This window comes from Lampetra fluviatilis, chromosome 49, assembly GCF_964198595.1.
Source record: "Lampetra fluviatilis chromosome 49, kcLamFluv1.1, whole genome shotgun sequence".
Classification (NCBI taxonomy): Eukaryota; Metazoa; Chordata; class Hyperoartia; order Petromyzontiformes; family Petromyzontidae; genus Lampetra; species Lampetra fluviatilis.
The window spans coordinates 4,004,348-4,126,243 of record NC_136323.1 but is presented as its reverse complement, the minus strand read 5'-3'; the positions used below and the strand labels follow the sequence as shown (position 1 = coordinate 4,126,243).

The window sequence follows — 121,896 nt, the reverse complement described above, 5'->3', positions numbered from 1 at the left end:
TGTGGGCGTTCCTCACCAGGTACGAGCAGGGAAACAATTAAAACCGATAATAACAGCTCACGTTACAAATCCCATACCCCCCCTCACCATCTCCGTTGGTTGTAATTTTGGCGTGTTTTAACATCGGGCACAGCAACAGCTGCGACAACCACCTTGCCCAATCCACCCCACCCGTCATCTTCCCCTCCTCTCTCCTAGCCCCCCGCGCTACCCATTCCCCAGGACCCAGCAGTGGGAAAAAAACACCTCTTCCTGCACATTTACTCAAAGGTGAGCCAAACATTTTGTCCTCGGGCTAACCGATAAAAGCGCCGTCACGTCGGCGAGCGGAGGTGAAGAGAAAGTGAAAGTGGCAACGCCCTCGAATCAATCATCGCCAAAGGGTTGTGATAAGTTGAGGAGACCTCGAGGCAGCCTCTTCTAAAACCCGCTCTCGAACTCTGGCTGGCAACAAAGGCGGCGACGGTGGTGGCGGTGGTGTAAAAAATAAAAAACGGGAGCGGGCCTCGGGCAGCCACCTCGTTAACCGCTCGCAACGGTGCGGACGCCGCGTTTATGACGTCAGACAAATCAGCGGCAATCCCGGACCGACTCGCCGCCCACGATCGTCGCCTCCGGTTGTCGGCTGGCTCATTGACGTACGGCGTCACGTTACACGTCTCAAACCTGGGGGGGGGGAGGGCGAAGAGCACCCCCCCCCCCCCCTTTGCTCTCAGCGACCGATCGGCTACGCGATGAGCACCCGCCAAATCGAAAGTCGCTTCGCAGAACACCACCTTTCCCGGTTCCCTTTTTTCTTGTTGTCCGTTTGTTTCCCTAACCGACCAATCAAGGCACGCAAAGTCAGCTTCGTTTGTGTCGCACTAGTCAACCGCTAACGAGCCACACTGCCTTGCTGGCTATTGACGACATCTTGGAGGGGGAGAGACAGAGAAGGTGCGAGAGTTGCAACGCGTGCACGGTTGGTGGTGGTGGTCGTATCGTTAACAACGAAGGGGGCTGCATTGGACGATGGGACGTCTTAGGAAGTGGCGGTTGGGGGGCGGGGAAGGCATGCAATCAAATGCACCGACTCGCTAATCGAGTCGATCGTCCATCGCCATGCGTCCCAACGGTTCTAACACTTTGACAATTAAACTCTTTCTCTCTCTCTTTTTCCCCCCCCCGTCGAAGAACAAACGGCGCGTCCAGGCAAGCCGCGCCGCGAAGACATAACGGTGAACGACAGAATTGAACGAAATCCCCAAAAAAATAAAAAATGGGCTGTGAGAAAACGAACAACCCAACGGGGTTCGAGCGCGCCGGGAGACCAGTGGGAGAGCAGCCGCCCCCCCCCCCATCCTGGCCCCCCCACTCCCCCGGCGACAGCACCAGACTTTCATTTTTGTTTGAAAACTACGCGTAGATCATCCCGTCGATCATCGTCACCCGTTTGAAATCGTCCCAATGTCGCGAACGGCGCCGACACAAACCCAACCGCTCCAAGCCACCAGCCCCCGCGCCATCCACCCCCCACCCCCACGCCAAGGCCGGGAGCTTTCCCCCCCCACTCCTGTCGATCGGCACGAGAGGTGCCGGACCCTAGCCCGAGAGCGCGCACTCCCCCTACCGGCGTACGGCGCCTGCTGAAAAAGCAAGCGCCCGTCGTCTCATTTAGTTATCGGCGGCAAGCTGTCACTGCCGCCGCCGCTGGCGTGGCGGCGAGGCATGGCGCGGCGTCACACGGAAGCCAGCGAGCCGGCATCGGCGACGCCGTTCAGCTGCGGTTGAGGCTGCGCGGAGGAGGAGATGGCGAGCGCGGCGGTCTTCGTTGCCAGTGCCGAGGCAGCGGCGTCGTCACGACCGCCGTGGCAGGCCGCCGCCGATGACGACGAAGGCGCCGATGGTGCCGATGCCGCTCCCGCCGATGCCGTCGAAGCGGCCGCGGTCGTAGCTGCCATTGCCGCCGCGGTGACGACACAAACGCTGGGGGGAGGGCCGGTGACCCCCGCCATCATGTCGCTGTGTACAAAGACGAAAACAATCGTGCATGCGCGTGGATTACGGACAGCTTCCCGACCCGCGATTTAGCTGTTATTGTTTAACATCATTATTATAATTTGGCTTGTCTACCCAGGAAAGACTCTCGCTGAGGCTCTGCAGCAGCAACGCCCCGTGTAGTTTCAGTTGCTGTGTGGGATCTATTGTTGGTATGTTAGGCAAATACACCGTGTGTGTGTGTGTCTGTGTGTTTTGGCTCGGGGAGGAAGCCCTCGAAGCAGAACAGGGGGAGAATATTCACACTCCAGAGGCAAACTCACACGCACTCACTCTCAAACACACAAAGATCGCCCGTATAACCTTAAACAGACTGTTGGGGCAAGTGCTGTTAGCGAGCACCTATGAAGGCCGGCACGGCACACGAGGGGGGGGGGGTGGGTGGCCCGTCTCCCCGGTGCTGATGGTGACACACCGTACCAGGCACTCGACCTCGTGGAGGCCCTAGAACTGGTTCGGTTGTTCGTCACCGATGTTGGGTCGTGAAAAGGGAATCGAACTTGGGAGGGCCAGGTTCTTGGCGCCGTGAATGTTCCAAATTAATATTTAATCTTAAGACGTGAAATTAATAGGCACGATCAGAATGTGTGTACATACGTATGCACGTGGAACTTCTTTCACACCGTACGTAGCCTCGAACTGTGCTACTGTCGGAGGTGAGTGGTGAGTATAATAGGTGAGTGGTGAGTGTTGGGGGGGGGGGTGAATATTTTGGGGCGTGGGTATGGGAGAGACGTACGAGGCCGTGTACATTTGCGGCGCGGCGCGGGATTCGTCGCTGCTTGGACCTGGCGAGGCCTGGCAGCTCGCCTGGCCGGCATCCCCAGGGCAGTCCAACTCATCCTGGGTTAGCTCCAGCGCCAGGCAGTGCTCAAAGTCCTGGTCAAGGGAGGGAGGCGCGTACACACACAGACACACGTGTAAATGTACGGATACACAAAAAGCAGAGACAGATTCCCCCATGTCACTGTTAAAGGCTGGCATGGTGGACGAGGTGTGGGGGGGGGGGGTGACTAGCATCATACCCAGACACCTTTGTCAACCAACTGTTGATGTATACACACTTGTATGATGTACTCATTTTAAGGCCGAGTCAACCTACGGAAGGCCCAGGAACGGTTGAAATAATCGTCACTGGTTTCGATCATTCAGACGCTGTCTTCCCGACAGACCTGTTCTTCACCTGAGGACGGCTGCTTGCGTTGTGGCCGAAACGTTGTGAGAATTGTATTTTATTATGTTTTATTTTTATTATTTTATTATTTCCCTTCTACGTGACTTTACCGAAAGAACCAACAAGATGAATCATCACTGCGGTTGGTGGCTACGAGCGGGAATCGAACTCGGGCCGCCAGGTTCGGAGTGAAGCGCGCAAAACGCTAAACTACCGCTCCCCATATACGCGCACAAGCGCACACACACGCACAAGCGCGCAAGCGCACAAGCGCACAAGCGCGCACGCACGCACAAGCGCACAAGTGCGCACACACGCACAAGCGCGCGCACACACGCGCACACACGCACACACGCGCACACACGCACACACGCGCACACACGCACACACACGCGCACACACGCACACAAGCGCGCACACACGCACAAGCGCGCACACACGCACAAGCACGCACACACGCGCACAAGCACGCACACACACACACGCACACACACGCACACACGCGCACGCACTCACCAGATCGTCCGGCCCCTCCCCGTCAGCCACCTGCTCGTCGGCGCCAGCCCCACCGTCCGTCGCGGTAGCGGACACCGTCACCCCCCCATCCGCCTGCAGTGGGTCGGTCTGCGACCCGCAAACAGAGACACCCGCCGGGCAAAGCTCATCATCACGCGGGGGGTGGGGGGGGGTGTAAAGTGGCGACGTGGGGGTCGGGAGGAGGAGGGAATGCACCGACCGGACAAAAAGGAGCCGTGTGGCCAGTTGCGTCAAATTTCGGCAAGTGACATTACCGGTTAGTTCCCGTGAACTTACGTCGCAAACCAAGCAAAATGAATGCTTAACATCATTTACGCAACTGACCACTCACTTCTTCTTGGTTCTTTCGGTAAAGTCACGTAGAAGGGAAGTAATAAAATAATAAAAATAAAACATAATAAAATACAATTCTCACGACGTTTCGGCTACAACGCAAGCAGCCATCTTCAGGTGACGGCTGCTTGCGTTGTAGCCGAAACGTCGTGAGAATTATTTTATTATTTTTATTTTTATTATTTTATTACTTCCCTTCTACGTGACTTTACCGAAAGAACCAAGAAGATGAATCCCTGCAGTCACGAAAGCTTTAAATCGAAATTTGACTACTCACTTGTTTGGTGTAAGACACAAAGTCATGCACAAGGCATGGCTTGTGTAACATCTAAATGTGACTGCGTCTCAACATTCAGTACAGAAACAGTGGGCGTAGTTGTGTAATAGAAAGTCAGTCATAGGTCTCTATCCAAGTCTATGGGTCCCGATCTGGGTACATGGGGATCTCTGATAGTCTATGGGTTCACTATCTGGGTGTATGGGTGAAGCTGTGGGTCTCTGTGCGAGTCTATGGGTCTCTATAAGTCAACGCAACGTGGCTTCACGCAGCGTCTAAACGCAAATGCACTTTCAAGATTCTGTTCAGGAACAGCGGACGTATTTATATTACAGACAGAGGCAGTAAGAGAGGGAGAGAAGTACGTTCTTAAGCCTGGACTTGAGCAGCGGCAGGAAGCTAAAGATTTCCGTATAACCTGAATGCTGATTATCAGAGTTGTGTTTTTTGTTTGCATTATGACTGCAGGTATTGTGGTCTATGCAAACATGACTCCTTGTAAAAAAGGTGTCAGTTTTGTTGCCAGATAGAAGGGTAAAAAACCAATTATCATATTTTTTACTGGCAAATGAGGTTCCAATGGTGAACCTGAGTGCTGTTAGCGAGTAGCGCCTATGAAGGCCTGTACGGCACATGAGGTGGTGGGTTGCCAACACCACGCCCGACCGCCTTTGTCTCCACAGTGGCGATGTTTTTAAACACCACACCAGGGACTCATTTGAGGCCGAGTCGACCTAGGGGATGCCCAGGACCGGTTCACCAGTGTCGTCCGTAAGTGGGAATCGAACTCGGGTCGCCGTGCTCGCAGCGCACGCGAGCGCTGACCGCTGTGCCACCGCTCCCCCCACATTTTTGTTGCGGTGCGGTCCGTCGTGTGGGACGACTGGGACTCACCGTCGCCCGAGCGCCGACTCGCCCGCCGCTGGCGCCGTACGCCACCCCCCCGCCGCCGATGCCGCCGCCGGCTTCCTCCGGGCTGCGACGTGGCCCCGCCGACGGCTGCAGCGCGAGCGCCTGCGCCTCTCTCTGCAGCAGGGCCGTGTTGCTGGCCGCCTGCGCGGCACAACGAGGCGCATCACCGTCAGCTCCACACACGCCCGAGTTACAGACCCGAAGCATAAAGCTTCAAAATTGCAAGCCTCCAAGTTCGAGCCACGAAGTTCAACACCTGGGGTTCAAGGCTTCAAGTTCAAGCCTGAAAGTTCAAGACCAGAAGTTCTAGCCCAGAAGTTCAAGACCCGGATTTTAAGACTCCCAAGTTCAAGATCCGAAGTTCAAGATCCGAAGTTCAAAGCTTCAAGTTCAAGCCTCCAAGTTCCAGACCCAGAGTTCCAGACCCAGAGCTCCAGACCCAGAGTTCCAGACTCCAAGTTAGAGATGGGCGTGGTGTGCATCTCCGGTTTACAGGAAATTATACGGACGCTGGAAATTCCACATCTCGTGTGGTTATGGTTACGGCTACCAGTGGGGTCAAGTGAGCGAGTATAATTATGGAAAGGGTTAAGGCTAGCGGGCGGTTATTTGGTGTGGTGACTGTTATGGCTAGGGTAAGGATCAAGGCAAGGGTCCTGACCATCTGCTGTGGTTACGGTTATGGCTTGTGGCACACGCCTACCTGCATGCCGTGTATCTGGCTCTGCTGGCTGATCTGGTGGTTCACCGCCTGCAGCTCCATCTCCAGCCGCATGTGGTCTCGCTCCGAGCAAGGTGCCATCGCCCGCTCCCTGTCGCACGCAAGACACGCACCGACGCGGACACGAGCACAATCACGACATCGTCACGGCCGTTCAGTCGCATGGCGAGGGAAACTAAAACCTAAAACTTAAAAACTATGCTTAGCTTTCGATTTAAAGCTGTCGTGACTGCAGGGATTCATCTTCTTGGTTCTTTCGGTAAAGTCACGTAGAAGGGAAGTAATAAAATAATAAAAATAAAACATAATAAAATAATTCTCACGACGTTTCGGCCACAACGCAAGCAGCCGTCCTCAGGTGAAGAATGAAACACCACCAAGCTTGGAGCGTATATTTAAGCTGGTAAGGCACACTTGAGCAATATCGCTATTTTTCAGAAGAGACCTGGCCACAAATGATAGCTCAACGAATTTGCTTATTATCGCGTGGAAATTTAGAGCAGCCAAATACTTCAAAAACACGTTTTCGAAACGTGGAGGGAAAAATCTGGAGTGACCAAGAGAAAAATCCACACGATCATGGGGAGAACATGCAAACTCCAAATATACAGGAGTGAGGATCGGGATCGAACCCACGACCTCCTTGTATACCAGGCGAGGTAGTTAACATCTCTGCTATAATTTCCCACGCGCTAAGCCACTTTGTTGAGCTATCATTTGTTGCCAGCTTAGTGGGTGCTCACCTGGTAAAATAAAAAGTTTTTGTGGTTATTAATTTAACCGAGTCAGGAGCCTACCAACGGGCCGTGTGGGTGGGGTGGGGGGGCTCCCCGTGTGTGTATGGAAGGCCGGATCGTCGCGTGCCGTGGTCGTACCTGTCCGTGTACTGCGGGGTGGGGCTGGGCTGAGACGGGTACACGTTGGTGGGCGAGTTCCAGCCGCAGGAGCTCGAGTAGTTGACAAAGTAGTCTGCGAAGCACGGGGTGAGAATCGGGGCGTCTAAGGACGAGTGACAGGCGGACATGGACCGATCAGTATGGTGCGCGCTGCACATCAAGGACGGTGTCGCGCGGCCCCTCTTGAGCCGCCCGGCCACCGCAAGGTCAGTGCTTTATACACGACCAGGTGGGTGGGTGCGTGGATGGGTGGGTGGGTAGGTGGCTGGGTTGGTGGCTGGGTGGGTGCGTGGATGGGTGAATAGGTGGGTAGGTGGCTGGGTGGGTAGGTGGCTGGATGGGTGGCTGCGTGGATGGGTGGGTGGGTGACTGGGTGGGTAGGTGGCTGGGTGAGTCGGTGGTTGAGTAGTTGGCTGGGTGAGTGGTTGGCTGGGTGGGTGGGTCGGTCGGTGGTTTGCTGGGTAGGTGGTTGGCTGGGCGGGTGTTTGGTTGGTTGTGTGGCTGAGTGGGTGGGTAGCAGGATATTTGGCTGGGGTGGGTGGGTAGTTGCCTGGCTGGGTGTGTGTGGGTGGCAGGGCGTGCGTGGCCGTCGGCGCTCACCGGTGACGTTGACAGGCCGCGTGGCCGAGCCCTGGGAGGCTGTGGCCTGCACAGGGCCCGTGTTGCGGAAGGAGGTGCGCGCCGAGCGGGAGATGGCGCCCCACTTGGACACCGTGGGGCTCTCGCCAAATGGGATTATGGGGTCCTCGTCCTTGGGGCGGCGCTGGGGCGGAGAGCACGTGACGACAGGGTTAAGGGGCGAGCGGGCATGAGGACGGGCGACGGATGGCCGTACGAACGAACGAGCGAGCACGTTAATGTACATAACCGACGAATGATCGAATGCCCAATTGAATCGGCGAATGAATGCACGAGTGCACCGATGAATTAATGGAAATAATAACAATTCACATTTGTAAAAGTGCCGCACTGCATCCGTGGATCACAACGAGACACCACCATGTATGGAAAGCCAGGAAATAAACAGAACCTGCAGGGTAAACGGCCAGAACTTGTCAGGTGAGTTTGTCAAGAGAGGACTTAAACAATGGTTCTAACGACTCCGATCGTCTAACGAGTAAAGACAAAAAGCGATCCAAAAAACCTGGAAGCAGCGCTGGAAAAATCCCGATCACCTCAAGAACAGAACCTTGACCTCGGAGTACTTAGAGAAGAAGGCGATCCCCGAAGAACTCAGGGACCTCGTTGGGAGCTTAAAAACAGAATCAGTTCCAGTAGATATCGTGGGGCTAACCCAGTGAGTGCCTTGCAGGTCTGCAGGATCAGACAGCTCGCTCGAGACTTAACGGGTAGCCAGTGCAGAGACAAGAGAGCAGGCGGGTGATGTGGTCACGAAACAAAGGCACGATGGTGTAAATCGAAACTAAACTATTTATTTTATTTTACCAGGGTAAGGCACACTGAGCTATATAGCTCTTTTTAAATCCTTTATATTAAGTTCGCTTGCTTGCTTGCTTAGGACCGTGCAAATCTTTCGGTCGTTTTTTAACCCACTTCCCGTGATCCAATCGAGCTGACATTTTCCACACAGACTCGTTGTGCGTGACAATTAATGTTCGTGAACATTTTTTTCCAAAATTTTACACTTTTTAGGACAAAAATATTATATTTAATTACCAATTGCTTAATGGTGCAATGCAATCATCTGACCCATAGGTGGCAGCCATCTCAAGCTAGAGGACGAGAGGACTCTAGCCGCCACGCATATAAAGGATTTATAGTGATAAACTTTGTTTTTACGGGTTATACTTATTCAGAATTAACCTGATAGCTCAATGAAAGTGGCTTATCGCGTGGAAATTAATAACAGCGAAATACTCGAGATGCACGTCTCTAAATGTGGAGGGGAAAAACCGGGAGGACTCGGAGAAAAATCTACGTGACAACGGGAAGAGAGACACATGCAAACTCCAAATATACAGCAGGATCGAACCCACGACCTCCTGTATACCAGGCGAGGTAATGAGCATTGGCAGTCGAACGAATGCACATTGAAATGCAATGGTGAACAAATTAATTAAGAGGCCCATGAACAAATCAACTAACGTCAAAATATATTCATGAATCCATGCACGAAGGGACATTGGATGGAACGCGACTTCATCGCCAGTGAAGAAAAAATCATCAATCGACCACCAGGGAGCGCTGTTAAATTGTTCACCACGGTGGTGGGGAGAGGGGGTGTGGTGGTAAATATCAGCAGCAACCACTGCGAGTGACAATTGCATCACGGGCCTGAAGCCTCTGCAGGGCCCGGAGCTTGAACCACCGCAGCATCTCAGCGACGCCTCCTCTGCCCCGCATCTGCGACACGCCGGTTTTGAACGCCCGTGTGTGCCTGCCTATGGTTGCTATCGAACCGATCTTCCAATCGCTCCTGGACGACTTCATTGAAGTCACTGCATAGGACGACTCCATTAACGTCACCCAACAGGACGACTCCATTAACGTCACCCAACAGGACGACTCCATTAACGTCACCCAACAGGACGACTCCATTAACGTCACCCAATTGGACGACTCCATTCACGTCACCCAACAGGACGACTCCATTAACGTCACCCAACAGGACGACTCCATTAACGTCACCCAACAGGACGACTCCATTAACGTCACCCAATTGGACGACTCCATTAACGTCACCCAACAGGACGACTCCATTAACGTCACCCAATAGGACGACTCCATTACCGTCACCCAATAGGACGACTCCATTAACGTCACCCAATTGGACGACTCCATTAACGTCACCCAACAGGACGACTCCATTAACGTCACCCAACAGGACGACTCCATTAACGTCACCCAACAGGACGACTCCATTAACGTCACCCAATTGGACGACTCCATTAACGTCACCCAACAGGACGACTCCATTAACGTCACCCAACAGGACGACTCCATTAACGTCACCCAACAGGACGACTCCATTAACGTCACCCAATTGGACGACTCCATTAACGTCACCCAACAGGACGACTCCATTACCGTCACCCAATTGGACGACTCCATTAACGTCACCCAATTGGACGACTTCATTAACGTCACCCAACAGGACGACTCCATTACCGTCACCCAATTGGACGACTCCATTAACGTCACCCAACAGGACGACTCCATTAACGTCACCCAACAGGACGACTCCATTAACATCACCCAATTGGACGACTCCATTAACGTCACCCAACAGGACGACTCCATTAACGTCACCCAACAGGACGACTCCATTAACATCACCCAACAGGACGACTCCATTAACGTCACCCAATTGGACGACTCCATTAACATCACCCAACAGGACGACTCCATTACCGTCACCCAATAGGACGACTCCATCGGGAGTTGGGGGGTGGTGGGGGGGGACGGACGGACGGACGGACAGGAAGTAGTACCTGGTCGAGCCACATCTCGTCGGTGGAGCGGTGGTACGCCTCGCCCCAGCGCACGCACTCCGTCTGCGACGACGGGGTGTCGCTACGACTCAGCTTCACCTGCGGCAGAGAGACGCGGGGGTGTCACGGAGACGGACGCCGGATCGGCAGAATTCATCAAATCGCCGGGGGCAGCCCCACCTCGTCCCGCGCCGGGGTTTAATGTCTCGCTGAATCTTACTTGGGTCGCTGGTAGAATCGAGTAAGTGGCACGTGGCTAGTAGAAAGCCGCGGCGGTAGCGAGAGGTGTCCTGGATGTGGTATGCCGGGTGTTTCAATATTTTCTTGAACGCAGACACGGACGAACCCGACTACAATTAAGCTCCAATCTCACGGAGACCCATGGGCGTGGGTTCCTTTCTCACCGAATATTTTGTCGGTTGCTGGTAGACTGTCGATCTGTACACGGTGGTGTGGCCCGCCTTTGTCTCCCCAGTGCTGATGTTTCACTCTGCACCGGGTACTCGTAGAGCCAGACCAAGGTCGGTAGAGAATTCTTATCATTCAGTGTTGCTGCCCCAGACTCAGAGAGCCAGAGCGAGGCTCCTAAAGGAGTCATCATTCAGTGTTACTGGCCTGAGGCTCAGAGCCAGACCAAGGCCCCTATCGGAGTATTATTATTCAATGTTGCTGCCCAAAACTCAAAGAGCCAGCCCAAAGCCCCTATCGGAGAGTCTTATAATTCAGTGTTGCTGGCAAAAGCCTCGAGAGCCATACCAATGTCCCTATAGGGGTCTTATAATTCAGTGTTGCTACCCGAGGCTCACAGAGCCAGACCAAGGCCCCTATAGGAGTCTTATAATTCAGTGTTGCTGGCCTAAGCCTCAAGAGCTATACCAAGGCCCCTATAGGAGTCTTATAATTCAGTATTGCTACTCGAGGCTCACAGAGCCAGACCAAGGCCCCTATAAGAGTCTGATAATTCAGTGTTGCTACTCGAGGCTCACAGAGCCAGATGAAAGCACCTGAAGACGCAAACGCCGCTCTCCGCCCCCCAAGCAGCGCGCGCAGGAGCCGTACCGTCATGTCAGAGCCGCTGGTGGCCATGACGTCGCGCGGCTTTGCCTCCTTGTCAGCGATGTACGAGCTGATGGCCTCGCACGACCACGGGGAGTACTGCGACGGGAACTCGCTGTCCGCGTAGGCGAGGGGGGGCGCGCGCCCGCACGCCTCGCCGCCTCCGTCGTCCTCCTCCTCCGAGTACTGCGAGGGCAAAAGGGTCCCCCCCCCCAAAACCCGTGAAGCCTTAACCGACTGTTGGGGGCAAGCGCCGTCAGTGAGCAGCAGCGCCAACGAAGGCGATCACCGGCAGACGAGGGGGGTGGGTGGCCAGCACCACGCCCGGCTGCCTTTCTCCCCCAAGTGGTGATGTTTGACACATCGCACCCGGCGACACTCATTTGAATGCCTACCAACAATAACCGCCATTCGCCACTCAGTGGCGGTGACGTCACCACGACGCTTGTGCCTGGCTAGGTGCACGTTGAGGCCACGTGAAGTGTCGAACGCCCGCTGGCAGGAGGTCACGGGGCAGACCCAGGTGCCACGGGCCGGCTGACTGAGATGACTGGCTGATGCACCACCTGTGCCCCCCTACTGTGCCGACTTGCTGTGCTTTAGCCACCCGGCGCTCCGCTCGTTGTTAACACCTATCACGACCCAAACCCCTATCATTAACCCTACCCCAACACTACACTTACCATTACATCTATCACTACGCCTACCACAACCCCCATCACTCCCCGTACTCCTACTCCCGAACACAGCAACCACCAGGCTCCATCCTACTCGGTGGACGTACTCTCTCTCGACATGCAGCAGCTCTAGCAACAGCAGTAATGGCAACAGCACTTTAGCTCACAGCAAATGCATCGGCATTAGCTGTTGCAGCAGCAGCGAGGCGCACCAACGTGCACCCAGCCCGACACGCGCTCTCCCGGTTGGGGGGGGGGGGGCCCAACGCAATGCGGCCGCTCACCATTGGCGCGTACTCCTCTCCGCCGTAAGGGGCCATGGCGAGGGGGGGCGGCGTAGGGGAGTGGGCGAAGGGGGGCGGGGAGACGGGCGGGGCGCCCGGGCGAGCCACCTTCAGCTGCGCTAGCAGCTCGGCACGCCGGCGGTGCAGCTCCTCCAGGCTCGGCGGGGGCTGCGCGTACGGATCCTGCGGGACGACACCAGGAGAGCGTTGGAGCCGGGGCACGGTTAAACGCACGTCGCGGTCCAAATTGGCGACATTGTTAACTGCCTCGCGTGATATACAGGCGGTCGTTTGGTTGAATCCTAACCCTGACGCCTGCTGTATATTTAGAGTGTGCGTGTCTCTCTTTCTCTTTCATCATCATCATCACGGTGGCTAGGAGATGTTAACTACCTCGCCTGGTATACAGGAGGTTGTGGGTTCAATCCCGACCTTGAAGCCTGCTGTATATTTGGAGTTTGCATGTCTCTCTCTCATCATCATCACGGTGGCTAGGAGATGTTAACTACCTCGCCTGGTATACAGGAGGTTGTGGGTTCAATCCTAACCCTGACGCCTGCTATTTATTTGGAGTCTGCGTGTCTCTCTCTCTCATCATCATCACGGTGGCTAGGAGATGTTAACTACCTCGCCTGGTATACAGGAGGTTGTGGGTTCAATCCCGACCTTGAAGCCTGCTGTTTATTTGGAGTCTGTGCGTCTCTCTCTCTGTGGTCGCATGGATTTTTCTTCCGGGCCTCCGGTTTTTTTCACATCCACATTTAGAATCAATGTCACGCGTTTAGAGCATTTGGCTGCTATAAATTTCCAGGTGATGATAAGCCACTTCGTTATCATCTGTGATGTCTAGGTTGCTTCTGTGGGGGCCTTACCTGGTAATATAAAAATAAATTACCAATTTTAATTTTCAAAATATATGCCCCCCCCCCCCCAACACACCTACAATTTAAATTGTCGGTAAAAGCACACAGCAGCAACATCACTCAGTGGGAGAAAACAGAGCGTGTTTGAAGCCAGGCTACGCGATTGTGGAATTCCCTTCGTGCTGAAGCTAAATCTACACTATGAGATCTCTTTTACCAGTGGCAAAATATAATTTTACCCTTTTAACTGGTACAGTTTTGTACCAGTTAAAAGGGTAAAAACCTACCATGAAGCTAAATCTGTTACGCTTTTTTAAATCGTCTTAAAACTCCTGTTCTTTTCCCGACAGGCCTTCTCTCCGTAACTTAAGCTTCATGTAAAAAGCGTGTGAATTGCGCCGCTGCATATACAAAGCCGAGTTAATTTTTATTATGTTCCTGGAAGGCTAACGAGCGCTTGGGCAGGCTGGCGCTGCGTGAACAGGCCCCTGTGCGATCTTAGGGATGGTTACCACTGCGGTCCGATAGGCTTAGGCAGGCCACGCATTCAAACATAGAGCGCAAATTTATAAACACAGTTGTTGCCAGGATTAAAACATCCCCCCCGATTTAGTGTGGTTAAAGGTGCTGTACGGCTCACAAAAGCGGATACCACAGAACTACCCCCGAGATCGCTACACGTGACCTCCGGTCCACGCAGAAGGGAGCAGCACTTGCGTGCCTCACCCCACCAGCTGCAAGCTGTCCGTCTCACGACGGTTACACTTATATTTCATAATCCCGAGACCTGGAATCAGCCGAATCGTGGTAAATCACATCTGCGCACGAGCGTGCCGGCCAACAACCGTATCGTTACGAGATTCGACAATGTTTTCTTTCGCGACCGCACAGCTAAAATCGACTGTGGCTCTCACCCGTGGCACGCTGGCGGGCCGGTGCTGCTGCTGCTGCATCTGCGGCGGTCCGTGTGGTGCCGCTGGCATGTGCCCGCCCTGCGGCGGCTGGTAGTACCCGGCCTCCGGGTGGCCGTGCGACGGTGGCAGCGGCCCACCCCTCACCGCGTAGCCGCTCTCGTGCCCCGGGCCGATGCCGCCATCGCGCTGGCCCGGCGGGTACGGTGACGGCGCGTGGGGGGGCGGCGGCGCACGCCACGCCCGCCGAGAGTCGTACGCCGCTGCCGCCGCGGCGGCGTGGTGGTGGTGATGGTGGTGGTGGTGGGGCGGTGGCGGCGGCGGAGGCGGCGCTCCGTGGTGACCCATGTGGTACCCGCCCGGGAGCGGCGGCGGAGGTGGCGACGCATAAGCGTGGTGCGTGGGGGGCGGCGGTGGCGGCGGGTAGGGACCGTAGGGGTCCGCCGGTGACGGGGGAGGGTACGCGTGGGGCACGGCAGGGCCCCCCAAAGAGGAGTCCGGGGGGGCCCCCTGCCTGTGCACGTAGCGGGGAGCGTAGGGGGAGCTTGGGTGTTGGGTCTGACAGTACGGGGCTGCGGAGACACAAACGCGGAAGACACTCAAGATGACGAAGACAACGATACAATGAGCAATTATGGACCGTCTGAATAGGACATGACGGGAGAGATGCAGTCGGTCTTCGGACAATAGGAAGGTCTTGAGGCTGGACTTGGAAAAAGGGCAGAGGGTCGACAGCACGGATGGCTGGAGGAAGGCGACCAATGGCCACGCTGTACAATTTCGCATCGTACGGCGACAGTTGATATTTTTTTGTGCCGTACGTTTAAGAATTTAGATCGCTCCGCGAAATTCTAAATTCGCGTTGACATCCTGACTGTATCGGGGACACGTGACACGGTAATCGTACGTCGTGCATTCTATATCGTCTCAACTAAAACTACTACTACCATTTACTATTTTTATTTTACCAGGTAATGAGCTATGTAACTCTTTTCAGAAGAGACCTGGCCACAAATGATAGCTCAACGAAGTGGCTTATCACGTGTAAATGTATAGCAGCTGCATACTCTAAATGCATGTTGATTCTAAACGTGGAGGGAAAAACCGGAGGACCCGGAGAAAAATCCACGCGACCACAAGGAGACAGACATGCAAACTCCAGGTAGTCCCCGACTTACGATGGAGATGCGTTACGACGACCCCATCGTAAGTCGAAAATATCGTAAGTCGAAAATGGCCCAGCCTATCCAGGAGTCAAAGAATGGTGATAATTTAGCAAAACAGAGCAATTTACAGTACTGTACTGTATAAACTATATGCGTACAGTACATCCCAGCAGCGTCCCAACGCACGTACGTTTGCCTGCGGCGCAAAATGTAAAATATTTGACAATTTTGTCATATCCCTATCGCCATCGTAAAATCGAAATATCGCAAGTCGTACTATCGCAAGTCGGGGACTACCTGTACAAATATACAGCAGCAGGCGTCAGGGTTGCGATCGAACCCACGACCTCCTGTATACCACGCGAGGTAGTCGACATCTCCCAGCCACCGCGGCGCCAACTTAATTCGGGTTCAACGCCAAGGCCACCGCCGCAAGTGCGCCGCACGCATTGCAGACCCTCACCTCGGTAGTGCTGGTGGTCGTACGCTAGCGCTGGCGGCGGCGGCGGCTGTTGCTGCTGCTGCCCACCGCGTGGGTCCTGGAAGTAAATGTCGACGGGGGGCGCGTGGTGGGGGGGCGGTTGCGGCGGCGGCGGTTGCTGCGGCTGCTGCGGCGGTGGCGGGGGGTAGAGCACCCGGCTCATGGGGTGCGCGTGGGGGTGCCCATGGGCGTGCGGGTGGTGGTGGTGGTGGTGGTGGCCGTGCGGCACCGGGACACCTTTGCCAGTCAGGTCGGGAGCGCCGAGTCCGCCCGGTTGAAGGTGACCACCCAGAGCCGCGTAGGGACCCAGGTGGGATTTCGGAGGGGAGCCGATTTTGCTGTAAGAGACGGACACGGGGGCGAGCCGCACGCAACACACGCCTCTCGTTAGCACGGTTGGCTACGTACGGCGCGAAAGATATTCAACATTACGTACACACATAGCAGACGCCAACTCATCTTGCAGCTATCAAACGTGCGCAAGTGTTTTGTTACGGTTAAGAGGCGTGGCAAAGCATGGACAAGTGGGATGGCAGCCAGGTGGTAGTGAGCCGGCGCTATCAACAACTGCCCAAGCTCTGCCGTCCTCTCTCTATTAAGATGTTTTCAGCCATTTACGTGGGAGGAAACCGGAGAACACGGAGGGAACAGATTCACTCAATGTACCACCATCTCCTGGGCGAGCCGGGTTGTGCGGTGACCCACCAAACCTACCCCCCCCCCACCCCCATTTCCACAGCCCAGGATAACAAGGCCATGTGCGTAGCCACCCCCGCCTGGCATGCCACATGAGCTTCGTGATTGAAAGCATCTCCCAGAAGCAATCAAATTCGTCGTAACGCGTGTGGAGGGGGGTGGAGGTGGATCGTCGCGTACCGATCTGACACACGGTGGTGGGGGCCCATGTGACGGCCGTATTCCGATGAACCTATCAACCAATCACAGCGGTTTTCCAGTTTCAGTTCGGGACAGTGCAGACTTGTCCCAACTGGCGAAGCAATACGTGCCCTTATTTTGATTCAGCAGAGCCACTCCTTGTCGAACCGGGCTTGCAACAGTCGCGTTGAAACACTTTGGTTTTAATGTTATGACGCGTCTCTCCGGCAATGGCCGGGGCAAATGTTACGTCTGTCCGGCGACATACATATATACACATACGTACGACTAACAACTTTACAACGCTCCAGACCAAAACTACAAAACCCACAGCGCCAATCGCCAAGAAACTTAACCACACAAGGGGGTGGGGGCTTGATCGAGATGTGGAGTGAACATCGGCTGTTAATGCTGCGCGTAGTGCTGTCGCCTCGTGCTCTGTTACAGCCTTAACTGGGCGCCGCGGTAACAAGATGTTAACTACCTCGCCTGGTATACAGGAGGTCATGGGTTCGATCCCGACCCTAACGCCTGCTCTATATTTGGAGTTTGCGTGTCTCTCTCGCTCTCATCATCATCACGGTGGCTAGGAGATGTTAACTACCTCGCCTGGTATACAGGAGGTCGTGGGTTCGATCCCGACCCTGACGCCTGCTGTATATTTGGAGTTTGCGTGTCTCTCTCGCTCTCATCATCATCACGGTGGCTAGGAGATGTTAACTACCTCGCCTGGTATACAGGAGGTCGTGGGTTCGATCCCGACCCTGACGCCTGCTGTATATTTGGAGTTTGCGTGTCTCTCTCTCATCATCATCACGGTGGCTAGGAGATGTTAACTCCCTCGCCTGGTATACAGGAGGTCGTGGGTTCGATCCCGACCCTGACGCCTGCTGTATATTTGGAGTTTGCGTGTCTCTCTCTCTCTCATCATCATCACGGTGGCTAGGAGATGTTAACTACCTCGCCTGATATACAGGAGGTCGTGGATTCGATCCCGACCCTGACGCCTGCTGCATATTTAGAGTTTGCGGTGTCTCTCTCTCCCCGTGGTCGCATGGATTTTTCTCCGGACCCACCGGTTTTTCCTTCCACATTTATAAACGTGCGATTAAGATTATTTTGCTGCTATTTGTGGCCAGGTTGCTTCTGAAAAAGTATCTAATCGCTCAGTGGGCTTTACTTGGTAAGATGAAACATAGTTTAGTTTCACAAGTGCTCGCTAACAGCACTTGCCCCAACAGTCTGTTAAGGCTATACGGGGGATCTGTCTTTGTCTTGTGTTCGTGCGTGCGTGCACGACCCACCCCTCGTGTGCCGTGCAGGCCTTCAGAGGCGCTCGCTTAACAGAGCTTGCCCCAACAGTCTAGCAGACTATACAGAGGATCTTTATCTTGGTGAAATTTAACGTGCGTGTCCGTACGTATGCGAGTGTGCATTTGGGTGCGCACATGCTTTCGCGCGGAAACGCAAACACGTGTGCGAATGTGTGCGAATGTGTGTGTGTGCGAGTGTGTGTGTGCGAGTGTGTGTGTGCGAGTGTGTGTGTGCGAGTGTGTGCGTGCGTATGCCAGCGCCCTTACTTGTCCGGCGGCGACCCCGACAGCGACCCCGGCGCGCTGGCGCTCGCCTCTCCCACCTTGCCGCCTCCCAGCGCAATCCTCACCCCCAGGCCGGCCGCGTGGCTAATGCTGAGCCCGGCCGGCAGGCCCAGGCCCCCGCTGACCTCCGCGCCGAACCCACCCGGGTCCGTGCCGCGCGCCAGCAGCTGCGGCGAGCTGCCGCCTCCGCTCATGAGGCCGTTCTGCGTCGGCAGGAGCTTGGACGCAAGCGGCTCCAGTCCCGAGGAGCCCATGCCAACCTTGTTGAGTTGCGTGAGAGATTGGCTGGTGCCTCGACCGCCCGCCAGTTTCTTGTTTTTCAAGCGGTACCTGGTTGGGAGGGGGGGGGGGTTGGAGGAAGCGGTCGTGTGGTTTTGGTAGCGCGAAGATGTACGAGGGGTCGCCGTTGTTCAGATTCATTTGAGCAAATCGGGATGCCGTGCGTCAATGACGAGACGATGTCGCGCGTAATTACATTACGGGGGGTGCGGAAGTGAGACGCGTGTGGCGTGTGATGTCATCGCCTCGGCCGCAAAGGGCTGATCCATCCGGCGCTGGATTCTATCACAAAATTTTGGGCAAATTCTCTGATCGGTAAGGCCAATTTTCTCCAGAACAAGTCCCTAATAGCAACGCAACTTTATACAAAAATGTTATTTGTATCGGATTGTCTTTAGGGGCAGTTATCGTGAACCATGATAGAGACAAGACCGATGGACAGTGATAGCTCAACAAACACAACTGTGGTTGCAGAGTGAAATAAACCAGTGGGTGGCGACATCCGATATAGAAAAATATTATTTTTTACTTTACCAGGTAAGGCCCACTGAGCTATTTAGCTCTTTCAGAAACGACCTGACTATCAAATCTAGAAATATCAAATGATAGCTTAAACGAATTGGCTCATCATCAAGTGAAAATGTTTTTTTATAGTAGCAGCCAAATCCTCGAAACGTATGATGTTGATTCCACACGTGGAGGGAAAATCCAGAGGGCCCCGAGAAAAATCCACGCGACCACGGGGAGAGAGACACCACTAACTTCAAATATACAGCAGGCATCAAAGGGGGTCGGAATCGAACGCACGACCTCCTGCACACCAGGCGAGGGAGTTAACATCCCCGAGTCACCGCGGCACGAAGGGAGTACGACGCCCGCGATTCGTTCTCACCTCTCCAGCTCGTCCTGGGAGTGAGCGAACGTGCAGCTGGCGCCGCGGGGGCAGCCGCCCTGCTGCGTCAGGTCGCGGCACATGCTCGTCTTGTACTTGCTGTTCTGCAGCGGCTGCGCGGCGCGGAACACAACGCGCAAAGGGCAACGGTGACTTTAACAAGTAGTAGGCCAATATCATCCACAGCAGAGGTTTTGGGTTAGAGCGCGTAAATATAAATGCGCCGTTAAACCTGCAGCCACCCGACACAGCCAATTAGTGAGGTGTTGTCACGTAAACAGAACGTGCCAATTAGTCACTAGTTCAGCACTAGTGTATACTGTAGTAGTGTAGTATATAATGTAGTGTATAGTGTACTAGTACAGCACACCGGTGTGTTGGAGAGTAAACCCACAACATTTACAATTCGAGTACCGTGACGTTTCGCCAGTAATTACAACCGGCATCATCAGGCGACAGCCAGAGCTGTGGAGAAATCCTCCTGTTTCGGTCTTAAATAGATGATAAAGGTGACGACGATGGTGACGGTGCCAACGACGGTGGTAATTACAGTGGGTGATGATGATAGTCATAGTGGTGATTTAAATGATGAAGGGAATGATAATGAAGATGATGATAGTAACAGTGATGATGATCAAGGTAATGATAATGATGATAGTAACAGTGACGATGATCAAGTAAGGTCATGATGATGAAGATGATAGTAACAGTAATGATGGTGACGACGACGACAGCAATGATCACGATGGTAATGATGACGGAAATAACAAGGACAGAAACGATGATGTGCATGTCGATGATTGGAATGACGATACTCATGGTGACGTGCATAACGGCGGTGACGGTAATAGCAACGACAGCGGTGCCAAAACTGGTGACGACGTCGATGCCGATGATGACGAATATCGGGGGCGGTGGTCGTGGCGTTGGCGAGGGCACCTGCGTCTGCTCGAAGCCCTTCTTGCTGTAGTTCTGAATGAAGTCCACCAGTCCCTGCACGACCGTCTTCACCGCAACCATCGCCGCCGCCAGCTGCTCCCACGTGGGCGCCGCCGCGTCTGCGTGTGGGGCGGAAGCGTCCGTGTGAAGGCCGGTGAAAAGCGCCGACGTGTTCAGACTTAGCGATCCTGACGATGATTTGACCCCGTGGTGTTGATCGCGAGACCCCGGCCACCAGGACTGTCCCATAAGGAGCGGTGGGGGGGGGGGGTGCAGGCCCTCCCCCCCCTACCACCCCATGCCTTCAAACTAAACCGGACGTATCACTAAAACTATTTTTTTTACTATTTTTATTTTACCAGGTAAGGACGACCGAACTGTTTCTAGCCTGCTGTATATTTGGAGTTTGCATGTTCTCTCCTCCCAGTCGCGTGAATTTTTCTCCGGGTCCCCGGGTTTTTCCACACGATGAGCCACTTCTCGTTCAGCTATCATTTGTGACGGCCGGGCCGCTTCTGAAAAAGAGCTTAGTGGGGCCTGACCTGGTAAAGTAAAACATTAGTTCAGTTTTTTTAATCGTAAGACTTGCTTACCTGGGCTGGGGTCGATGTTGGCCAGCAGTTCCAGGTGGGGCCGGAGCTGGTTGAGGTTGGCGGGGTCGCCCGTTCTCTGCAGCGCGATCGTCAGCTCCTGCACGCTCTGCGCAAACGATGCCGGCGTCTGCAGCTGTTGGGAGCGGGGGGGGGGGGCAGAGGGCGTTAGTGGTAAGGCAGACACAAGAAATAAACACACGCACGCACGAGTGTGTAAAAACATCGTCTTGGAGAATACAAAGGTGGCTTGGGCGTGGTGCTGGCCACCCACCCCCTCGTGTACCGTGCCGGCCTTGTATGTATGTATATTGAATTTCTTTCGCACCGTACGTAGCCAGCCGTGCTAATCGGAGGTGCTCGCTAAAAGCACTTGCTTCAACAGTCTATTCAGACAATACAGGGGAGATCTTTGTTTTTACAGACACGCGTACATACATGCGCGTCTACGTATGCGTGCGTGTGCGAGTGTGTTTGCGCGCAAGTCTGTCTCTCGCCTTGTCGACGATGGACTGCATGTCTCCATACGTGCATATATATGTATGCGTGTGTGTGCGTGTGTGTGTGTGCGCAGGTCTGGCTCTCACCTTGTCGATGATGGACTGCATGTGCGACTTGTGGGCCAGGTCTCCGTAGAGCAGCGACGACCACTGGTCGGGCGCGATGCGAAGCCCGGCCTCCATGGCGATCTGCACAATCTGCGAGTCGTGTTCGCGACGCAGCGCCTCGTACGTGCGGAACTCCTCCTTGAGCTGCATCAGCGACGAGTCCTCGTCGCGTTTCGTCACCTGCGCCGGGGCCGGAGAGACGGGGGAGCCACACACGGGGGTTAGCGGTTAAGGTTGATTTTTTTCGCGTTTAAAGTTTGTTGTTCTTCCACGCAACCTCCGAGTAGCACGGTTGGCAATGTACGGTGCCAAAAAAGTTCAACATACATACTTGCATACAAGGTCAGAGGTTTAAGGGTTTAGGATTAGGAGTAAAGAGGTTTAGGACTCGGGGCTTAGGGTTTTGGGCTTAGCATTATGGGCTTAGAATAAGGGTCCTACGGTAATGACCTGAGGATCACGGGATTAAGGTTATGGGCTTAGAGTTGGGGGGCTTAGGATTAGGGGCTTATAGTTATGGCTTAGGATTATGGGCCTAGAGTTAGGGGCTTAGGGGGTTTAGGGTTATGACCTTCTGTTGCGTGCGTACATGTTGTATCGTTCGTCAGCTCACCATCTCTGGTGCAAGCTGCCCACGGGAGCCTCCCACGGCAGCTCGCTGTGTTTCTAGATTGAAAACTAATTTCTTTAAAACTGCTCGTCGTTGTGGTGCGCTTAGTTTGTAGTCCTTCCCTCGCCACACCTCTGATTATCACGGTCGGCTACGTAGTGCGAAAGAAGTTCAACGCACGTACACAGGCATGTTTATAACTACAGTTGGCGCGCGTGTGTGACGGCGCCCGTGATGGTGGCGCTCCCCGAAGGGCAGGCGTACCTTGAAGCAGGAAGCGCGGTAAAGCAGCTGCACCACGTGTCCGATGCTGGTTTTGGACGCCTGCGGAAATCGCGTCTCCAACCGCTGGACCACAAACAGCACGAGCACCTTGCGCGACAGTGCCGAGCCGTCCTCCAGCGCCAGCAGCACCAGCTTCAGCGCCTCCTCCTGCATGGCTGGGGGAGTCAGGAAGGGGAGGGAGGGAGGCCGGACAGGGGAGGCAACGAGGGATACGAGCGTTGTCACGATGACGACCGGATTGAGTGAGATGACGATTTCATCCGAGTCATCCGTCATTCAGCCACGAGAAATCAACTGATGCAGCGAGGCCTTACACAGGCTTCGCCAACTCTAATTACGTAAGTAGACACAAATACAAAGATCCCCCCCTATAGAATAAACAGACTGTTGGGGCAAGTGCTGTTAGCGAGTAGCACCTATTAAGGCCGGCACACGAGAGGGTGGCTGAGTCAACCTAGGGGAGGTCGTGTTGGTGGCCGTGAGCGGGAATCGAACACAGACACCCACACGCAACACAGACACAATACCCCCACAACACTCAACAAAGACACAACACAGACACACAACAACCGCCATTCGCCACTAAGTGGCGGTGACGTCACCACGACGCTTGTGCCAGGCCATGTGCACCTTGAGGCCACGTGAAGTGTCGGGGCAGACCCAGGTGCCACGGGTCGACTGACTGAGATGACCGAGATGACTGGCTGATGCACCACCTGTGCCCCCTACTGTACCAACTTGCTGTGCTTTAGCCACCCGGCGCTCCGCTCGTTATTGTGAGCGTCGCTCCTCCGCCCTCCGTTGTTGTTGGAGGGCGACTGCCTCCAACTGCCCAGTAGCGTCCTTCACGAGCCTCCTCCACAGAGGCCGATCTTGACACCGCTGATACCAGTCATCGGCAGACACAACACCCACACACACACACGCACGCACGCACGCAACCACTCACCGGGCCCGAGGAACTGGCATCCGCGGGCGCGCACGGCCGCCCACAGGTTGGAGGAGAGCTGCTGCGGGTTCTGGTGCTGTAGGATGAGCTCGGTGACGGTGCGCTCGCCCAGGGACCGCGCCGCCCGCATCGCCCGCAGCCGGCCCTCCTCCTCCACCAGCTGGCAGTTGACCAGCGTCACCAGCTTGCGCTGCATGGGCCGCGATAGCTGGGACTGCGACGCTGCCACCACGCCTGCGGGCGGGGTCGGATAGGGGCAGGGACACACAGGCAGAGAGACGCGTGGTGGGTTGTTATGCACCGCCTCGATCTTTTTCACGGATGTCCAGCAGGGGGCACGGTGTGGGGGTGGGATCAGCGAGGTTACATGAACAAACAATACAAAAAAACGATAGGCGTGCAAAACAGAGCCAAGTTAGCAAGTCACTAAAATATATATAACAAAAATTAAATAAGTATAAATTGCATAATTACGCATACCTGTCAACCCCTTATTAGTGCCTACCCTATTAGAGACCGATTCAGATCTTATTGGTCACCCAGTGCCCTTACAAATCTCAACATTCATCCTACAAAGTCCCATCACAAGGGAAAAACAAACAAATAGACAAATAAAATGTGTTGCCCGCATTGAAACGGCTGTACGCCGTATGGACCTGAAAACTCCATTTCCCTGTATAAGAATACGGGGTAAACCGTATGAGTTGACAGGTATGAGTATGTAAATTCCTGCGGAAATGTCAACACCAAATGCAAGCTTGGGGTAAGGCAGAAAAACAACAACAACAAACCCCAGACCACAACACACAGTCGTCCCTCGATTACATTGCGCGTTAATATTGAACTGTCGATACGGAAGGATCAAAGTGAGAAGTCGAGAGAAGAGGTCAATCTCATTTGCAAAATTATAAAAGGTTCATGTGACCACGCTTTGCCGTGCCGGTCACCATGTAGCGCCGCAGCCCAAAACAACCTGTGGTGGGTTTGGTGGCCGCTCGGCAAAGCATCCAGGCCGGGGTTCACCAAGCCGCTTCCTGTACTGCCACCTCACAAGTTTTACAAACCACCACAAAAGCACCATCAACATCACCATCGTGACCAACACCCGCACCACCACCACTAATACTACCGCAACCGCCATCACAACCAGCACCGCCGTCTTAATTGGCACTACCGCTATCACCAGCATCGCCACCACAATCGGCACCAGTGGTGGCGACGTCATCGCAGTGCTTGTACCAGGCTAGGTGGAGTTTGAGGCTATGGAATCTCTCAGCTGGTAGGAAGTCCCAGGACGGACACAGGTGTTATATGGGGTCGACCAACTGAGAAAACAAGCAGTCGCCGCCATCATCTCCACCGTCGCCACCGCCGCCACCACCCGACTCACCCTTGGCGCCGCTGAGAGGTTTGAGCAGCAGTGCCAGCTCCTCCACGCACTTCTTGGAGGCGTCGTAGTGGGCGCCATTCTCTGCCACGCTCGGCACTGCTACGCCGGGCGCCTGCGAGTCCGGCACCTGTGCGGGCAGGGGAGAGGTGCCGACGGGTTACGTGACGCCGCCGTGGCAATCACCGACGCCGGTGGCGGAGTTTGTACGATGCGCGCCGTTTGCCGGTGCAAACCGACGGGATCGGGCAAACGCAGCGCGATTAGCGTGCTGTAAATTAGCATTCCACAATGATGATGATGATGACGATGATGACGATGACTGAGATCAAGGCAGCGATGATGACGATGGTCATGACGACAATGATGATGAAAACAGAATACGCTTTACCCCTTCCAGGAAATTATACAGTGTTAAGATCTTCAAACACCAGAGACGATTTGCAAGGTGTCAGTCTGCATTAACCACGCATCATGCTTGTGGTAAATTATGCAAACAAACATCCTTTGATAATAATAATAATAATGTATGCAATGTCTTTGAAACTGATTGGCCTACACCAGAGACCGCCTCCTTTGTGGCCTTGTCCCACCACCATTGTTAGACTAGAGAACAACACCAAAAGGTGGATAACACATCTTAACACCTCCTATAATATTAATAATCCGAAGCTTGCCTTCATGTAGCTCTGTAACATTTTGTTGTCTTTCCCCCGCACACTCCTATTAGCGCGGCTGGTTACGTGCGGGGCGAAAGAAGTTCAACGTGCATACGTACACACATACACAAAAGCCTATTCGTTTTTTTTTATTATGATGCTAGAAAAAAAGATTCCCATCGAGACAATGACATTGACTAGGACTAAGATGACGATGATGACGTCAACGATTATGACATCATGACGACATGACAATGGCGACGATGATTGCAACATGATAATGACGACGATGATTACAACATGATGACAATGATGACATTATTATAATGACGACGATGATTATGGCATAATAAAAATGAAGATGATTACGACATGCTAATGACGACGACGACGATTACGACATGGTGATGACGACAACAACGACAATGTACGACACAAATAAGAAAACGATCCCAAGGGGGTGCGTGCGCGCACACACACGCGCACACACACACACACAAACTTGAGCACGCACAAACGTACGCGCATGCACGTACCTGCGCGCCCAGCAGCTGCAGCAGGGCAAAGTTGACGGGCAGCGCCTCAATGTCCGTGTGGATGGCCGTCTGGTCGAAGGGGCAGGCCTTGCGGTGCAGCTTGTTGAGGCACGTCTTGCAGGCCGTGTGGCCGCAGCCCAGGCTCACGGGACGCCGAAGGGTCTCGTCAAACTCATGGCAGCAGATGGGGCACGACAGGAACTCGGTCCACTGCGGCGCTTGCACGGGCATCGTTGTCGAAGCCGCCCGGCCTGCCTCGGAGGGTGTGGGGGGGTAGAGGAAGAAGAGGGGAGGGAGGGAGGGCGTAACGGCGACGGTTAGCGCAACCGGGTGTGGATCAAGCACTCGCTTCATTACCGGTGGTTAAAAGTCGTAGATTTCTTAAACACGATTCAACGTGGCCTCACGAGCACTCTCGTGTCGGCAGTGAGACTCGAATAATCCTAAGCGTGCCTTGGTGTAGCTTCACCGTTGAACGCGAGCGTCCGACATGGCCCCAACAATGCAGGTGGCATTAACCGCATTATTAAAGCTCACCGCAACGTCACCATTGCGTGCCGGCGTCATGGGGTCGAATTTGTGGCAAATTTGAACATTCACCTGCAAATAACTCACACTTTGGATTACACAGTTGCAACACGGCCACGGTGTAAAAGGCTCGAGACCATGGAATTACAATCCAGCGGTTGTTGGCTCCATCTCCGGGCAGGGCAGTTGCAACAATGGTCAGGCTTCTTAATTCCCACCCACCCCACCACCGTCCCCCCCAAAGTAGTATACAGGAACTCCTCTACTTAAACACGAGTTAGGTCGCCAGGTCTGTTCGTAAGCCGATTTGTTCGTAAGTCCCAACTTTATTCCAGCCGATTCCAAACACGGCGTGTACACTAAACATGGGGAATGGCTTTAAAAGTTGAACAATCCCTTGTAGATGTAGATGCCACTGGTTCCTCACGTTCTGCAGATGTGGAATTCCACCACCGCCATCTACCGCGCGGCGGGTTGAACTTACGACTCTCGATCCGAACAGGCAACTTGACAAACACGGGCAGGTTCGTTCGTATCTCTGAAAGCTCCTAAGTCGAACGTTCGTAAGTAGAAAAGAGTCTGTCATAACATGGCGTTGCACACCACAGTTAGCCGATCGGCAGGTGGCGTGTGGCGGTTGTAAAGCGTGGGTTGTACTGCCACCGATTTCCGGGGCAGTTTGGCGAGCGTGGAACGAGTTGGGGCAGACTTCCGTGCGAGAGGGGATCTCCCTCCCGAGGCTCTTCCAGCAGCAGTTGGGGGCGAGAGCAAAGCTGTCGAACGGCTGCGCCATGACCTCTCCAATTCGTCCAGCCGTACGCTCGCGAGAGAGAGGGGGGAGACTCGGCGATACAGCCGCAGTCGATTCCACGTACACTTTCGCGACATTTCACCCCGAGAGATAAAATAAAAACCAGAGAGGGGGTGCTCGGACGAACCGGAACCGTCGCTCACAGCTCACAAGAGCCACGGCGATGCCCTGGCCCCAACTTGGGACACCGCGAGTTGTTTTTTTGTCGATTCGGATTCCGCTCAAGTCATTTTGACAAGGAACACCCACGTACGTATACGGAGAACACCACCCACAGACCCACCCCGCCCGTCAGACAATATCCCCTGTTGCTTTGTTCCCTGCAGTCCGGTTTGGCTGGATACTTTACCCGTGACACCCTCCAGCCCGCCCCCTAAACGGGTGTTTGGTTAGTTTTTCTTTTACATTTCCCCAGGGGGAAATGACGACGACGCCGACGACGGGAGAAATCAAATGGGAGCGTTGCGCGCATCTTTGGTGTTTGAGCGAGGCTGTTGGCGAAGGGGCCGTGTGTCAGAGACTGAGCTACAACTATTTATTTTTATTTTCACCAGGTGAGGCCCCACTGAGCTACGTAGCTCTTTTTCAGAAGCGACCTGGCATGTGCAGACGATAGCCCAACGAGAATTGATTCATCATCGTCGTGTGGAAATACTTTGAACGAGTGATGTCGATTCTAAAAGTGAAGGGGGGAAAAACCGGAGGGCCCGGAGAGAAATCCACGCAACCACGGCGAGAGAGAACAAGCAAACTCCAAATATACAAGCAGGGGTCAGGGTCGATATCGAACCCACAACCTCCTGCACACCAGGCGAGGGAGTTAACATCTCTTAGCCACTACGGCGGCAGTTTCAGAATATATGGGATGGAGGGGGGTGGTGGGACGGTGTTTCTACGTCGCTTCACCCAATTAAAGAAATTTGCGAGAAACTTTTATAAAAGTTGGCAAAATGAGGACTGCGACGCTAGCACACGTGCCGCACATACGGCCTAAGCTCTCTTTTCCGAACGCCGTCACGGCATCTCTGTGACGTCCACCGCGGTGAAGGCGGACAGGCGCCAGAGGTCGCAACCGGGTACCCGATACCCGTACCCTACCCGATACCCGGCTACCCGTACCCGGCTGGGTACGGGTACCCGTTTGCGACCCTGGTGCGGCCGGGTACGGGTAGCCGCACGTGACTCACCCCAACCATTAAGTGAGAAGGCCGTGAGTCACTGGTGAGTAACCGTTTGTCACTCATTTTCCCAACGTCTTGTCTCTTCTCACAATTCAAGTTCCTAGAATCAACCCACCCGCGCCTGCAACATGGCTTCATCCCAGAGGTCGCAATCGGGTACCCGATACCCGTACCCTACCCGATACCCGGCTACCCGTACCCAGTCGGGTATCGGGTAGGGTACCCGTTTGCGACCCTGGTGCGGCCGGGTACGGGTACGGGTAAGGAATCAAAACCCGCTGGAGCTCGAACCACTAAACCTCGGCAACGAGCGGCGATCGCAAATCCCGCTGGCCCAGACGGCCATCTCCGACCTGCGTGGTGTGCCCTCTCCCACCCAGTTAGCGGGTCCAAGACTTCCTGCCTCTCGGTGTCATTCCACAAACGCATCTGTCCACGCCTCTCTGCTGCGCCGAACTTTTATTGGATTCACACACTTATCGACCCACATACCTGCCTGCCTGCCTGTTGCAAATCCACCAACTTCTTCACTCACCCCCACCCCACCCAAACCCCCCACCCACCACAACCCCGAATCGATCCCCCCCCCGCCACCCCCCAACCTGCCACGCTTACCTAACACAGCAGCCACCCACTTCAAAAGCGTCCAAAGTCCTTGCAAACCATTTGCATGACGAGCTATATTTGGAACGCAAATTGCCACCCCGGTAAATTATTCTCCGCAAACGCACCGCATGACTCATGAACCCCCCCCTCCCCAATTCAGAAAAATTAACCTGAAAAATCACTTGATGGGATTACACGGCAGCGGCAGCGAACATCGCCCACTGCCGCAAAAACTTGGCAAGACCCTCCTCGGTGCGGAGGGGGGGGGGGGGTCTTCATTGGGGCTTGCCTGGGTACGCGAGCTTCAGTACAATATAATAGTAGGGCGAGCGCTCGCTTAACGCGTAGCGGTGTTCACACCGCAACGCGTTTCCGCAATGTCGCGGTTCTTCCATTCGGGGACGCTTCTCCTGCACAACGCGGAAAGCGCCGCCCCCCCCCCCCCCCACCGTTAAAACGCGGAAGGCGCCACCCGTTTTAAAGTGGAACGCGTACTCAATAATAACACGGAATGGGCACGATTTGAATGCGGTTTCTGAGCGGTCAACACCGAACTACTTTCTTGAGCTACGCGGCTAAGTGGTACAGTGACACAGTGATGCGGCGGCGTGCCCTCATCTCGGTTCTCCGTCTCGCCACGGGACGACTGAAGGCCGAGTTCACAGTGTACGCGTGATTCGGAACGGTAATTCTTCGCTTAACGCGGCGCTTTTCAGAAACGCATCTACCACGTTCAACGAGGAATTACTGCACTACGATGATGATGATAATAATAATAATCGTGGCGAGCAGGCCGCCGCCACTGCCGCCTCCGCTTCGCCAAGGTCACTTACCGGCTCCCGGTCACCCGGAGTCACCCGCTGGTCCAGGAACAGAGTCGTCCGCCAGCTACCGCATCGCAGCTTTCAACCTACGCTGAAGAGCACACGGACCCGAAAGGAGAAAACAAAATCAATCATCAACAACAACAACAACCACCATTCACCACTAAGTGGCGGTGACATCACCACGACGCTTGTGCCAGGCCAGGTGCACTGCGAGGCTTTCACGTCAAGTGTTGAAGGGCTCGCTGACAGGAGGTCACGGGACAGACCCCAGGTGTCATGGGTTGACTGATGATTGGCAGATGCACCAACTGTTGCTCCCCACTGTGCCAACCTTTTGGGTTTTAGCCGCCTGGCGCTCCGCTCCTTGTTGCGAGCGTCGCTCCTCCGTTGATGTGGGAGGGCGAATGCCTCCAACTCATCAGCAGTGTCCGTCACACACACACAACCCTGGGGGACTACGCAATCCTCACCCTTCACGGCCCAGGCAAACCCATTTCTGGATGAAGGCCTTCGCCCACCGTGTCGGCCACAGGGCTCCACTTCGCCGTACGTTACCACGCTTGCTTGGCGCGGGTTAGTCGACGCGGACAACAATATATACATGCAGGGAGCATGGATATGCTGTACAATGATGGATTTTTGTTGCACTGCACGCAACAATATAGTCCTACCAGAGTCACCTGCAATGCGCCCGATCACAGATGCCAGAATATCTAAGCAGGCTGTGAGCCTGGATATGGTGCTTAGATTTGCGACCAACCCACCCCTGGATACGGAAGGATACCGACCTAAGCTCCAAAGTCAGTCCTGTGGACTGTTGCAGGAGTGATACTGCCAGCCGGAGGAGGTTCAGCAAAAAAAATCACGTCGTTGTACTGCACTTCTACGCTCACTCTCTATGCGCCCCGCTGTCACTCGTGCCGCCCTGCCGAGCGTTGTCAAGAATGGGAAAACGACCCCACGTGACGTGCACGGAGTCGGGAAAGGCTCGCTGTCATCCAGCTGTGGATTGACAAAAGCGCCGTACGTACGTACGCGTACCTCAGACGTCCTGCATAATTTGTGGTGTAAGAACGGCGAGCGTTTCATGTTTTTTTGTCCTACACTCTGGAGGAAGGAAAGAATCTCGCGGATTTCTCTCGCTCGGGGCATGAACAAAAAAAACATGCCCAGGTGACGCGTTTCAGCCATTTCAACGACTGCAAGGACGTGACCCAAAGTAACCCCCCCACCCCTTACTCCCGCCCCCAAGCGCGGTCCCAAACATCAACGGAGCAGCAGAGCCGTCGTCACGTACTGCCTCGGACTGACGTGCCCCCCCCACACCCGCCTCCCTGACAACCGGCAGCTTTTAAAGCTTTGGCCCGCCGGGCAGGGGCGAGGTTCAGTTTAACCGCAGTGACGCAAGCCGCGGTTCTCGTTTGTGCTTTATTATTGTAACGTGCACTCGGGAGAGAGAGGAGCCGTGCCGCGTGCGGCCCCAACTTCCTTGTTTACCAGCCAGGCGAGCGAGAGAGAGAGCTGGCGGGCGTTCGGGCGGAGGGACACACCCTCCCCGCGCACTTCACCGCCGCGCCAGCACCGACGGCCGCCTAACGCCCCCCACACCTCACGCCGCCCCCTACCACCCACCCCCCCTTCCTCACCCCAACCAAAGTTCCACACCCGACGCTAACCGCCTCTCGCCAGACACCCCCCCACCCCAACCGCCGAGCTGCACACACCAAAAACCGCACCCCGAACTCCACGCTCCTTATCCCACGACGCATACCTCCCCGCCACAAAGACAAAGATCCCCCCCCCGCCCCGCATAGCCATCAGAGACTGTTGGGGCAAGTGCTGTTTGTGAGCAGCACCTATGGTGGCCGGAACGGCACGCGAAGGGGGTGGGTGGCCAGCACCACGTCTGGCCGCCTTCATCTACGCAGCGGCGATGATTACACACCACAGCAAGTACTCATTTGAGGCGCCCTTGGGAAGGCCCAGGACCGGTTCATATAATCGTCACTGGCGTTGGTGACCGTGGGCGGGAATCGAACTGGTTACTGGGTTTGTAGCGCAGCGCGCTAACTACTACGCCACTGCTCCCCAGCTCCTACCACACACTCCAAACCACACACACACTCCAAATCTCAAAATCTACAACCAAGTTTAACACGTAGGCTTTCGCGATCAATATCATCCATAATACAGGTTTTTTTGGGTTAGATCACGTAAATATATGTGTTGTTAAATCCGGATGAAGCTATTTGTAATTACTTGTGAAGCGTCGTACTCAGATTGTAAATGTTGTGGCTTTGCTCTCCAACACACCGGTGTGCTGTACTAGTGATGAATTGGCCACGTTCTGCTTACGTGACAACCCTTGCTAGTTGGCTGTCGGGTGGTGGCAGGTTTAACGACACATTTATATATTTACGCGGTCTAACCCAAAAAAAACCTATGGATCTACAACCCTCCCCTTCAAACCCCAACAAACCCATAACGCTCCGCACCGGGACACACCCATCGCAACCTCAAAGTTTCACATCTCTCATTCCATACTCCACACAACCATCACTCTACACCCCGACATCCACACCCCGACAACACCCCCCCCCCACTCCGACAGCCCCTGTTGCCGTGACATCACGTGCTTCAAGACCCCGCCGTAACAGGTCCAAGTCGACCGTGTAAAACCTCCCTGCGCAGTCAAAGTTTTTGCTGCATTCCTGCTCAAGTGTCGCAAGACGTGCACCGCGTTCCACAGAGCAGCTGACGCGCGCGCGCGCGTGCACACGGTCGCCCACTCGCTGAGACGTTGAACCCGATCGGGCCCAAACTTCTGTATAAATAGAGGCTAGGAGGGCCGGACCACCCCCCCCCATACCCTTTCTTCTCGCAGGAGTGATGTGGTGCAGACAGGGAATGTAGGGCAAGGAAAGGTTTTTCATCAGGTCTTTCATACGGAATCACAACCTTTATTTATCCTGGAGAAATTCCATGAGCTGTGAAGCTCTTTATCGCAGATGCCCAGTCGGGTGCGCACGTCCTGCTATGTACCCGTGAATCAGAAGCGCGGACACCGTTGGACAAAAAGGAAAATGGAAACAAAAGCTGAGAGGTGCTCAAAGAAGCATGGAAACATGCGAGCGTGGGGTTTAAACTGAGAGACAAGTAGAGGAAGAACGCGTCGTTTAGAGAACATACACAAGCTGGAGAGATAACGTCGACTGTTAAGAAAGGTAAACATGGGCCCGACCAAGCAGGACACGTGGCAGGCGGTCAAGACTGGCGCCACGGAACGGCAGCCAAAGGAGGGATCACGCCGCTGTAGCAACGGAGAGAGAAAATCGCAGTCGTGTGTAGGTCGCTAGGCAGCGATTTCCATCGCTGGGAGAGACGGCGACGTCTTGGGGAGAAGCCTTCATCCGGAAGCGGGCTAGACCGTGGCCGAAAGATAACGACGATGACGACGATGATGACATACGAACATACAAAGGGACAACACGAGGGAAGCACCGGGCGTTCTTTCTCCAGAGCCGTAGAGACACGCGCAAGGCCCCCGGGAGAGAGGCGCGCACGACGTTTCGGCGGGCAATCACTCCAGGGAAATGTTGCTCGCGCTAAGTGACAGGCGATCGGTCAACCAGACCTGCATGGGGACGAGGAGACCGGGGGGCGGGGGTGTGGGGGGGGGCAAGGGGCGGCTTGACCCACGTGATCGGTGGAGACGAGTCGCACTCCGGCTAATCAAGGACGTGCCGAGCGGCGCTCGTCAAAGATTCATCGTCCCTCCCCCTTGCGTCCGGTTCCCCGCAACCGATATTATTGTTGTTGTCGTTGTTTTGCTTCCGAATCTCGTTTCCAGGAGGGTCCTGCCAAGTTAGTTCTATTTGGGTGGGTGGGGGGGGCGGCACAATTTATTCATTAACATCAACTCTGGCGCTTCGCCGCCACCAGTGGGGGCAACATTTCGGAGGGGCTGAACTTCACACCTTGGCCATATCGTTCGAGGGGGGGAGGGGAGCGGGAAATAAAATTGCGTTACGATTGAAGTTTTCAATAACAACGGTTGTAATCGCTTGCTCACACGCCACTAATTGGTGGAAGGGCCTCCCCCGCTTAGAGCAAGGCTCCGGAGAGACCCTCTTGAGCATCCCTCGGCCGACCGCCGTGCTGGCCAGACATCTTGAGTAAAGCGTGGGGCTGACCCACACTTTGTGATACGCACGCACGCAGAACTTCTTTCGCACCGTACGTGGGCCAACCGTGCTGATCGGAGTGTGCGGGGGAAGGACAAGAAGGACTACGCACGCGCCAAGAACGACACGCGATCTGAACAATTTGACTATCTGTGGTCTACCCATTTGTACTGCTGGGTAGGCAGGCGAATGGGGGGGGGGGGGGGGAGTAGATTGAAGTAATTCGCCCCAATGTTTCAAACGCCGTGCCGGGATTTCAAAGCTAACCGGGCGACCTCTGGATTGCAAGTGCGGCGGACTAACCACTTGCAACACGGCATCGTCATCTCAGGCGGGCGTGTGGGTTGGGGCTGGGTTATAAATGACCGCGTCGACCATGCGTCTGGAGGTTTGAAGGCGGCGGGAAGGGGTAGGCGGTGGTGGTGGGGGGGGGGGCTGGGAAGGAACGTGACTGGCACCGAGCACCATCGACCCGTCGCCATGATTAATAGCTCCACGCAAGGCCCCGGGGGGCCCGCAGGCACGGTCACAGCCGGGCGGAGGTTTGCATTTTTTGTTTTTTACGATGGGCGATGTTAAAAGTGGCGCAGCGCTGCCGTCTCACCAGCAACGCCGCACGGCCCCTACCGCCCCCGCAGGTGGCTCGCCGATGATGAGTAACAATGACGCGGGGAGAGAAAATGCGAAGGGGCGGTGGCGGCAGCGACGACCGTGGAGGGGAATGTCACGCGACGCCCCGGGAGCTGACGACTTCCAAATTTGTCAATCTGTGCCTAAAAAAAAGATTCTGATAACACGGGAGTTAATTTCGGTTGTTTATACGGCCGCTGCGAGTGGTGCGTGAAACGCAATACCTTGCGCGGGGAGCGAGCGAGCGCGCGGTGTCATGCACGCACGCGGTCTTACGCGCGCATGTCAATGGTTACATTTTTCAAGGCAGCCAGACCGAGCAGACAGGCAGACGGAAGATAGGCAGGCAAACGGACAGACATGCAGACAGTCAAACAAGCAAGCAGACAGACAGCAAATGGAGGGGACAGACAGATAGACAGAACAATCGACGGACAGAAAAACAAACAGAAAGGGAGACATACAGATAAACAGGGATGGAAAGACAAAGATACACAGACGGATGGGCATACAGACAAACATGCAGACAATGTAGTGTGAGCTTATCGACACGGCTGCTTATACAGAGGTGCCATCTCAGGCCATGTGCATGTGACGCTCGCGTGAGGCCGTGACGGAAGGTGCCGTCAATAATTCGAAATGACGCGCACACACACACATCCAGGCGCACTGTGCCAACACCGCCCCCCTCCCAACCACGCGCGCACACACCCACAAATAACTCCCGTGTAGCCATTACAGACGGTCGTTGCAAGCGCTGTAAGCGAGCACCCTGTTAAGGCCGGGCCAAAAAGCAGTGGAAATCACAGCGACGCGCACAAGCCATTGCATCACTGAGCCACAAATAAATACTGTACACAACACACACATGCAGAGATCTTGGGTGTAGCACACAGACTGTTGGGGCAAGTTTTGTTAGCGAGCGCCTATTAAGGAAGGTACGGTGCGTGAGGGGTGGTGTGCTCAGCAGCATTGTCTCCGCAACACCGATGCTTACTAAACTAAACTATTTTTTATTTCACCAGGAAAGGCCCATTGAGCTATAAAGCTCTTTTTCAGAAGCCGCAAATGATAGCCCAACGAAGTGGAGTATCACGTGGAAATTTATCGTAGCCAAATACTCTAAACGCATGATTCTAAACGTGGAGGGAAAAAACGGAGAATCCAGAGAAAAAACCACACGACCACAAGAAGAACACGCAAACTCCAAATATGCAGCAGGCGTCAGGGTCGGGATCGAACCCACGACCTCCTGCATACCAGGCGAGGTAGTTAACATTTCCTAGCCACCGTGATGATGATGATGAGACAGAGACACGCAAACTGCAAATATGCTGCAGGCGTCAGGGTCGGGATCGAACCCACGACCTCCTGCATACCAGGCAAGGTAGTTAACATCTCCTAGCCACCGTGATGATGATGATGAGACAGAGACACGCAAACTGCAAATATGCAGCAGGCGTCAGGGTCGGGATCGAACCCACGACCTCCTGCATACCAGGCAAGGTAGTTAACATCTCCTAGCCACCGTGATGATGATGATGAGAGACACGCAAACTCCAATTATACAGCAAGTGTCACAGTCGGGATAGAACGCACGACCTCCAACATTCCAGGCGAAGTAGTTAACATCTCGTCACCGTGGCACCCTACTTTCTGCACCAGGCGATCATTTAAGGCTTGAGTCACCCTAAGTGAAGCCTGGGACCGGTTAAGATATCACACACCACCGATATCAACCGTGGCCAGGAATAGAACTCAGGTCGTTGGGTTCATTAGGCGGCAGGGTGGCACAGTGGTAAGAGGTGTGCCCCACAGAGGGTGGGGCACAGTGGTAAGGCCTGTGCCCCACAGAGGGTGGGGCACAGTGGTAAGAGGTGTGCCCAACAGTAATAAGAGTCTGGATTTGAATCCTGACCGGGGAGCTTTTCTATGTGGAGTCGGTATGTTCTGCCTCTGCACTGCATGGGATTCATCCGGGATTCTCAGATTTTCTCCCACTGCTTAAAAAAAAAACCCGTTAATCATACAAGATCACTGGTATTGGCCAGAAAAAAATCCCAATGCTCAAAAATTTCCCGCAAAGAACCCAATTTGGATCAATAACAACAACCACCGATTGCCAAGATGTGGCAGTGACATCACCATGGCGCTTGTGCCAGGCTACGTGCACTTTAAGGCCACGTGGAGTAACAATTGAGATCACATACAGCAGCAGCGGCGGGCAGCATCAGCAGCAACAATGTCCCCCCCCTGTCACGCAAAAATTGGCAGGACTCTCCTGAAACAAAGCAAAATTCTTGAGACTCGCCGAGGCTTTCGTGGGTAAACGAGCAGAGCTGGTAATAACAAAAACACAACGTAAGCTTTTGAACTATGGCGGTGCATGAAGTTCCAACTAGCCGCAAACCTGCATGTGCTCTCAACGTCGCAGGAATCGCGCACTGGCTTGGCAGACATCATCGGGGTGCAAGCGTACGGAATCAACCGGTCAACCTTTCCCCACCAACGTGAGAGATTTCACGGCAAAAAAAACAAAGATAAAGATTCGCCCGAACAGACTGTTGGGGCAAGTGTTGTTAACGAGCACCTAAGAATGCCAGCACGGCACACGAGGGACTGGGCGACCAGCACCACGCCCCGCTGCACTCGTTTCCCCAGTACCCATGTTTTCACTTATTTGAGGCCGAGTCGACCTGGGGGAGGACCCAGGACCAGTGCAGATAATCATCACTGGTGTTGGCCGTGAGCGGGAATCGAACTCGGGTCGTCGGGTTCATAGAACAGCGTTCGAACAGCTACATTAGCACTCACGACACACACACGAACGCATCTAATCGTGTGCGAAAAGGTTCCAAACGCACGCTGCTGCCGCGGACGGCACGATAACAATGGCACGGTTGTAATCAAACTGGGGACAAAGACAGAGGGAAACAAAGCGTGGAAAAATCGCACTTCCCAACACGCGTTTTCCGCTTGTCCCGCGCAAGCGGTCGGTAGCGCTCGCTCGCGCCAGGCGAGCGGCAGGAGGCGGCTACGTCTGTAGGCCGCAATGAGACACGGTGCTCGGACCGCAGCTCTGCCGGGGAGGGCGCGGGCGACGGTTCGACCAGCGTGTGGCCGGTATCCTCTCGGGCGACTGCCTAAGAGCAGCGCAGACTTCACTCTGCATTGGATCAACACGACAGGAATTATCGTGACCCCCGCGTTATAAATAGACCGACAGATGAACGGACGCGTGGCGGGTTTTCTCTGGGCTTGGTCTCCGACAGCAACGCGACCTAACACCAACATTCAATTTATATCGGATCAACTCTCCTGGAGTTAGTGACCTATGGACGGGCAGAGCTAAACACGAAGAGCGAGCCCCTGATAGCAACACGAGATGACGCTGGCATCTTGTCGCCACTGCGGCCGTCGACACACGAGTTATCACGAATCCTGTGCTAGGAACACGACAGATGGACGGAGAGAGAGCTAAACCCACAACGTTTTCACACTCGGTTTGGAAAGCAAATGAAAACAAAGCAAGTTACGTTGCTCGTTAAGGCCGGACAAGCTGAAAAGTTTGCACTCCAAACACAGACGTGTTGTTTCTCAGCCTGCCACTAATTGCTTGGTATGTTTACCAAGTATTACGGGAACTCTAAAACAAAGCGACTGCAGAGGCAGCTAACTGAACGATAAAGAACTGTTTCCGTTAATTACCTGCACGGCGATTGACAGCGCCGCACCACATCGCATTATTACGGCAATTAAACAAATAAAACACAAGGATGCAAACGGGCAGTCAGAATCAATGTGATGCTGCCGTTGTGTTTGGTTGAAATGAATCCATCTGTGCGGAGCTTTGAGCGCGTGGTGGGTTTTCACCCCTGGTTGTTTCCCGCACGAAGCCAAAACATTTTTCACCGCTAACGGAATTCATCGCCTATGTTGCAGCACCCTCTCTTGGGACTCAGCGAGGCCTTTCTGGATAAATAACGAACATGTTATTATTTTTATTGATGCTGCCACAGTATGTATGTGTATATAGGTTGAATTTCTTTCGCACCGAACGTTGCCAACCGTGCTAATCGGAGGTGATGATGATTTAAAAGTGTGCAGGCCCCCAATGGCTTCCTAATATCGGAAGGAAGAGCATTGCAGACGGCCGTTGAAGCGCATCTGAAAGCGCCGCGCGATGCCGGTAACCGTCTTTGTTCGATGGTTAGCCAAAAGCAGCCGCTGCGAGGATGACCGGAGGTCGCGGCGACGGTTTATGCTCCACGCTGAAAATGGCTCGCACCCTCAACTTGCAATCCAGAGGTTCCCCCGTTCCAATTCCATCTTCCGGCGTGGCAGTCGAAACAATGGGGGCAAAGTTTCTCAAGGCCGCCCCCCCCCTCCAGTCCACCCAGGAATGTAAATGAGCTCGCTATGGTTAGTCAATCAGCAGCTCGCGTGTGGCACATGTGGCTCGGCGTGGAAGAGTAGGCCAAATGCAGGAGGTGGCTCTCTCGAACTCCCTCCAGTGGAGTCCCTTCTGCCGCCAACAGTGCTTGAACTACAGGCGGCCGAAACCTGGATTCGAACCCAGGTACTCAGAGGTGCAGGCTCAGCACTCTGACCTCCGTGCCACCAGGTGAGATGTTGACTACCTCGCCTGGTATACAGGAGGTCTTGGGTTCAATCCCGATCCCGACGCCTGCTGTATATTTGAAGTTTGCACGTCTCTCCCCGTGGTAGCGTGGATTTTTCTCCGGGTCCTCCGGTTTTTCTCTCCACATTTCGAGACCTGGCCACAAATGATGGCTCAACGAAGTGGCTTATCACGTGGAAATTTAGATCAGCCAAAGACTCTGAAACGCACGTTGATTCTAAACGTGGAGGAAAATCCTTGGACCCGCAGAAGAATCCACACGACCATGGGGAGAACACGCAAACTCCAAATATACATCGGGATCGAACCCACGACCTCCTTGTATACCAGGCGAGGTAGTAAAAATCTCTGCTAGAAATTTCCACACAATGACAATCCACTTCGTTGAGTTATCATTTTTGACCAGGTTGCTTGTGAAAAATAGTTGTAAATGTCAGTGGGCCTAACCTGGTGAAATAAACCAAAATATATTTATAGTTGAACAGTTTTAATAGTTTAATAAAGCTAAACCTTTCACCCTCCACATTTCTACCCAGGACCACGTTTTCTCACTTCCCAAATCTCAGTACTTCCTTGAGGCATCGCAATTTGTGTTTACCCACCGTCACTCTCTTACCGACACACCCCAAAAGCTTTCAGCCGGTACAAAACTAACTCCCAACTTCAAAGTACGCCTTGAGCCAAGCGACCCAAAGGTCACTCTTGCACTTGAGATGGCTCTGGACTGTTGAGAAAATAAATAATAATAATGAACTTGAATAAAATGGTGATCTAAAAGAATCCAGCTCCGGTCAAACAACTCGGTGACCTCACTAACAGCTATGGCTCACGCGACTTTAGAGTGTTTTTGTGAATATTGTCATCATTAGAGATAATTTAGATTATGTTGCTGCGATGAATGTGTAAACGATAAGCCACTTTGTTGAGGCCATCATTTGTGGCCAGGTCGCTTCTGAAAAATAAGATGTTTTAGTTTGATTTGCATGCGTTTCGACGATGTTTTTTTACCTTTCTTGCAATCTGCACTACCATCGTGTTTTTGTGCTGTTACGCTCTTACCCGCCCCTACTAGACATGTGAAAAAGAGCTTTATATCTCTCATCGGATTCCTCCAGTATAAATAAATATTTATTTTTCTTTGGGTCTTTCGGTAAAGTCACATAAAATAGAACAATAAAATAATAATAAATGAAAATAAAGTGAATAAAACAATTATAAAAAATATCACGACGTTTCGATCGCAACACAAGCAATCGTCATTTTTTTGTCACCTGATTATGATTGCTTGTGTTACGATCGAAACGTCGTGATATTTTTATAATTTTTTATTCACTTTATTTATATTTTTATTATTTTATTGTTCTATCTACGTGACTTTACCGAAAGACCCAAAGAATATGAATTCCTGCAGTCACGAAAGCTTTAAGTCAAGATTTATTTATTATTGTTATTTACAATTTGTTTACGCAGGAAAGCCTCGCCGATTCTCAGAAGGGTCCTGCCAAGTTTTTGTTTCCGCAGCAGAGGGTGATGTTTCTGCTGCTGCTGCCAGAGGGTGATGTTGCTGCTGCTGCCGCGTATGATGATCCCAACCGAGTCATTTACAGCGGGTTTCTTTGGACAGCATTCGTATGCTTTGATCAATATCAGTTACATTGTACGGGAGGGGGGGGGTGTTTTTACACATATCGCTATGGGAAGCAAACGGGAGAACCTCGAAGAAATCCATGCAGAACAGAGGGCGAACATACACACTCCACCGCAGATGAGATGGCAAGGAGTAGAAGTCGCAGAGTTTCAGAAGTCGCAACTGGTCAAGAGCAACTGCTAAGGAGCAAGGAGAGAATGGAAGAGAATAGGGAAAAGGCGTTGACCCAGCAGTGGGAAGTTACAGGCCGACTACAACAGATTCACGAAACTCATGGCATCACAAGAGAACTATGGACTCGCATAGAGACCCACGGACTCACGAGAGATACAAAGATTCACCGAGGGGTCGTAGCGATGACGACTGGCAGTTGCACCGCCTGTGCCGTGTTTTAGCTGCCCGGCGCTCTGCTCGTTGTCGTGAGCGTCGATCCGCCACGACTGCCTCCCAACTGCCCAGGAGCGTCCTTCACGAACCGAACCTCCTCGTCAAGTCCACTCAACTCAAAATTACCTCGTAAAACGCGACAGCCCGTTTCTTCCATCGCCCATGCCGTGTCCGTTTCGCCCCCCTCTATCCGGAGCCACACACCATCACCATCAACTGCACAAAGCAGAGAGAGAAATGGACGAATAGAGAGTCAGGCGCCGGTGAACCCTGGTGAACCCGAGCCAACGATGCGAATATTAAACCCACGGCCCCATGTCGGCACAGGCTATTGGAGCAATTAACCGGACACATGAACACAGTGCCAGAGTCCACTAAGCGAGCGCAAGTTCAATGTTCAACCCATGCGAACGTCTCAAGCGAGGCAAAGAAGCGTGCAGGGAGAGAGGCGCCTACTTGGAATTACACTGACCGACAGAAGAGGAAAACGTGGATTCAAGAACGTGCGTAAGCAGGTTGAAGACATCGTATAAGGTGGGCAGCGGAGTAGGTAGGTAGGTGGGCGGATGAGATGCTGGGTAGGTGGACAGGTAAGTGGGTGACTGGATAGTTCGGCAAGTCGGTAGACGTGGGTAATTGTACATATAGGATGTTGAACTTCTTCTGCACCATACGTAGCCAACCGTGATAATTGGAGGTGCTGGGGAAGGACAACAAATGAAACACAAAAAGCGCTTCTAAAGAAATTAGTTTTCAATCTCGATGATTTTATAAAAACGAAAGCTGAAACGTGTGAAAATAAGAATGGGGAGGTTTGCTTAATAATACCAACACCCGCCATTCGCCACCAAGTGACAGTGACGTCACCACGGCGCCTGTGCCAGGCCAGGTGCACTCTCAGGCCACGTGATGTGTCTAAGGCTCCGACGACCAGGAGGTCACGGGTCCGGACCCCAGGTGCCATGGGTCGACCGACTGAGACGACTGGCATCTGACCGACTGAGACGACTGGCATCTGACCGACTGAGACGACTGGCATCTGACCGACATCAATCCGCGACAGAGACGACGGAGCACGCGTAGGGCTAGAGGCGGCGGCGCTCCAACTGTATAATATAAAAAAGGGGGCGGCAGTCGCGACACGACGGAGGAGGCAGCTACGTGAGTGGACGCGTCCTAGAGGAGAAACGTCCGCCGTGGAGACGGAGCGATTTTGATCAGCTCGAGTGGAACCGGGCGGATTGCTACGTCGCAGGATTGTGAGAGACGGGGAGGGTGGGGACAGCCTCCGTAGGCCCCAATCCAGCAGTGGAATGTGCGTGGCCATTGATGCAGAGTATACGCCAAGGAGTGTACAACAGCTGAAGTTCATGAGCCAGGTTCGGAGCGAATGCGTCTCCTTACTGGGAAAACTCCACGTTCCCGTGACGGAGGCAAGTCAACCCGTCTCACAAAGGAAAGGTGAGTTGAACCCCTGACCAGGGCCAAACTGTTACTCTTCCAACCGTGAGTCGGGCAATCTAACTACAACGATTTGCCACTGTCGCCAATCCCCGAATTGCTTGCGAACCTGGGTCTCTATTCCATTTAATAATCTATTATTTACTTTTTGCACTCCGGAAGAACGTAGCGGCCTCTAGTGGCTGCAGGGGAAAAGGGAACTCGTTACATACGACATGTACAAATCTAAAAACATGGACTTTCTTGCGCGCGCACAAGGTTTGATACTTTATCGCGAGGGACGTACACGAGACTGCATCTTGCTGCATGGGCCCACAACATAACCCCTGCGAACCTATAACACCTGTTATGCACAGTGGTCACCCATCCGAAGCCCTACCCAGGATTCAAGCCTGCTCAGTTTCTCAGGTGATCTGGTCATAGGCCACACGCATGTAATTCACATGACATCAAAACTCAAATCGAGGAAACAGCGAGTGCAGCAAATTGTCCGTGAGTTCACGACGTCTGCTCGAGTCCATCCGTTGATAATTAATATTACTTCTAGATTTGAAGCTTTTGTGACTGCAAGGATTCATACTCTTAGTTCTTTCGGTAAAGTCACGTAGGTAAAAAATTAAATTAAAATTAATTAAAATTTTTATAAAAAATAAAATAATAAAATCACGACGTTTCGGAGGCAACACAAGTCTCCGTCATCAGGGGGGTGGGTACATTGTGATTAATATTACGATGACCAAACCCAGCCAACTCGGTTTTCGATTCCTGCCCATTGTCAACATCTGTGCGAACCGGTCCCTGGGATTCCCCTAGGAGCACCTGGTGCAGTGTGAAACTCTTCAATGGGGCGACAAAGGTGGGCGGGCACGGGATTGAACAAAACTCACCATTCAATCATCCGCGATGCCGGCCTTAATAGGTGCTCGCTAACAGGACCTGCCCCAACAGTCTGTACGGCTGTAGGGAGATCGTTGTCTTTGTACTGTGGTGGTGTGCGTGCGCTTACCTCGTGACTCTCTCTGTTGTGTTTGTATTGACGTGGGGAGCGATAGTGTAGCGGTTAGCGCGTTGCGCTATGAATCTGGCGACCTGGGTTAGATTCCCGCTCACGGCCAACACCAATGACGATTATCTGAACCGGTCCCGGGCCCTCCCCTAGGTCGACTCAGCCTCAAATGAGTACTTAGTGCGATGTGTAAAAATTGCCACTAGGGAGACAAAGGCGGCCGGGTGTGGTGTTGGCCACCCACCCCCTCGTGTGCCGTGCCGGCCTTCATAGGTGCTCGCTAACAGCACTTGCCCCTACAGTCTGTTAAGGCTATACGGGGGGTCTTTGTCTGTGTGTGAATAGCTGGCGGATCTGCCAGCCAACTCAAGTAAGTCGACCCTTGGCACCGAGGTCTGTCCTGTGACCTCCTGCCAACGAGAATTCGACACTTCACGTGGCCTCACAGTGCACCTGGCCTGGTACAGGCGCCGTGGTGACATCACCGTCACTTAGTGGCAAATGGAGGTGTTAATGTTGTCTGTGTATGTATTGTGGTTTTGAGGTGTGTGTGTCTACAGTGTGGTGGGGTGTGTCTACCTTGTGACTGTCTCTGTTGTGTCTGTATTGTGGTTGTGGTGTGTGTCTACAGTGTGGTGGTGTGTCTACCTTGTGACTGTCTCTGATGTCTGTGTTGTGGTTGAGGTGTGTGTCTACAGTGTGGTGGGGTGTGTACATTGTGATTGTCTCTGCTGTCTGTGTTGTGGTTGAGGTGTGTGTCTGTGTTGTGGTTGAGGTGTGTGTGTCTGCAGTGTGGTTGGGTGTTTACATTGTTATTGTCAAGGTCGTGTGTCTGTTCAGAGATGAGACACCCGACTAATGGTGCTGTCAGCATTCAACAGTCATGTACGGCTGTAGTGGGGGGCGAAATCTCGAGTCTTTGTCCTCAAATGACAGGAAACCCAACAACAAAATCACAGCAGCTCTCCGTGAATTCACCATAATGGCAATTCAATCCACGGCTTTACATTATCATCAATAGTTTCATCATCACCATCGAGCGTTCCGACATCCGTCGCTCAACATTGCCACCGACACACCAACTCGGGAGCGAACTCCCCCAAAGCACGTGGAGGATCATGGCAAAACCGGGGAGCGAGGAGAGGGCGATCTCAAAAAAAACAAGGCAGCGCGCTTAATGGCCACCAAAACAAAAACACGACGGAACGAGCCAATCACAGCAGCCTGGCCCTCCCCTCCCCCGCCTCTCTCTCTCTCCGTCCCGCCGCAGCAAGACGAGCGAACCGGGGGTCACGCTTCCCACGCTTGCGTGCTCGTGTGTGTGTGTGTTTATTATCCGCCCTCTCGCTCGTGTACCGGCAAAGCCATGGAACATTCTACGCGGAGGGTTCCCCACCGCGGGCCAAACCGAAGGCGCTTGCCGCCGCATCTCCTCTCTCTGTGTGTTCATCCCGTACGCCGTGTTGCCATTCACATGTCACATGTGGTGGTGCTGCTGCTGCTGCTCGCTAACGGCACTTGACACAACAGTCTGTGAAGGCTATACGGGAAGGTCTTTGTCGTCTCGGACAGGGGGCTTCCGATCCACTGCTGAGAGACGACGGCCCCCGCCGAGTTCGATTCTCGCCCACGACCAATAACGAACACGGTGTTCGAACCGGTCCTAGGCCTCCCACCTAACTCCCCACCCTCAACCAGGCAAAGGTTAGCACGGTCTTAAAATTTCGTTTCCTGGTGCTGGTGGGTAAACATCAGCAAATGGGGAGACAGGTGGCCCAGGTGTGGCGTTGTCGGTCGTTCCGGCCTTCCAAAAACCCCTTGCCCCAACAGCCTGTTAAAGAACCACACGGGGGGATCTTCACACTGAGCTGCATTTGTCTCTCAGGACGAAACGAGGGGCCTAACATTGTCCGACGTTTTCGTGCGGCCGCGTGCCCTGCTCGGTTATATATGCTGCCGCCGTTGGCTGCGATGTCATCTCCCCGTGGTTTTCGTTTGAAATGCAGGAAGGGGGGGGGAGGTCGATGCTGGTGGTTACGATGGATGTTTACTCACGCACGCAAGCGCTCGCACGCACGCACCCCCAGTGCTCTCCTTGCACAGGCGAGTCACACTCGGCCAGCACCATCAACCGGATAGCCAGCCGCTGACAAGGCTTATTCTGCCAGCCCATCACCCAGACAAGCTGACCACACGGCTAACTCGGCGACCGAAACACGCAACCAGACGGCCAACTGCGCTGCCAAGCTGCCTAAAGCCCAGCCAGCTATCAAGGCAGTCAATCAAGACGGTCAGCTGGCAGCTACTCTGCCAGCCACTCATCCAGTCAGGTATCCCAGCCAGGGACTCAACCCCGACTAGCCAGGCAGCCAGTTAGTTATTCGACCAGTCACACAACTAGTCAACCAGTGACCCAGTCATTCCACAAATCAATAACACCACAAAGATAAAGATCCCCCATATAACCTTAACAAACTCTATGAGCAAGTGCTGTTAGCGAGCACCTATGAAGGCCGGAACGACACCACCCCTGGCCGCATTGTCTCCCCAAAGAGCGACGTTTACACACTGCACCAGGTACCCATTTGAGGCCCAGTTGACCTAGGGGAGGCACAGGGCCGGTTCAGATAATCGTCACTGGTATTGGCCGTGAGCGGCAATCGAATTCTGGTTGACAGGTTCGTAGCGCAGCGCGGTAACCGCTGCACTACAGCTCCCCTCGTGAATCACCACGCAAACACACACACCTCCAACACGTCAGCCTCACCACACGCACACACACACACCTCCATCACACCAGCCTCACCACACACACACACCTCCATCACACCAGCCTCACCACACACACACACACACACCTCCATCACACCAGCCTCACCACACACACACCTCCATCACACCAGTCTCACCACACACACACACCTCCATCACACCAGTCTCACCACACACACACACCTCCATCACACCAGCCTCACCACGCACACACACACACCTCCAACATACCAGCCTCACCACACACACACCTCCATCACGCCAGTCTCACCACACACACCTCCATCACGCCAATCTCACCACGCACGGCCGCGGTGACCATAAACATGGTTACACAAATCACCATCCGCCATACCACCATTCCATCGTACCACAATATCACCCCACCACCGTACACACTCGACCACAACACCATCGCACAACCAAAACACCGTACCACCATTTCATTATGCCCAACCCCCTAACCATCACACCACTCATTGTGCCAATCTCCCAGAGTATCATCCCGCACCGCACAACCACAACAAAAGCCACCGTGGCGACGACAACACAACGGCCCCAGAACGAGCGGCACACGGGGAGATGAGATGAGCCGAGCAAGAGAGAAGGGAGATGATGGGAGGAGGAGGAGGAGATGAAGATGCGTGCGCATTACCTTGCACAGCAGAAGCAGCAGCAGCAGCATCCCTGGACGTGACTCGCTCAGCGGACAACGGAGCAGCGTGGACGTGTGACAGCTGGCCTTCTCAAAGCCCCTTTGTCCAAGACGAGCTCATTGGCCGGACACCGTCACCCCCCCCCCCACCACCACCAACCACTCTCTCCCCGAACTGGCTGGCCACCCGGGCCAGCCACCAAACTAGTCACCCAAACAGCTAGGAAGCCAAGTCGGTCGACCCCAGCCAGTCAGTTGGCCACCTAAACCAACCAGCCACTAAGGCGGGCAGGAAAATGTTGCCAGTCAGATAGTGAGGCCATCGGCCTAACAGCTTAACACTCAGACAGCCAGTCGACCACCCAGCCAGTTAGTCACCTAGTCAGCAAGGTAAAGTCACCTAGCAAGCCACTCAACCGGTCAGCTAGCCAAGCAGAGTACCAGCTAACCAACACGTCAGCCAGATACTCAGTCAGATACTGAGGCAGTCAGTCAACCAATCATCTAGCTTGCTAGCTAACTCACCCAGTAGGCCAGTAAGCTAGGTAGCCACCGAGCTAGTTAATGCCACAACCACCGAGATCGCTACCCAGTCAGCCCGTGGCTACGGGACGCGGGCAAGTGCTGTCGAGGTGCCGGGGTCGTCCACACACCAACCCCCTCGGCACGCAGCAGCAGCAGCAAACGTCGGAGCAAACAAACAAAAATCCCAACGCAGCGAGCGGCCGATAGATCCGATCCTTGTGGAGGAAGACGGCGGTGTGGCCGGGGTAGAGAGGGGGGGGGGGTGCGACTGTCGATCGAGACGAATATCTCCTGTGGAACGGCACGGCGCAGGATGAAGAGAGAGAGAGACGCACGCGGAGGGAGACGTGTGGTCGTAGAGCTTGTGTTGTAGTCGTAGTAGGCAGGCGGGCAGGAGGAGGAGGACGCCAGTGCGTGCGTGCGTGCGCGAGAGAGCGAACCGTGTGAGCGTTACGCACAACCGAGGGACCGCGGGGTGGGGAGCGAGAGAGGGGGGGTGAAGAGGCGGTGGTGGTGAGCCGCAGTGGCAACAATGCGAGTGAGCAACAGTCGAGCGGGTGGGGAGGGAATGGTGGGGAGGAGGGAGGCGGCACGACATTGCAGAGTGGGAGGGAGGAGAGAAGGGGAGGGGAGAGGGAGGGAGGGGAGAGGGGGGGAGGGAGGGGGGAGAAAGAGGGGGAGGGAGGAGAGAGTGGGAGGAGCCAGAGAGGGGGGGAGGTAGGAGGGAGGAGGGGGGAGGGAGGAGAGAGTGGGAGGAGACAGAGAGGGAATGAGGAGCGGGGAGAAAGAGAAGGGGGAGGGAGGAGAGAGTGGGAGGAGAGAGGGGGTTGAAAGAGAAGGGGGAGGGAGCAGAGAGTGGAAGGAGAGAGGGGGGGAGAAAGAGAAGGGGGAGGGAGGAGAGAGTGGGAGGCGACAGAGCGGGAGGGAGGGAGGAGAGCCACACGCACGCAGCGAATGGGAGCGAACGCCGGGTCCAAAACGAGCAAAGCGGGCACAACCAGCTCGATCCGGTTGGGCGAATGTCGCGTGAAAGCGTGGGAGGGAGGTTCCCCAGGTCCATGTTGTTCAACGTGAGTCGGGACGGACGAGGAGGCGGCTGACCGCCTTCACAACACCACCCCCGAGCTCACCAGCGTGACATCCACGCAGCCGCCACCCCCAAAAACAGCGACGCAGTGTTCGAGCGCACTGCCCGCCCTGCGAAGCGGACAGACCCGAGTTTGAATTCCTGGTCAGGGGGGCTCACATCATCGGTGTCAGAATCGTCCACCACTACAACCACCACCAAAAGATCTCTCCCCCCCCCCCCAATTGCCTTATAACAGACTAGGGGCAAGTGCTGTTAGCGAGTGGCAGCACTTATGAAAGGTGGCGCACGGCGCAAGCAGGGGGGGGGGGGACCAGCACCACGCAAGGCCGCATCGTGTCTCCCCCCGTGGGGATGTTTACACGTCGCGCACACGACTCATGTGTGAGGCTGAGTCGAACTAGCGGGAGGCCCAGGACCGGTTACGAGCATCGTCACTGGTGTTGGCCGTGAACAGCAACGGAGATCTGCTTTGGTCGCCGAGTTCGTAGCGCAACGCGCTAACCGCTGTGCCACCGCTCCCCACAACAACAACCACCTTGACCACCAATAGCCGCCATTCGCCACTAAATGACGGTGATGTCACCACGGCGCCTTGAGGCCAAGTGAAGCGTCGAAGGCTCGCTGACAGGTCACGGGACAGACCAAGGTGGTGACCATGGGTTGACTGACACAGATGAGTGGCAGATGCACCACCTGTGTCACCCCCTACCGTGCCAACTTGAGGCCCACCACAACCTTGACCACCACAAAATCTTGACCACGGCCACGCTCAAATCAGCTGATACAACTCACAACAGCGTCCTTGCCCCACATCTCCAATGAGCGCGATTGGCTACGTCTGGTACTAAAAGAAGTTCAACATACAGTACGTATATTCAACGGGACAGACACAGGTGCCCATGGGTTGACTGACAGATGCCTGGCAGATTGCACCCATCCTGTGTGCTACCTACTGTGGGGTCGTCCATAAATGACGTCACGCACCTGGGGGGGGGGGTCAGACATTTGTGACGATGTGTGACGAGGGGGGGGGGTTGAGACGTCACATCAAAATGCGCAACTTTAAATAAATATAGACAACACGTTCTATTTAATTACATAGACTTTTTACTAAATGTTTTCTCCTACATCAAAGTGCAGCGCCACATTAAATACGCACTACAATGACAATAGTTTAAAGCGATTTGAAACGTGTTCTATTTGGGGGGGGGCAGAGCTTTGTGACGTCATATTTGAGGGGGGGGGGGGTCTGACTTTTTGTGACGCCGTGTGATGACGGGGGGGGGGGGTCAAAAATCGTCCAAAACCACGTGACGTCATTTATGGACGGCCCCCAAAGCACGGACTGACTGGGTCACAGAGGGCATGTACCACCGGGCCTGGCAGATGGGTTTTAGTTTTTCAAGAGGGGGAAGTCGGAGGGTTTGTCTTAAACAGGACTTTAGATTCACGGCTTTTATTGACGCTTTCCCTAACCATCTGGAGGCGAATTGTACAAACAATGGGCTCGTCTGCTGGGCCTGGTTGAATAACAGCAATCATTATTGGCAAGTTTGCAAGTATCTTTTGAATCTAATACGATGTTTCCACCCCCCCCTCACACAAACCAAGATTAGATATTTGTTTGCTACGTCTACAGATGTATATTCTTGGTTCTTTCGGTAAAGTCACGTAGAAGGGAAATAATAAAATAATAGTAATATAAAATAATATTGTTTTATATTAATATTATTTTATTATTATAGTAATAATAAAAAATATTGTTTTATATTAAAATTATTTTATTATTTCCCTTCTACGTGACTTTACCGAAAGAACCAAGAATATGAATCCCTGCAGTCACGAAAGCTTTCAATCAAGATCTACAGACGTGTTGACCATGAGTATGACAGCACTTGGGTCAATTAAGACGTGAAAGGTTTTCATTTGAATGGAAACACTAAGAAGGCCAATCCCCCACAGTTCGTTAAGGAACCACACGAGCTCGCTGGCCCCGTCTCCGCAGATTTCAGAGGACACGAGCAAATTTAACTCTCTTAACTTGACACAAAAAGTGACGCTTACAAAAAACTGGGGGAAAAAAGGTGTCAGTTTTGTTGCCAGATAGAAGGGTAAAAAAAACAAATATCATATTTTTTACTGGCAAATGTGGTTCCAATGGTGAAAAAAACCATAGTTGTGGCTTCTGCAGATTTCTTCTTGAGTCGTACATTATCTGATGATACTGATATGGCAGTGGTGCAACAAACATTAAATAACGAAACGAACAAAACTCACATTCATCAATAACTGTGGGCTTAAAAAGGAAATGTGCATATATAATAGGCGACGTTTCGGGTGACAGTCCTTCACAGTGCATACTTATCTTCTTGGTTCTTTCGGTAAAGTCACGTAGAAGGAAAGTAATAAAATAAAACATAATAAAATAATTCTCACGACGTTTCGGCCACAACGCAAGCAGCCGTCCTCAGGTGAAGAATGCTGCTTGCGTTGTGGCCGAAACGTCGTGAGAATTGTTTTATTATGTTTTATTTTTATTATTTTATTACTTCCCTTCTACGTGACTTTACCGAAAGAACCAAGAAGATGAATCCCTGCAGTCACGAAAGCTTTATATCGAAATTTAATGCATACTTAATTTAAACGTGCTACGAGGAAGGGCCGTTGCCTGAAACGTCACCTATTATATTTTTTTCCTTTCAAGGCCACGGTGTTACACTGACGAACGTGTATACAGTTTGTTTCTGGAGTTCCACCGTTAGTCAAGTCATCGATTCTTATAGCTCACTATCGGATACATAAAAGCACGGTTGCCACCTCCGAGATCCATAGACTCACACACAGACCCACTCTGTTTGTTGTCCTTCCCACGCACCTCCGATTAGCACGATTGGCCATGTACAGTGCAAAAGAGGTTCAACACACACACTCAGGTGGTGTTCCGATTCAGATGAATTGTATTTAAAGGAGTCACGTGACCCCCTGCAGCCGCTACATTAATCACAGTACATATACAGTGTACTTTATATATTTAGAAAAAATAATTGACTCAAATCATCACCTTGAAACGTGACAATTAATTCAATCACAAACGGGCGAATCATTCAAAGCCCCCCCCCCCTGCCGTATAAGTGTCGGTGAGATAAATATTCAAAACACTCGGAAGGCCTGGGTTGTAGCCTTGGTTCTGACCTGGCTACAGAGAAAGGGCTACGCAACTTAAGAAACTGGCTGGCACAGAGTTGGGGCTTCCGCAGATTTCTATTCGGATGATCTTGGCCGAGGGGGGGGGGCAAGGAGGGGGGGGGCGATGAGGGGGGGGGGGGGCGATGAGGGGGGGGGGGGTACTGGGCGTGACCATCTGCTCTGACGTCGCAGTCACCGCGGGTATGAGCGGCAATAATAGAAAAATCTGTAAACTTCCCACGCTGCCAGCCATCATACCCCTCCGCCAACTGTTTCGCCTTGCTAATTGTAATCCTGTTATCGCAGTCATCGCCATCGCCGCACCAATTAATATTTATACCGCGCGTCTGCCATGCCTTACATCTCGCGGTGCGTCAGCCACCGCCACCACTCATGGCATCTGCCCCCCCCACCCCCCGGGGTGGCAGATGTCTCTGTGCGGGCACTTGGGGTTAAAACACGCGGCATCGTCCTGCAAATCGGGGCATTCGTCTGACAACAGGTAGCGACGTTGCTGTGTGTTACGCCAACTGAGGGCGAGATGTTAACTACCTCGCCTGGTATACAGAGGTTCTGTGGGTTCGATCCCGACCCTGACCGCCTGCTGTATATTTGCAGTTTGCGGTGTCTCTCTCCCTCTCTCTCCCCGTGGTCGCGTGGATTTTTCTCAAGGTCCTCCAGGGGTTTCCCCTCCACATTTGGTTTAAGAGTATTTGGCAGCTATAAATTTCCACGTGATGATACGCCGCTTCTCAAAAAAGCGACATAGCTAAGTAAACAAACAAGAAAAGAGTAGTTTGTGAGTAATTTAGCAACGTTGGGCCGTGACACCGGCATGCATGGCCCAAGTCGTGGAGTATTTAGAGTTGGGTCTAATTTTACGGTGACTACACCCCGCCCACCGCAGTATTAACCAGGGTGACCACCGAGCTGAAACCGTGAATCTCTGCGATGAAGGTGCCCGCTACCACTACTCTATAAAAACTATCAACTATTTATTTGACCAGGTAAGGCCCACTGAGCCTACGTAGCTCTTATTCAGAAGCGACCTGGTCATCAACGAAGTTGGGCTTATCATCAACGTGTGGAAATTTCTAGCAGCAAAATACTCTAAGACGTGTGATGTTGATTCAAAAAATGGAAGAAAGAACCGGAGGATCCGGAGAAAAATCCACACAACCACGGGGAGAAAGAACATGAAAACTCCGAATATATAGCAGGCGTAAGGGTCGGTTACGAACCCACGACCTCCTGCATACCAGGCGAGGTAGTTAACATCTCCTAGCCACCGTGATGATGATGAGAGAGAGAGACGCAAACTCCAAATATACAGCAGGCGGCAAGGTCGGGATCGAACCCACGACCTCCTGTATACCAGGCGAGGTAGTTAACATCTCCTAGCCACCGTGATGATGATGAGAGAGATACACGCAAACTCCAAATATACAGCAGGCGGCAAGGTCGGGATCGAACCCACGACCTCCTGTATACCAAGCGAGGTAGCTAACATCTCTTCGCCACTCGGCCACGTCGCCGCCCACGGAAGAAAACATTTTACGGAGACAGGGAAGCACGAGAACGCGCAATGCGTGGATTCTGTTACGCTCCCCAACATCGCGGTCGTCCACCTCGAAGGTGTTTCACGAGCGATTACGTCACGATGTCAAACGCGGTGACGCCAAGCGGTGGATTCATCATCCCGTGACGCGACGCCGATGGGGCAATTGCGATGATATTCATAATTGTTTAAAAAAATCAATTGCTATCATTGTTATTAAAAAGCCAGCAGCGACGGTGACAGATTGAAGTTCAAGTTTTTTTTTGATCTGTTGCTCGGATGATGGTCCCATCTAACCGGTTGCCTCGCTTATTTTACACCGGAGATCCTTGGTGCTGCTTGAGCAACAACAAAACAACAACAAAACAACAACAAAACAACATGAGACAAAAACGTCAACATGGCAGAGAACGAGAACAGCGAGGAATATTGCACCACAAGCGGTCTAGCGGTGGAAAGAGCATGTCTAACGCTGACGACGATGATGAAGACGATTGTATTGTGAAGGTGGATTAAACCGGTAACCCTAGCCTGAACTTTGTTTGCCGAGTGACCAACCGAGCAATGCAGATCACTATACTTTTTGGATCTTTCGGTAAAGTCACGTAGGTATAAAATAAATCACTAAAAAAGTATATAACTAAAAAAGTGATTTATTTTATTTTATACCTACGTGACTTTACCGAAAGAACCAAAGAGTATGGATTCCTGCAGTCACGAAAGCTTCAAATCAAGATTCAATGCAGATCACTATTTTCAGGGCAAACCGACCCACAAAACATCCTTCGCCAAGGAGCACACGCCACGGTACACAGCGTCCTGCTGAGAAATAGGTTCACGTAAGCAAGCTACGGAATGCAACAAGCATCTGCAGTGCTTACCGATATGCTATCGCATGCCTGTTAAATCATATTCAGAAGATTTTTTTCTTCTAAGCGCTATGTCAATCCATTGCTGGATTATGGGGGGGGGGGCTCCCCACACCCACACCATGTGGGTCGTGATGGGGGTTGTTTGACCATACTTCACTGTGCTGGTTGGTCAAGGCGGGGCTCAAAAGCATGGGAGTATAGAAACAGGAGTACGGTACAACAATGGCTATTGTTGCATCCAACCACCACGTGGTCATGCAGCCACCCGAGGCGTCACGCGACTAGGCATCCATATTACTCACCACTGATGTTAGTCGTGGCCAGGAACGGAACTCAGGTCACGGGGGTTCAGAGTGGAGCACGCTCGCCGTACAATTGGCCCATGCTTAATTGCCACGATCACAACCGTTGTTGGGACAAAGCGCAGCTTACCATCGCTAATTGATAGGGGGCATGAATGGGATCACCACCCACAGCCCCGAATGACATCACGGGTCGTCAAATTCCATGGTTGCGGGAGGATCGCGGGTTTCCTCACTCGTTCAGAAGGAAATTGGCCGGCTTTGCCAATGCAGGCAGGACCCTCCCGATAAAAGAGTCCTGAGACTCAACGGCACTTTCCTGGATAAATACAGGGTGGCCAGTAATCTAATTTTGTTTTGTGTTGTTTGTTGTATCGTTTGTATCTTCCGGTTGTATTGTTTGTAGTGCTTATTTGACTGGTTCTATCTGCGTGAATGTTGCATTTGATTTGCATATGTAATTTGCATACGCTGTACACCATCAATTGTTATGCGTATTATAATGCCCTCGCAATTGATTTATCGGGAGAAAGCCTGAAGACTCCCATTACCATTTTTCCACTGGCACATCCATCCAAGCCATACCAGCACCAGGGGACTCCCATAGCACGGTAGGTATTCCCCACCGGCTGAGCAGGAACCGAACCGTGATGATAATAACGCCTTGTCTCACAAGCGGAGGTGTCAATCTCGCTCGGGCGCCCAATCAGGGTAAAGGAGCAGGGCTAACACATTTTCCCCAACCGTAGGGCACATTGCAAAACCGTAGTGCACATTTAAAAACCAGAGAGCACAATTCAAACCTCAGATAACGTTGCAAATCATAGGCAGGCACATTGCACACGACAGGGCACTTTGCAAACCGTGGGGCGCATCGCAAACCACGGAGAATTGCACAAACTTAACGGAGGGCACAGAAGCAGCAGCAGCAGCCGTTCACTCGAGCTCACCTCAAGGTGTCGCGAAGTTGCTATTCGCTCAGCCGTACGCAATGAGGAGGCGGCCTAAGAGCTGCGCGGGTCTCCAAACACCCCGACCGCATCACAATTATGCTCGCGGTTGGCAAGCAAAAGTGCGACAGACTTAAGACACTGGGCACAGTGTGTCCGTAAAGAGTGCCGGCTCAAAATCGGGTCGCCGAGCTGCAAATCAACATCGCGCCATTGCGTCGGGGCTGGCTCGGGCATTCTTAATTTAGCAGTAGAAGCAGCGTGCACGCACACACACGCGCGCACACACACGCGCGCACACACGCGCGCACACACGCGCAAACGCATTCCAAGCAGCTGACTAGAGCAGCCTCGCGCGTCTGCTTTGCCAACGACTGCGCAAGGTATGAGTAAAACGCCTTGTTTTTTTTGTGTTTGGAAAAACCCATTAAATTTGTAAAACAGGTAGATGGGGCGGGGGGGGGGCACGTCAGTCCCGTCGCTGAAATACAATTATATGCAGGTCTAATCTGTCAATGACGAATGTGCATCCCCGTTCGATTTTTATAAATTGGTATTCTCAGCTTCAAAGCGATGATGCATTGGGGTCTTTCCGTCCGTCATGTGGGCGGTGGGTGGGGGTGGTGGTGGTCACTATACGGCAAGTCCTCGCTGAACGCGTGGCGGTGTTCACACGACAACGTGCTTTCGCGATGACGCGATTCTTCTATTCGGGAAACACTTTTCGCACAACGCGGAACGCGCTCCGCTGTAACACGGTTTCTGAGCAGCCGACAACCAACGAATTTCTTGAGCTGCGCTGCTCAGCGGAGTGATACAGCATCGCTGAAGGACACACCATCGTGGTGGCGTACGCTCAGTTATTTGTGCCGCCATCTCAACGCGTACGTGCGCAGTGGCACATCGCATCTCGCCGAGCGTGATCATTATTTACGGGGAAAATGATTTCGCTGCACGCAGAACTGTTCGCTCTGGAACGCATCTACCGCGTTAAGCGAGGTCTTGCCATACGTATCTCTCGTAAAGACGGTCCAATGTGAACGGGACGTTGGTGTGAAGTTATGTTGCTCACAGGGCTCTCGCCCGAGAGAGAAAAAACAGTCACTTTCATCAGAGGCCTATTGCCCAAAACGTGTTTCGTCTTTTGCCTTCCGTACCGCTAATCAAACACTTCCGAAAACCAACACACCTCGCACCTCCGACTGGCACGGTGGGCTAAGTACGGTGCGAAATAAGTTAAACGTACGTACATACAAAGCCTCACAGCATCCATGTGTATGCATGATTTTCTTCCTGTAAGACTCGTACAAGCAATAAATCCTCCACGTAAATTAATGTTTTTGGAAAAGGTCATGCAAGAGTGTGGAACATGTATTACCGAAGACATCATGCCGGGTCTAATGGTCACGGGAGGGGGGGGGAGGGAGGTTTAAAAGGCACAATCCCAGGGCCATTTTTCGGCTCTGCGGGTCTCAGCGCAGTAGCGAGTGTGAGGGCTTGTTTAACAAACGCTGCTTGCTGGGTTGCCTGATGCTAAAAGGCAATTGGCATCAACAAAAACACAGCGGATGTTCCCATAAATCATCGCGCTCGGCACTGCCGGGCAACGTTGTACAAAATTACTGCGCGAATGTGGGTCAGCCTGCCCACAGTTTTGCAATCGTTGTAAAACTGTGGCCCACCCACCCCCCCCCACTTCAATACTTGGGGGTGCCAAGCAAAATACCACGAAGATAAATCCCGGACAGGTTTTTGAGTCATCGCCGCGTAGCTGACAAGCTGCCTCTTGCCACAGCGCTCGGCGCTCATCGTTTGGCGGAGCCGTTTAAAAGCAACGCCAAGCTGGGTGGGGGGGGAATAAAACAAAATCTAAAACAACCATTTTGCCAGCTAAGGCCCCACTGAGCAATGTAGGTCTTTTTAAATCCTTTATATTAAGTTCGCTTGCTTGCTTGGTTAGGACCGTGCAAATCTTTCGGTCGTTTTTTAACCCACTTCCCGTGATCCAATCGAGCTGACATTTTGCACACAGACTCGTTGTGCGTGACAATGAATTTTCGTGAAAATTTTTTTCAAAATTTTTACACTGTTTAGGGAATTTTTTTCAAATATTTATTTACCAATTGGTTAATGCTGGCACACAATCATCTGACCCATAGGTGGCAGCCATCTCAAGCCAGAGGACGAGAGGACTCTAGCCGCCCCGATGCCACGCATATAAAGGATTTAGTGAAAAACTTTGTTTTAACGGGTTAATTTTTCACAAGCGACCTGGCTATCACAAATGATAACTCAACAAAGTGGCTTATCATCGTAGCAGCCAAATACTCGGAACACGTGACGTTGATTCTAAACACGGAGGGAAAAACCGGGAGGACCCGGAGAGAAATCCACGCGACCACGGGGTTGGTCTTATTTTTCACGGAGCGTATTATAATCTGGAAAACACGGTAATTGTTTAGATATTTAACACACAAGCTTTCGCGACCAATATTGCCCATAACAAAGGTTTTTTTGGATTAAGACGTAAAATTAATGCAGTAATTTTAGCTGTGACTGTCCCACCTGATGACGGAGACTTGTGTTGCCTCCGAAACATCGTGATTTATTATTTTATTTTATTTCTATTATTACTTTTAGTAATTTTATTTTTTACCTACGTGACTTTACCGAAAAAACCTAAGAGTATAATTATGTGTTGTTAAATCCACCACCACCCGATACAGTTGATTAGTAAGAGGTTTGTCACACAAACAAAACGTGCCAATTAGTTTTACTACTTCAGCACATCGGTGTGTTGGAGAGTAAAATTGTAAATGCTGTGGGTTTACTCTCCAACACACCGGTGTGATGAAGTCTGTTTCAATGCTCTTGTGCACGGCGAAACATGTCCAGGTGCTGCTAAACGCCAATGTCTACAAGTCAAGAGAGGGTTTCGGGTGCAGGTTTGGTTGCCGTCATCCCTCCGTTCAAGGAGTGCACACGACAGCGGTTTTAACGATTACGGTCCACGGTTTTGGTCACATGGCTACGGTCGCACGACTGCGGCTTAATTTAGTCTTTGCATTTCAGGGATGTGCAACGCCAGCCTGCTGGTGTTCCCTACGCGGTTCATGGTTACACCACCGGTGGTCTTCCGGGAGGAGGAACGTCAAAAGCAGGCGGTGCGGACGCTTGGATTTCGAAGGAGGCGCTTAATCCTGGACGTCCGCGTTGCTGCAACTCCGTTCGCTAGTGGCGTTCTTCCGGATCTGGGTTAGGTTCCACTATGGCGACAGCGGCACGATCCCGGATAAGGGGGGATCGGGACTTGCGTTGGTGGAAAAAGTGTGTCGTTGAGGTATCCAATTTGGATTGCACATCGCAGCAATCACCGCCCCCTGCTGGCAGACTAACGCCTGAATGCAGGCCAGGTGCTAAGTCACTGTGTTCCACACAGAGACAGCTGTCACTGGAGGGGGCGGCCCCTTTCAAATGTTCGAGATGAGATGCAATGTAAGTTGCTTGTCACTAGCAAAGCACCGAGACACCACCACCATTAATGCCGCTAAATCGTAAACAAATAATAATTAATACGGCTGCGGAATCGTAAAAATGTTTTATTATGTACGTATGTATATTGAACTTCTTTCGCACCGTACGTAGCCAATCGTGCTAATCGGAGGTGCGTGAGAGTAGCAATTCATTTTATTGTTGTAAAATTGCTCGATATCCGTTAGTTGCTATTGTCACCCACATCTCTGTCATCTGGCTTCACAACGAGCTTAATCAAAAAGGCGAGCAGCGGGCCCCCGTGGATCGTGCCAAAACATACATCGCACGAGGTCGAACCTACAACCATCGTCATCAACACAGTGACCACCGTACCAAAGTACATGAACATTCACCATGGATACTACGACAACAACTATGACCAGCACCGTCCATGGGGGTGCGGGACCTGTGGCAAATCACACCGTGTGGGCCGCCCCCCCCCGACGCCTTCAATCTAAACAGGAACTATTACATCTGACACTGTGACGTCGAAGCGAGGGGGGCACCACCCCAAAAAGCGCGGGGCCCGGGGCAGTCGCCCCGATTTCGCCGTAACCCAAGGAGACAACTCTGACGACAGTCGCTCATCGCCACTCCGTTACGATGACGTCACCTTGGCGCTTGTGCCAGGTTAGGTGCGCCTTGAGGTTAAGTGAAGTGTCTAAGGTTTTCTGCCAGGAGGTCACGGGCAGGCTCCGGTGTTATGGCGTAACTGGTTGTGATGACTGGCGGACCCCCCTTCCGTGCTCCCCACTGTGTTATGATGGCAGTCAAAGACAAAACGACAAGAAAGCAAGCCTGCAAACGACATAATCGCTCCTGACCTGGTCCTGGATTGACTGCAAAATTGCCCTCACCATTTCCAAGGTCCTCCGTGAAGGGGATTGAGCGAGATGACTGGGGAGTAGCGAGATGAAAGGGGATAAGTAATGAGGGGGAGAGACATAGGCGTGCAACATCGATTCAAATAATAATTTCTCACACTTACGACACTCGCATAGAACCGTGCGTGCACGAATCAGCCAGTTTAAATTCGAACAGTGCGTTCTGTTTGGTGGAGCGGCGGCGCAAACGGTTAGCGCAGCGCACTGCACTATGAACTTGGCAGGCATGAGTTCGATCTCCAGCCACGCCTAACATCAGGGGCGAGTGACATCCGAAGGGGGCCTGGGCACCCGCCGCCCCTTCCCTTCATCACCAACCCTAACGGAACAGCATGGAGCAGTACGCTCGAGCAATCCCCATGACACCGGCACGATGCGGTGAGGCATCCGCCTAACAGTTGATTGACATAGGGACCTGTACAAAAAATTAGTTGCGTTAAAAAAAAAAATTGGTATTGAAAATGTACGGACAATGGAATTGTACTGCATGTTCCCAGGCAGCCTGCTTCCTGCTAATGACGCGAAACTCGGCAAACCGATATAAGGGGTGCAGCAATGTCACAAACGCGTGCGTGCGCGCGCTTGCGTGCGTGTGAAGCACGTGTATGGAGTGGTCATGTAGTGGTTATCGCACTGCGCTACGAAACCTGGCAACCAGAGTTCGAATCCCGCTCACGGCTAATATCGGTGACAAATATTGGTACCTGTTCAGAGCATCCCCTAAGTCGGCTCAGCCTCAAAGTGAGTACCTGGAGTGCTGGGGAGATCAACGTGGGCGGGTGTGGTGCTGGCCACACACCCCCTCGTGTGCCGTGCCGGCCTTCATAGGTGCTCACGAACAGCACTTGCCCCAAAAGACTGTTAAGGCTACACGGGAGGATCTTTGTCGATTATCTTTGCAGCACTTGAAGTCAATACCTGAGAGTATAGCGCGTGCCCGCATTATTAAACGCACGGCAGTGGAAGGTATGTCATCGGTGCATCATGCTACTTGTAATCAAATGCGTAATAACTAATGACAGGAAGACTTAAGTGATACATCATGTTCCTAATGTTCTATATGCGAGGTGCCATCACATCATCGTGACTCGATCAGACCAAAGTCAACGCGTCTTTCTGCCCAAACGACTTTTGCGTATTGTAATCGTTACCAGCGTCAAACGTGGTCAAATCCACTGCTGGGCACAGACTTCCGCAAGCCGCCGCCGCTGTCACCTCTCAGGAGGACTTTCATCCCTTGGCTTCCACCCAATTAATATAATTATTATTGCTATCATTCTTGATGTCCTGCTCAAATGAGCAATGAGGCGGTGCTCATCTTCTGCTTACAACGGTGGTGGAAATCCCACACTCCTATGGTGGGGGCGAGGCTATCCCGAGAACAACCAACCAGTTGACTTCCCCACAACGTGTTGATCGTTTTATAGACCTCCGTCCGGAAGGATGATGGGCCGAATCAACCCCTAAACAGCATTTCTTTAGAACTGTTTGTGCGTTTAGTTTGTTGTCCTTCCCCCGCACCTCCGATTAGCACGGTTGGCTACGTATGGTGCGAAAGAAGTTCAACATGCGTACGGGGTTTGAACTCTCAACCTTCTGATTATGAGCCGCTCGCTCGATCGCCAAGCCACTTGGCCGGTTGTTAAGACCACATTATATATAGCGCATCGAATAGACTCTGTGAGAATCAATGCTTGCGTATGCATATACCGCGCAATGTAATGAGTTCAACATCATCCTTGCAGCCACTTAAAATGCTCCACAATGTTCAAAGAAGACTGAACATCAAATCGAACCGCGGCCCTCAGTTGTGACTAATTAATCGATATGCCGTGCGGGGGGGGGATGTCGCTTCATCTCAAGCACGCCCCAGTGCCACTGATTCAGTGAGAAGATGAACATGGTGCTGCTGACGTACCAGCGGTCAAGGCAAGGACAAATATCCCCCGTATAGCCTTAACGGACTATTGGGGCAAGTGCTGTTCGCGTGCACCTATGAAGGCCGGCACCGTGGCACACGAGGAGGGGTGGGTGGCCAGCGCCACGCACGACTGCCTTTGTCTCCCAAGAGGCAATGTTTAGGCACAGCACCAAATACTAATTTGAGGGCGAGGTGACCTCAGGGAGGCCTGGGACCTGTTCAGATAATCGTCACCAGCAGTCAGTATAACAACAACCGCCATTCGCCACTAAATGGCAATGCCGTCACCACGGCGCCTGTGCCAGGCCAGGTGCACTTGTAAGGCCACGTGAAGTGTCGAACACCTGCTGGCAGTAGGTCACGGGACAGACCCAGGTGCCATGGGTCGACTGACTGAGATGACTGGCGGTCAGTATATATACGCAAACACACACAGTATTGAGATGACCGTTTCAATTAAAATGAAATGAAAACTCCACGTTGCAAAGGAGCATCGAGAGAGAGACGCACGCTCGAAATTACATTGAGACGACTGAAAGAAGAGCACGTGGATTACAGAACGTTGGCAAGGTTAGAGACAACATATTGACCATTAAGAATGTAATTTTGCACGAGCCCAGTGTCACCAGGACACACGCCTTGTTAACCGAGTTAGATCCCACTCCCAGTCAGCATGCCAGCTCCTTGCCCTCTCATATGTCAGCCACCACTCTCCCGCACCTCACCCCAACCCCTTTTTGCCCAACCCCCTTGCCGTGTGTAATTTAAGACAAGAACCGCCAACCCTCCTGAAAAATGCGCAACGAGCCCTCTAAATAAAGACGTGTACGACCTATAACGTCGGACCGCGTGTTTAATGTACGGACGTAATCGCGCCTCCGATTGACACGGTTGGCTACGTACGGTGTGAAAGAAGTTCAACAATACATCAAAAAACGTGAACTCGGTTAAATATAACAGAAAGTGGCTTGAGGCAGGGCAGCTGGAAGGGATGATGGCCTGTGGTGGAGACTAATAACAGGACGCCAGTCAACAAAATGAGCTTGTGCGCAGGTGCTGGATTGTTGCACTGCGAGAATATGATAGATCTTCTTGGTTCTTTCGGTAAAGTCACGTAAGTCTACATGACTTAAGTCTACGTGACTTTACCGAAAGAACCAAGAAGATGAATCCCTGCAGTCACGAAAGCTTTAAATCGAAATATGATAGATAGCAATGGCTAGGGGGCATGCCTTCATCCAGCAGTGGATCGATCACTGCTGATGATGATGATGGCAATTATAAATAACAATACATGACAGCGTTATCCATTGTGGAAATATTCACGGACGCAACAATGGCGGATGCGTGCAGCGTTAAGCAAACATCTGAGCCTGGGTCAACCAAAACATAACCATGGAGACAAGACCATCGCTTCTGCCTTGACTTTTCTATCTCCACGCGTGAGCACGGAGACACAAATCACAAACATTCAACAAGAGCCACCGGCAAACAACGAAAATTAATCAGCCGGCACATTGCCTCATCGTTACCGCTCAGATGTCACAACACTGCTGTAGATTAAGTTCTCAATGTTATCTTTTAACCCGGTTTAACCACCGGTGCTACAGGCATCGAATCATTAGACAAATAATTAATTTGGATCCGTCGCACAACAGAACGTCGCTTTGTGTTACAAGGGACGATGGCCCGCGGAAGTGGATATCACAGCCACCTCTGGTTGACACAGTAGGGGGGCAAGTGCTTTCCCACTCGCCGCGCCACCGAAAGTAACGTTCTACACGACGAGGGAACCGCTAATTTAGTAAAATTAAGTGCAGAACCAAATTCAACGTGATGGGTTTTTTGTTGTTGTTGCGCGTGCAGTCATGGGTGACGGGAGGTGGGGGGGGGGATGCTGAGACCACCAACTGAGAACCTGGTCTAATCACGGGCGGCTGATTGGATTCAAACCCAGGATTCTCAACGGGACCAGCTCGGTGCTCCGACATTCGAGTCACAGCAGTCAATGAGATACACACGGAGGCTGTGTGCCAGGCTGTGCTACGCAACTTGGAAGCGTCATTCACGAAAGAGTGAGATTAAGTCACGGTTAGGACCACCCTTTGCGATGTCACGTGCGCATCGTAACAATACAAGTATCGATAATCGATATGTGATTTTTTTTTTTTACCCAGGAAAGCCAAAGTCTACATTTTTTTTCGATTTAAAGCTTTCGTGACTGCAGAGATTCATATTCTTGGTTCTTTCGGTAAAGTCGCGTAGAAGGGAAATAATAAAATAATATAAATAAAACATAATAAAGTTCTCACGACGTTTCGGCCACAACTCAAGCAGACGTCCTCAGGTGAACAAACAGAGCTGTCAGAAAGACAGCGTCTGCTTCTTATTTCCCTTCTACGTGACTTTACTGAAAGAACCAAGAATATATATAGTCTGCATTTTGTTCAGGGCTGGGTTTGAGGTGGGGAGGGTTGTCCCACCGCATTTGTGGATGTTTCATTCGAGAGCCTGGCTTCCTGTGGGAAAAAACCGAAGATAAAGCCGGAGAAAACTCACCATGCATTCAAGTAAATAACACTCTCCACCAGAATAACACTCACACCACCAGCTTCAATGAGACGTAATAAAACAAGAGCTCAACGAGCAGCCCAAGTAAATTAATCAGCGGGCACATGCCTTGAGACATCATCACATTGCCTCGGCGACTTCACAACACTTGGGATTGATATTGAATAACAGCTTGATTGAAAACCTTGATAGGTTTTTTTTAACTCTCACCTCGAGAGGTAACATTTCAGGCTGATTGGCTTCATCCAGGAAAGGGAATACAAGGTGCCTGGAAGATCATCATCATCATCGACTACACGACTATTGGCTATTGGTGTAGAGGTTTCTCCAGCCCCATGTGTTCGCCTTGAATTCAAGTAAATTATTTCCAATTCATCAATTTATTTCTGGGTTCTCTGCTCCGTAATGATCGAGCCGGTCTTTTTTTGTTGCCAACATCTCCACGATCATCTGACATAGCCAATGGAATGCAATTGTCACGTGGACAATCGTTCGATGCGGAAAAAAAACGTCAGCTCAACCAGTAGCTTGAAGAATGATCACATCCAAACTTAGATACATTTCGCAAGCAACTGCGTCAAGCATGCAAAAGAAAACAATTATAAAATCATAATATCGGGTTGCAAAAACCTACGTATTAAATTTCGATTTAAAGCTTTCGTGACTGCAGGGATTCATCTTCTTGGTTCTTTCGGTAAAGTCACGTAGAAGGGAAGTAATAAAATAATAAAAATAAAACATAATAAAATAATTCTCATGACGTTTCGGCCACAACGCAAGCAGCCGTCCTCAGGTGAAAACCAGGTCTGTCGAGGCGACAGCGTCTGTCGTATTAAGTTCAACAAGTCATTCCGAACAAGCGGATAAGTTCAAATGGCGCAGTGGGTAACAGGTGTGCCTCATAAGCGAGAAGGTGACTACCTGGGTTCGATTCCCGAGTGGGGTGTGCCTCTGTGTGGAGTTTAGATTGCATTGCCCCTGGTTATGAATGGGTTTCCTCTCAAGATTAAAAAAATACAATACAACTGATACAGTAAAGGCCAAACATCCCATAATGCTGATAAATCATCCACAATTTAACAAATTGTTAACATCGCCCCCTACCTACCACGAAAACTTGGCAGCAATCTATCGAGTCTCGGGCGAGGTTTTGCTGCGTAAACAACGGAATAATAATGAGCTTCATCACCATCGCAGGAATAATAGCCCTTAAAGTGACAGATCGTCGTGGCAAACCATTACAACCCCGTTGTGTCACATCTGTAGACAACTTAGATGTAACTGATCCAGTACAATTGCTGTAGCGTACGCTGTAGCTACAGAGGCTTGTGTTCCTTCCGAAACGTCGTGAGTTAATTAATTTTTACGTTTTACCTACGTGACTTTACCGGAAAAAACAGAGTATGAATCCTTTCAGTCACGAAAACTTCAAATCTAGAATTGTAGACAACTTCACGTGCCACCAACATCAACCAACAACGCGTCCAATCATCATCGGCAGTATCGGCAGCAGCAGCAACCACCTGCCATGAGTTTGCGAACGAGTAAATAACTCCACATTGCTGAACACAAATCGCTGTTCGTGTGTGTTTACGTTAGTTTTATCAGCGCGCTTGGCTACGTACGACGCGAAAGAAGTTCAGCACCAATGCAGGTGGGTTTCGTTCAATGCGTTGCATCACTATGAACCTGTAAAGGGCCTTCGTGACATAGCAGTGGATTGACCATGGGCTGCTGCTGATACTGATTAAATGAGCTCGTCAGCAGGACTTCAAGCGAAGCTGCTGATGAGACGTTGAACGTCGAAACGGTCCAGAGTTGCCTCGATAATGAAGCCACACGGACACAGCGTTGCCACGGACAGACCAGCAAAGTGGCGCTCGCTGGTTGTCGATGACGGTGGCGATGATGATTAATAAAAGCTGCTGCTGCTGCTGCTTCTATCAATGATATATTTACGAGACGCTGTTGTTGTTGTTTTTGATCTCGATAATATCATCATTGGTTACGAGACTTGATGACGATGACGATTAAATGTGATCCTCAGCAATTTTGCAACTACAGTGCAGACAACCGACGCTGGCAACGACGCCCTAACTAGAAAAGTAAAGCTTATAATACATTCACTTAGTTGTTGTTTAAATAACAATAATTTCAATGACAATTACGCCACACTTTGACAACAATGCTTGCCGATCAACCCCAAATTCCGGGTGTGAAGCTTCGCCGCCTGACCTTCCCCCCCCGCCCGACCCTCCTTACCCACGCCGCGAGATGATGGTCGCTCACCTCCTCACCAACGCTCCTCACCACCCTCACCACCACCACAGTCTTCCTCACCACTCCACTCCTCACTCCACTCCTCACCTCTCCCGCTCTCTCTCCGAATGGCGGACAAACGAGATAGGCCGGGTTTGTACCCCCCTCCCCCCCCCCGCGCCGCCGCCGTTACGCGATTGGCCGAGACGACGTCGCGTGACCCAGTTCGGCGCTTCTGATTGGATAGAGCTGGGTGACTACGGTGGCCGCCGGGCGTGAACGGGACGCGATCGTTGGTGGTGGTGGGGGGGGGCGGAATTGGCGGTCGTAAATAAGCGTGTGGGGTGAGAACGCGTTTGGAAATTGGTGGTGAATCGATCGCGTGCGTACATTGGAATTGGAATCGATTCCATTATTTCTCTACAGGAATCGGATTGTAGGTTTATTAACGTACTGTCGATTCCAACGTGTTTTGATTGTTTTTGTGTTGAAATCTATTTTCACCGTATGAGGTTTTTTTAGGGGGATGGGGGGTTAAATCGCGTAAATGTGTCGTTAAACCCGCCACCACCCGACACAGCCAATTTGTTACTGCAATATTTTGCTGTCTTTTCTTGGATTTTCTGTTTGCACTCAGTCACATATTCACTTTAAGATGTTTTTTTGTTCATGTTTTTGTTTTTTGTTTGTTGCGGTTGCACCCGATTCAAGAGCCGAATGGCTCACAGGGTTATACCTAATAAATGAACTTGAACTTGTTACTGGTACAGCACACACCGTGTGTATTGGAAAATAAACCCACAACATTTACAATTATAGTATCGTCACGTTTACGCCAGTGATTACAACAACCGGCATCATCAGGCGACGTCCAGAGTTGTGGAGAAATCAAGTTTCAAGTTTCCTTTATTTGGTATAGCCCTGTGAGCCATTCGGCTCTTGAATCGGGTGCAACCGCAACAAACAAAATAAACATGAACAAGAAAACATCTTAAAGTGACTATGTGCAAACAGAACATCCAAGAGAAGACGGCAAAATATTGCAGAAAAATCACCGTACACCAACACTGTGTGCAAAAATCCCAGTGGGATGCAAGTCAAACAACAACAACCACAAGACAACTTAGATTACGTGTCGCACCATACTAATCGGCAGTGTCGGGTGGTGGCGGGTTTAACGACACATTTATTTTTACGCGATCCCACCACCCCCTCCCAAAAAAAACCTGTTATGGATAATATTGGTCGCGAAAGCTTACGTGTTATATTCTTAGGTTTTTTCGGTAAAGTCACGTAGGTAAAAAAAAATTAGAATTAAGAAATTAATACGTGTTATATTCATTCTACTGCAGTTTATTTTTAGACCCGCTCTATGCACCAATGAAATTCCACAGACCCACTGGACCAGTGGCGGGCCGTGCACACTCCCACAATTAAACCGCCTTCAAATATCAACCTCACCATGACACTAGGGCATGGGTCTGCAACCTTTAAGACATAAAGAGCCACTTGGACCCGTTTCCGAAGGAAAAAATAAACTGGGAGCCGCAAAACCATTGCAACATTTAAAACAAATATAACACTGCATATATTGTTTCTTACCTTATTGCTATATACAGGATCGTGCAGTCAGCTGTCAATCTGAATAAAAAAATGACTTTTTCACTTAACAATGTAAAATATATTTTTGCAAATTAATAGCTAAATTACCTGGTTAATGGGATTTTTGCTCCTGAACCTCAGTGCACAGTGTCTGCACATCAGGGCTGTAAGACGTCACCTTAATTTTCACACAGGCTTGCAAGCTGTCATCTGTGAGGCGTGATCGATGTTTGTTTTTAATATAGTTCATGTTGGAGAAGACCTGCTCACATACATATGTAGAGCCGAAGATCGACAGGACTCCAAATGCATACTTTTTCATGTTTATATAAGTGTTGGGGATGGCATTCCATGTTTCGAATACAAGTTTGTCCTGTTTGGGAAGGTTTTCAATATCACTCCATTTATGATTCTGAGCCAGAATGGCCTTCTGACGGGCAACATCCTCAAGAGTAGCGGTCAAGCATTTGAACTTGGATACCCATATATCTTTGTCGGCTATATCGGCCAGTTCCATCTCAAGATCAGGTTGACTTACACCTGCAAATGCAGTCATATTCAATAGGGATGGATCGATCGCCAGGGGAGTGACAGGGAAGGATAATGTCGTTTTTTCCTCTCTGAACTCACAGAATCGTTTCCCAAACGAACTTTGCATTGTGGTGATTGCAGACTTGAAATATTCCAAATTTATCGTATCATGACTTTGTTTGAACTCTCTCAAAGAGGGAAAGTGAGACAGTGTACCTCTCTGTAAATCTTTGACAAACACTGTCAACTTGCGCTCGAATGCCAAAACCTCCTCCAGCATGTGCAGGGCTGTGCCTCCTTTCCCCTGAAGGGTTGTATTTAGCGTGTTTAGATGTGCTGTCATGTCTACCATAAAATGTAATTTTTCCAGCCACTCTGGCTGTTCCAGCTCAGCAAAGGTGAGCTCTTTGCTGCCCAGGAAGGTTTTTACTTCTTCCAAACATGTGACAAAGCAACGGCAACGTTATTGCCTGTCACCGGGCGGGCAGTGTGGAGCGGAGCGGCGACCTGTCAGCAGCGGCAACGCCAGAGCAGGTGTCACAGTGCGCCTCCTCCCCTCGCTAGCATCCGCCCCGGAGCCGCGGTCAAGGTTCAAAAGAGCCGCATGCGGCTCCGGAGCCGCAGGTTGCCGACCCCTGCACTAGGGCTACAGGCTATTGTCATTCTACGTAACCGCCCCACATTCACAGTGACAGTCACCTTTATCGAGTTGAATACAGTGGTTTAACACGAGGCTTCAACACCTATGATAGTTACAATGCGCGAATTGCAGAGACATGAATACATTGTTCTTCTTGGTTCTTTCGGTAAAGTCACGTAGAAGGGAAGTAATAAAGTAATAAAAATAAAACAGAAAAAAATAATATAATAAAATAATATAATAAAATAAAAAAATATAATAAAATAAAAAATGAATACATTGGTGACTGAAACCATCAAGGATGTACCACTATGACGCAGTATGATGCTGCATCACAAATAGACATCGCATAGCCCAAATCAATGTCATTACCAAAGAAACAAGAACAAACTCACAACAACAACCAGTCACATTTACTCATAGGACCACCAAGCAAGCAAAAATGCCGTAAAACACAAATAACACAATCAGGATTTTCCACATGAAAAACAACTAAAGCATGACATCTAAAAATCTAAACGTCATCAAAGGAAGCTTAAATAAACATTAGATGATGCTACGTTACGTGCTAGCTAGTTTTACTTCAATTTAAAGCTTTCGTGACTGCAGGGATTCATATTCTTGGTTCTTTCGGTAAAGTTAAAATACGCTGCCAAGCTTAGCAGTGTTCTTTAAGACGCTGTCTTTCCGACAGCTCTGTTTCTTCACCTGAGGACGGCTGCTTGCGTTGTGGCCGAAACGTCGTGAGAATTAAATTTAATGATGTTGAATTTGTATTATTTTATTATTTCCCTTCTACGTGACTTTACCGAAAGAACCAAGAATATAGTTTTATATTCTTGGTTCTTTCGGTAAAGTCACGTAGAAGGGAAGTAATAATATAATAAAATAAAACATAATATTTTATTTTTGTTAATAATAATATAATAAAAATAAAACATAATATGTTTTATTTTTATTATTTTATTAATTCCCTTCTACGTGACTTTACCGAAAGAACCAAGAAGATGAATCCCTGCAGTGACGAAAGCTTTAAATCGAAATATAGTTTTACTTCAGTTAGCTAACTGGCTTTCCGATCACGCCACACGAAAAATGCTAACGGAGGCGGCTAGGCCAGCTAGAAGGCTCCGGCGTGTCAAAGGACACGCCCAACACGGCAAACTCGACATCTGATTGGTTAAAGAATATGACGATCAACAACATCGTCCCCATTTGCTTCAACGGCAGAGGGGATTCGCTAGACATTCTGAAGGCCTCAGGGTAGATTTTTCACCTGGACAGGCTGAGACAGCACAGGTAGAAAATCCGATTGGATAAAAGCTCTAATTTATGAGCTGCACTGGAAGCAGCGCAACTGAGGGAGAGAGTAGCAATTAAATTACGTTAATAGACTGATGTGAACGAACTTTGTAAAATACATATAGCATTAATGAAAAATTATTTTTTATTATAAAAATAAAATTTTCTGATTCTGACAATCTTTCGGCCAGCAGAGAAGGCATTGCTGGCCCTGACGTCTCTGCACTGCGCTGTACATCATTTAAGGAGTTTCACACCGAAATATTTTCGGTAAGCTCAGTTATTAATTCCAAAAAAGTTCGTATCCCTTTCCCCTAAAAAAGTAGAGATTTGTAAAAAAGATACTCAACGGTGCTGGGAAGAATGTGTTAAAGGAGCAATGGAAACATACAGTGAAAAAATTAATTTATAGCTCATCATATTCCTCCAGTATTACTACTATAATGAGCCAAGAATGTCTGTGTCCCGCGCGTGACGTCACTCCACATGCCGCACCCCTCCCCAATCACCATTAGCGGGTGACGTCACTGCACATGCCGCACCCCTCCCCAATAACCATGAGGGGTGACGTCACTCCACATCGATCAACACCCTCATTAATAATCATGACCAGGTGACGGCACTCCACATCGAACAGCCTCCCTCATTAATAATCATGACCAGGTGACGTCCCCCAAATGAACCCCCCCTCCCTCAATAATCATGAGCGGGTTACGTCACTCTACAGGGGGGGGGCGAGGCGCCTCCTTCCCCAATCCTCGGCGTCAACTCACAACCCTCACTACAAAGGGAGAACCCTCACGTCACGTGATCTCCGTCACGCTATTGAGACATCGAAGTAAAAAGGACGTCATAATGAACAAGGGATTATAACCTTAAAATGAAATAAGTCTGTGTCACAGCGCCCTTACAAATTGCACACGAATGTATGCAATGAATATGACGTCGTGGTCTGCTTTTCGCTTGCAAGTTTCAGATTTACTGCAATGCACCCGTGTTTGGACGGGCTATAGGCTATTAAAATAAATATTCTCACGCAATGCCAATTATTTATCCAGGACAGGCCTCGCTGAGTCTCAAGACTCGTTTTTGGGGAGGATGTTTGGACCATGGATTTCCATGCGAATCAAATTATTTTTTTTTTTACCTGGTAAGGGCCCACTCAGCTATGCTTAGCTCTTTTTTCAGAAGCGACCTGGCATACGTTCAGTGGCATTGTCCGAAGGCAAGCAAACTCTCATCAGCAGTCAGGCTCTTCTTCAAGTCATGCCGGTGAACTGGCAAATGCTGGCAAGCAAGTACCGATGTTGACATCATACCCGTCAGCCCTCTTATCAGTGCCTACCTCATTACAGACCAATTCAGACCGTATTGGTCACCCCGTGGTCCTGATAAATCTCAACGTTCATTCTACAAAGTCCCATCACAATACAAGAAAATTGACAAAAACATGTTTTTTCCCCGTATTGAAACGCCGTGTGGACCTGAAAACTCAATTTCCCTGTACAAGAATACGCGGTAAACCGTATGGGTTGACAGCTAGGCGAAATGCAGTGTCTCATCATCATCATCAGCAGCAGCAGAGAGAGCCAGACTCGTTTGAGCAAATGCCGAACTGCCCAGATGTTCGCAGACTGAATGCTAGACTACACGCTGGAGAACACATATACACACACAACACAATGATTAGCGTGGTTGTGGCAGGATATAAGTAACCGAAAACATAATCATAAATACACCTGAATACTGGTTTTTTTGGGTTAGATCGCGAAAATATATAAATGTGTCGTTAAACCCGCCACCACCCGACACAGTCATTTATATAGTTGTAATTAGTAAGGTTTGGCACTAATTTATATATTTGGAATTAGTGACTTTACCGAAAGAACCAAAAAGTATGGATTCCTGCAGTAACGAAAGCTTCAAATCACGATGGAATTAGTAAGGTTTGGCACTAATTGGCATTAGTAAGGGTTGTCACGTAAACAGAACATGTCAATTGGTTACTAGTACATCACATCGGTTGTGTGTTGGAGAGCAAAGCCACAACATTTACAATAACGAGTGCTGACTAATTGGCTGTGTCGGGTGGTGGCGGCTTTATATATGAACACGATCTAACCCCCCTGTATTATGGATGATATTGGTCGCGAAAGCCTACCCACGCGTGAAATAAATACACCTGCTTCACATAAACGACGGCGATTTTTGCCACGCGTCCAATCAACCCTCAAGACACCTGTGTTTGCGTGCTTGTGTGATTTACGGCGTGCAGAATCTTGGAATCCCTGCCTCACTTGATACAGCAAAAATCTGGCTGTGACGGTCCCACCTGATGACGGACACTTGTGTTGCCTCCGAAACGTCGTGATTTTTATTAATTTTATTTTTTATTAATTTTAATTTCATATTTGTTACCTACGTGACTTTACCGAAAAAACTAAGAATATCTCACCTGCCTCTCATCTGCCCTGATACAGCAAATCTGGCTGTGACGGTCCCACCTGATGACGAAAACTTGTGTTGCCTCCGAAACGTCGTGATTTATTATTATTTTATTTTTATTAATTTAAAAAAAAAATTTCACCTACGTGACTTTACCGAAAAAACTAAGAGCATGAATCCTTGCAGTCACGAAAGCTTCAAATCTGGAATAGATGCCAAATTTGTTGTTCGCTTTTCTCTTCTCGATATGATCGACGCTCCGTACATTCGACGCCGTGATGTGATACCGCCACCTCGTGGCTAACGGGAGGGCGAAAGGGAGAGAGTGGGTGGTGGTGGTGGTGGTGGCCGGGTTAGTGTGGGAGAGTTCGGGAGAGCTAAGAGAGAGAGATGCAGCGTTACGAGTCGTGACGTTCCTAATCTCACTTCCGTTCTATCTTCTCGGCACGGGCGTCCCGATCCACACCCTTCTGCCTCTACACAGCGGGGTATGTATGGCACGGCTGGCTGGACATTTACATCAGTCTCACCAGCAGCACCAAACATCATCATCATCAGCAGCAGCGGCAGCAGCAGCTTCACCATCAGCAGTGAGCAGCAGCAGCACTGCCATCCCATTGTGTCAAACGGGCGTTGGTATATGATTGTTGAATGAATGACCGTTATCTATGTGTGTGTGTATATGTGTTCTTTGGGTCTCTGGCAGTGCGTTATAACGTTTCAAAGCAGTAATGCAGTATACATGCAGTATACATGCAGTACATTACATATTGTCATTGAGACGAACACGTACCATGTACAGTATTGGCCACAATTGTGGTCATCATCATAATCACAACAATGGGAAATGCATTTCTTCTTATGCGCGGATAATATCCGGTTGCCATCATCTATGCTTCACTACTGTAGCGACGAGGAGGACGATGATGATGATGATGTTGTTAGTCGACTGTTGACCGTCTCATTATTGAGTCTCAAGACTGTATTTCAGGAGGGTTTCGGCTACATCGGGGTGTTTGGCCGTGAATTCAATGAATGAGAGGTTGGATTCGTGTGAGAGAAACCCCCAGAGATAACTGTGGGCGGATGACACTCCATCCATAGGTCCGCACAGATGGGTAAACGAGCCCACTTGCTGTACTGCCATATCGCAGCCGCTTGGGAGATAGTACAGCATGCAGCCGAGACGGTTTATAAGTAAGAAAAATAAGTATCCGTGTGTTCCACCAACCCTAGGCGGGCATTGCCACCACGCCCAATTATATTGTTGGAATATCGATTAAATTCCGCACAGATGGATTTACCACTGAGCTCTGAAGGGCTCTCACACAATAGCCTTGTGACAAGAAGTGAAGGGACATTGCATAATAATTATAATTGTTGTGCAGTAGTGATTCGTTCGGTCTGGCCAAAGAGAATTATTGTTATTATTAAACACTTTTAATATTTTTGTGGGGAAGGTTGCCAGGAGGTGGCGGTACAGCCATGGATTCTTGTATGAATCTGTGCGGGTGCAGATTATTTTCGTAGTTGTTTTAGTGATTTCTTTATCTTTCCTATCGATTGTGTGTGTGCACTGTTTGTTGTTGTAACGTTTTGACCTGCCCCTACTCGACATTTGTTGATAAAGAGCTTTATAGCTAATCGGATTCATCCAGTGTCAATACAGATTCTGATTCCTATTTTTAAATCCTTTATATTAAGTTCGCTTGCTTGCTTGCTTAGGACCGTGCAAATCTTTCGGTCGTTTTTTAACCCACTTCCCGTGATCCAATCGAGCTGACATTTTGCACACAGACTCGTTGTGCGTGACAATGAATTTTCGTGAAATTTTTTTTCCAAAATTTAACACTGTTTAGGGAATTTTTTAAAAATATTTATTTACCAATTGGTTAATGCTGGCACACAATAATCTGACCCATAGGTGGCAGCCATCTCAAGCCAGAGGACGAGAGGACTCTAGCCGCCCCGATGCCACGCATATAAAGGATTCATAGTGAAAAACTTTGTTTTTACGGGTTAATTTTTTTTGGTTTACGTGGGGAGACAAGATTTGCGAAGAAGGCGTATTTTGCCCACCTGCTAATTTATTTAGTGACAAAAACAGCGTGCTGTTTGTCAAATTACCAGCAGTTAGTGGGGATGCTAAAAGGGAGAGGTTATATCACCAGACAGCATCGTGAAGTATGGTCAAACAATCGCCCCAGAAGCGACACGCTGTAAGCGAGTGAGGGAGACCTTCATCCATTCTAGAATATTCGGCTGCTGCTATTAATGTCCACGTGATAAGCCACTTCGTTCAGCTATCATTTGTGGCCTTCGTCGCTTCTGAATAAGAGCTACGTGGCTCTGTGAGACCTTAGCTGGCAAAATAAAAATAAAAGTAGTTTGGATTAGTTTATAATATATTTTCTCCCGATTTCTGCCACACCATAGCGAAACTCAAACTTCATGGGACCTCCTTTGCCAATATCAAAATATACTAATAGGATTTTTCCCCTTTTTTCTGGCAACAAAACTGAAACCTCTTGCAAGGAATCATGCTTACATTAACCACAATACTTGCAGTCAAATGCAAACAAAAAATAATTATCAGAGTTTTTTTTTGCATTTGACTGCAAGTATTGTGGTTAATGTAAGCATGATTCCTTGCAAAAGGTGTCAGTTTTGTTGCCAGAAAAAAGGGGAAAACCCTATTAGTAAACTCAAACTCTTAATGGCATTCATAGTAAGACATCCCAGTGTGGCAGACCCTCCTGAACAAAAAAACAGTATTGAGAGTCAGTAAGGCTTTCCTGGATAAACAAATGGCGTAATTATGATTATTTTTTCATTATTAAGCTCATCTTGCCATCGCAGTGTGATTAGATGTTAACTACCTCACCTGGTATACAGGAGGTTGTGGGTTCAATCCCGACCCTGGCACCTGCTGTATATTTGGAGTTTGCGTGTCTCTTTCTATCCCTGTGATTGCGTGGATTATTCTCCGGGTCCTCCGGTTTTCCCCTTCCACATTTGAAAACATATTTTTAAAGTATTTAGCTGCGAAACATTTCCGCGCGATAAGCCACTTCGTGGAGCTATCATTTGTGGCCAGGTCGCTTCTGAAAAAGAGCTAAGCTTAGCTCAGTGGGCCTTACCTGGTAAAATAAAAATAGTTCACATAGTAAAAAAATAGTTGAAATCATGACCATCTATTAGTCGTCTTACATTTTACATTGCCCCGGTAAACCACGTGTTTATCTTGAGGTCAAAGGTGCAGGCTCTGCAATTGCCGGCCGAAGGACTGTTGGTGAGAGAGCGATGTTAGTGGCCTCACACTAGAGGGAGCTGTCGGGGGCGGGGGGGGTAGTTTGATCTCAACAATTCCACACTCTCGCCCACTGCCAGCAACCTTTCAAAGAAGAAGAAGACGATGTAGAGACATTTGTTTTTAGATTCTGGATTTGACCGCACGCGCAGAGCCACTTGTACACTAACACGGCAGCAGGTACAGCAGCAGATGACGAACGCATTCCGACTTAAAAAAAAAACGAATTAGAAGCATCTTCTTGGTTCTTTCGGTAAAGTCACGTAAAAGGGAAATAATAAAATAATAAAAAGAAAGCATAATTTTTTTAATCTTATTTTATTATTTCCCTTCTACGTGACTTTACCGAAAGAACCAAGAAGATGAATCCCTGCAGTCACGAAAGCTTTAAATCGAAATTTAATTAGAAGCAATCAACTTCGTGAATTGCATTTATTTACCCCCTTCTTTAACAACACAGTTTGAAAGTGCATTTCGTTGTCGCCGAGAAATTTCCATAATCAATTTGTATTTAACGTTAAATAACTTTTAAGATTTCAGTTTTGAAAAAAAAAATTCAACATCTTTGCCCGCGACGGTGAAACCAAAGAGCCGCATGCGATTCCGCTGCAATTCTACCAGACGCGATCTACCCCACCGGATCGACTTACCTGCGTGTTGTACCCGTTTGTCCTGCTGGGTGGAGGCAGAGGTGCGAGGTGGGAGGGAGTTTGACAAACAAACGAAACCCCCCACGAAGGCACCTGCGTCATTCTTTCAACTGCCGTGTCGCACGGGCGATTTAATCATTCAGACAACCCTCTGGGTTCTACTTCCGGAGGTGCGGGGAGAAGGAGAAATTGGTTTTCAAGTTAGACGTGAGTGCATAGCTCTTGGTGGCTTGCTCGTATCGGAAGGAAGAGCGTTCCAGACGGTCGCAGAAGCGCACCTGAAGCGCGCGATGCAGCATTGGCCGAAGCTTGTGTTGCCTCCGAAACGTCGTGATTTAATTGAGTTGTTTTCATTTATTTTTACCTACGTGACTTTACCGAAACAAAACCAAAGAGTATGTAGTAGCATTGACCGTCTTTGTTCGAAAAGGAAAGCTCCCACTTTAACTGGAGACAATGGATATACTCTTTGTCCATGGCTGTACAGGAGGAATGTTGTACAGGTAGGTAAACATTTTTTTTTGTTATCACGGCACACTACAACCCCAAGTAACGCTGCACGTTCATTGAACCGTGAAATGGTACGCGCACTCTACTTCACAGTGTCAAGTCAGTTTACTTTTGGGTTATTGAACGTGTGGCGTCTTTCTGGCACAAATCTCAGAATCATACTGGTAGGAGAACCTCCTGGTTACACCAGCCCACAGGGGATTATTGTGTCCGTCGTGCAGGGAGGGGCTGGGTGGGGAGGGGCTTGGTGGGGAGGGGCTGGGTGGGGAGGGGCTGGGTGGGGAGGGGTGGGGCTGGGTGGGGAGGGTGGGGCTGGGTGGGGGGTGGGAGGGTGGGGAGGGGCTGGGTGGGGCTGGGTGGGGAGGGGCTGGTCACCCCGTGGTGCCCTTATAAAACTCAACGTTTAACCTACTCACGCCGGCTTGTGCCCGCCCTCACAGTCGGCCATTTTTGCGGAATACACCACGCCGCCGTTGACCCTGCAGGCCATTGACCGAGCAACCCAACGTTCCTACCAGCTCCCTCCGCAGGAATGTGTTTTTCAGAAGCGACCTGGCCACAAACGATAGCTCACCGAAGTGGCTTACCATCGCGTGGACATTCACAGCAGTCAGATATGAATCTGCGAGCCAAATCGCCGTCACATCCTTCAACATTAAAAAAGTTAACAATTGTATACGGTATAAAAAACCAGTTCAACGCGTAGGCTTTCGCGACCAATATCATCCACAATAGAGGTTTGTGGGTTACATCGGTTAGATACGCGATCTAACCCGAAAGCCTTCTATAATGGAGTTAACAAAAAAAACGAATTAAAAGCAAGTTGTGCCTGTGGGTTAGTTTGTATATGCACAGTATGTTGTGGATTTACTCTCTAGAGAGCGGAGGGGGGGGGTAGAGAGGGGGGGGGGGATAAGAATGAGGAGAGCAGAGCGTGGAAACTTTTGTGAAATCTTTCATTTCAAAAAGGGGGGGGGGCACGTAAAGCCAAGCATTGAAAAAACAACAAAAAAACCCCGAAATGTTTCGATTTAAAGCTTTCGTGACTGCAGGGATTCATCTTCTTGGTTCTTTCGGTAAAGTCACGTGACTTTACCGAAAGAACCAAGAAGATGAACCCCGAAATGATGAACGAAACAAAGTGCCGACTACACCGAGCATCTTTTTGTTTCCTCTGATCGTCAAAAACAAAATTAAATTAAAATTAAAAGTGAGTGGAGCAAGGATGGTGTTTGCGGCAAATCCTCCTGCCCACGTGGTCAGGACTGGGTGTGTGTATTGTGACGTCGGCGTGTAAACAGCGCGGCTGGGCGCGAGCTCAGCTTCCTCGGGCGCGATTACAGCCGAGCTCAGGGGGAGAACGAGCCGCGTGTGTATGTGTGGCGAGGCGACAGCTAGACATCGCCACGATCACCGTCACACTCGAGTGTAAGTGTTAATGACGAGACGGTGCTGTTAGGTGAACCGGCCAGCAACGTTATCATCATCATCACCATCATCACCATCACCGTCATAGTCTTCTGTGAGAATTGTTAATGATGCAGGGTTAGGATTCATCATCATCATCATCAGCAGCAGCATCACCTGTTTTAAGTCTTAAAGATGCACCTTTAGCCATCATCACCATCACCGTCATAGTCTTTTGTGAGAATTGTTAATGATGCAGGGTTAGGATTCATCATCATCAGCAGCAGCAGCACCTATTTTAAGTTTTAAGGATGCACCTTTAGCCATCATCACCATCATCGTCGTCGTCGTCGTCGTCATCGATTGGATTGTGCAAACTTTCGGCATCAACAACGCCATCATCATTTGGGGGTATGTAAAGCGGCTGCCATGTAACAGGAAGGCTGCATGCGTGTAAGGTAAGGCGCTTTGTGCCGTACTGTATTTCCTTATACACGCACACACACGGAACTCCTAGACATGTACGCACGATGATTGCTGTTGACACACTCTTATGAATAATTATAATGCGGTTTCAACCACCGTGGGTGGGGACAATCTCGGTGGCAATGTCCGAGATTGGCCCCCAGAGTCACCTGAGCAGTAGGCGGGGCTACCTGAGCAGTGGGCGGAGGTACCTGAACAGTGGGCGGGGCTACCTGAGCAGTGGGCGGGGTTACATGAGCAGTGGGCGGAGCTATGTTCAATCATAAACACATTTTTTATTTGACCAGGTAAGGCCCACTGAGCTATACAACGACTCCTCTACTTACGAACGAGTTCCAGAGATATGTTCGTAAGTCGATTCCAAACATGTACGGCGTGTATACTGAACACGGGAATGGCTTTAAAAGTTGTATAATCTCCTGTAGCCGTAGATGCCACTGGTTCTTCACGTTCTGCAGATGTAGATACCACTGGCTCTTCACGGTCTGCAGATGTAGATGCCACTGGTTCTTCACGTTCTGCAGATGTAAATGCCACTGGTTCTTCACGTTCTGCAGATGTAGATGCCACTGGTTCTTCGCGTTCTGTAGATGTAGATGCCGCTGGTTCTTCACGTTCTGTAGATGTATATGCCACTGGTTTTTCACGTTCTGCAGATGTAGATGCCACTGGTTCTTCACGTTCTGCAGATGTAGATGCCACTGGTTCTTCACGTTCTGCAGACGTAGATGCCACTGGTTCTTCGCGATCTGCAGACGTAGTTGCCACTGGTTCTTCACATTCTGCAGATGTAGATGCCACTGGTTCTTCACGTTCTGCAGACGTAGATGCCGCTAGTTCTTCACGTTCTGTAGATGTAGATGCCACTGGTTCTTCACGTTCTGCAGACGTAGTTGCCACTGGTTCTTCGCGTTCTGCAGACGTAGATGCCACTGGTTCTTCACATTCTGCAGATGTAGATGCCACTGGTTCTTCACGTTCTGCAGATGTAGATACCACTGGTTCTTCACGTTCTGCAGATGTAGATACCACTGGTTCTTCACGTTCTGCAGATGTAGATGCCACTGGTTCTTCACATTCTACAGATGTAGATGCCACTGGTTCTTCACGTTATGTAGATATAGATACCGCTGGTTCTTCACGTTCTGCAGATGTAGATGCCACTGGTTCTTCACGTTCTGCAGATGTAGATGCCACTGGTTCTTCGCGATCTGCAGACGTAGTTGCCACTGGTTCTTCACGTTCTGCAGATGTAGATGCCACTGGTTCTTCCCGTTCTGCAGATGTAGATGCCACTGGTTCTTCACGTTCTGCAGATGTAGATGCCACTGGTTCTTCCCGTTCTGCAGATGTAGATGCCACTGGTTCTTCACGTTCTGCAGATGTAGATGCCACTGGTTCTTCCCGTTCTGCAGATGTAGATGCCACTGGTTCTTCACGTTCTGTAGATGTAGATGCCACTGGTTCTTCACGTTCTGCAGATGTAGATGCCACTGGTTCTTCCCGTTCTGCAGATGTAGATGCCACTGGTTCTTCACGTTCTGCAGATGTAGATGCCACTGGTTCTTCACGTTCTGCAGATGTAGATGCCACTGGTTCTTCACGTTCTGCAGATGTAGATGCCACTGGTTCTTCACGTTCTGCAGATGTAGATGCCACTGGTTCTTCACGTTCTGCAGATGTAGATGCCACTGGTTCTTCACGTTCTGCAGATGTAGATGCCACTGGTTCTTCACGTTCTGCAGATGTAGATGCCACTGGTTCTTCCCGTTCTGCAGATGTAGATGCCACTGGTTCTTCACGTTCTGCAGATGTAGATGCCACTGGTTCTTCCCGTTCTGCAGATGTAGATGCCACTGGTTCTTCACGTTCTGCAGACGTAGTTGCCACTGGTTCTTCGCGTTCTGCAGACGTAGATGCCACTGGTTCTTCACATTCTGCAGATGTAGATGCCACTGGTTCTTCACGTTCTGCAGATGTAGATACCACTGGTTCTTCACGTTCTGCAGATGTAGATACCACTGGTTCTTCACGTTCTGCAGATGTAGATGCCACTGGTTCTTCACATTCTACAGATGTAGATGCCACTGGTTCTTCACGTTATGTAGATATAGATACCGCTGGTTCTTCACGTTCTGCAGATGTAGATGCCACTGGTTCTTCACGTTCTGCAGATGTAGATGCCACTGGTTCTTCGCGATCTGCAGACGTAGTTGCCACTGGTTCTTCACGTTCTGCAGATGTAGATGCCACTGGTTCTTCCCGTTCTGCAGATGTAGATGCCACTGGTTCTTCACGTTCTGCAGATGTAGATGCCACTGGTTCTTCCCGTTCTGCAGATGTAGATGCCACTGGTTCTTCACGTTCTGCAGATGTAGATGCCACTGGTTCTTCCCGTTCTGCAGATGTAGATGCCACTGGTTCTTCACGTTCTGTAGATGTAGATGCCACTGGTTCTTCACGTTCTGCAGATGTAGATGCCACTGGTTCTTCCCGTTCTGCAGATGTAGATGCCACTGGTTCTTCACGTTCTGCAGATGTAGATGCCACTGGTTCTTCACGTTCTGCAGATGTAGATGCCACTGGTTCTTCACGTTCTGCAGATGTAGATGCCACTGGTTCTTCACGTTCTGCAGATGTAGATGCCACTGGTTCTTCACGTTCTGCAGATGTAGATGCCACTGGTTCTTCACGTTCTGCAGATGTAGATGCCACTGGTTCTTCACGTTCTGCAGATGTAGATGCCACTGGTTCTTCCCGTTCTGCAGATGTAGATGCCACTGGTTCTTCACGTTCTGCAGATGTAGATGCCACTGGTTCTTCCCGTTCTGCAGATGTAGATGCCACTGGTTCTTCACGTTCTGTAGATGTAGATGCCACTGGTTCTTCACGTTCTGCAGATGTAGATGCCACTGGTTCTTCCCGTTCTGCAGATGTAGATGCCACTGGTTCTTCACGTTCTGCAGATGTAGATGCCACTGGTTCTTCACGTTCTGCAGATGTAGATGCCACTGGTTCTTCACGTTCTGCAGATGTAGATGCCACTGGTTCTTCACGTTCTGCAGATGTAGATGCCACTGGTTCTTCACGTTCTGCAGATGTAGATGCCACTGGTTCTTCACGTTCTGCAGATGTAGATGCCACTGGTTCTTCACGTTCTGCAGATGTAGATACTAATTATCTTTGATGCTCGTGTTTCCTCGCTACTCTCTTGAAACCCTTACCAAGAGATGTCGTCACAGTTGCTCTCTTATCTTCATGAATCAACTTGTAACAGGCAATAGCTTCATGTTCGCGAACAGCAGAGAGATGCTCATTATGAACCGCACATCGACAACACAGCAACAGACATTTGGCGGTGGCCCAGGCAGCAATGCAGGGAATGCTGGATAATGGCATCGAACAACCACCGCGGTCTATTGCACTGACGACTCTCGGTCCGAACAGGCAGCTCAGAAAGTTCGTAAGTCGAATATTCGTAAGTAGGGGAGTCCCCCGTATAGCTCTTGTTCAGAAGCAACCTGGACACAAATGATAGATCGGCGAAGTGGGTTATCACGTGGAAACGCACAGCGAACGATATACTCCAAACGCGCGTTGATTCTAATTGTGGAGGGGGAAAATCCGGAGAGAAATCCACGCGACCACAGAGAGAGACACGCAAACTCCAAATATACAGCAGCAGGCGTCAGGGCCGGGATCGAACCCACGGCCTCCTGTAGACCAGGCGAGGTAGTTAACATCTCCTAGCCACGGTGATGATGATGATGAGAGAGAGAGACACGCAAACTCCAAATATACAGCGGGCGTCAGGGTCTGCATCGAACCCACAACCTCCTGTATACCAGGCGATGTAGTTAACATCTCCTAGCCACGGTGATGATGATGATGAGAGAGAGAGACACGCAAACTCCAAATATACATCAGCAGGCGTCAGGGTCGGGATCGAACCCACGACCTCCTGTATACCAGGCGAGGTAGTTAACATCTCCTAGCCACCGTGATGACGATGAGAGAGAGACACGCAAACTCCAAATATACAGTAGGCGTCAGGGGTCGGGATCGAACCCACGACCTCCTGTATACCAGGCGAGGTAGTTAACATATCCTAACCACCGTGATGATGATGAGAGAGAGAGACACGCAAACTCCAAATATACAGCAGGCGTCAGGGTCGGGATCGAACCCACGACCTCCTGCACACCAGGCGAGGTAGTTAACATCTCTTAGCCACCGTGATGATGATGAGAGAGAGAGACACGCAAACTCCAAATATACAGCAGCAGGCGTTAGGATCGGGATCGACCCAACGACCTCCTGTATACCAGGCGAGGGAGTTAACATCTTTTAGCCACCGTGAAGATGATGAGAGAGAGAGAGAGAGACACGCAAACTCCACATATACAGCAGGCGTCAGGGTCGGGATCGAACCCACCATCTCCTGCATATCAGGCGAGGTTGTTAACATTTCCTAGCCACCATGATAACGATGAGAGAGATACACCCATACTCCAAATATACAGCAGCAAGCGTCAGGGTCGTGATCGAACCCACGACCTCCTGATCGCCGCGCTCCCTCTCCTCGATGGGCATCGTTTCACAACGCGTCCCCATCCCTTGGGTGCCACTCTGTCATCGGTCTCGACCATCGGACCGCCATCCCTTCTAGGCGTGACGCGTCCTGCCCAAGGCCAATTATAGTTGTGTTGTTATTAACAGCTTAGATGATGTCATTGACCTGCGTGCGTTCTCGAAATCCACGTGCTTCTCTCTCTGGCTCTCGATGTAATGCCAAGGCATGCATCTCGCCGAGTTTCTTCTTTGCGAACTTTTCATTCAGCGAGCGTTCTACATTTGTCGCGAATGGCCCCGTGTTTCTGAACGGCGTGGTGTAAACATTGCCCCCTTAAATTTCGATTTAAAGCTTTCGTGACTGCAGGGATTCATCTTCTTGGTTCTTTCGGTAAAGTCACGTAGAAGGGAAAAATAAAACATAATAAAATAATATATTATTATGTTTTATTTTTATTATTTTATTACTTCCCTTCTACGTGACTTTACCGAAAGAACCAAGAAGATTGCCCCCTTAGGTATATCACCTGTAGGTCTCCAAAGGCAACGTTGACGATCCTTCATTGGACTCTAAATGGGTCGGGCCACGCGGAAACCGATCTGGCTAATACTATTTGGTTTTTTCGGTAAAGTCAGGTAGGTAAAAAAATAAAATTAAAATAAAACAATTACTGTATCATTCATACAATAATTTTGCTGTGATGGTTCCACCTGAAGACGGAAGCTTGTGTTGCCTCCGAAACGTCGTGATTTAATTTTTTTTTACCTACGTGACTTTACCGAAAAAACCTAAAGAGTATGGACTCTTGCAGTCACGAAAACTTCAAATCTAGAACGATCTGGCTAAGTTTGTGTCGTGAAGCCCTGCCGCCACCGATCACCACCAGACGACAATTTTTTATATTTAGTTTTGGTCAGTTTAACACGTAGCAGGCTTTCGCGACCAATATTATTCATAATCAACGTTTTGGGTTTAGATCGCGTTATTTATAAATGTGTCGTAACCCTCCACCACCCGACACGGCCAATCAGTAAAAAAGTGTCACGTTGACAAAAGACAAATAGTTCACTGCTTTAGCCCACCGGTGTGTTGAAGCGTGAAACCACAACATTTACAATTTGAGTAGTACGACGTTTCGCTGGTAATTGCATCCAGCATCATCGGGCAATTCGCCATTCTGGCCATTCTGGCGAATTGCCCGATGATGCTGGATGCAATTATTGATTATGAATTTAGATTTGGTCTACGTCGGGTGGCAGAGGGTCTTCACGACGCACAAATCTGGCCCCGTCATTCTCTGTCACGTGGCCTAACCCAACGGCAGCAAGCGATTTCCGAATCCTGTTGTCGAGTCCGCTTTGGGACTTCTTGTCTTTCCCCGCCACGTGATTGGCCGCTCAGATACCCATTTGAGACCGAGTTGACCTAGGGGAGTCCCTGAACTGGTTAAGATAATCGCCACTCATGTTGGCCGTGACTCGAACTCGTGGTGTTTTTGTTGTTGACTGAATGCCGGGGAGTTAAAAACAAAAAAACGCGAGTGACATTTTTTTCGTGTGTGTGTGTTTTGCTGAGCAATGGTTAGTAGGGAAGTGTTTTGGTTAACGCCGGATCTGCGTGTTATCACGCCTTTGCAAAAAAAACAAAGGCATAATAACAACAACTACTCTGCAGCTGTATTTGTGGTTCCGAAAGTCTGTTTAACGTTTCACCGTGCACATAACGCGTCGTGCTGCTTCTGCTGCTGCATAGTGTGTGAATGATGGGCGGCATAGGTGGGACAAAGTCATTGTTATGCAAGTCCAAGTCGAGTCGCAAGTCATCAAATTCATGACTCGAGTCTGACTCGAGTCCAAATCACATGACTCGAGTCCACATCTCATAGGTGGGACAAAGTCATTGTTATGCAAGTCCAAGTCGAGTCGCAAGTCATCAAATTCATGACTCGAGTCTGACTCGAGTCCAAGTCACATGACTCGAGTCCACACCTCTGATGGGCGGGGGTAGAGGCACATCCCGCAATTGCTTGCCCATGCCACTGCTCCACTAGAAGCAGCTGAAGAAAGACCTTCTGTAGGGAGTATTTGAGTTGTGGCACGTGTGGCGTTCGTGGTAGGGCTGAACGATTTGGGGAAAATATCGAATTGCCATTTTTCTGACAGATATTGCGATTTGATTTGAGATTTAACATTTTTAAGTCAAGCGTCAATTCAATATTCACTGTGTAATAGATTTAAAACATGTGATGGCGCATTACCGCATGATACCATCAAAATACGAACTGTTCTATATATTCTAATGCAAGGATGAGAACTTAAAATATATGAATTGCTTCCAACATGTATTTATGAAACTGTTTTAATTGAAATCGAACAATCAAACAGAACAATTGTTAAGTTAAATAAATAAAGTTCTAATAATAAAAAATAACAATTCAAATTAGAAAGTATTAGGACTTTTCAAATCGCTAAAAATCGCAGCCTTTGCTATTTCATAATCGCACTGTTCCAAATTGCGATTTCGATTTAAAATCGATTAACCGTTCAGCCCTAGTTGATGACACGTGTGTCCTTGTGACACGTGTGGAGTTGGTGGCACTTGTAGGGTTGTGGCACGTGTGTCCTTGTGACACGTGTGGTGTTGATGACACGTGTGGTGTTGATGACACGTGTGGAGTTGATGACACGTGTGGAGTTGATGGCACTTGTGGTGTTGATGACACGTGTGGAGTTGATGACACGTGTGGTGTTGGTGACACGTGTGGTGTTGATGACACGTGTGGAGTTGATGACACGTGTGGAGTTGATGGCACTTGTGGTGTTGATGACACGTGTGGAGTTGATGACACGTGTGGTGTTGGTGGCACGTGTGGAGTTGATGACACGTGTGGAGTTGTGGCACGTGTGTCCTTGTGACACGTGTGGTGTTGATGACACGTGTGGAGTTGTGGCACGTGTGTCCTTGTGACACGTGTGGAGTTGATGACACGTGTGGAGTTGATGACACGTGTGTTCTTGTGACACGTGTGGTGTTGATGACACGTGTGGAGTTGATGACACGTGTGGAGTTGATGGCACTTGTGGAGTTGATGGCACTTGTGGGGTTGTGGCTATCACAGACACGCACCGGCTTGTGGCAGCAGGATGAGGGTTGGCACATCTCATATCGCACATGAGCTGCCACGGGGCGCGGATCTGTTTCTCCACATCCTGCCCGTCCCCCTGTCTCTCCTCGCTCTCTCACTCCCTTTCTGCGTCTCCTGCCAGAGGGACGTCTTCATTGACTTTCTTATTATGAATTTTTATTTGAAGCTTTCGTGACTGCACGGATTCATATTCTTGGTTCTTTCGGTAAAGTCACGTAGAAGGGAAATAATAAAATAATGAAAATATAAAACAATAAAAAATCTCACGACGTTTCGACTGCAACACAAGCAATCGTCATCAGCTGTGTGAAATCCACAGCAAAAGAAAGAATCAAGAATACATATTTTTTATTCTGCTTCGCTCGCTCGCCCCACTCTCATTTTCATCGTCGTCGTCGTTGTCGTTGTTGCTGTTGCTGTGTGTTTGTTTGTTTTGTTCGCGCTTTCTGCCACGGACGCGGGTTCGTCGTTTGTGGTGGCGGCGGCAAACGGAGGCAGTGGAAAACATTCACTTTTTCAAACTCGCGGAGGGAGCTGGTAGGAACGTTGGGTTGCTCGGTCAATGGCCAGGGTCAACGGCGGCGTGGTGTATTCCGCAAATATGGCCGACTGTGAGGGCGGGCACATGCCGGCGTGAGTAGGTCAAACGTTGAGTTTTATAAGGGCACCACGGGGTGTCCAGCCCCTCCCCTCCCCACCCAGCCCCCACCCTCCCCACCCTCCCCACCCAGCCCCTCCCCACCCTCCCCACCCAGCCCCTCCCCACCCTCCCCTCTCCACCCAGCCCCACAGCTCCCATTTTATGATGCATGACGGACGGACACAATAATCCCCTGTGAGCTGGTGAAACCAGGTGGTTCCTACCAGTAACATACCGCTCTGAGTTTGCCGTGCGCCCAGCGTCAGTCTCTGCAGCAGCGGCTAAGAAAGTGCTGATCGCCGCTATTGCATGGATCAGAGGTCAATTATAGAAGGTGTCTCGGATGTAGCTCTGTGAGATCCGCTTCCGCGCGGGTCGTTCTCTGACAAGACGGGGGCTCGCACTGCTCTTTTGCGCGATTTCCAACTGGATTCCTAGTCACGCGTTGCGTGACTTTTAGATGCATGCCCACGTGGTGGTGGTTCGGTGCAGCAAATGGCCATCGCCGTACGGTACTCCTGCCTCTATGCCCCCACGTCTACGCGCGCCGCCGTCGCCAATTGGTGAAGTATGGTCAAACAGCCCTCACCAGGACCCACATGGCGCGGGGACCCCCCCCCCCCCACCTCCCCTAGGAGAGGAGTGACACACGTATTGATATCTAAGCCTGGCCTCAACTCGAAATGGCATTGGGCAAATGGCGCGTCGTGGCAGGGGCCTCCTGTCAAAGAGTCTTGAGACTCGGTGAGGCTTTCGTGGGCAAATAAATGTTGTTATTGTAATTATCATCATCATCCCGTTTGACTTCCTGCTGCTTAAACGAGCATTGAGCCATCGGTGCTCATAGCCGGTTTACAAGCCCTGCAGAGCCAGTAGTGGAAATTCCACGTTCCTACGGCGGGAGCCGAGTCTATCCATAGGTAAAACCGCTGTTGACTTCCTCGCTGAGTGGTACTGATTTTATCGACCCTGGAGGGAGCGATGATGGGTTGAGTCAATCCCCTCCCAAAAAAAAAACCAGGACATGAACTTGAAACGTGCAGATTGTGAGCCACTTGCTCTGCCCGTGAACCACGTGGTCGGATATCGTGGCCATGTCTGTTCATGATAGCAATGCAAGTGTGGTCGGCATCTCATGAAAGTGTAACCTGACCGTTGCCTCGTCTTGTTTGTGTCCACAGCATTGGCGGGGCATCAGGCAGGGGGTGAGCAAGTGGATGAGCGGGCGAGTTGGCGAGGGGCCCGGCGTGTAGATGAGTGGGTGAACGATTGCGTGAACGAGCGGGCGGGTGAGCGGGTGGGCGAGTGGGCGGGTGAGGGGGTGAGCGAGTGAGTGGTTGAGCGAGTCGATGAGTGAGCGGGACGGGTAGGTGGGTGAGCGAGCGAAGGGGCAGCTGGGTGGGTGAGCGGATGCATTAGCTGTTGAGCGGGCGGGCGGGCGAGCGAGCGTGGGTGAGCTGGCGGACGAGCGACTGAAGTGGGTGGTCGAGCGGGCGAGCGAGCTGGTGGGTGAACAAGTTGGCGAGCGAGCGAGCGTGCCGTTTGGTGAGTGAGCGGGCGAGGGAGCCGGTGGGTGAGCAAGTTGGCGTGCGGTTTGGTGAGCGAGCGTGGTGGACGATGGCGGAGGTGGCCGGGGCGAGGAAGGTGAGCTGCTCATCGGACTCGGTGTCCACCCCCAACTCGGAGGACTTCGTCCTCGTGCCGGGCAGCCCTGCCGCGCCACCCCCCGGCAGCGACGGCACGGGCCTCAAGGTGACCTCATTATCGGCATCATCATCATCAGCAGCATCATCATCATCAGCATGGTCATCGTCATCATTGTCATCACGCGAACTCCGGTCATCCTCGCAGCAGGCGGTCACCGCATCGCGCGGCACTTTCAGACGCGCTTCTGCGGCCGTCTGGAACGCTCTTCCGTCAGATATTAGAAGGCCCACCGGAGCCCTGCGTATAGTTTATCGTCCGTCCCCCGCACCTCCGATTGGCGCGGCTGGCTACGTACGGTGCCGAAAGCAGTTCTCCGTGCCTCACGCGCGCGTACAACATCGCCGTCACCGGCGGCAGCGGTGGGAACACGGCCTTCTCAGTGGTGGTAACACGGCCTTCTCAGCGGTGCCGGCGGCGTCGTAGCCTCTGCCGTCCGATCCGCTCGTTTTGCGGTTGACCTGCTGACCCGGGAGGGAGGGAGGGGAGGGTAGGGGTCGCGCATGGCGTGCGAACGCCGCCGGTGGCTCACAAAGGGAGACACTGTACGAGACGGGGGTTGCTGGCAAACAGAGCCGGGACAAAGCGTGCACGCACACACTCTCTCCCGTCGCCATCACGGTGGGCACACACGGGGCACGGCATGGCAGGGGGGGGTGGGGGGGGGCACGGCAGGGGGGGGGGGCACGGCGGGGGGGGGGGGGGCACGGCGGGGGGGGGGGGGGGGCACGGCGGGAGGCACGGCAGGGGGCACGGCAGGAGGGCACGGCACAGTGAATAACCGAACCGGTCCTGGGCCTTCCCCCGAGGTCGACTCAGCCTTACAAATGTGTACTTGGTGCGGTGCGTATAAAGCATCGGCACTGGGGAGACAAAGGCGGCCGGGCGTGGTGCTGTGGCCACCCACCCCCTCGTGTGCCGTGCCGGCCTTCACAGGTGCTGCTCGCTAACGGCACTTGCCCCAGCGGTCTGTTACAGGCAACACGCGGTCGATGGGGTGGATACGCGAGGAGCTTTATCTTTGTTTAGTCCTCGCACGGGCACGTGAGGCTTTTGCGAATAGACTTTGCATAACACTGATAATCATCGGCGTTACAATGAATGAGTAGCAACACCGCCATTTCAGAATGTCTGTATTGCACCACCGCCGTATGGCGAGGAGGATGATGATGGTGGTGGTCGGCCAGATGATTACGGGAAGGTGCGGCAATACTGCGGCCGCGCATTGAGTCACCGGTGGCTCGCTCGCCGGATTTGCAAAAACGAGAGGCGGGGGGGGGGGCAGTGGGGGTGAGTACAGAACCAGGGGGGGTGGGGGCAAGGGGTGTTGTGGGGGGGGGGTGCGTTACCCGGGCCCCCCCTCCCGAGGCGTCTGCGCTGTGCCGGTCCCACGGTGAGATTTTGTTGCAATCCCGAGCGGGGGGGGGCAAGGTGGGGGGGGGGGCAAGGTGGGGGGGGGGGGGTGCAGGGGGTGGCAAGTCTTGACGTTGTGTGTCTCAACTCTGGGCTTGCCTCGTGTTGAGGACTGGAGCTGACCGTTTAGTCTCAACCGGCGCCGCGTTCAACCACCGCCACCATCACCACCGCCGCCACCACCACCACCACCGCCGCCACCGCCGCCACCACCACCACCGCTGCCACCACCGCCGCCACCACCACCACCACCGCCACCACCGCCGCCACCACCACCACCACCACCACCGCCACCACCGCCACCGCTGCCACTACCACCGCCGCCGCCACCACCACCATCATCGCCGCCACCACCACCGCCGCCACCACCACCACCGCCACCACCGCCACTACCGCCGCCGCCGCCACCACCGCCACCGCCACCGCCACCGCCACCGCCACCACCACCACCACCGCCACCGCCGCCACTACCACCGCCGCCGCCACCACCACCATCATCGCCGCCACCACCACCGCCGCCACCACCACCACCGCCACCACCGCCACTACCACCGCCGCCGCCACCACCACCGCCACCATCACCACCGCCACCATCACCACCGCCACCGCCACCATCACCACCGCCGCCACTACCGCCGCCGCCGCCACCACCACCGCCACCACCGCCACCACCGCCGCCACCACTACCACTGCCGCCGCCACCACCACCATCATCGCCGCCACCACCACCGCCACCACCATCACTAACTGCCACCACTAACCGCCACGGCCACGCTGCAGGTCACTACGGAGTGGTGAAGAATAAGAAAATGTTTCACCCTTTCTGGCAATGCAACAGGAGGTGTTAAGATGTTCAAACACCAAATTGATCACTTTTAAAGTTTAGCATGTGGGCATTCGCGACCAATATGATCCAGAGCATAGGTTTTTGTTGAAGTTAGATCACGTAAATGCGAACGTGTCGTTAAACCCGCCACCACCCGACACAGCCAATGAGTGAGGCTGTGTGGCGTCAACAGAACGTGGCCAATTCGTGACTGGCACAGTACTACCGGCGTGTCGGACAGCAAATCCACAACATTTACAATCACAAACTGTGGATTTGCTCTCCAACACACGGGGGGTGGGGTGTGAAATTAAGTAAATAAATAAATACGGATATAAATAAACAGATAAGTAAATAGATATCTAATATAATGTTGTATGTATACTATTGTATAAGTAGATAGATATCTAATATAATGTTGTATGTATAATATTATATAAGTAAATAGATATATAATATAATGTTGTATGTATACTATTATATAAGTAGATAGATACCTAATATAATGTTGTATGTATAATATTATATAAGTAAATAGATATCTAATATAATGTTGTATGTATAATATTATATAAGTAGATAGATATCTAATATAATGTTGTATGTATACTATTGTATAAGTAGATAGATATCTAATATAATGTTGTATGTATAATATTATATAAGTAAATATATATATAATATAATGTTGTATGTATAATATTATATAAGTAGATAGATACCTAATATAATGTCACGTGTATTTTTATATAAAATACAAAGACGTATGAGCGTGAGGGGCATTGCCATCCGCCACAGATCCCGGGCGCCGGCAATGAGAGCGCCCTGCAGGAGCAGCTGGCGGCCATGCTGAGCGATTGCGCCCAGGACGAGGAGGAGGAGGCCGATGACGACGATGAGCAGGAGGAGGAGGAGGAAGCGACGACGAGGGGAGAGCCCCACTCAGCGGAGGGCGAAGGAGCGTCGGTGATGGCGGAGCGGACGGACGGCGAGATGAGCGACTCGCAGACGGTGGCCAACAACCCCCGCTGCTCCAAGGAGGGTGGGTGCACGCGACGACTGCGGCGACGATGATGACAATGATGACGACAATGATGACGACGACAGTGATGATGACGACGATGATGACAATAATGATGACGACGATGACAACAATGATGACGATGACAACAATGATGACGACGACGGCGGCGATGATGACGACGATGATGACAATAATGATGACGACGATGATGACAACAATGACGACGACGATGACAACAATGATGACGACGATGATGACAACAATGACGACGACGATGACAACAATGATGACGACGATGATGACAACAATGACGACGACAACAATGATGATGACGATGATGACAACAATGACGACGACGATGACAACAATGATGATGACGATGATGACGACGACGATGACAACAATGATGACGACGATGAAAACAATGATGACAATAATGATGACGACGATGATGACAACAATGACGACGACGATGACAACAATGATGACGACGATGATGACAACAATGACGACGACGATGACAACAATGATGACGACGATGATGACAACAATGACGACGACAACAATGATGATGACGATGATGACAACAATGACGACGATGATGACAACAATGATGACGACGATGATGACGACGACGATGACAACAATGATGACGACGATGATGACAACAATGACGACGACGATGACAACAATGATGACGACGATGATGACAACAATGACGACGACAACAATGATGATGACGATGATGACAACAATGACGACGACGATGACAACAATGATGACGACGATGATGACGACGACGATGACAACAATGATGACGACGATGAAAACAATGATGACAACAATGATGACGACGATGATGACAACAATGACGACGACGATGACAACAATGATGACGACGATGATGACAACAATGACGACGACGATGGCGGCGACGACTACAATGACGACAATGACGGCGGCGGCGACGACGACAACGATGATGATGACAACGATGACGACGGTGTTGTCATCATCATTGTTGTTGTTGTCGTCATCGTTGTCGTCATCATCGTCTTCACCACCGCTGCCGTCGTCGACGGCGATGATGACAACAATGACAACGGCGCATTCATCATATCACCAAAGAGGAAGTGTAACAATAATAACAATTGAGCATTCGGGCGTCAGCTGATACAGGAGGAATCAAGATGAGGTGTGAAGATCTATTTTTTGTAGTTACAATCAAAACGAATAACCGATGGGAGAATAGGTAAGCGGAGTCACGAAAAAAATAAACGGTAAATGAAGTTTCGCCTTTCCTCCTCTAGCGCAGTGGTAGTTGCGTTCCTAAAGAACACCACGTCATGGAAAATTCACATTACAATAAATAAAATATCACACGGGGGGTAAAGCGCAGTCCGCGATAACGCGCGAGATGCCTACGCAGGCCGCACAAAGACCGGGGCGCGCGCGCGGGTAGCGTCCAGAAGCATCCAGCAGCATCCCAACGTCTCGCGCCACGACGCGACTGCTCATTCTCGCTCGCTTGGTCGCGTCGCGTCCAATCCGCGTGCCGCGCGCCCTAACAAGAACGCGCTCCCCGCTGCCTCTCGCCACCCCGTGCCGCCCTTCGCCAGGACCCCGCGGGCCGGACTCGGCGTCGCCAACGTCGTCGCGGTCGTCGCGGTCGCTGCGCGGCGACGACGACTGCGAGGATTGCGACGGCGCCGCCGAGCTGCTGGTGTTCCCGCGCGTCACCTACCTGGGCAGCGCCAGCGTGGACGCCCCGCGCAGCGAGCTCGAGGCGCTGCGCGTGGCGGCGATCCTGCGCCAGCAGTGCCTGGCGCCGCTGGAGGTGGCGCTCGCCGTGCCCACCGCCTCCGGGGGCTCCGTGCGGTGAGGGCGGTGCGGTGCGTGCGGTGATGTTTTTGTGGTGGTCGAGTGGCGTCGGATCGCGGTGCGCGGATGAAGATGGCGAAGGACTCTCTGACACCGCCGTTAACGTTCACTTGCCCAACCACCCACTGACTCAGCCACCCAACCACCCACTCACCAACCCAGTCACTCAGCCACCCACTCACTCACCAATCCACTCACTCAGCCACCAAACCACCCACTCACTCAGCCACCCAACCACCCACTCACTCAACCACCCAACCACCCACTCACCAATCCACTCACTCAGCCACCCAGCCACTCGCTCACCAATCCACTCACTCAGCCACCCAACCACTCGCTCACCAATCCACTCACTCAGCCACCCAACCACTCGCTCACCAATCCACTCACTCAGCCACCCAACCATCCACTCACTCAGCCACCCAACCACCCACTCACCAACCCACTCACTCAGCCACTCAACCACCCACTCACCAACCCACTCACTCAGCCACCCAACCATCCACTCACTCAGCCACCCAACCACCCACTCACCAACCCACTCACTCAGCCACCCAACCACCCACTCACCAACCCATTAACTCAGCCACCCAACCACCCACTCACTCAGCCACCCAACCACCCACTCACCAACCCACTCACTCAGCCACCCAACCACCTACTCACTCAGCCACCCAACCACCCACTCACTCAGCCACCCAACCACCCACTCACTCAGCCACCCACTGACCAACCCACTCACTCTGCCACCCAACCACCCAGCAGTGTGTCAATGTCACGGCACGCTGTGTTTGAGACACCCGTGTCTCCGTGTCTCTGTGTCCCCGCGTCCCCAGGATCCTGGAGGCTGACAGCAGTGTGGAGATTGCCCGCTACCCGGTGCAGCGCATCCTGTTCTGCGTGCGTGGCCACCGCGCCACCCAGGAGAGCGACTGCTTCGGCTTCACCGAGAGCCACAACGCCGCTGATATCTTCCGTATCCACGTCTTCCGCTGCCCCGAGCCGCACGAGGTCACTCCGCCCACGCTCGCTGATTTACTCTTACATCCTCTCACTCGCTCACTCGCACACCGGCTCACCCAGTCGCTCGCTCACCGGCTCACCCAGTCGCTCGCTCACCGGCTCACCCAGTCGCTTGCTCACTCACACACCCACTCGCTCGCTCACTCGCACACCCGCTCACCCACACACCCGCTCACACACACTCTCACTCACACCCACTCTCTCGCTCACTCGAACACCCGCTCACACACCCTCTCACTCGCTCATTCGCACACCCGTTCACTCACCCGCTCACTCGCTTACTCACTATCTCAATCGTACACTCTCTCGCACACACGCTCACTCACCTGCTAACCCACTCGCTCACTCACACACCCGCTCACTCATCCGCTCGCTTGCTCACCCACCCACATACCCACTCGCTCGCTCACTTGCACACCCTCTCACAGACCCTCTCGCACAACTGCTCACCCACTCGCTCGCTCGCTCACTCGCTCACTCGCTCACTCGCTCACTCATACACCCGCCCACTCATCCGCTTGCACACCCACCCCCACACGCGCTCACCCACTCACGCGCTCACCCACTCACGCGCTCACCCACTCACGCGCTCACCCACTCACTCACTCGCTCACTCGCTCATTTGTTCCCCCGGCAGGTGAGCCGGCTACTGCACAGCTTCGCGGCGGCGTTCGAGGTTTGCGCCCGGCCCAGCGGAGCCGGATCGTCGGGGCCGGGCTCCAGTCCGGCACTCACGGCCTCCACCCCCAACCCCGACCTCTTCACCTTCACCGTCGCCATGGAGATCAGGGAGGATGACGGGAAGGGGAACTTCAGGTGATGATGGTGGTGGCGGTGATGATGGAGGGCGCGTGTCTTCGTCCTTGTGTGCGGCGAGCGGTGGTGCGGTGGTTCTGCGCAGCGCGACAAACCCAGCCACCCGAGTTCGACTCCCGCTCGCGGCCAACACCGCTGGCGAATAACCAGTGCTGGGCCTCCCCTAGGTTTACTCGGCCTTAACCGAGTACCTGGCGCAGTGTAAATAAAGCATCAGCACTGGGGTGACAAAGGCGGCCGGGCGTGGTTGCTGTTGGCCACGCCTCTACCCCCCCCTCGTGCTCAGTGCCGGCCTTCATAGGTGCGACTCGCTGTAACAGCACTTGCCCTAGCACATATCCGTTAAGGTTACACGGGGGACCTTTGTCTTTGTTGTGCGGCAGCGCGGTGCCCGTGGACAAGGAGAAGCAGTACTTCAAGCTGCGCTCGGGCGTCGAGAAGAAACTCGTTCTGAACGTGAACCAAGCGTCCAGCCGCGAGCTCACCATCGAACGGTAGCTCCACCCGGCCACCCGCTCACTCGCCCACTCGCTCACCCGCTCGCTCGCCCGCTCGCCCGCTCGCTCACCCGCTCGCTCACCCGCTCACCCGCTCGCTCACCAACTCGTTCACCCGCTCGCTCACCCATTCACCCGCTCTCTCATTCGCTTGTTCATTAACCTAACGACCCACTCACTCGCTTACTCACCCACTCGCTCACTCACCCGCTCACCTGCTCTCTCACCCGCTCGTTCATTAACATAACGACACACTCACTCGCTTACTCACCCACCCGCTCACTCACCCGCTCACCTGCTCTCTCACCCGCTCGTTCATTAACCTAACGACCCACTCACTCGCTTACTCACCCACTCGCTCACTCACCCGCTCACCTGCTCTCTCACCCGCTCGTTCATTAACCTAACGACCCACTCACTCGCTTACTCACCCACTCGCTCACTCACCCGCTCACCTGCTCTCTCACCCGCTCGTTCATTAACCTAACGACACACTCACTCGCTTACTCACCCACCCGCTCACTCACCCACTCACCTGCTCTCTCACCCGCTCGTTCATTAACCTAACGACACACTCACTCGCTTACTCACCCACTCGCTCACTCACCCGCTCACCTGCTCTCTCACCCGCTCGTTCGTTAACCTAACGACCCACTCGCTCGCTTACTCACCCACTCGCTCACTCACCCACTCACCTGCTCTCTCACCCGCTCGTTCATTAACCTAATGACTCACTCACATGCACACTCACTCACCCACTCACTCGCTCACTCGCCCACTCACCCATTCACTCGCTCACTCACCCACTCACCCATTCACTCGCTCTCTCACCCACTCACTCATTAATTCGCTCACGTCGCTCACTCACCCACTCCCTCTCTCACCCGCTCATTCATTAACCTAATAACCCACTCACACGCTCACTCACTCACCCGCTCTCTCACCTGCTCATTCATTAACGTAACCACCAACTCACTCATTTACCCACTCATTCACTAACTTAACCACCCACTCACATGCTTGCCCATTCACCCACTCACTCACCGGCTCGTACACCCGCTCCTTCCTTAACCTAACCACCCACTCACAGGCTCACTGACCCACTCGTTCATTCACCTACACAACTCACATGCTCACTAACCCACTCGTTCATTCACCTACACAACTCACATGCTCACTAACCCACTAGTTCATTCACTTACACAACCACCCACTCACATGCTCACCAACCCACTCGTTCATTCATTGACACAGACACCCACTCACACGCTCACTAACCCACTCGTTAATTCACTTACACAACCACCCACTCACACGCTCACTAACCCACTCGTTCATTCAATTACACAGCCACCCACTCACACGCTCACTAACCCACTCGTTCATTCACTTACACAGACACCCACTCACACGCTCACTAACCCAATCGTTCATTCACTTACACAACCACCCACTCACACGCTCACTAACCCACTCGTTCATTCACTTACACAGACACCCACTCACACGCTCACTAACCCACTCGTTCATTCACTTACACAACCACCCACTCACACGCTCACTAACCCACTCGTTCATTCACCTACATAACTCACATGCTCACTAACCCACTCGTTCATTCACTTACACAACCACCCACTCACACGCTCACCAACCCACTCGTTCATTCACTTACACAACCACCCACTCACACGCTCACTAACCCACTCGTTAATTCATCTACACAGCCACTCACACGCTCACTAACCCACTCGTTCATTCACTTACACAACCACACACTCACTCGCTCACTAACCCACTCGTTCATTCACCTACACAACTCACATGCTCACTAACCCACTCGTTCATTCACTTACACAACCACACACTCACTCGCTCACTAACCCACTCGTTAATTCACCTACACAACTCACACGCTCACTAACCCACTCGTTCATTCATTGACACAGACACCCACTCACACGCTCACTAACCCACTCGTTCATTCACTTACACAGCCACACACTCACTCGCTCACTAACCCACTCGTTCATTCACCTACACAACTCACACGCTCACTAACCCACTCGTTAATTCACTTACACAACCACCCACTCACACGCTCACAAACCCACTCGTTCATTCACTTACACAGCCACACACTCACTCGCTCACTAACCCACTCGTTCATTCACCTACACAACTCACACGCTCACTAACCCACTCGTTCATTCACTTACACAGCCACACACTCACTCGCTCACTAACCCACTCGTTCATTCACCTACACAACTCACACGCTCACTAACCCACTCGTTCATTCACTTACACAGCCACACACTCACTCGCTCACTAACCCGCGCGTTCATTCACCTACACAACTCACACGCTCACTAACCCACTCGTTCATTCACTTACACAGCCACACACTCACACGCTCACCAACCCACTCGCTCACCACGTGGCTTTCAGTGCCACGTGGTCACCGCGAGGCGGCGCTGTCCACCAGTGGCTGGTGCTGGACACTCGAACCCGGCGACTTTGACGTCGGCGTTGTGAACGACGCCGACGCAGAAGATCCCTCGGCGTTTGATCTTCCACGGAGCTCATGGTCCACCCTCAACCGCATCCAGCAACTGCACGAACCATGGCAGCAGATGCGGATAACTGATGATGGCACAAATGAAAAATAAATAAAATAAATAAAATAATTAAAATTAAACTCTGCAGCAGTGCACGACTGGGCTCATCCAGAACGGACCGTGCATCGTATAACGGACGCAATGTCCCGATCCGCAAATTCGAAGGAGAGACATCACAGCGATGCACTCCGCTGCTGCTCCTGACGCGGTGGTCTGGCCTGGTCACCTGAATGTGAAATTGTAGCTGTTGGTCTGCATCTACATCAGCCACACAACAACAACAAGTAGATTGGTGTTAATAGGGTTCATCGCGACAATTCCTTCTGCTCCTCCCCCTCCACCCCCTCCTCCCCCTCCTCCTCCCTCCTCCTCCCTCCTCCTCCCCCCTCCACCCCCTCCTCCCCCTCCTCCCCTCTCCTCCCTCTTCCTCCCTCCTCCTCCGACCTCCCTCCCCCTCCTTCCCCCTCCTCCCCCCTCCTCCCCTCTCCTCCCCCCTCCACCCCCTCCACCCCCTCCTTCCCCTCCTCCCCCTCCTCCCCTCTCCTCCCTCTTCCTCCCTCCTCCTCCCTCCTCCTCCGACCTCCCTCCCCCTCCTTCCCCCTCCTCCTCCCTCCTTCCCCCTCCTCCCCCCTCCTCCCCTCTCCTCCCCCCTCCACCCCCTCCACCCCCTCCTTCCCCCTCCTCCTCCCTCCTTCCCCCTCCTCCCCCCTCCTCCCTCCTCCTCCCCCCTCCACCCCCTCCTCCCCCTCCTCCCCTCTCCTCCTCCCTCCACCCCCTCCTCCCCCCTCCTCCCCTCTCCCCCCCCCCTCCTCCCCCCTCCTCCCCCCTCCTCTCCCCTCCACCCCCTCCTCCCCCCCATCAACCACGTCAGAACGTCAGCAGCACATTTCCTCCGTCAATGGAATATTAAAGATACCAGCCACAGTACAGCGGTGTGATTGTGGCCACGCAGAGCACACTTTTAGCCGAACAGTAAACCCGTCCAGACGCACAGAGACTCATGGAGATACGTAGAGACCCACAGAGATACGTAGAGACCCGCAGAGACTCATAGAGATGCTTAGAGACACAGATACACAGAGACTCAGAAGATACACAGAGACTCAGAGATACAGAGACCCGTAGATATACTTAGAGACCCACAGATACTCATAGAGACCCATAGAGATGCATAGAGACTCATCAATACATAGAGACCCGTAGAGACACACAGATACCCATATACAGAGATTCATTGTAAACAAGCCACAGTATAGCAGTGTGATTTTTGTCCACGCATTCCACACTCTAGGCCGAACTTTAAACCCGTAGAGACGCACAGAGACTCATAGAGATACAGAGACCCTTAGAGATACGTCGAGACTCGCAGACACTCGCAGAGACCCATAGAGATGCATAGAGACCCATATAGATACACAGAGACCCATGGAGATACATAGAGACTCGTAGAGATGCATAGATACCCGTAGAGATACACAGAGACTCATAGAGATACACAGAGACTCATACAAATGCATAGAGACCCATAGAGATACACAGAGACTCATAGAGATGCATAGAGACCCATAGAGATACACAGAGACTCATAGAGATGCATAGATACCCATAGAGATACACAGAGACTCATAGAGATGCATAGAGACCTATAGAGATACACAGAGACTCATATAGATGCATAGAGACCCATAGACACACAGAGACTCATAGAGATACATAGATCACCATATAGATACACAGAGATTCATAGAGATGCATAGAGACCCATAGAGACACACAAAGACTCATAGAGATACACAGAGACTCATAGAGATACACAGAGACTCATAGAGATACACAGAGACTCATAGAGATACACAGAGACTCATAGAGATACACAGAGACTCATAGAGATATACAGAGACACATATAGATGCATAGATACCCATAGAGATACACATGGACCCATAGAGATGCATAGAGACCCATAGAGATACACAGAGACCCATAGAGATGCATAGAGACTCATAGAGATGCATAGAGACCCATAGAGATGCATAGAGACCCATAGAGATGCATAGAGACCCATAGAGATAGGGAGGTATTTTAAAAACAAGAACACATTCGCGCAATTGTGGTTATGCAACCCAAACTTTGAACCACAGAGTAAACCCAGAGACATGGAGACTCAGGGAGACTAAAGAGACCCACAGAGACCACGCTGACTACCCTCTCGTGTGCCGTGCCGGCCTTCATAGGCGCTACTCGCTAGCACGGCACTTGCCCCAACAGTCTGTCAATGCTCTACTGGGGGATCTTTGTCTTTGTGTTGACGTGCGCTTGGCAGTCCTCATGGCGATGGGTTCGCTCACCCCCGAGGATTAACGCCCGCGATTGAAACCGACGCCGCCTGCCGACTTTGTGGGTTGGAATTCCTCTCCCAGAAGAACTTTGTGGCTAAATGCAAATCCGTGTACACATATGTACACACACGCACACGTACACACGTGTGTGTGTGTGTGTACATGTGTGTGAAGAAGAAAAAAAATACGTTTCAAATTCTGCCGTAAATATTTAACGAAATTCGGTCCGCTTGCTCGCAGCGTTGTGACTGTACGTTCTAAATCACTCTTCCTTCAGTTCTTTCTTGCGTTCAATAATGCATTCTATTTTCCTCCTGACGACTGTAATTATATTTCTTGCCCAGGCTACTTTAGCGGCGTTCCGCGATCCAGACGATTTTTTTTTTCATTGGAGGCCTCCCCCCCTCCCCCTCCCCCCCCACTGCAACCGCCACCCCTCAAGACCTCACACAGAGACCCACGGACTCGCAGATAGACTCATGGACTCGCACAGAGACCCATAGATTCGCACAGAGACCCATGGACTGACACAGAGACCCATAGACTTACACAGAGACCCATAGACTCACACAGGGACCCATGGACTCACACAGAGACCCATGGACTCACACAGAGACCCATAGACTCGCACAGAGACCCATAGACTCACACAGGGACCCATGGACTCACACAGAGACCCATGGACTCGTACAGAGACCCATAGACTCACACAGGGACCCATGGACTCACACAGAGACCCATAGACTCGCACAGAGACCCATAGACTCGCACAGAGACCCATAGACTCGCACAGAGACCCATAGACTCACACAGAGACCCATGGACTCACACAGAGACCCATAGACTCACACAGGGACCCATAGACTCACACAGAGACCCATATACTCGCACAGAGACCCATAGACTCACACAGAGACCCATAGACTCACACAGCGACCCATAGACTCACACAGAGACCCATAGACTCACACAGAGACCCATAGACTCGCACAGAGACCCATAGACTCACACAGAGACCCATAGACTCACACAGAGACCCATAGACTCACACAGAGACCCATAGACTCACACAGGGACCCATAGACTCACACAGAGACCCATAGACTCACACAGAGACCCATAGACTCACACAGAGACCCATAGACTCACACAGAGACCCATGGAGTCGCATAGACTGGACTGTGATGCGACTGGGTTCTCAGGCAGGTCACCAAATGAATTGACACAAAACAAACCCATCCCTTGAAATTGGACGCTGTATTTACTTAATTTGGCTGAATTTCAATTCTGAGAATTAAACATCGATTTGGCCGTGACACGATGACTCTCAATGCAACTATTCAACTCTTTGTTTTACCAGTTAAGGCCCCACTGAGCTATGTAGCTCTTTTTCAGAAGCAATCTGGCTATCACAAACGATAGCTCAACGAAGTGGCTTATCGTCGTGTGGAAATGGATATCAGCACCCAAATGTTATATAAAATGCAGGGAAAACCGGAGAACCCGGAGAAAAATCTACGCAGCCACCAGGAGAGAGCTAGAGACACGCAAACTCCAAATAATACAGCATGCGTCAGGGTCGGGATCGAACCCACGACCTCCTGTATACCAGGCGAGGTAGTTAACATCTTCTAGCCACCGTGATGATGATGAGAGAGAGAGACACACAAACTCCAAATATACAGCAGGCGTCATGGTTTGGATCGAACCCACGACCTCCTGTATACCAGGCGAGATAGTTAACATCTCCTAGCCACCGTGATGATGATGATGAGAGAGAGAGACACGCAAACCCCAAATATACAGCAGGCATCAGGGTTGGGATCGAACCCACGACCGCCTGCAGACCAGGCGAGGTAGTTAACATCTCTTAGCCACCGTGGTGCCCAATGTCCTACGCAGTGCGATTGGGACAATGCTGCCCTGTACCGCGTGGACCCGACGTCACCAGAGGTCACGTGAAGGGATCTCAGCGGTAGCTCTGTGACATCCACTTCCGTGTGCTCTGCCAGAGACCGCGAACGAGTCTCCGTCTCGTCACGTGGGCCTCGCCGCTAGTGCAGCCTCTGAAGTTCGAACGTCTCTGTTACATTTTTGACTTGAAACTTTCGTGACTGCAGGAATTCATGTTTTTGGTTCTTTCGGTGAAGTCACGTAGATAAAATAAAAAATAAGTAATTTATATTTTACATTTTTTAAATAAATAAAATAAAAATAAAAGCAAACAAAAAACCACGACGTTTCGATCGCAACACAAGCGGTCTTCATCAGGCGGAGAGTTTATGTTACGTTAACCAACCAGTGGCAATCTCCGCGATGACCTTTTGACCTTTTGCTGTTGTCATCTAAAGAAATACAAACTGGTAAAATGATCTCTTTTCTTGTGTCTGCCAACCCTTGACCCCACTCACCCTGACCCCTACCTTGACCCCACCGACCCTGACCCCACCTGCCCAGGTGTTTTGGCGTCTTTCTTGGCCCTGGGTGTGGAGTTCAACCGGGAGACCTTCACCTCCTGAACATGGTACGTCCGCAGCCCAACGTTGATGGGTCGGTGGGTGGGGAGGGGTGGGGGGGCTAAAGAAGAAAAGAAAAACCCGCAACACGAAAAAAACGTGGACTCGCGAAAAACGTTGCGCCTGGAAGTTTGAAAAATTCGTTCGAACGGCGAGCGAGAAAGAGATGCACACACGCGCGCACACGCACACTCACTCACATGTACAAAGACTAAAGGTTCCCTGTATAGCCTGAACGGAATGTTGGGGCAAGTGCTGTTTAGCGAGCACCAGCACCTATGAAGGCCGGCACGGTGGCACATGAGGGGGTGGGTGGCCAGCACCACGCCCGGCCGCCTTGTCTCCCCAGTGGTGATGTTTACACACTGCACCAGGTACTCATTTGAGGCTGAGTCGACCTACGGGAGGCCCAGAACCGGTTCAGATAATCGTCACCAGTGTTGGCCGTGAGCAGGAATCGAATTCGGGTCGCTGGGTTCGTAGCGCAGCGTAGCGCTACCCGCTACACCACCGCTCCCCACACAGACGCACGCACGCAATCACACGTACACACGCGGACATGCACACACGCGCACATGCACACATGCACACATGCACCCACACGCACACTCACACACCCACATGCACACATGCGCACGCACGCACGCACCCTCACACACCCACATGCACACATGCGCACGCACGCACACTCACACACCCACATGCACACATGCACATGCACACATGCGCACGCACGCACGCACCCTCACACACCCACATGCACACATGCGCACGCACGCACACTCACACACCCACATGCACACATGCGCCCGCACACACACTCACACACCCACATGCACACATGCACATGCACACATGCGCACGCACGCACCCTCACACACCCACATGCACACATGCGCACGCACGCACACTCACACACCCACATGCACACATGCACCCGCACGCACCCTCACACACCCACATGCACACATGCGCACGCACGCACCCTCACACACCCACATGCACACATGCGCACGCACGCACACTCACACACCCATATGCACACACGCACACGCACGCACACTCACACACCCACATGCACACACGCGCACGCACGCACCCTCACACACCCACATGCACACATGCACACATGCGCACGCACGCACACTCACACACCCACATGCACACATGCGCACGCACGCACCCTCACACACCCACATGCACACATACGCACGCACGCACACTCACACACCCACATGCACACATGCGCACGCACGCACACTCACACACCCACATGCACACATGCGCACGCACGCACACTTACACACCCACATGCACACATGCGCACGCACGCACACTCACACACCCACATGCACACATGCGCACGCACGCACCCTCACACACCCACATGCACACATGCGCACGCATGCACGCTTTTGACCAGGGGGGACTATTTGCATTTTTCATTTGAGCAGTTTCAATTTTTTAAGAGTCGCAGCAAAAGTCAACGGCCCCCTCCTACCAAGAGCAGCACTCGGTGTGTGTGCAACCCGGCTCCTGCTCGGCGTGTGTGCAGCCGGGGTGGGGTGGGGTGGGGGTGGGGGGGGGCGAGGGAGCCCAACAACGCTGGCGTCGGCGTGGAGCAGACAGGAGCCGAAGCGATCCATGCGTGCGTTCCAGGGACGGACGGATCGCACAGGTCCAGGGTCCTCATAAATGCCAGCTGCCCGCACCACCTGCCGCAACGCATGCATAATACGTGCATAATGCATGCGTGTATGCGCGCGCGCGCGTGCGTGCGTGCGTGTGTGCGTGTGTGTGTGTGCATGTGCGTCCGTGCAGTTGGTGTGAGGTGCCAAGAACCTCGGCGACCCGGTAACGGGCCTCCCCGAGGTCGACTGTTCAACACCATCTGGGTGGATGTTTGTCTCTAGTAGTGTGCCCGTGTGCGAGGTCGACTGTTCAACACTATCTGGGTGGATCTGTGTCTCTCATCGTGTGCCCGTGTGCGAGGTCGACTGTTCAACACTATCTGGGTGGATCTGTGTCTCTCATCGTGTGCCCGTGTGCGAGGTCGACTGTTCAACACCATCTGGGTGGAACTTTGTCTCTAATCGTGTGTCCGTGTGCGAGGTCGACTGTTCAATACCATCTGGGTGGATCTGTGTCTCTCATCGTGTGCCCGTGTGCGAGGTCGACTGTTCAACACCATCTGGGTGGATCTTTGTCTCTCATCGTGTGTCCGTGTGCGAGGTCGACTGTTCAACACCATCTGGGTGGATCTGTGTCTCTAATCGTGTGCCCGTGTGCGAGGTCGACTGTTCAATTCCATCTGGGTGGATGTTTGTCTCTAGTCGTGTGCCCGTGTGCGAGGTCGACTGTTCAACACCATCTGGGTGGATCCTTGTCTCTCATCGTGTGCCCGTGTGCGAGGTCGACTGTTCAACACCATCTGGGTGGATCTTTGTCTCTAATCGTGTGCCCGTGTGCGAGGTCGACTGTTCAATTCCATCTGGGTGGATCCTTGTCTCTCATCATGTGCCCGTGTGCGAGGTCGACTGTTCAACACCATCTGGGTGGATCCTTGTCTCTCATCGTGTGCCCGTGTGCGAGGTCGACTGTTCAACACCATCTGGGTGGATCTTTGTCTCTAATCGTGTGCCCGTGTGTACGATTAGCACGCTGGGCTACGTACAGTGTGAAAGAAGTTCAAAAATACGTACGGGATACACAAAGACAAAGATTCCCCCGTGTAACAGACTGTTGGGGCAAGTGCTGTTAGCGAGCACCTATGAAGGCCGGCCACGGCACACGAGTGGGTGGGTGGCCAACACCACGCCCGACCGCCTTTGTATCCCCAGTGGCGATGTTTACACACCGCACCGGGTAATCATTTGAGGCCGAGTCGACCTAGGGGGAGGCCCCAGGACAGGTGCAGATAATCGTTACCGGTGTTGGTGGCCGTGAGCGGGAATCGAACTCGGGTCGCCGGAATTCTGAGCGCAGCGCGCTAACTGTTGCGCCACCAATCGTAAAATGCACACGTACACGCACACATTCACAATCACCTGGTCAAGTTACATGCATAATACATGCGTGCATACATAATACAAAGGCAGAGATTCTGCTCAAAGCCTTTAACAGACCTCTGGGGCACACGTACACACATGTATTCATACACACAACAGCAAAGACAAAGATCCCCCGCATAGCCTTAACATACTTTTGGGGCAAGTGCTATTAACACCTATGAAGGTCGGCCACGGCACGCGAGGGGGTGGGTGGCCAGCACCACACCCGGCCGCCTTTGTCTCCCCAGTGGCGATGTTTACACACCACACCAGGTACTCATTAAGAGGCTGAGTCGACCTAGGGGAGGCCCAGGAACGGCTCAGATAATCGTCACCAGTGTTGGCCATGAGCAGGAACTGCCGGGGTTTGTAGCACAACGCACGAACCACGCCACTACCACTACACTACTCCACCACCGCTTGTGCCAGACTAGGTGCACCTTGAGGTTAAGTGAAGTTAGGAAGGTTTCCTGGCAGGAGGTCGCGGGACAGACCCCAGGTACCATGGGTTGGCTGACTGAGATGACTGACAAATGCACCACCCGTGCCGCTCACTGTGCCAACTCGCTGCGTTTTATCCGCCCGGCGCTCCGCTCGTTGTTGTGAGCGACGCTCCTCTGCCCTCCGCTGTTGCTGGAGGGGCGACCGCCTCCCAACCGCCCAGTGGGCAGCAGCGTCCTTCACGAGCTTCCTCCTCCACGGAGGCCGATCTTGACACGTGTAGGCACGCACACGCGTGTCTGCGTCACACGTTCAAGTGTCCTGGCCGTTGGCAATTTAAACACCCCGGCAGAGGTCGCAAACGGGTTTTGATTCCTTACCCGTACCCGTACCCGGCCGCACCAGGGTCGCAAATGGGTACCCGTACCCGGCTGGGTACGGGTACCCGTTCCCTACCCGTACCCTACCCGAAATGAGTGACAAACGGTTACTCACCAGTGACTCACGGCCTACCCGTACCCGTACCCGGCCGCACCAGGGTCGCAAACGGCTACCCGTACCCGGCCGGGTAGCCGGGTACGGGTATCGGGTACCCGGTTGCGACCTCTGCACCCCGGTGCCTGGCCTTGCTTGGCCCCGAGCCAGATTCAGACGACGTCGTCTCGCGAGGCAAGCAGCGCAGCACGGCTTGGTCCGGCTCGGCTCGGCAAAACGGCAGTGGAACAAAAACACGATGAGCCGTGCCCATCGTGGCACGGCTCACATGTGCCAGTGGAAACAAAAACAACGGTGTGGCTGTGTCCCTTGCCCGAGAAGCACGGTGGCTATGAGATGTTAACTACCTCGCCTGGTATACAGGAGGTCGTGGGTTCGATCCCGACCCTAACGCCTGCTGCTGTATATTTGGAGTTTGCGTGTCTCTCTCTCATCTTCATCATCACGGTGGCTAGGAGATGTTAACTACCTCGCCTGGTATGCCGGAGGTCGTGGGTTCGATCCCGTACCCTGACGCCTGCTGTATATTTTGAGTTTGCGTGTCTCTCTCTCTCATCATCATCACGGTGGCTAGGAGATGTTAACTACCTCGCCTGGTATACAGGAGGTCGTGGGTTCGATCTCGTACCCTGACGCCTGCTGTATATTTGGAGTTTGCGTGTCTTTCTCTCTCTCATCATCATCACGGTAGCTAGGAGATGTTAACTACCTCGCCTGGTATGCCGGAGGTCGTGGGTTCGATCCCGACCCTGACGCCTGCTGCTGTCTACTTGGAGTTTGCGTGTCTCTCTCTCTCCACAATGGTCACGTGGATTTTTCTCCAGGCCCTTCTGTTTTTCCCTCTGCTGATGAATCTGAGCCCTCTCTCCTCATCACGTTACGGGAACCCCACCCTCCCCGACCGATATTTTTCTAGGAAACCGGGGCGCCACACGCGTCGATGAGCCTCCGATCAATGGGGGTTTTGTTTTTGTTTTGAGTTTTTATTTCTTTGTGAACGTGATTTACGTTTATTTATTACTGAACGTTATTTTTCCACCCTGCCGCTGTTTTGCAACCCCGATCGCATCGCTGGCGGTGGCGGTGGCGAGGCGGTCGGCTCCCTCGAACCCGGTTCTAATCACAACCCAGTCAATCGCGAGTCCATTAGTCTCTACGTGAGTCTGTTAGTCTCTATGTGAGTCTATGGGTCTATATGTGAGTCTATGAGTCTCTATGTGAGTCTATGGGTCTTTATGTGAGTCTGTGAGTCTCTATGTGAGTCTATGGGTCTATATGTGAGTCTATGAGTCTCTATGTGAGTCTATGGGTCTTTATGTGAGTCTGTGAGTCTCTATGTGAGTCTATGGGTCTTTATGTGAGTCTGTGAGTCTCTATGTGAGTCTATGGGTCTATATGTGAGTCTATGAGTCTCTATGTGAGTCTATGGGTCTTTATGTGAGTCTGTGAGTCTCTATGTGAGTCTATGGGTCTTTATGTGAGTCTGTGAGTCTCTATGTGAGTCTAGGGGTCTCTTCGTGAGTATGCCAGTCTTTATGTGAGTCTATGGGTCTCTACGGGAGTCTGTGAGTCTCTGTGAGTCTATGGGTCTTTATGTGAGTCTATGGGTCTCTATGTGAGTCTCTATGTGAGTCTCTATGTGAGTCTATGGGTCTCTATGTGAGTCTGTGAGTCTCTATACGAGTCTGAGCCTCTATGCGAGTCTATTGGTCTCTATGTGAGTTCATGGATCTCTTTGTGAGTCTATGAGTCTCTACGTGAATCTATTGGTCTCGATGTGAGTCTGCAAATATGTCAGCCTCTATGTGAACCTGTGGGTCGCTTTGCGAGTCTATGAGTCTCTACGTGAGTCTATGGTGTCTTTATGGGAGTCTACGGGTCTCTATGCGAGTCTATGGGTCTCTACACCAATTCACTGCAGTTTGGGGCTGAAACCCGGACTCGAACCCAGGATCTCGGCAGTGACGGCCTCGGCACTCGCTCAGCGTTTGTGACCTCCGAAAGCCACGTGGCCTCATTTTCGTCGTGTGTCTTTGATCCGTCCTGGAAAAATCGGTCGCTTCTTGGAAGATGAAGGAGAAGAAGTGGGGGGCTGGGGGGCTTTGTGGGTGGGGGTGCGGGGGAAGAAATTTAATAAATAACCCCAGCGCATCTCTCCTGCACCACTTGCCTCTTGTTTCTGCTCTTGCCTTCGTTTGATCTCCCCGCTCTCCTCGCCGATGCCTGAACTCCCAATTAGTCGCCCTCTGACTCTTCGCTTTTTTTCCCCCGTGTCGGGGGCAATTTCTCGAACAATTGGGACGGAGGTTTTTTTGCGGTGAAGGGCGGCAGGGGAACGATTGAAGCTACGTGCCAAATTATTGGGCCTTACGCGGTCAAGCAAAAAAAAATCTCACGGTTTTTTATTTTTCCCGTACAGCTACCGCTGCGCGTTTTTCCCCGGGCCCTGCGGTTTGTTGCTGCGCCGACCGGGCTGGGCCGGGCCCGGCCGGGCGTCCCACCGGCTTGCGCTACCGGCGGCTCCCGGACTCCACTCGGAGTTGCCTGGGGGTTGCCGTGGCTCAGTCCGTGACGTGGGGGTGCGATAACTCTCGCTAGCGCGTGCGCGCATCACGTTGATGAGGTTGAGCAAAGTAACGACACGGACGGGACTCGTCGCGTCACCTGTACGCAGTGGCGTCGCTGTCGTTGTGTTGTTGTGTTGTTGTGTTGTTGTGTTGTTGTGTTGTTGTGTTGATGTCGTGTTGTTGTTGTCACTATGTGAGTCTAACACGAGGAATAGCTTTGAAAGTTGTATAATCTCCTGTAGATGTAGATGCAACTGGTTCTTCACGTTCTGCAGATGTAGATGCAACTGGTTCTTCACGTTCTGAAGATGTAGATGCCACTGGTTCTTCACGTTCTTCACGTTCTGCAGGTGTAGATGCCACTGGTTCTTCACGCTCTGTAGATGTAGATGCCACTGGTTCTTCATGTTCTGCAGATGTAGATTCCACTGGTTCTTCACGTTCTGTAGATGTAGATGCCACTGGTTCTTCATGTTCTGCAGATGTAGATGCCACTGGTTCTTCACGTTCTGCAGATGTAGTTGCCACTGGTTCTTCACGTTCTGCAGATGTAGATGCCACTGGTTCTGCACGTTCTTCACGTTCTGCAGATGTAGATGCCACTGGTTCTTCACGTTCTGCAGATGTAGATGCCACTGGTTCTTCACGTTCTGCAGATGTAGATGCCACTGGTTCTTCACGTTCTGCAGATGTAGATGCCACTGGTTCTTCACGTTCTGCAGATGTAGATGCCACTGGTTCTTCACGTTCTGCAGATGTAGATGCAACTGGTTCTTCACGTTCTGCAGATGTAGATGCCACTGGTTCTTCACGTTCTGCAGATGTAGATGCCACTGGTTCTTCACGTTCTGTAGATGTAGATGCCACTGGTTTTTCACGTTCTGCAGATGTAGATGCCACTGGTTCTTCACGTTCTGTAGATGTAGATGCCACTGGTTCTTCACGTTCTGCAGATGTAGATGCCACTGGTTCTTCACGTTCTGCAGATGTAGATGCCACTGGTTCTTCACGTTCTGCAGATATAGATGCCACTGGTTCTTCACGTTCTGCAGATGTAGATGCCACTGGTTCTTCACGTTCTGTAGATGTAGATGCCACTGGTTTTTCACGTTCTGCAGAAGTAGATGCAACTGGTTCTTCACGTTCTGTAGATGTAGATGCCACTGGTTCTTCACGTTCTGCAGATGTAGATGCCACTGGTTCTGCACGTTCTTCACGTTCTGCAGATGTAGATGCCACTGGTTCTTCACGTTCTGCAGATGTAGATGCCACTGGTTCTTCACGTTCTGCAGATGTAGATGCCACTGGTTCTTCACGTTCTGCAGATGTAGATGCCACTGGTTCTTCACGTTATGCACGTTCTGAAGATGTAGATGCCACTGGTTCTTCACATTCTGCAGATGTAGATGCCACTGGTTCTTCACGTTCTGCAGATGTAGATGCCACTGGTTCTTCACGTTTTGCAGATGTAGATGCCACTGGTTTTTCACGTTCTGCAGCTGTAGATGCCACTGGTTCTTCACGTTTTGCAGATGTAGATGCCACTGGTTATTCACGTTCTGCAGATGTAGATGCCACTGGTTCTTCGCGTTCTGCAGATGTAGATGCCACTGGTTCTTCACGTTTTGCAGATGTCGATACCACTGGTTCTTCACGTTTTGCAGATGTAGATGCCACTGGTTCTTTGCATTCTGCAGATGTAGATGCCACTGGTTTTTCACATTCTGCAGATGTAGATGTCACTGGTTCTTCACGTTCTGTAGATGTAGATGCCACTGGTTCTTCACGTTCTGCAGATGTAGATGTCACTGGTTCTTCGCGTTCTGTAGATGTAGATGCCACTGGTTCTTCACGTTCTGCAGATGTAGATGCAACTGGTTCTTCACGTTCTGTAGATGTAGATGCCACTGGTTCTTCACGTTCTGTAGATGTAGATGCCACTGGTTCTTCACGTTCTGCAGATGTAGATGCCACTGGTTCTTCACGTTCTGTAGATGTAGATGCCACTGGTTCTTCACGTTCTGCAGATGTAGATGCCACTGGTTCTTCGCGTTCTGTAGATGTAGATGCCACTGGTTTTTCACATTCTGCAGATGTAGATGTCACTGGTTCTTCACGTTCTGTAGATGTAGATGCCACTGGTTGTTCACGTTCTGCAGATGTAGATGCCACTGGTTCTTCGCGTTCTGTAGATGTAGATGCCACTGGTTCTTCACGTTCTGCAGATGTAGATGCAACTGGTTCTTCACGTTCTGTAGATGTAGATGCCACTGGTTCTTCACGTTCTGTAGATGTAGATGCCACTGGTTCTTCACGTTCTGCAGATGTAGATGCCACTGGTTCTTCACGTTCTGTAGATGTAGATGCCACTGGTTCTTCACGTTCTGCAGATGTAGATGCCACTGGTTCTTCACATTCTGCAGATGTAGATGCCACTGGTTCTTCACGTTCTGCAGATGTAGATGCCACTGGTTCTTCACGTTCTGCAGATGTAGATGCCACTGGTTCTTCGCGTTCTGCAGATGTAGATGCCACTGGTTCTTCATGTTTTGCAGATGTAGATGCCACTGGTTTTTCACGTTCTGCAGATGTAGATGCCACTGGTTCTTCACGTTCTGCAGATGTAGATGCCGCTGGTTCTTCACGTTCTGCAGATGTAGATGCCACTGGTTCTTCATATTCTGCAGATGTAGATGCCACTGGTTCTTCACGTTCTGCAGATGTAGATGTCACTGGTTATTCACATTCTGCAAATGTAGATGCCACTGGTTCTTCACGTTCTGCAGATGTAGATGTCACTGGTTCTTCACATTCTGCAGATGTAGATGCCACTGGTTCTTCATGTTCTGCAGATGTAGATGCCACTGGTTCTTCACATTCTGCAAATGTAGATGCCACTGGTTCTTCACGTTCTGCAGATGTAGATGTCACTGGTTCTTCACATTCTGCAGACGTAGATGCCACTGGTTCTTCACATTCTGCAGATGTAGATGCCACTGGTTCTTCACGTTCTGCAGATGTAGATGTCACTGGTTCTTAATATTCTGCAGATACCACCACCACCACCATCTATTGCGCGGCGGTTGAACCAAAGGTTTCTAAGTCAGAGAAGTCCCCGCGTCGCGCCGCGTTGCGTTGCACTGACGTGGCGCCGCGTCGTTCTCCGCAGGAGTCCATGGGCAAGAGCTCGGACAGCAAGTCGTACGTGATCGCCGCCCGCTGGGACCCCACGCTCGCCACCTTCCACGGCCTCAACGACGAGACGGCCAAGGGTACGTGCACTCGCGCTGCCACTGCCGGCGCGGAGGCGGCGACGGTGACGCCCAACGCCGAGCCGACGTTTGGCGGACGTTGTCGGTGCCCGACGTTGGGCCGACGTTCGGAATCAAGATATTTATACTGGAGGAATCCGATGAGCTGTGAAGCTCTTTTAGACGGATGTCCAGTAGTTGAGCAGGTGGTCTAATTTTGGTTGACGTTGAGCCAACGTTGGTGCGACGTTCGGTCGACCTTGGTTTGACGTCGGTGCGACGTTGGTGCAACGTTGGGCCGACGTTGGTGCGACGTTATGCCGATGTTGTTCCAATGTTAGCGCGACGTGGCTCCGACGTTGGCGGAGGGTTTGTTAAATGATTGTGGGTGGCTTAATGGTTGTTTGGTTTATTTTTATTTTACTTTTATTAATTTTTATTTTTTTACCTACGTGACTTTACCGAAAAAACCTAAGAATATGAATCCTTGCAGTCACGAAAGCTTCAAATCTAGAATTCGATGCATGTGATTGCATGACTGGTTGTTCCCTTGTGATTGGTTGATTGGTTGATGAAACGCCTGCCTCACTGCCATCTGCGAGCCACAAATCAATACGAAATGTCGATGGATCAGTAGACAAAATATTCTCAAAGAGCGCGTTTCTGGCCAAGGTAAAGAGAGTTGAGTGGGGAGTGCAGGCCATCATCCATCCATCCATCTTGGGCCGCATTGGCACAAGACTCGACCAAAGACAACGTCAAACTTAATTTTAAAAAAATAATCGGGAGAAAGAATTAAATAGCCGCTCCGCCACTCCAATCGGCGCCCTTTGCTCCTCGGCGCAAGCGTGAGAATCCACGCGCACTCGGCATTTGCCGCGCCTGCCACGACGTATCCACGGCGCGTCGTCCTAACTGGGAGAGACGGCGATGCCATGCCTATTAGCTGCCCCACGCTCCCCACCGCTGTCCCACGCTGCTGAACGCTGCGCCCCCCCCCCCACCCACGTCGTCAGCGGGAGATGAAATGGAGGCCAGCGAAGGTTATCATCATCATCATCATGATCGCGGAATCGGCCACACGGAACGGACGGGCGGAGGGACGGACGGATGGACGGACGAACGGACGGACACAAATGGACTGACGGACTGACGGACGGACGGACGGATGGACAAATGGATAGCAGGACAGACGAATGGATGGACCAATGGGCTGACAGCCAGACGGATGGACTGACAGATGGATAAGACAGATCGACAGACCATCTCCCAGCGCATCAGTTTAAATCATGTGGGGGGGCGGGGGTAAGTTTCTTAAATCATCCCCCTACCCCTTCCCCCTGCTTTTGTTCACCCGGCAGTGTTAACGTGTTCACCCATTAACAGATGAACCCGCCCGCCTACCAGAGAAGCGCGTAGCGGCCACCGTGCAAGAGCACAGGGGGCTCTCTGGGGCCTCCCTCTGGTGGAGTTGGAGGCACCTTCTGACCCGCAGCAGCCACAGGCGTGAGCAGGGCAGTTGCAGGGCTGCGCCTGTACCCCAAAAGCCGTCCGTCCCCGGCTAGGGTACACGGCTGGGGGTCTCCGCGCTTTGGGGGGTGAGGGCGTTTTTGAGGGGTGTGGGTGGGGGGCACGCGCTTTGGGAGGGGGCCCTCGATTCGACGTCCCCGGTGTCTTCAGATGTCAAACTTCCGGTTGAGTTCCCAGAAGTTCCGCAGACGGAGACGCCGCTGCTCCTTCACGTTCCGCGGATGCTGACGTCATCATCGTCGCCGCGCTCACGACGCCGTCTCCCCCCCCTCGCCCTCCTCTCCCCCCCCCTCGCCCTCCTCTCCCCCGTGCCTCTCTCCGCAGACAAGATGGCTCACCTGACGGTGGCGGCCGACCTGGTGGTCACCGAGGTGCAGGACCCGGTTCGATTCCTGTTCGAGGCGCCGGCTCGTGTGTTCCCGGCGACGGAGCGGTTCTGGTATTTCGGCCGGCGAGCCTTCACCGACACCTTCCACCTGCACCTGCGGCAGGCGAGTCTCTCCTCCCGTCGTCGGAGCTCGCTCGCCGGCTCGCCCCGGCGGTCGTCCGTCCGCTCGGTCGGTCGGCCACCCGCTCGTCACGCACGCGCTCTCACCCGTTGACCGTCTACTTCTTCTTCATTGTATGGGCCCCGCGGGGACCACCGGCGGCCCCCACCCCCCCCCCCCCCCCCCGGTGGCCTCTAGTTCGACCCCTGACGTGCGGGCCCCACAGACAACACACAAAGAGTGAAAAAATCCCCATAATCATCGTCATCATCGTCGTCATCATCGTCGTCATTGTCATCATTGCTCATCATCGTCATCATCGTCATCATCGTCATCATTGTCATCATTGCTCATCATCGTCATCATCGTCATTGCTCATCGTCGTCATCGTCGTCATCATCGTCATCGTCGTCATCATCGTCCTCATAGTCGTCGTCGTGCTGCTGTCAAAACCCCCAATGGCTTCAAATGGCGCGGTGGCCCCCACGTGCTCCTGATGTGGTCTTGTCGGCGAAAGTGCCCAACCCCCCCCCCCCCCCCTGCAAGTTCGTGAAGATCGCTGGGACCGACACACGCTGAGACCAGGCTCACCACGAGGGGGCCCACGCTACGCGAGGCCGGAGGGGCCCAGGTGCTGGGCAATGAAGGAGTGGGGGGGAGGGGGGGTGGGGGTGGAGGGGGGGGAGGTGGGGGGGGGGGTGCCATTTTAATTGCTCTCTCCGGGGCTCACCTCACAGCGGAGGCTGCTCCTCCACCGCTGGAGAGGTGGAGGGGGGGAGCGGAGTGGAGCAGAGAGTGGCGCAGGGGGGGGGGGGGGGGCAGAGTGGAGCAAAGAGTGGGATGGTGGGGGGCAGAGTGGAGCAGGGGGGGGGGGGAGTGCGGGATCGGGGAGGGGGCTTTGAATTGAGATGGGGGTGTGGAAGACTGAGAGGGTGCGAGAGAGAGCGAGAGAGAGTGGATGGAGAATTTATTATTCTTTTTTCTCACGTTGATGGCGTTTCTGGTATTAGGCGTCTGTGTGCGCGTGCGTGTCACTGTGCGCGTGTCACTGTGTGCGCGCGTGCGTGTCACTGTGTGCGCGTGCGTGTCACTGTGTGCGCGTGTGCGTGTCACTGTGTGCGCGTGCGTGTCACTGTGTGCGTGTCACTGTGTGCGCGTGCGTGTCACTGTGTGGGGAGCGGTGGTGTAGAGGTCAGCGCGCTGTACTACGAACTCGACGATCCGAGTTCGATTCCCGCTCGCGGCCAACGCTTGTGACAATTTTCTGAACTGGGCCTCACCTAGGTCCACTCAGCCTCAAATAAGTACCATGGTGCGGTGTAGTGTTGGCCGTGCCGGCCATCATAAGTGCTCGTTAACAGCACTTGCTCCAACAGTCTGTGGAGGCTATACGGGGGATCTTTGTCTTTGGAAAGCCGCATTGTGGCTGTGAGCGCGCTGCACTACGAACCCGGCGTAGAGCCGAGTTCGATTCCCACTCACGGCCAACACCAGCGACGATTATCTGAACGGGTCCTGGGCCTCCTCCCCTAGGTCGACTCGGCCATAAAAACGAGGACCTGGTGCGGTGTGTGGTAAACGTCACCACTGGGTGATACAAAGGCGGCCGAGCATGGCACGGTGCTGACCACCCCCCCCCCCTCCCCCCACCTCGCGTGCCTTATCATCCTTCACGGGTGCCGCTACCGAAAGGCAAACTTGATTTGAAGCTAAAGGCACTTGCCCCCAACGGTCCATTGAAGGCTATACGGGGGATCTTTGTCTTTGCCACGTCTCGTGGCTGGGCCCCACCCCCCACCCCCCCACCCCCGACCTGCGCCTGCTGGAACGCGCTCGCGGGGCCACTCCGCTCGCTGCTCTGCGGCTCGCCATGAAATTGGAATCGATTTTTATTCGCCGCCGTCTCGCAGGCGACCTGACGGCCGTCTACGAGACGATGATGGGGCCCCCCAGGCCTCTCCCCTTCCTCCCCTGCTCCCCTCCTCCCCTGCTCCCCTCCCCTACTCCCCTGCCCCCCTCTCCTGCTCCCCTGCTCCCCTACTCTCCTGCTCCCCTACACCCCTGCTCCCCTACTCCCCTGCCCCCCTGCTCCCCTGCTCCCCTGCTCCCCTACTCCCCTGCCCCCCTGCTCCCCTGCTCCCCTCCCCTCCCCTGCTCCCCTCCCCTCCCCTGCTCCCCTCCCCTGCTCCCCTGCCCTGCCCCCCTCCCCTGCTCCCCTGCCCCCCTCCCCTGCTCCCCTGCTCCCCTGCTCCCCTCCCCTGCTCCCCTCCCCTGCTCCCCTCCCCTGCTCCCCTCCCCTGCTCCCCTGCCCCCCTCCCCTGCTCCCCTCCCCTGCCCCCCTCCCCTGCTCCCCTGCTCCCCTCCCCTGCTCCCCTACTCCCCTGCTCCCCTCCCCTCCCCTGCTCCCCTCCCCTGCTCCCCTGCCCTGCCCCCCTCCCCTGCTCCCCTGCCCCCCTCCCCTGCTCCCCTGCTCCCCTCCCCTGCTCCCCTACTCCCCTGCTCCCCTCCCCTGCCCCCTTCCCCTGCTCCCCTGCTCCCCTCCCCTGCTCCCCTCCTCCCCTGCTCCCCTCCCCTGCTCCCCTGCCCCCCTCCCCCGCGTGTGCCACCCTCGGCTACCCGACGAGCAGGCCGGCCGACCGGGCACCGCCACCGAACCCCCGACAAGTCGGCGCGGGAACGCAACGTTCGCGCTGGCCAGGAATTTGGTCTGACGAGCCGCGAATGATGAATGCGCGAATGCCGGGGGAGGGGAGGGGGCATGGGGGGTGGGTGGGGGTGGGGGTGGGGAGGGAGCGTGGTGGTGGTGGGGGGGCCATGCGAGAGAGACGTGGGCTCAGCTTGGAAGCCCTCCGGGCCAGCGAGTGGTGCTGGAGCCGCGGACGCAATCAGCGGGGATGGTGGGTGTGAGATGCGGGGAGCAGCGGTTGACCACCACGGCCGCTTCAAAGGGAGGTGGATTTGGTTTGTGCGATGAGTTAGTCCATTCGTCTGTCCATCCGTCTGTAACACGGGGGGGGGGGGGGTCTCATAACGATGAACGAACCCTTACGCGGTGGTGATGATGATGATGACCGTGACGACGATGATTACAACGATGATGGCGATCACGATAGTCATGCTGATGATGCTGGCATCAACGAGGTCGGTGATGGTGATGATGGTGATGACGATGTTACAGTGACCCAGGCGATGGTGATGATGGTGATGATGGTGATGATGATGGTGATGCCATACCAGTGACCCAGGCGATGGCGATGATGGTGATGACGACAACGACGATGACGATACCAGTGACCCAGGTGATGGTGATGACGACAACGATGACGATGATACCAGTGACCCAGGCGATGATGATGATGGTGATGATGATGGTGATGATGATACCAGTGACCCAGGCGATGGTGATGACGACAACGATGACGATGATACCAGTGACCCAGGCGATGATGATGATGGTGATGATGATGGTGATGATGATACCAGTGACCCAGGTGATGGTGATGACGACAACGATGACGATGATACCAGTGACCCAGGCGATGGTGATGACGACAACGATGACGGTGATGACGATACCAGTGACCCAGGCGATGGTGATGACGGTGATGATGATGGTGATGATGATACCAGTGACCCAGGCGATGGTGATGACGACAACGATGACGATGATACCAGTGACCCAGGCGATGATGATGATGGTGATGATGATGGTGATGATGATACCAGTGACCCAGGTGATGGTGATGACGACAACGATGACGATGATACCAGTGACCCAGGCGATGGTGATGACGACAATGATGACGGTGATGACGATACCAGTGACCCAGGCGATGGTGATGATGGTGATGATGATGGTGATGATGATGATGATGACTTTCACCAATGACCCCGGCGGCGGCGGCGGTGGCGACGACGACGACGACGATGATGATGACGTCACCGCTGCTGCCCTCCCAGCTGCCCCCACGGGACGAGACAACGCCGGACGAGGCCCGGGCCTGCCCCTACGAGCTGCTCGCCCTCACGAGCGAGTCGGAGCGACAGCGCGCCGCCACCACCGCCACCGCCGCCACCACCACGGGAGGGGCGGGAGGGGGCCTGGCGGGAGTGTGGGGGGGCGGTGGAGGGGGGGGTCCCGTCGTCCCCGTCGCTCACGCTGTCGGCACGGGGCTCGCAGAGTTCGGCGTTCGCCACCCCCACGGAGGATGAGGATGACGGAGGTGAGGGGTGGTGGGGGACGGGCGAAAGTGGGCGAGGGTTGGTGAGTGTGGGGGTGGGTGGGAGTGGGTGAGTGAGTGAGAGTGGGTGAGAGTGGGTAAGAGTGGATGAGTGTGAGTGAGAGTGGGTGAGTGAGTGTGGGTGTTGGCCACCCACCCCGTCACGTGCGCCGTGCCGGCCTTCCCAGGTGCGGCCACTCGCTTAGCAGTGCTTGCCCCGGCGGTCTGTTCAAGGCCACGTGGGGTAGCCTCTCTGCCTTTGGCGCGTCGGGCAGCACACAATGTGACTGCGTTGTGACTCCAGCCCGTCCGCCAGCAGCAGTTTAGCTGTCGGTCTCGACGTGCAACCTAGCCTGGCACACGCGGCGGCGGCGGCAGCGACGTGGTGGTGGCGTCAAAGGCAAAGCTCCCCCGTATAGCCTGAACAGACTGTTGGGGCAAGTGCTGCTAAGTGAGTAGCACCGATGAAGGCCGCCACTGTGGCACGCGAGGGGGTGGGTGGCCAGCACCATACCCGGCCGCCTTTGTCTTCCCACTGGTGCAGCGCAGCGCTGACTGCTACGCCACAGCACCCAAGTTCCGTTGGCGCCTCGCGACGTCACGTGGCCCCACCACCAACCCACCACGTGTCCCACCCTGTCGCGGCGAGACCCCTAAACAAAATCCGTGGCCTCTGAGGACCAAACCCAACCCCCACCCAGCCCCCCCCCCCAGCTCACCGCTACAACGGCAACGATCCTGGAACCCCAACGGGCTCCTCCCGCCCCGCTGAACATTAAACGCGCCGCTCCGATCGTTCGACCGACTGCACCGAGCGAGCGAGCGACCGCCCGGTGATCGATGCGCCGCCGATTGATCGGAACAGCGTCCGCGCGCCGGTGTCGCCGCTAATTGAACCACGCGGTGTGCGCGGGCGTGCGTGATGGGGATGGCGGGGGGGAGGCGGGGGTGTTGTGATGGGTGGGACAGTCGGGGGCG

General features: G+C 52.3%; 2 protein-coding genes across 3 annotated transcripts; one reads left to right on the top strand and one right to left on the bottom strand.

The window, feature by feature from the left end:
- Nucleotides 1-1,563: 1,563 nt before the first annotated feature.
- LOC144948468 (roquin-1-like) lies at nt 1,564-67,083 on the bottom strand. 2 transcript variants are annotated; one of them, XM_078877963.1, is made up of 23 exons: nt 66,979-67,083; nt 29,945-30,026; nt 25,986-26,236; nt 24,794-24,920; nt 23,404-23,637; nt 22,434-22,609; nt 21,539-21,739; nt 20,955-21,087; nt 20,362-20,480; nt 19,423-19,535; nt 18,234-18,581; nt 15,760-16,115; nt 14,134-14,702; nt 12,357-12,539; nt 11,399-11,581; nt 10,340-10,438; nt 7,488-7,650; nt 6,867-6,990; nt 5,974-6,082; nt 5,253-5,411; nt 3,728-3,835; nt 2,777-2,916; nt 1,564-2,001 (listed from the first exon to the last, which is right to left on the bottom strand). In XM_078877963.1, the coding sequence occupies exons 3-23, from the start codon at nt 26,214-26,216 to the stop codon at nt 1,719-1,721; spliced, it is 4,158 nt and encodes a 1,385-aa protein (XP_078734089.1). In that variant the 5' UTR covers nt 26,217-26,236; nt 29,945-30,026; nt 66,979-67,083; the 3' UTR covers nt 1,564-1,718. The 2 variants fall into 2 exon arrangements, with proteins under 2 accessions (XP_078734089.1, XP_078734088.1); XM_078877962.1 differs by lacking the exons at nt 24,794-24,920; nt 25,986-26,236; nt 29,945-30,026; nt 66,979-67,083 and having other exon boundaries at nt 6,867-6,960; nt 23,404-23,626.
- Nucleotides 67,084-73,847: 6,764 nt separating this feature from the next.
- Nucleotides 73,848-120,805, top strand: LOC144948354 (rab GTPase-activating protein 1-like; the record flags this gene model as incomplete). Its single annotated transcript, XM_078877782.1, has 11 exons — nt 73,848-73,983; nt 89,398-89,968; nt 92,958-93,201; nt 94,803-95,061; nt 95,901-96,075; nt 96,725-96,903; nt 97,287-97,397; nt 104,818-104,884; nt 114,599-114,701; nt 116,535-116,701; nt 120,659-120,805. Coding segments are annotated over exons 2-11 (1,587 nt in total), but the record flags the coding sequence as incomplete, so codon positions are not given.
- Nucleotides 120,806-121,896: the final 1,091 nt, after the last annotated feature.

Coding starts and splice junctions, on each gene's coding strand:
- LOC144948468 (XM_078877963.1), bottom strand. CDS start 26,216: ATGCCCGTGCAAGCGCCGCAGTGGACCGAGTTCCTGTCGTGCCCCATC. Junction 10,439..11,398: donor CCAGCGGCTCTGACATGACG/GTACGGCTCCTG, acceptor TCTCTGCCGCAG/GTGAAGCTGAGTCGTAGCGA. Junction 5,412..5,973: donor GCCAGATACACGGCATGCAG/GTAGGCGTGTGC, acceptor TGTGCCGCGCAG/GCGGCCAGCAACACGGCCCT.